The sequence below is a fragment of the Saccoglossus kowalevskii genome, chromosome 1, assembly GCF_978046115.1.
Source record: "Saccoglossus kowalevskii chromosome 1, keSacKowa6.1, whole genome shotgun sequence".
In the NCBI taxonomy this organism is placed as follows: Eukaryota; Metazoa; Hemichordata; class Enteropneusta; family Harrimaniidae; genus Saccoglossus; species Saccoglossus kowalevskii.
Window position 1 is genome coordinate 46944683 of NC_140641.1, and position 144179 is coordinate 47088861.

The window sequence follows — 144179 nt, forward strand, 5'->3', positions numbered from 1 at the left end:
TTTGACGATGGTCATTACAAATTTGTCCTAATGCAAAAATGTTTTATTAAAACCAACAATTAGAGAATGAAGATTGATAGTTACCGGTACAACTATTGCCGCTTAAACAAAACTGAAGTGAGACGGTCATCTTTAATGAGAACATGAACCAAATAACATGATGTATAATGTAGTTATAAATTGTGATTGCAACCAAACAAAATATGTAAGAGATATGGCTCTAGAACAGCATTTGCCTTTAGCCATTTTGAAACCGATCTGAAAAAAATAATATATAAATGTTCAATGTATGTACCAAGATGAACAATGTGTAACCGAGATAAAAGTCCAGAATGTCATTATTTTGTAGCATATTCTTTAAAATTGGGAGTATTTGACCATCAAACAAATTAATATGTATATATGCGACATGTGTCTATCAAGTCTGAACATGATTGGACAAGGTATGTTAAATTTGATCTGACGTGCATAGAGTTCCATAATTCCCAATGTATGAATCAAGTCTGCATAAATCAATACATACAACCTAGACTGATTGGTTCCAGAATAAAAGAAATACTTGATTTTGATGTCCAAACGGGAACTAAAGCTGTAAATTGAAGATCTTTCATCTGGTAGTATCGTGCTGTTAACCAGAACGACCCCTTAATAACTCTCAATTAATTCTCTGGTAAACTTTGAATGGGCTTTTTCTCTGTACTATAATGCCTACTCAGTATTTACGACTCAACGGTAAATAACATTACCAAGTTGTCTGTTTCCCAACGAACACTGTGCCTATTTAAAATATGTAAAAACTCTAAGTCAAAATGATAAATCAGTCTAAGTGGGGATAAAATGATATCAAATACAACATGATTTGTGTATGCTGAATTAATGGTCTCCATCGCGCAATTACTTGGGGAAGCTAGCTGGAGGTGTTTACTGCCTGCATGCCAAATGTGGTTGTGTACCACTGATCACTATAAATTGATAGTTGCTCCTTTGATATTGGTCACTGTGAAGAGCGCCCTATCCGCATGGTAATGAAAGTGTAATAGCTGGTAAAAAAAGATAGAAATTATGTGTTTGGTTTCACCAATCATTGGTTAGAAAAATCTAAGCATAATTATTCTTTGTGACGAGACATGTGCACATTTGTGATAGCTAATATGCATGAAGATAAACAGCTTCAGACCACCAGATGGTCGGGAATGACCATCTCCGTAGAACATCCTGGCATTCATTTATCAACTGGATCCGTGAATCCAGATAAGTCTTCTTTGGTAGGTGCCTTCTGGAGGATACCTTATGTTGCATGTGGCAACTGTGCTCATTACTTATAGCAGTGTTGCTGCTATTTGTGTAGGCAAGTGTGTGGCACATGTTCTGATTTGGTTGAAAGACAGACGAATCTATTCCAAGGTAAGTATTTGTGATTTCCCAATGTCGGAAATATGTGGGCGAGTGTTGATGGAAGAACCAGTCATTAACATATATTGAAGATAATATTTGGTAATCGTAGTCCTAAATAACTATTAAAAATAGCATCGCACTTTATTTAGCTATTATTTATTTATTTAGCTATTATTTAATCGCACTTTATTTAGCTATTTTTAATAGTTATTTAGGACTACGATTACCAAATATTATCTTCAATATATCATACTTCTCAGTCCGAGCAGCGTTTATTTATTTATAAACTACTATTACAGTCATTAACATGAAGGTTTCTGCATTGAGGATTAGACTGCCTATCTAATGATACTATGCGTAGACCAAGGAGGACTTTGAATTGTTATCTTATCCTTTGACAGTAAATCTAGATAATGGTGCTTGTCTGAATGAATGAATTAGAATATGCAAGCAAGCATCCTTCACAACCAGGACTGGTATCAGCCAACCTAATGTTTTTGATACTAAGAATGGGTGTGTATACATTTGACAACCATCTGGCAGGCAAGAGTTGCAGCTAATACGATCCACTCAAGTACAATCTTGTGTTGCTTCATAGCCATGAGAGTTGAGTGGCCATGAATATGTCCTCTCTTTGGATATGGTGTTAATACTGTCACAAAGGGGAAAACAACCCCCCTCCCATGAGTATCTCCAAGGAATGCCGCCAAGCCAGGCTGATCCACAAGAATGCAATATTTTCCCCTCACATACACTGTATCAACATTTGAGGTTGTATGTCCATACAGTCCTCATTCCTATATTTGCACATGAATGTATGATTATGCTTGACTAGATACAAAGCTAACAGCCTATCTATGATGGACAGACTTCATACCAGAAATACGAAGTGGCTTGCTCATTTAACTTTTTATTCAAAGTGACTGTATCTGCATGAAGGTCAATCAATTTGTCAACAAATAATAATGCACTGCATCTCCTGCCTGATGCCAAGTCTTCTTAACCAGCCAACAAAATATGTATTTCCGCTGAATTTCTGAGAGCAGTGACCTATGACTGCAACACTTATTTTTTATTCATACATTTGGCTTAGAGCTTGAATCCACTGAAGTCAAAAATAAGTCACAATCAAAGAAAGCTTAGAAAGAACTCCCGTGTGCTGAGAGTATTGGAGACACATTCAAAAATAATTTGAAATTGCATGTACTTGAGCTATTGATTGAAAAGTGGGAAACTAATTATGCAAATCAGGCAATTAATATTAACAGATTTGAGTGTAAAATGTAACAAACCATCTATGTACCAAGTTTCATTGAAATCTGAGAACCAAAAAAGTATGAATTATGTTGAATAGGAAGTTATTATGAAACCAATTTTAACTCAAAAACAAGACATGAATGTCAGCCTCTGTCATTTAATTATAAAATACTTGTGTTAAAATAATACATGGCACATCTGTAAACAGTTGAATTAATATGTACTCTATGTGGGGTACAACTCATCATAAAGTGATTTCCCTTAATTTAGTATTGAAAACTTCCATTGACCCATGTTCAAAATACACAAGTGCAACCAAACTGTCTCATACATGTATACATGCTCAAGAAACTGCATTCATCAACATGAGTAAACCTTGGTGTACCTTTAATAACAACTTGACTTCTTTGTTAATTACCAGGACCTGAGTTTGTTTCAGTATCACCACTAATTTCCGATCAAAATGTAGCCCTGACGCCCCTCTACAGTTACCACCAAGATTGGTAATGGTATGACCCATTTACACACAAGCCTGACAACTGAAGCTATATTTAGACCACATGTGTCAATGTGCTGGCCAATATTTATAAACAGTAACTGCCAAGTGTTTTCACTGATCTTCAACTTTGTGACCTGGTATTTCATTGATGGCTCTTTATAATGGCATGCAATTTTTACAGTTTAAAGATAAAATATACAACATTTCTGACCACTATTTCAAGATTTCAGCGTTAATTTTTCATAAAACTAAAAAAAACAAAACAGACTGTGTCCATTTCAGTCACTGATTCAGATCAAGGTCATGACATCACTGAAAACCCTAGCATTACAATCTAAGCTAATTATTTATTCTGAGCATGCTCAGTTGTTCTTTTAGTGTTGTTGGGAGAGGTAATTTTTGATGAAAATCATGAAAAAGACCCACTTAGTAGTTTCAGAACTGGAAACAAATTACTTGTTCATCAACCTGTCAAGTTTCATCGATATCTGCTGCAGAATTTTTGAGAACAAGTTAGAGATGTAAAGGAAACGCCACAGAATGAAACCGGGAATAAGAAACTATACTACTAATAATCAGGTTAGTATTTTGTCCTAGAGCATCCATGTACGAAGTTTCATTGTAATGAGATTAGTACATGAGATAACAGTGTAAAAGCTCAAAATTGAATAACTATGCAAATTAGGTAATTAATATGCACAAACATTTACCCCAAAACTAATCAGGTCTTTGCATAGTAGTATTCATTGAAATGTGATTAGTGCTTAGATATCCATGGAAAAGCTGAAAATTAATTATGTAAATTAGATGATTAATATGCACACATTCATGATTCACCCAAAAAGTAATCAGGTCTTTGCATGTCCTAGAATATCTATGTACCAAGTTTTATTGAAATGTAATGATTACTACTTGAAATATCAAAAGCTGAAAATTAATTATGCTAATTAGGTAATAAATACTGATATTAACCTAAAAACTACCAGGTATGTGTAAGTGTCTTATAACATGCATGTACTAAGTTTCATTGAATTATGCAAATTAGGTAATTAATATGCACAGATTTTCCCCGATATTAATAAAATCTGAGCATTAGTTCAGGGCATCTATGTATCAAGTTACATCAAAATCCAATTAGTGGCTCTTTAGATATCAGTGGAACAGTCATGGTACACACGCACACAGAGTAAAAAATGAAGGTAAATTTTTAACTACATAAAACACTTGTGTATGGGTTGAAACCAAAATTTAGATGGTTCATCTGTGTATCAAATGTCAGTTCAATTGAACATAAATGCTCTGACATATCAGTGCAACAATTTTAGTTTGTGTACAGTTCTGAACTGTGAATTTATACATCAGACAATTGAAAGAGAGTGGGTAGGTATCTGACCACAGGAAACCCAACATCTCATCCTTTAGCACCCAACTTTGTCTTCTAATGACCGAGACATCACATAGAATAACTACACTTCTAAGACTGGAGATGCTTTGTACCTGGTAAGTGGCCAAAATTTATACACTTTTGTCAATGCTGAGTGGACATTCTGCTACCCGAGTTGACCCCCCCCCCCCCCACCACATCTATTCTGATCTATTCTTACAAAATCTCACACCTGCTTGAACAGATATATAACAATTTTATTTACAAAATCGGGTTTTATTGTACTAAAGCTTTCTTAGTGTTTTTACAGTAATAATCATTTGATTGATACTGATTTAGTATGTCATTAGATACATAACAAGAAAAATATGATAAAAGTTTTGACTTTTATTTTATGTACACTCAAACCTGATATATTTCATCATGTATTTGTCATTTTTGGGTTGTAAACAATTGGTACACACACAAACATAAGTGAATGGTTGTTTCACTTCCTAGTTCCTAGTCCTTTTCTCCAGTTATTAGACAAAAACTAAACTTTCAGAGAAAAAAAGTATCACTTTTCAGCAAGTACAAATGCAAAATTACCGGATTTATGTCCGACCCTCAAATTAAAATACCGTTTATTAACTCCATACTATACAAGTGATTATGTTTGGTGATATTAAATGAATTGCAGGTTCCATGTTTTCAAGAATACAATACCACATGATGGATAACATTGCATTCTCACCTTGTTTTACATAAAGAACTACTGAAAACTAATCAATGACTGAAGCTAGCCATGTTCAAAATGACAGTGTCCAATCTTCAAATTGAACATGATTTTCATTGTTTTACAAAACTTGAGGCTATTTGTGAGAGATTTTCTGTAGATCATACAAACTGGGATTGCTCACAAGAAAAATGGGACAGATGGGATCAGTGAGGTTTTCTGTAGATCATACAAACTGGGATTGCTTACAAGGAGCAGGGAGACAGCGAGAGGTTTTCTCTAGATCATACAAACTGGGATTGCTTAAAAGGAACATGGGACAGATGGGGTCAGTACGAGGTTTTCTGTAGATCATACAAACTGGGATTGCTCACAAGGAGCAGGGGACAGATGGGGTCAGTGCGAGGTTTTCTGTAGATCATACAAACTGGGATTGCTCACAAGGAGCAGGGGACAGATGGGGTCAGTGCGAGGTTTTCTGTAGATCATACAAACTGGGATTGCTCACAAGGAGCAGGGGACAGATGGGGTCAGTGCGAGGTTTTCTGTACATACAAACTGGGATTGCTCACAAGGAGCAGGGAACAGATGGGGTCAGTGAGAGGTTTTCTGTAGATCATACAAACTGGGATTGCTTAAAAGGAACGTGGGACAGATGGGGTCAGTGAGAGGTTTTCTGTAGATCATACAAACTGGGATTGCTCACAAGGAACAGGGGACAGATGGGGTCAGTGAGAGGTTTTCTGTAGATCATACAAACTGGGATTGCTTACAAGAAACATGGGACAGATGGGGTCAGTGACAGGTTTTCTGTAGATCATACAAACTGGGATTGCTTACAAGGAACATGGGACAGATGGGGTCAGTGAGAGGTTTTCTGTAGATCATACAAACTGGGATTGCTGACAAGGAACATGGGACAGATGGGGTCAGTGAGAGTTTTTCTGTAGATCATACAAACTGGGATTGCTTACAAGGAACATGGGACAGATGGGGTCAGTGAGAGGTTTTCTGTAGATCATACAAACTGGGATTGCTTACAAGGAACATGGGACATGGGACAGATGGGGTCAGTGAGAGGTTTTCTGTAGATCATACAAACTGGGATTGCTTACAAGGGACATGGGACAGATGGGGTCAGTGAGAGGTTTTCTGTAGATCATACAAACTGGGATTGCTTACAAGGAACATGGGACATGGGACAGATGGGGTCAGTGAGAGGTTTTCTGTAGATCATACAAACTGGGATTGCTGACAAGGAACATGGGACAGATGGGGTCAGTGAGAGGTTTTCTGTAGATCATACAAACTGGGATTGCTTACAAGGAACATGGGACAGATGGTGTCAGTAAGAAGTTTTCTGTAGATCATACAAACTGGGATTGCTTACAAGGAACATGGGACAGATGGGGTCAGTGAGAGGTTTTCTGTAGATCATACAAACTGGGATTGCTTACAAGGAATATGGGGCAGATGGGGTCAGTGACAGGTTTTCTGTAGATCATACAAACTGGGATTGCTTACAAGGAACATGGGACAGATGGGGTCAGTGAGAGGTTTTCTGTAGATCATACAAACTGGGATTGCTTACATGGGACAGATGGTGTAAGTAAGAAGTTTTCTGTAGATCATACAAACTGGGATTGCTTACAAGGAACATGGGACAGATGGGGTCAGTGAGAGGTTTTCTGTAGATCATACAAACTCTGATTGCTTACAAGGAACAGGGGACAGATGGGGTCAGTGAGAGGTTTTCTGTAGATCATACAAACTGGGATTGCTTACAAGGAACATGGGACAGATGGGGTCAGTGAGAGGTTTTCTGTAGATCATACAAACTCTGATTGCTTACAAGGAACATGGGACAGATGGTGTCAGTAAGAAGTTTTCTGTAGATCATACAAACTGGGATTGCTTACAAGGAACATGGGACAGATGGGGTCAGTGAGAGGTTTTCTGTAGATCATACAAACTGGGATTGCTCACAAGGAACATGGGACAGATGGGGTCAGTGAGAGGTTTTCTGTAGATCATACAAACTGGGATTGCTTACAAGGAACATGGGACAGATGGGGTCAGTGAGAGGTTTTCTGTAGATCATACAAACTGGGATTGCTTACAAGGAACATGGGACAGATGGGGTCAGTGAGAGGTTTTCTGTAGATCATACAAACTGGGATTGCTTACAAGGAACAGGGGACAGATGGGGTCAGTGAGAGGTTTTCTGTAGATCATACAAACTGGGATTGCTTACAAGGAACATGGGACAGATGGGGTCAGTGAGAGGTTTTCTGTAGATCATACAAACTGGGATTGCTTACAAGGAAAACATGGGACAGATGGGGTCAGTAAGAGGTTTTCTGTAGATCATACAAACTGGGATTGCTTACAAGGAACATGGGACAGATGGGGTCAGTGAGAGGTTTTCTGTAGATCATACAAACTGGGATTGCTTACAAGGAACATGGGACAGATGGGGTCAGTGAGAGGTTTTCTGTAGATCATACAAACTGGGATTGCTTACAAGGAACATGGGACAGATGGGGTCAGTGAGAGGTTTTCTGTAGATCATACAAACTGGGATTGCTTACAAGGAACATGGGACAGATGGGGTCAGTGAGAGGTTTTCTGTAGATCATACAAACTGGGATTGCTTACAAGGAACATGGGACAGATGGGGTCAGTGAGAGGTTTTCTGTAGATCATACAAACTGGGATTGCTTACAAGAAACATGGGACAGATGGGGTCAGTGAGAGGTTTTCTGTAGATCATACAAACTGGGATTGCTTACAAGGAACATGGGACAGATGGGGTCAGTGAGAGGTTTTCTGTAGATCATACAAACTGGGATTGCTTACAAGAAACATGGGACAGATGGGGTCAGTGAGAGGTTTTCTGTAGATCATACAAACTGGGATTGCTTACAAGGAACATGGGACAGATGGGGTCAGTGAGAGGTTTTCTGTAGATCATACAAACTGGGATTGCTTACAAGGAACATGGGACAGATGGGGTCAGTGAGAGGTTTTCTGTAGATCATACAAACTGGGATTGCTTACAAGGAACATGGGACAGATGGGGTCAGTGAGAGGTTTTCTGTAGATCATACAAACTGGGATTGCTTACAAGAAACATGGGACAGATGGGGTCAGTGCGAGGTTTTCTGTAGATCATACAAACTGGGATTGCTTACAAGGAACATGGGACAGATGGGGTCAGTGAGAGGTTTTCTGTAGATCATACAAACTGGGATTGCTTACAAGGAACATGGGACAGATGGGGTCAGTGAGAGGTTTTCTGTAGATCATACAAACTGGGATTGCTTACAAGGAACAGATGGGGTCAGTGAGAGGTTTTCTGTAGATCATACAAACTGGGATTGCTTACAAGGAACATGGGACAGATGGGGTCAGTGAGAGGTTTTCTGTAGATCATACAAACTGGGATTGCTTACAAGGAACATGGGACAGATGGGGTCAGTGAGAGGTTTTCTGTAGATCATACAAACTGGGATTGCTTACAAGGAAAACATGGGACAGATGGGGTCAGTAAGAGGTTTTCTGTAGATCATACAAACTGGGATTGCTTACAAGGAACATGGGACAGATGGGGTCAGTGAGAGGTTTTCTGTAGATCATACAAACTGGGATTGCTTACAAGGAACATGAGACAGATGGGGTCAGTGAGAGGTTTTCTGTAGATCATACAAACTGGGATTGCTTACAAGGAACATGGGACAGATGGGGTCAGTGAGAGGTTTTCTGTAGATCATACAAACTGGGATTGCTTACAAGGAACATGGGACAGATGGGGTCAGTGAGAGGTTTTCTGTAGATCATACAAACTGGGATTGCTTACAAGGAACATGGGACAGATGGGGTCAGTGAGAGGTTTTCTGTAGATCATACAAACTGGGATTGCTTACAAGGAACATGGGACAGATGGGGTCAGTGAGAGGTTTTCTGTAGATCATACAAACTGGGATTGCTTACAAGGAACATGGGACAGATGGGGTCAGTGAGAGGTTTTCTGTAGATCATACAAACTGGGATTGCTTACAAGAAACATGGGACAGATGGGGTCAGTGAGAGGTTTTCTGTAGATCATACAAACTGGGATTGCTTACAAGGAACATGGGACAGATGGGGTCAGTGCGAGGTTTTCTGTAGATCATACAAACTGGGATTGCTTACAAGGAACATGGGACATGGGACATGGGACAGATGGGGTCAGTGAGAGGTTTTCTGTAGATCATACAAACTGGGATTGCTTACAAGGAACAGGGGACAGATGGTGTCAGTAAGAAGTTTTTCTGCAGAACACACAATGTGGGATTGCAACTTTAAAACCATAGTATGCTTGAGGTAATTGTGTAGCATTTAACACGCATATTTTGTTAATGCTAAATCCAGTCTGTTTAATCCCACCATTTTTCTGACAGAGATACATCAGGAAGTCAAGAAACCATATAATAAAACTTTGGAAAGGATTAGAGAAAAATTACTTGGACAGAACGAATTGTTAAACAATGATGTCAACACACAAGTTTCATTGCAGGCAAGACAACAGAACATTTTGTCCATTCTGTCATCTTTTTGCATATAAATGGTTAATGTGTGGTACCAGAACACTATTTTGTTCATTGCAACATTGTGTCCTATCCTTATGATTTTAAGTGAATAACTCATGACAGTTTATGCAGTAAACTAAGTAACCAGATTTCCATTGTGGTAGTATTTTAATATTAGGAAATCAAGTATAAGTATTATCCAGTATAATATATACAGAACATCTCACATTACATAATGACAGCATGCATGAGAATATTGGTTGTAACAAAAAGATGGACGTGTTTACTTTTGTCGTTTCTTTTTATGTGAGCTAGATTTTCTTGGTGATCTAGAGCGTGATCTACGATGTCTGCGAGGTGAATGTGAATGGGACCTTGATCTACGTGATCTTCGTGGTGATCTAGACCGCGATCTTGATTTATGTGATGTTTTAAACCGATGTGATTTTCTGCCCGGTGATCTGGACCTAGATTTCCTTTTTCGTCTTCTACTACTGCTGCTGATGAGAAGAGGAGACTGTGATTGAGGAGACTGTTCTCGATATGATGATGATGGAGACTGAGAACTACGTCGTGAACTACCATATCGATCCGATGATGGTGAACTCGATCTTGACTTGTATTTTCCATGTGGACTAGGAGATCTACTTGAGCTTCTTCTACGTTTTTTACCATATGGTGATCCTTCACTTGGTGGTGAGGAAGCAAATTCCTTCACTCTCCGCTTCTCCCACTCTCGAATTCTATCTCTCTCTTTTTCTCTTTCCTTCTCTTTTTCCTAAAATTAATAGATTAGAATATAAAGTAAGACAAAAATACTGCACAGTGAACAAATATATAATATTAAAAAGAAACTACTTGCTAACCTTTTGTAACAACTTGGCTCTGTAATGTGCAACTTGTTCAGTTATTGTCATGCTTCTTTTTCTATTTCTTTTACCAGCTTCCAATTCATCTTGAAACTTCAAAACTTTCAACTGTGGAAAAATCAAACAAAACAAGCCATGCATGGCACAGTCCCCGTTAGTTATCAAATTTAAGATATATAGTTATATAGCTGGAATATAACCATGTCAGGAATATGATTTTTTAACATTAAAATCATTGATATTTGTATCTGATTGTCAAACAAGTACTTGTCCATATTGAGAGATATTGCTCTGGAACAGCATTCAAAATCAACAATTTTTAATACATGTATATATAACATGATGTATAACGAATATATACAAGCAGCCTGTCGGCTGAGATAGCTCCGCTGTTAGCAATGCACATGGCAATTAAAGAACAGAAGATATCATTAGAAAATGAACAAATCTGAGAGAGGTCCACATGTAGTACATATATGTATAATATATCAAAGCAATTGGACTTGCGGTTTTCAACAAGAAGTCGAAAATATCACTTTTTACCAAAAATTACAAAAATATTCATCAAAATTAGAGAATTAAAGATATCATTATGAAATGAACAAATCTGAGAGAGGTCCACATGTAGTACGTATATATGTAATATCAAAGCAATTGGACTTGCGGTTTTCAACAAGAAGTCGAAAATATCACTTTTTACCAAAAATTACAAAAATATTCACCGAAATTAGAGAATTAAAGATATCATTACAAAATGAACAAATCTGAGAGAGGTCCACATGTAGTACCTATATATGTAATATCAAAGCAATTGGACTTGCGGTTTTCAACAAGAAGTCGAAAATATCACTTTTTACCAAAAATTACAAAAATATTCACCGAAATTAGAGAATTGAAGATATCATTACAAAATGAACAAATCTGAGAGAGGTACACATGTAGTACCTATATATGTAATATCAAAGCAATTGGACTTGCGGTTTTCAACAAGAAGTCGAAAATATCACTTTTTACCAAAAATGACAAAAATATTCACCAAAATTAGAAAATTGAAGATATCATCATGAAATGAACAAATCTGAGAAAGGTCTACCCAAGGTACATATACACCAAGTATCAAAGCATTCAGGCTTGTAGTTTTCAAGAAGAAGTCAAAAAAGTAAAACATTGACACGGACGACGACGGACAATCACTCATATGATAAGCTCCGCTCGACAAAGTCGACAGCGGAGCTAAAAATTTGAATATAATCAGTCAAAGCATATAAGAGATATGGCTCTCGAAGCCCAATCATTAAAACAAAATGGCCGCCAGTCAGCTATTTTAAATCCAATCTGAAAAATAAAATGACATGCATCAGGAACCTGTAATCTCTAATGTATGTTATATGTTTGAACAAAATCCATCCATAAATGCCAGAAATGCTTGATATTTGATGATTTTTTTAGCACAAAAATGGGCACTATTTGACCATTTTGAATCAGAATGTGAAACAAATTGATGTATATGTATAATATTATTATGATGCATGTGTGAATTTTGAAAGTAATTGGTCCAAGATGTAGGTCCGGGCGCACACACAGATGAGTTTGAATGACCCTCAATGAGCTCAATGGGTTAATGAAACTATATTTCAACCTCAGGAGGGGTGAACATTTGTATAATTCCACATGATGCAAGCCAAGCTGTTAATAATTGCATTAACAGCTAAGTAAACAACTCAAATCCAACTGCGACAAAATAAAACTTACCTCAATTTCTCTAAGCTTAGCTCTTCTTCCTTCAGACATTTCAGTCATCTTTAAAGAACTAGAACTATTTTCTCTATCTGGACTGTCTGGTTCAGCTTCAGCTTCCTCTTCTTCACATGCATTCTCCTCATGCTCTGATCTGGAATGAAACAAACACTGAATGTGGTTCAGACACAGATGACCTGTCTTGTCCTGGTTTGTAAAAGACAGCACATAATGTCATTGGCAAATAAGTGGTGGAAACAGATGAGCATAGGAAACCATGTCATGCCTTATCGAGTAGCTTATAATGAGCTGCTCAACTTACTCTTGTTTTTCTTCCTCTTGCTCTATCTCATCCTCCTCTTTTTTGTGCTCTAACATGTCCCACTTGGATGTTGTCATAGCTTGTGCTTCTAATTCAGATTCATCAACAGTTTCCCACCTTGAGGGCGCTATTTTTGGTACTTTCTCATCCAGTGGACTGCCATCTAAATTTTCTTCTTTTACTAGATGCACAAAGGAACATAATTGATCTGTTTGTCATATAATATGCTTACCTACCATCCACATATTACGTCATATACTATGATTACCTACCATCCACATATTGAGTCATATACTATGATTACCTACCATCCACATATTACGTCATATACTATGATTACCTTCCACCCACATATTGAGTCATATACTACGATTACCTACCATCCACATATTGAGTCATATACTACGATTACCTACCATCCACATATTGAGTCATACACTACGATTACCTACCATCCACATATTGAGACATACACTACGATTACCTACCATCCACATATTGAGTCATATACTACGATTACCTACCACCCACATATTGAGTCATATACTACGATTACCTACCATCCACATATTGAGTCATACACTACGATTACCTACCATCCACATATTGAGACATACACTACGATTACCTACCATCCACATATTGAGTCATATACTATGATTACCTACCATCCACATATTGAGTCATATACTATGATTACCTTCCCTCCACATATTGAGTCATATACTATGATTACCTTCCATCCACATATTGAGTCATATGCTACGATTACCTTCTATCCACATATTGAGTCATATACTGATTACCTACCATCCACATATTGAGTCATATACTAGTACTATGATTACCTTCCATCCACATATTGAGTCATATACTATGATTACTTACCATCCACATATGGAGTCATATACTATGATTACCTTCCACCCACATATTGAGTCATATACTATGATTACCTACCATCCACATATTAAGTCATATACTACGATTACCTACTATCCACATATTGAGTCATATACTACGATTACCTACCATCCACATATTGAGTCATATACTACGATTACCTTCCACCCACATGTTGAGTCATATACTACGATTACCTTCCACCCACATATTGAGTCATATACTACGATTACCTTCCATCCACATATTGAGTCATATACTGATTACCTTCCATCCACATATTGAGTCATATACTACAATTACCTACCATCCACATATTGAGTCATATACTATGATTACCATCCATCCACATATTGAGTCATATACTATGATTACCTACCATCCACATATTGAGTCATATACTATGATTACCTACCATCCACATATTGAGTCATATACTATGATTACCTACCATCCACATATTGAGTCATATACTATGATTACCTTCCATCCACATATTGAGTCATATACTATGATTACCTACCATCCACATATTGAGTCATACACTACGATTACCTACCATCCACATATTGAGTTATATGCTATGATTACCTTCCATCCACATATTAAGTCATATACTACGATTACCTACCATCCACATATTGAGTCATACACTATGATTACCTACCATCCACATATTGAGTCATATACTACGATTACCTTCCACCCACATGTTGAGTCATATACTACGATTACCTTCCATCCACATATTAAGTCATACACTATGATTACCTACCATCCACATATTGAGTCATATACTACGATTACCTTCCACCCACATGTTGAGTCATATACTATGATTACCTACCATCCACATATTGAGTCATACACTACGATTACCTACCATCCACATATTGAGTTATATGCTATGATTACCTTCCATCCACATATTAAGTCATATACTACGATTACCTACCATCCACATATTGAGTCATACACTATGATTACCTACCATCCACATATTGAGTCATATACTACGATTACCTTCCACCCACATGTTGAGTCATATACTACGATTACCTTCCATCCACATATTAAGTCATACACTATGATTACCTACCATCCACATATTGAGTCATATACTACGATTACCATCCATCCACATATTGAGTCATATACTATGATTACCTTCCATCCACATATTGAGTCATATACTACGATTACCTTCCATCCACATATTAAGTCATATACTACGATTACCTACCATCCACATATTGAGTCATACACTACGATTACCTACCATCCACATATTGAGTCATATACTATGATTACCTACCATCCACATATTGAGTCATATACTACGATTACCTACCATCCACATATTAAGTCATACACTACGATTACCTACCATCCACATATTGAGTCATACACTACGATTACCTACCATCCACATATTGAGTCATATACTATGATTACCTACCATCCACATATTGAGTCATATACTATGATTACCTTCCCTCCACATATTGAGTCATATACTATGATTACCTTCCATCCACATATTGAGTCATATGCTATGATTACCTTCCATCCACATATTAAGTCATATACTACGATTACCTACCATCCACATATTGAGTCATACACTACGATTACCTACCATCCACATATTGAGTCATATACTATGATTACCTACCATCCACATATTGAGTCATATACTATGATTACCTTCCATCCACATATTGAGTCATATACTACGATTACCTACCATCCACATATTGAGTCATATACTGTAGAATACTTTATTTTCGCTTGGAATTTATTTTCGCTATTTTCGCTGAAGGGATGATTTCGTGAAAATAAAATCCAGCGAATATACTTTTTTTCCTATATTCCACATTAAACTCATGAAAAATCAGTGAAAATAAATTCAAAGCAAAACGCCCAAAAAGCCTTTTCAGCGAAAATTAATTCCAGCGAAAATAAAGTATTCCACAGTACTACGATTACCTACCATCCACATATTGAGTCATATACTATGATTACCTACCATCCACATATGGAGTCATATACTATGATTACCTTCCATCTACATATTTAGTCATATACCGTATTACCCCGGGCACGCACCCAGAGGCCTGAACATACAAAATCGGGAAAAATTGGGGGTGGGCGCTTACCCGAGGACCACCCCAAAAAAGATTTAAACAAGCAGCCTCTCAGCTGAGATAGCTCCACTGTTAGCGATGCAAATTTCAATTAAAGAACAGAAGATATCATTAGAAAATGAAAATTAATGTTTTCAACAAGAATTCAAAAATATCATTTTTCACCATAAATGATTGTGGTTTTTAACAAGAAAATATCACTTTTTATGAAAAATGACAAAAATATTCACCAAAATTAGATAATTAAAGATATCATTACAAAATGAACAAATCTGAGAGAGGTCCACATGTAGTATCTATATATGTAATAATATCAAAGCAATTGGACTTGTCGTTTTTAACAAGAAGTCGAAAATATCACTTTTTACCAAAAATGACAAAAATATTCACCAAAATTAGAGAATTAAAGATATCATTACAAAATAAACAAATCTGAGAGATTTCCACATGTAGTACCTATATATGTAATATCAAAGCAATTGGACTTGCGGTTTTTAACAAGAAGTCGAAAATATCACTTTTTACCAAAAATGACAAAAATATTCATCAAAATTAGAGAACTAAAGATATCATTACAAAATGAACAAATCTGAGAGAGCTCCACATGTAGTACCTATATATGTAATATCAAAGTAATTGGACTTGCGGTTTTTAACGAGAAGTCGAAAATATCACTTTTTACCAAAAATGACAAAAATATTCACCAAAATTAGAGAATTGAAAATATGATCATGAAATGAACAAATCTGAGAGAGGCCTACCCAAGGTACATATACACCAAGTATCAAAGCAATCAGGTGTGTAGTTTTCAAGAAGAAGTCGAATAAGTAAAACATTGACACGGACAACGACGACGACAGACAATCACTCATACGATAAGCTCCGCTCGACAAAGTCGACAGCGGAGCTAAAAAGTTGTTTCTGTGATCGTATGGTAAGGTCAAACAAAGGAATTCTTTCGTACACTTTGTACATGTACTTATTTCTTGATTTATGTGAGGTTTCAATAAACGTGAGCACTCGGTCAAGAACTGTGGGAACACTAAGACACAGGGTCGAATTTCAAGAATAAAACTTGTTTTATGTCAGGGAATGAAGTCGTATTACTCACTGAAATTGGCTACAAAGTATTGTAATCAATGCACGGTTACTTTTTTAGTAACCGTGATCAGTGCAAGTTGAAACGACCGAGATAAACTACCGCTTGTAATCCAAGATGGCGATGACCTCATTAGCATAATTTTGTTCATGCACGTATTGATACATCGCATCATAATTACTGAAGAATAGCAGACAGGGTTATGAAACAAATAAACCTTTTATTACTGATGTGAAATGTTTACAAACTATTGTGAATACATAAACATATCCAAATGGGTGGACCTCATTAACATGCTTTATTCACGCACCCACACACATGACAAAATTATGATGCAACAAGTTCCCATCGTCGGCATGCCTCATTATGGTTATGGTAATGGACTTGAGGTTGGCAAAATGTTCTTTCTTCAACGACAAATGCACATGACGGTAATGCCATAGCTGTGATGAAAACAGGGGGGTGGGCGCTTGCCCAGGGAGGAGCGTGTGCCCGGGGTAATACGTTACTATGATTACCTACCATCCACATATTGAGTCATATTCACCAATTAATTACATGTTTACCTGTGAGCTGCATCATGTTTAAGTCATATATTATGTTTACATGTTAGTCAACTTACATGGAATGCCATCAATGTCTTGATTCAAATCAATTGGTATGCCGTCTAAATCCTCTTTAAGTGGCACTCCATCAATTGGCTCAATGTCAATATTAGAAGGTACTGTTTCTTCTTCAACAGTAGGAACACCATCCAAATCTTCAGAAACGGGGACACCATCATAATTCTCTTTTTTTTTTACCTGCATTGAGTAAATTATAGTTAATGATTATTTGACATTCATAGGTGACAATTCTGTTTTCAGGATACCAAACTCATAGTGATTATTAAATACCATTTGTACAGGAATTTGTGGAATATCATCTTTCACTGGATCCTCAAGTATGTCTCTTTCCATAATATTGGCTGTAATCAGACCCAAGAATATGTTCTGCAGTCGGATGAGAAACTCCTGGGGATAAATGGTCCAGTCTTCCCAAGCACGAAAGCAAGCCATTACTTTTTGCTAAAAAACAATACAAAATCAAAGAAGGCTTAGAAAGAGCTCCCATGTGCTGAGAGTTTTGGAGACACATTCAAGAATAATTCGGAATTACTTGTACTTGATTGAAATACATTTGTAGTGATGGAAAAGCTGAAAACTAATAATGCAAATGAGAAAATTAATATGAACAGATCTGAGTGTAAAACTAATGAGGTCTGCGCAATGTAACAGACCATCTATGTACCAAGTTTTATTGAAATGTGATTGGAACCAAAAAAAATTATGAATTATTATGCTAATTAGGGAATTAATATAAACAGATTGTAACCCCAAACTTATCAAGTTTGTACAAATCCTTAGAGCATCGTTGTACCAAGTTTTATTGAAATGGAATAATTAGTACTTTAGATATCAGTGTGATAGCATAAAAGTGGTTAATTATGCAAATTAGTAATTAATATGTACAAATTTTAACCCACAATTATTCAGTCTATTGTCCTACCACATCAATGTACAAAGTTTCATTGAAATGTGATGATTAGTACTTGAGAAATCAGTGTGAAAGCTGAAAATTAACTAATTATGCAATTTAGGTGATTAATATGCACAAATATTTATCCCCCCAAAAATGAATCTCTGCATAGTCCTTGAGTATCTATGTACCAAGTTTCATTAAAATGTAATGCTTACTACTTGAAACATCAAAAGCTGAAAATTAATTAATTATGCAAATCAAGTAATTAATATGCACTGATATTACCTTAAAAACTATCAGATATGTGCAGTGTCCTATGACATCTATGTACCAAGTTTCATTGAAATGTGATGATTAGAACTTTATCAGTGGAAAAACCGAAAATTCACTAATCAGTATGCAAATTAGGTAATTAGTAATTACGTAATTTTTACCAAAAACCAATCAAAAACTTGCATTAGTTCACAGCATCTATGTACCAAGTTTCATCAAAATCCAATGAGTGGTTGTTTAGATATCAGTGGAACAGTCATTTAACAGCTGAAAATTAGCTAATTATCATGCAAATTAAGTAATTAATATGCACAGATTTTTACCCAAAACTAATCAAATCCGCGGACAAGTTCAAAGCATCAATATACCAAGTTTCATCAAAATCCAATGAGTGGTTGTTTAGATATCAGTGAAACAGTCATTTAACAGCTGAAAATTAGCTAATTATCATGCAAATTAAGTAATTAATATGCACAGATTTTTACCCAAAACTAATCAAATCCTCGGACAAGTTCAAAGCATCAATATACCAAGTTTCATCAAAATCCAATGAGTGGTTCTTTAGATATCAATGGAACAGTAATGTAACAGCTAAAAATTAGCTTATTATCATGCAAATTAGGTAATTAATATGCATGGAATTTTACCAAAACCTAATCAAATCTGCGCATTGGCCCAGAGCATCTATGCATCAAGTTTCAACAAAAACTGATATATGGTTCTTGAGATATCAGTGGAACAGACGGACACACACACACACACACATATATACATACACACACACACACACACATACATACAGACACACTAACTGCAAAGACTCCCATTTTGTGCTTCGCACATGGGAGTCAAAAACCAAGTGTAACAAATGATAGATTGCCAGTTTTGATTGAAAAAAAGGAATGAATTTGAAGGCATTTTGAGGCTGCAGGTGTATTATCCAGATTATATGAAGGGGCAGCAATACGTAATCCAACACTAATTATGTCTTTCATTACATCCAACCAATCAGTATCAACTAGACTTTCTCTACTGTCAATCAGATACAATTTTGTTCATGTTTCATTTGATTACTTGTTTAAGTTGTTCATGTTTCATTTGATTACTTGTTTAAGTTGTTCATGTTTCATTTGATTACTTGTTTACGTTGTGGCATTCTGCTTAATTAAATCATAAAAGTTTATTTTTGAGAAATAACTTATTACAACAGTATATTACTGTTCACCTCTGTTCAAAAGCTGAACTGTAAACAAACAAAATGGCTGACAGGCTGAGGGATTAGCATATGTCGCTGTAAATCCATTTTTTGCAAGCCGAAAAAAATGACGTAAAAGTAAGGTAAACTATGCTTGTGTTTATTTTGTTGGTTACAGCAACAAAAGTCTTCCACAAATGTATAATTTCTATTTAACAACAATTTACATACCATCTGAATTTATGGTGTAAATATGGGTAGGGTTTGTGGGAAAACAGTTGAAGGCAAAATCTTTATCATTATCTTCGTTTTAGATCGTACGATAACTCTTGATGCAAAGCAATTTCCATTTCAGCAAAATTTGACCTGAAACATCCCTTGACCTAACAGGTCAATCAAAATGCTGTATCGTACTTCCGATCATTGACAATGTAATTATTTTTTATGCAATGCGGAAGTGAATTACCATGATGTTAATATGCTATCTCTGTTAGCACTGATTTCAATGCAAAAATCAAAGAAAGCTTAGAAAGAACTCCCGTGTGCTGAGAGTATTGAAGACACATTAAAAATTAATTAAAAATTACTTGTACATGAGATATTGATGGAAAAGCTGAAAACTAATTATGTAAATCAGGTAACTAATATGAACAGAACAGAACAAAAAAATTATGAATTATTATGCTAATTAGAGAATTAATATGAACAAATTTTAACCCCAAATTAATCAGGCCTGTCTATTGTTCTAGAGCATTTATGTACCAAATTTTATTCAAATGTGATGATCAGTAATTGAGATATCAGTGTTAATTAATTATGTTAATTAGGAGATTAATAAGCATTAAATATTTATCAAAAACTAACTGGGTTTCTGCATAGTTCTCTTTAAAAGTTTCATTAAAATCCAATTTGTGGTTCTTTATATATCAGTGGAACATTATGCAAATTAGGTAATTAATATCCAATTAAAACTAATCAGGTCTCTGCATAATCCTAGAAGATCTATGTAGCAAGTCTCATTGAAATATGATGATTACTACTTGATATATCAAAAGCTGAAAATTAATTAATTATGCAAATTAGGTAATTAATATGTACTCATATTACCCTAAAAACTATCAGGTCTGTGCAGTGTCCTATGACATCTATGTACCAAGTGTCATTGAAATGTGATGATTACTACTTGAAATATCAAAAGCTGAAAATTAATTAATTATGCAAATTAGCTAATTAATATATACTGATATTATCCTAAAAACTATCAGGTCTGTACAGTGTCCTATGACATCTATGTACCAAATTTCATTGAAATGTGATGATTACTACTTGAAATATCAAAAGCTGAAAATTAATTAATTATGCAAATTAGATAATTAATATGTACTCATATTACCCTAAAAACTATCAGGTCTGTGCAGTGTCCTATGACATCTATGTACCAAGTGTCATTGAAATGTGATGATTACTACTTGAAATATCAAAAGTTGAAAATTAATTAATTATGCAAATTAGCTAATTAATATATACTGATATTACCCTAAAAACTATCAGGTCTGTGCAGTATCCTATGACATCTATGTACACAATTTCATTAAAATGTGATGATTACTACTTGAAATATCAAAAGCTGAAAATTATGCTAATTAGGTAATTAAAATCCAATTAAAACTAATCAGATCTCTGCATAATCGTAGAAGATCTATGTAGCAAGTCTCATTGAAATATGATGATTACTACTTGACATATCAAAAGCTGAAAATTAATTAATTATGCAAATTAGGTAATTAATATGTACTGATATTACCCTAAAAACTATCAGGTCTGCGCAGTGTCCTATGACATCCATGTACCAAGTTTCATTGAAATGTGATGATTACTACTTGAAATATCAAAAGCTGAAAATTAATTATGCAAATTAGCTAATTAATATATACTGATATTACCCTAAAAACTATCAGGTTTGTGCAGTGTCCTATGACATCTATGTACCAAGTTTTATTGAAATATCAGTGGAAAAGCCGAAAATTTATTAATCATTATGCAAATTAGGTAATTAATATTGTACAGATTTTTACCCAAAACTAATCAAATCTGTGCATTAGTTTGGAGCATCTGTGTGCCAAGTTTCATCAAAATCCAATGAGTGGTTCTTTAGATATCAGTGGAACAGTCATGGAACAGCTAAAATCCAGCTAATTATCATGCAAATTAGGTAATTAATATGCATGGATTTTTACCAAAACCTAATCAAATCTGCGCATTGGCCCAGAGCATCTATGCACCAAGTTTCATCAAAAACTGATGTATGGTTCTTGAGATATCAGTGAAACAGACGGACACACATACACACATACACACACACACACACACACACACCCATACAGACACACTAACTGCAAAGACTCCCTTTTTGTGCTTCGCACACAGAAGTCAACAACAATGTTCCCCCCCTAAAAACTGGTGATTCACAATTTTCTAAAGGTAAACTGAGTGTGGAGAAAATATTCAACACCTTTCACAGTTGCCAACAGGTCACGAATGGTTTACTTGTTAACATCCAATTAAGAATAGTCTCCATGAACATTGAATATTCAGAAAGGTAAAACGATGTTCAATGACAAGGTTGCATGACTTGATGGTCACATTTTTGGCATTTCGAAAGCTACCACTCCAAGATATTTGACATACTTCAGTAGTGAGTTATTTATAGGTCAAAATTTTGACCATTCTCACGTCTTTCTCACATACGCGAGTTGGGCCGGAAATCAACCATTGTCACGTAATTACTTTTTCGTGCGGGAGTTTGACAGTTTCGGGTCAGTTCTCACGTGCGTGAGAATGATTGTTTTCTAGTGTGTTCTCACATAAAAAGAAAAATGCGTGAGAACCCTTGATATGCGAGATGACTGTTTTCAAGTATGTTCTCACGTAAATTTGAACAACGTTTATACATCCATCAATTCCACGTATGTGAGAATGGCTGTTTACGAGTATGTTATCCCGTAAATTTGAACAACGCGACTTCGCATCAATTCCACGTACGTGAGAATGGCTTAACACATATTTATGCTTTGGTTGACAGCAATTCTCAAAAAAAAAAAAGACGACCTGCAAAACTTTATACAATTGTCAGACATGCAGCGAATAGTATGCTTTTGTAATATATGCAGTTTCAGTGGCTTTGCTTTCCAAGAAAAAAATTCTGGCTCTGCACCTGAAAAAAACCAAAAACATTTAGTCAAAAGTAAGCAGAGGTTGTAGCATATATGCTCCCATTAGCTGTTAAATTTAATTAAAAAAGATATTTGTGTACCGTCTTTTCAGTACGAAAACATATTACTTACTATATTTATACCAGCCAGAAAGAAATTGCAAGTTTTCACTGAGCAATTAGGAATATACATGGACAACAATTGATGCATGTCTCGCAATATACTGTTTGAAAGGCTGCAAGATGTAATGAAGTAGCAAACCAATCACTACTCGAGTCGGACTGGCTGGGAAACTGCACAATACATACAAAAATGTATGTAGATGATATATGAGCAGCTCCACCAAATTTAAAAATAATTTTTTCCATAGTTATGACTCTAATGTGAATGTGATTTTCCACTCCTTAGCAATAGTAGTTAGAGTATTGTATTGTACTGTATCGTACAAGTTTATTGTGATTCTATGTGTTTGTAATATTATTTAGCTTTATTTAGCATTCTGTTTAGTTGGTTAACTTTACTGTATCTTAATGTAGTTTATTTTAATTTTATACGACCATAGAACAACTCACTGTAGTTTGTTTTAATATTGAATAAAAATTAAAATCAGCCACTGTATAGTGGTGACGTATTGCGCGAAATTGTTGCAAGGACAATACTTTTCTTGATTTGCGTGTCGTCGTGCATCAATAAAAAATGCATGGAATGGTCAGCAGTATCGATCAAGTTCATCTAGTGTGACATTCGTGGCTGGCGACAAGATGCCGTATAATCGTTTAAATAGGCGTCAAGAAGGAGTGAAATGCCCTAATTTGGTTCTATTTGGCGTCATGAAATGTTGGAAAATTACAGTCAATCAAAAAAACTGTTCACATGACAACAAAAAATATTCACTATATTTATTATGCATTATTTTTTTGTTGGTAGCAAATGATCACGGTACGGTAGCTTACTTGTTTTCGAAGTGTTGTAATTGTTGATTAGTACTCAGTAGTGATTATATTAACGTACAAAAAATAAATTCGTTGAATTGTTATGAAATGCAAATAAAATTCAACTTAGTTTTATCGTAAGCAAATGTTTTTAGTTACATGTTAACGCTCGATGAGACGATATCCGCCAAGTTATCCATGTTCACGACACGTGTTTATTGACCAGATAGGTCAAGTCGCTAATCAACCAATCAAAATGCTGGATGGTGCCCATGTGCTCAAATTACCATAAAGCATTTAAATATGACTGTTCAGTGACCTCATGGTGAAAGCAACACGAAAGACCAGATTTACCGATGTTTTAGTGCGATCTTTTGGCTTCGTTTCTCATGCGGAAAAAGGCATGGTTTTTTTAATCGGATTTAGAAAAATAAATAAACGTACCGTCCCAAATAAAAATGTACCGGGTGGAATATTTCTGTGGAAAAAATAAACGTACCGGTACGTTTATATTGGGACATTTAGCGTTGTGGGCCATCTCTCCTGAGCAGCGACATATTTTTAACTTCGCCTATTGCATGAACAGTGGATTACGTAAATAAACCAACACTTTCAATGAGTACATGCCGACCCAACTAAACTTGTTTATGGCTGTTTATGAACAGCGAGGACGCATCTCATAGAACAATAGCTGTGGAAATCATAAACAAATGTAAATGTTGCGGAAATCAAGCATGGCGATAATGATTTTGAGCGAGGCAGAGTCTGGCAAGCGTCTCAGAGCAGCATTGCGCCAACACCACCACGACCACGACGTTTGAATCCCGGTGAGAGCACTGCAAACCTCTTAAATCACGAGGTGAACTTTCAATTTACACAATACATAATCAGTTCCTACAACCATAATAAAGAGGCAGTTTTTCTGGCGAAACTTTCGCCAGGTTAGCAATAGTTTCTCACGATCACCAAACCCGAGACACAAACGGTAATACCATAACAAGCACAGTTTCTTACCTTTGAAATTGACGAGACACAATTTTGTCCATATAAGCGTTGCGCAAATAAAGATACAATTCCGGGATACAATATCCTCACAAAAATAACTGATTTCCACCGAGACGAGAACTTGCGTAAGCGTCATCAAAACTCTGATTAAACTCGGGTAATTTCGAGAAAAGTCGGATTTTGAAGGAAAAATGTTAAAAATCAAGGAAAAACACAGTGAAACTTTGAAAAAAATAACTTGATGTGCACAATAGCACCATCAATTTCTGTCTCTGTACCAACTCTGAACTGAATTGGATCACACATTGTGTGAGAAAAAGCTGGTAACATAAAAATGTGCACACACATTTGCACAGACACGACCCAAATTAATACAAAGTTAAACTACTCAACTTGCATTAAATTAGAGCACAAGTCACATTGGAGTGTAACCCCCCCCCCTTATTTCTAGAACAAAACTCTTAATTTATTGTTACAGAAACTGAATGTTTATAACTAAACAATAATTTCAATTAAGCATTGACAAAAAATTAAAAAAAAAACTTACCTTAAATTGTTCAGCTTTAAGACGTCCTTCGATGCACTGGTATGTTTCACGCATGTCACCAAACACCTCAGGAAGTTTTGTTTCAAAGAATTTTCTAAAGAACGATGCATTGGGTACCTTGGCACTAGAGTTATATAGAATATCAGAAACTAAAAATAATCTACCAATCTGTAAATGAAACATAAGCACATATGATACATTAACAGTAACAACAAGCCATGCATAGCACAGTCCCCGTTAGTTATCAAATTTAAGATATATAGTTTTGTTTATAGTTAATATACTTGGAACATAAACATGTCAGAAATATGGATCCAGAAAATGATGCTTGATTAAAATGATTGACATCTTGTGTCTGATTGTCAAACTAGTACTTGTCCATATTGAGAAATATTGATCTGGACCAGCATTAATTAAAACAAAATGGCCACCAGTCGGCCATTTTGAATACATCTATATATCTACAACATAATGTAAAACGAATATATAAAATTTGAACATAATCAGTCAAAGCATATCAGAGATATCGCTCTAGAAGCGCATTCATTCAAACAAAATGACTGCCAGTCAACCATTTTGAATCCGATCTGAAAAATATAATGCATCAGGAACTCATAATGTCCAACCTAATACCAAGTTTGAAAAAAATACATCCATAAATGCCAAGATCAAGTTCTGGAATGCGAGAAAAGCTTGATTTTTGATGATATTTAGCACAAAAACTGCTGCCATTTGGCCATTTTGAATCAGATAGTCAAACCAATATATCTATGTCATAATGTATAATGAATATATAAAATTTGAACATAATCAGTCAAAGCATGGCAGAGATATAGCACTAGAACTGCATTCATGAAAACAAAATGTCTGCCAGATGGCCATTTTGAATCTTATCTGAAAAACAAAATAACATGCATCAAGATCCCATAATGTCCGAAGTTTGAACAAAATCCATCTGTAAACAGCCGAGAAATGCATAATTTTGATGATTTTTCAGTACAAAGGTGGCCGCTGTTTGGCCATCTTGAATCAGATAATGAAACATGCATATGTACATATGTATAATATTATTATGATGTATGTGTGAAGTTGGATTGTGATTGGTCCAAGCATGTCTAAGATACAGGACAGACGGACACACAGAGGTCAATCAGTCCGAACGGGGTCTAAGAATGATGACGATATCCATTTACTGTGGAATACTTTATTTTCGCTGGAATTAATTTTCGCTGAAAAGGCTGTTTGGGCGCTTTGCTTGGAATTTATTTTCACTGATTTTTCATGAGTTTAATGTGAAATATAGGAAAAAAAGTATATTCGCTGGATTTTATTTTCACGGAATCATCCCTTCAGCGAAAATAGCGAAAATAAATTCCAAGCGAAAATAAAGTATTCTACAGTACCTTTGATTCAGACAAGGCCAAAATCCAATTAAGTGGTACAATATTTTTGCAGCTTGGAAAGGTAAGCCAATGACACACCATCATACAAAAAGCTTAGCACACCTTTAATCTCTGTGTTGTAGATGACTGCTTACCTTTTTTGGTACTGGTGTTTGTAGAATAGACAGTGATTCAGCAATACAATCCACAATCTCTTCAGCAGACTCAGCGTGATCCAAACAATATACCATGGTATCACCAATACAAACTCTTTCTGGTGTTATCTGACGTAACATATCTTCCAATTTGTCTCTTTGGCTATAATAACATATATGAAGAATTTAACATTATTTAACATCATGTCATGTAATACCACATGTTATGTAACACAACATTTCATATAATACTAAATAACATTATTTAACATCATGTCATGTAATACCACATGTTATGTAACACAACATTTCATATAATACTAAATAACATTATTTAACATCATGTCATGTAATACTACATGTTATGTAACACATTTTATATAATACTAAATAACGTTAGTTAACATCATGTCATGTAATACCACAAGTTATGTAGCCCATTTCATATAATATTAAATAACATTATTATACCACATGTTATGTAACACATTTTATATACTAAATAACATTAGTTAACATCATGCCATGTAATACTACATGTTATGTAACACATTTCATATAATACTAAATAACATTATTTAACACCATGTCATGTAATACCACATGTTATGTAACACATTTCATATAATACTAAATAACATTATTTAATATCATGTCATGTAATACCACATGTTATGTAGCCCATTTCATATAATATTAAATAACATTATTTAACATCATGTCATGTAATACCACATGTTATGTAACACATTTCATATAATACTAAATAACATTATTAAACATCATGTCATGTAATACTACATGTTATGTAGCACAACATTTCATATAATACTAAATAACATTATTTAACATCATGTCATGTAATACCACATGTTATGTAACACAGTTCATATAATATTAAATAACATTATTATACCACATGTTATGTAACACATTTTATATACTAAATAACATTAGTTAACATCATGCCATGTAATACTACATGTTATGTAACACATTTCATATAATACTAAATAACATTATTTAACACCATGTCATGTAATACCACATGTTATGTAACACATTTCATATAATACTAAATAACATTATTTAATATCATGTCATGTAATACCACATGTTATGTAGCCCATTTCATATAATATTAAATAACATTATTTAACATCATGTCATGTAATACCACATGTTATGTAACACATTTCATATAATACTAAATAACATTATTTAACATGATGTCATGTAATACCACATGATATGTAACACAGTTCATATAATACTAAATAACATTATTAAACATCATGTCATGTAATACTACATGTTATGTAGCACAACATTTCATATAATACTAAATAACATTATTTAACATCATGTCATGTAATACCACATGTTATGTAACACAGTTCATATAATACTAAATAACATTATTAAACATCATGTCATGTAATACTACATGTTATGTAGCACATTTCATATAATACTAAATAACATTATTTAACATCATGTCATGTAATACTACATGTTATGTAACACATTTTATATAATACTAAATAACATTAGTTAACATCATGTCATGTAATACCACATGTTATGTAACACAACATTTCATATAATACTAAATAACATTATTTAATATCATGTCATGTAATACATGTTATGTAGCACAACATTTCATATAATACTAAATAACATTATTTAACATCATGTCATGTAATACTACATGTTATGTAACACATTTTATAGAATACTAAATAACATTAGTCAACATCATGTCATGTAATACCACATGTTATGTAACACAGTTCATATAATACTAAATAACATTATTTAACATGTCATGTAATACTACATGTCATGTAGCACATTTCATATAATACTAAATAACATTATTTAACATCATGTCATGTAATACTACATGTTATGTAACACATTTCATATAATACTAAATAACATTATTAAACATGTCATGTAGCACAACATTTCATATAATACTAAATAACATTATTAAACATGTCATGTAGCACAACATTTCATATAATACTAAATAACATTATTTAACATCATGTCATGTAATACCACATGTTATGAAACACATTTCATATAATACTAAATAACATTATTTAATATCATGTCATGTAATACCACATGTTATGTAGTCCATTTCATATAATACTAAATAACATTATTTAACATCATGTCATGTAATACCACATGTTATGTAACACATTTCATATAATACTAAATAACAATATTTAACATCATGTCGTGTAATACTACATGTCATGTAACACATTTCATATAATACTAAATAACATTATTTAACATCATGTCATGTAATACTACATGTCATGTAGCACATTTCATATAATACTAAATAACATTATTTAACATCATGTCATGTAATACTACATGTTATGTAGCACAACATTTCATATAATACTAAATAACATTATTTAACATCATGTCATGTAATACTACATGTTATGTAACACATTTTATATAATACTAAATAACATTAGTTAACATGTCATGTAATACTACATGTCATGTAGCCCATTTCATATAATATTAAATAACATTAGTTAACATCATGTCATGTAATACCACATGTTATGTAACACATTTCATATAATACTAAATAACATTATTTAACATCATGTCATGTAATACTACATGTCATGTAGCACATTTCATATAATACTAAATAACATTATTTAACATCATGTCATGTAATACTACATGTTATGTAACACATTTCATATAATACTAAATAACATTATTTAACATCATGTCAAGTAATATCACATGTTATGTAATACCACATGTTATGTAGCCCATTTCATATAATATTAAATAACATTATTTAACATCATGTAATGTAATACCACATGTTATGTAGCACATTTCATATAATACTAAATAACATTATTTAACATCATGTCATGTAATACCACATGTTATGTAACACAACATTTCATATAATACTAAATAACATTTAATATCATGTCATGTAATACCACATGTTATGTAACACATTTCATATAATACTAAATAACATTATTTAACATAATGTCATGTAATACTACATGTCATGTAGCACATTTCATATAATACTAAATAACATTATTTAACATCATGTCATGTAATACTACATGTTATGTAACACATTTCATATAATACTAAATAACATTATTAAACATGTCATGTAGCACAACATTTCATATAATACTAAATAACATTATTTAACATCATGTCATGTAATACCACATGTTATGTAACACAACATTTCATATAATACTAAATAACATTATTTAATATCATGTCATGTAATACCACATGTTATGTAGCCCATTTCATATAATATTAAATAACATTATTTAATATCATGTCATGTAATACCACATGTTATGTAGCCCATTTCATATAATATTAAATAACATTATTTAACATCATGTCATGTAATACCACATGTTATGAAACACATTTCATATAATACTAAATAACATTATTTAACATCATGTCATGTAATGTAATACCACATGTTATGTAGTCCATTTCATATAATACTAAATAACATTATTTAACATCATGTCATGTAATACCACATGTTATGTAACACATTTCATATAATACTAAATAACATTATTTAACATCATGTCATGTAATACTACATGTCATGTAGCACATTTCATATAATACTAAATAACATTATTTAACATCATGTCATGTAATACCACATGTTATGTAACACATTTCATATAATACTAAATAACATTATTAAACATCATGTCATGTAATACTACATGTCATGTAGCCCATTTCATATAATACTAAATAACATTATTTAACATCATGTCATGTAAGACCACATGTAGCCCATTTCATATAATACTAAATAACATTATTTAACATCATGTCATGTAATACCACATGTTATGTAACACATTTCATATAATACTAAATAACATTATTTAACATCTTGTCATGTAATACCACATGTTATGAAACACATTTCATATAATACTAAATAACATTATTTAACATCATGTCATGTAATACCGCATGTTATGTAGTCCATTTCATATAATACTAAATAACATTATTTAACATCATGTCATGTAATACCACATACTATGTAACACATTTCATATAATACTAAATAACATTATTTAACATCATGTCATGTAATACTACATGTCATGTAACACATTTCATATAATACTAAATAACATTATTTAACATCATGTCATGTAATACTACATGTCATGTAGCACATTTCATATAATACTAAATAACATTATTTAACATCATGTCATGTAATATCACATGTTATGTAACACAACATTTCATATAATACTAAATAACATTATTTAATATCATGTCATGTAATACTACATGTTATGTAGCCCATTTCATATAATATTAAATAACATTATTTAACATCATGTCATGTAATACCACATGTTATGTAACACATTTCATATAATACTAAATAACATTATTTAACATGATGTCATGTAATACCACATGATATGTAACACAGTTCATATAATACTAAATAACATTATTAAACATCATGTCATGTAATACTACATGTTATGTAGCACAACATTTCATATAATACTAAATAACATTATTTAACATCATGTCATGTAATACCACATGTTATGTAACACAGTTCATATAATACTAAATAACATTATGTCATGTAATACTACATGTTATGTAGCACAACATTTCATATAATACTAAATAACATTATTTAACATCATGTCATGTAATACTACATGTTATGTAACACATTTTATATAATACTAAATAACATTAGTTAACATCATGTCATGTAATACCACATGTTATGTAACACAACATTTCATATAATACTAAATAACATTATTTAATATCATGTCATGTAATACTACATGTTATGTAGCACAACATTTCATATAATACTAAATAACATTATTTAACATCATGTCATGTAATACTACATGTTATGTAACACATTTTATATAATACTAAATAACATTAGTTAACATCATGTCATGTAATACTACATGTTATGTAACACATTTTATAGAATACTAAATAACATTAGTTAACATCATGTCATGTAATACCACATGTTATGTAACACAGTTCATATAATACTAAATAACATTATTAAACATCATGTCATGTAATACTACATGTTATGTAGCACATTTCATATAATACTAAATAACATTATTTAACATCATGTCATGTAATACCACATGTTATGTAACACATTTCATATAATACTAAATAACATTATTAAACATGTCATGTAGCACAACATTTCATATAATACTAAATAACATTATTAAACATGTCATGTAGCACAACATTTCATATAATACTAAATAACATTATTTAACATGTCATGTAATACCACATGTTATGTAACACAACATTTCATATAATACTAAATAACATTATTTAATATCATGTCATGTAATACCACATGTTATGTAGCCCATTTCATATAATATTAAATAACATTACTTAACATCATGTCATGTAATACCACATGTTATGAAACACATTTCATATAATACTAAATAACATTATTTAACATCATGTCATGTAATACCGCATGTTATGTAGTCCATTTCATATAATACTAAATAACATTATTTAATATCATGTCATGTAATACCACATGTTATGTAGCCCATTTCATATAATATTAAATAACATTATTTAACATCATGTCATGTAATACCACATGTTATGAAACACATTTCATATAATACTAAATAACATTATTTAATATCATGTCATGTAATACCACATGTTATGTAACACAGTTCATATAATACTAAATAACATTATTTAACATCATGTCATGTAATACCACATGTTATGTAACACAACATTTCATATAATACTAAATAACATTTAATATCATGTCATGTAATACCACATGTTATGTAACACATTTCATATAATACTAAATAACATTATTTAACATAATGTCATGTAATACTATATGTCATGTAGCACATTTCATATAATACTAAATAACATTATTTAACATCATGTCATGTAATACTACATGTTATGTAACACATTTCATATAATACTAAATAACATTATTTAACATCATGTCATGTAATATCACATGTTATGTAACACAACATTTCATATAATACTAAATAACATTATTTAATATCATGTCATGTAATACCACATGTTATGTAGCCCATTTCATATAATATTAAATAACATTATTTAACATCATGTCATGTAATACCACATGTTATGAAACACATTTCATATAATACTAAAGAACATTATTTAACATAATGTCATGTAATACTATATGTCATGTAGCACATTTCATATAATACTAAATAACATTATTTAACATCATGTCATGTAATACTACATGTTATGTAACACATTTCATATAATACTAAATAACATTATTTAACATCATGTCATGTAATATCACATGTTATGTAACACAACATTTCATATAATACTAAATAACATTATTTAATATCATGTCATGTAATACCACATGTTATGTAGCCCATTTCATATAATATTAAATAACATTATTTAACATCATGTCATGTAATACCACATGTTATGAAACACATTTCATATAATACTAAATAACATTATTTAACATCATGTCATGTAATGTAATACCACATGTTATGTAGTCCATTTCATATAATACTAAATAACATTATTTAACATCATGTCATGTAATACCACATGTTATGTAACACATTTCATATAATACTAAATAACATTATTTAACATCATGTCATGTAATACTACATGTCATGTAGCACATTTCATATAATACTAAATAACATTATTTAACATCATGTCATGTAATACCACATGTTATGTAACACATTTCATATAATACTAAATAACATTATTAAACATCATGTCATGTAATACTACATGTCATGTAGCCCATTTCATATAATACTAAATAACATTATTTAACATCATGTCATGTAAGACCACATGTAGCCCATTTCATATAATACTAAATAACATTATTTAACATCATGTCATGTAATACCACATGTTATGTAACACATTTCATATAATACTAAATAACATTATTTAACATCTTGTCATGTAATACCACATGTTATGTAACACATTTCATATAATACTAAATAACATTATTAAACATCATGTCATGTAATACTACATGTCATGTAGTCCATTTCATATAATACTAAATAACATTATTTAACATCATGTCATGTAAGACCACATGTAGCCCATTTCATATAATACTAAATAACATTATTTAACATGTCATGTAATACCACATGTTATGTAACACATTTCATATAATACTAAATAACATTATTTAACATCTTGTCATGTAATACCACATGTTATGTAACACATTTCATACAATACTAAATAACATTATTTAACATCATGTCATGTAATACCACATGTTATGTAGCACATTTCATATAATACTAAATAACATTATTTAACATCATGTCATGTAATACAACATTTCATATAATACTAAATAACATTATTTAACATCAAGTCATGTAATACTACATGTTATGTAACACAACATTTCATATAATACTAAATAACATTATTTAACATTATGCCATGTAATCAGGGTTCTGCCCAGCCTGATTTGAGTGTCAGTCGCTAATTAATATTCACGATGTCATTAATATTCATGACTAAATAATATTCATTTTTCCATTCTACTAGCCAAGATTTAACTACTTCAGTTATTTTAACTTTCATTCTAAATATTTCAATGTAAAATTAATCTGATTAGATAAGAGTGAAAAATATATAAACTTTATTTTCGCAATCGCGTCTAAAATATGTATTTTGAGACATTGACCTGTGAGCAGGCAGACATTTTCTGTTTTCAAAGCATGTCGTCCGTTTGTTACGACCAAAGTGGAAACAAGAATTTAATTGTTTTCTTTTCCAATGGAATGCTGGTAAATCACATTAATAGTGAAAAATAAGTATTCCTTGTATCGCTGACTGAATATAGCTTATGAATTTAATTTTACGAACGAGTCATGAAGCCAAAAACATCAATGAAGGTTACTATACTTGAGTGCAAGTGCAGATTAAACGAACTACAGCTTGACGCACCACTGTCGGTAAAGTGAGCAAGTTATTGTTCAACTAAATTTGCTTTCTTCCCTTCCATTATGTTGACGTATGACTTATACCGATCAGAATGTCAATCAGAGAAGGTTAAAACAAACACATGCACATTAGGCCTATGTCACACGTGTACATGTACGTTGATTTTGAACAGCAGTGTCTTCTTTCAAGTTTTGTTACTTGTTAATTTTTTGCATTGTGTAGTTGTGTGTTAAAACCAACAAGGACAATAGAATGATGGTCCAGTGGCCGACATCCTGTGTGTATCATAAACAAATAGAAATGTGCCGGTCGCCAACTTTTTGTCCTAGTCAGAAATTCTGACTAACATGCCATGTAACACCATATAACATTATGTATCATGTCATTCAACTTCCTTTGAACTATCTATTAGCAAAGAAAATAAGCATCAATAAAGATAGCTTATCTTTAGTGTTCCTGGACAATACTAAACCCTTCATGTCACTCATATCAGCAAGTTCTACAAAAAAGTTCAATCAGGTGATAACCTCATACCGTATTTATCCGGGTATAAGCCCAGGGTCCTGAACATGGATAATTGCCAAAAAGAAGGGGTGGGCGTTTGCCAGGAGATCCCAGGCAAAAAAAAAGAAAATTCGCAAAAATTGACAACACGCAGATCGAACTGCGGCAGGGAATAGAATGGCAAATCACAGTTCCTCTATCACAGGGACAGTGGACAAATGAAAACATGCAACGAAAATAAATGAACAATATGCAACACTAGAAGTAAAACAAAAATAATGTACTGCTTATAATGTGACAAATAAACCAGAAATAATAAAAATCGACAGTGAGAAATCATTTGAATTAGGATTTTCCCGTCGACAAACACGCCCAATACGTGTGAACTCAAAATGAATTAAAATGTCAGGGGTTGAACTGCGTAAAATGATTTCCGGTCTCGACAAATTACGAATCAACGGTCATACAAGATCAATAATAATTTACAAATTTACACAGTAAAAATTATAAAAATTCATAGCTGTTTGAAAAAACTTCTCAGATCTTTATTTGTACGTTCATTGCCATCTTCGTCAAACTCAAAACCCTCAAATGTCCAAGTCGGCGTCACTGTAGCCGTCGAACAAAATCCCTACAATTTATTCCTGAAGTTCGTCGATATCGTCCCACACAATTTGGACTTACCACTTTTAATCCACGGATTTCGCAGTCTGTCAGCTTGGCACTTTTCATTCATGTCTAATCATAATAAAGAGACAAGAAAAATGGGACCACTCTGCTGTGAAGGCACACGATGCTTTTGTTTACAGTCTAGCAATCATCTTTGACCTTTATGCATCTGCTTTACTGATTGGCTAAAAATGACATCACTACTAGTATTTCATCATGCAGGTCAAATCGTGACATTGCTGTCTTATCAGACTTGACGCTTATTAATCATGGTGAAAGTTATCATTCAGCAAGTTTCGGCCATTGGAATGTCTCACTATATGGATATCGCGGTGGACTTGAAATAGGAAGTTTTTTTTTTATGCAACGACAGAAGAATAGTTTTCATGACAGAAATGCAATAGCGGTGATAAAAGATGGTAAAAAAGTTGGCAGTCTTCGGCGTGACATTGCAAAATTGCTGGCCCCAGTTATGGACTCGCAAGCTGCTACAATATATTTATAAAGCCAAAATAACGTGATTTCAACCATTCTCCCAGGTACGGGTTGCTACAGTATTGCAACATTGTTTTCATTGTCGTCGACGCTAAAGCCGAACGAGTGCAACACTTGCTTAGCGGCTCTCCTTATACGATTCGCTTGAATCGTTTCTAAGGAAGCACAAACCAAACGGCCCATTTTAGGGCCATGACATATTTCAAAAAGAGAACTTCCGTTTCTGCTTTAATATTTATTTTTATAGACTTGCTGACTGTTATGATTCTGAAAAAAATCAACGGTGAAAGCGCTGCCCTGAAGGCAGAAAGCTGTCACAGCTATTTAGCGTTCACCCCTTGTTTTACGCAATTAACAATTTTTATAAATATCACGACAGACTTCAAGAAAGTCAACTGTTAATACAACCACAGTCAACGAATAGAAAATAGTTTTTTTGTTTTTTGTTTTGTGTATATAGAAAAAGACCCCCTGGGCGTGTGCCCGGATATGACCTCAACTTCTTTATTGTGTCAAAAGTGGGGGGTGGACGTTGGGCTCTTACCCGGATAAGTACGGTAATATCATATATACTGTAATATCAAGTTATCACAAAGTCACATGTAAGGTAACTTACTTTTCAGAGAGTTGTCCTTTCTTTGGAATATGATGTTCCACTTGTGGTGCTAATTCTTCTGGCATACCTTGTAAATACGGATTAATAGGAGGTGGTCGCCACCAAGAACCATTTTTAAACATCCGAAATTCATCAGTTCTCCATCTAGTCGGTGTTTCTCCCTGTAATCAAATACACAAAACATAACATAACTATTACATCCCTATCCATTGAGAATCTAGATTAAATAATAAATGGATGGATGGATACAAAGTTGCATGATTTTGCCCCTCATAGAACAAGGCATTCTTAATGAAATAGTACTGTCCCTGTTGGAATTGATGGAAATGTTATTCATGCCAAAAATAAAGTAATATGCACCAAAAGCATAGATAGTAATTTAGAGTGAATAATTGGCGGGTCTCAAAAAGAAATTAGATGTATTAAACTCTTTCAAAATAAAAACATATGGACAGAAATTAAACAGAATATGCTATTCATGCATTTTTTGTATCTAAACTGAATTTCATTTGTCCAGGCCCATGTACAGTCAGCCATTTTTGATTCGATTGAGAAACGAATAGTCAGACATGCATCATAACGTGTATAATGTATGTACCAAATTTGAACAATTTGGATTGAATCAGTAAACTACTTCCTGTGCATTTGTCACAGATAAAGTACTAGGTGCATTCAAATCATGAACAGATTTGGTCCACAGGGTTCTGAAATATGATTTTGGACAGACAAATTATAAGTCACTGTTTAGCAGTTTGTTCAAACGGGAACTGATAACAAAATATGAATTGAATAAAGTACTCAAATAATAGTACAGTTGTTTACAAACATCTAAATGACAGGTCTTGAAGGGCATACATGTATTACATCTTGTTTTACAACCATACACTTGTACTGTACAAGTCTGCTTTGAATTACTACCATACACTTGTATTGTACAAGTCTGCTTTGAATTACTACCATATACTTGTATTGTATAAGTCTGCTTTGTTTTACTAATATACACTTGTACTGTATAAGTCTGCTTTGAATTACTACCATACCTGTAGAATGGAGTAAAGCCTCCATCTGTAGTAAACATGTGCTGGACTTTGATTTTCAAACAAAAACCTGAAAAACAAAATATGGATGTCAAATACTGCAACTCACTTGAAATAATCCATACATTTCAGATATGGATATCAAGCACTGCAACTCACTTGAAATAATCCATACATTTCAGATTTGGATATCAAGCACTACAACTCACTTGAAATAATCCATACATTTCAGATATGGATATTAAGCACTACAACTCACTTGAAATAATCCATACATTTCAGATATGGATATCAAGCACTACAACTCACTTGAAATAATCCATACATTTCAGATATGGATATCATGAAGCACTGCAACTCACTTGAAATAATCCATACATTTCAGATATGGATATCAAGCACTGCAACTCACTTGAAATAATCCATACATTTCAGATATGGATATCAAGCACTGCAACTCACTTGAAATAATCCATACATTTCAGATATGGATATCGAGCACTGCAACTCACCTAAACATGGGGTTATTGATTTCTCTGTTCATAATCATAGCTTCAAACATTGGTCCTTCTCGTACAACAAATTCTATCATACGATGGATTAGCTGCAATAATGGCCTGAAACACACAATGTAATTCATAAAATAGCATAGACAATGCACAGTCTCCATTTATTTGTAGATGATCTGTATTCAGTTCAAGTAAAACACACGTGTCTACCAACAGACTCTATGTTCGGTTCAAGTAAAACACACATGTCTACCAACAGACTCTATGTATCAATTTCAATATAGAATGACTTGAAGTAAAATGACAAAATGTTGTAATTTATACGATGAAACATGGGGTTGGGATATCATTACACAGGTGGGACAAATCACAGTACCAGATGGAGAGATGGATTCCAAAGGGTCGGAAAGATCACATCATATGGTCGAAAGATCATGGTAAGGGTGGGGAAAGTCATCTATGCATACAGATTAACCATATATATAAGTTGGACAGTAATGACCTAATTAGAATGGAGAAAAAAATATGCAAGTTACTCATGACTCTTTAAAAAAACATTCAAAAGCTGTTGAAAAGTAGATACAGCAACACAGAAACAAATGTTTAAGTTTAATGACCTGTATCTTTTATTCACAAAGTCAACATTATTTCTATCATGAGCTTCAACAAAATTTACCAATCAACCTGATTAGAGTAGTTAATCTGCTTGAAAACATGACTGAACATCCCTCCCAATTTTGCTTAATGGTTTAGCCAAAATTAATACCACCACTGTCGACAGTCAGTGAACAGTTCTAGTAGATATTTGTTATTCATTCATTCAAAATGTTAAACACTGAACTTATTGAACAACAAGTCATTGTCAATGACACGTCCCCGTTCCGTTGATATTTGAGTGACATATACATTCAAAGCAGCAACAATATGGATGTTGAACTGCATTCAGTAAAACAAAATAGCCACCAGTCAGCCATTTTCAACACAATCCAAAAAAATTTAAACTAAATTTGCCCACGCATGACTAAGATTCAGTTCCGGTATGGTGAAAATGTGCAATTTTGGTGAATTTTTGACCTTAAAAGGACTGGCCCAAATGCACAGGCATATGTATGATATAATGTATGATGTGTATGTGAAGTTTGAACTTGATCTGTCCAGGCATGTCCGAGATATGGATCGAAAACTAAATTCTTTAAAACAAAATGGCTGCCAGTCGGCCATTTTGAACTTGATCCAAAGAAAAATTGGTGTGCATCAAGCTTATATTATGTTTAATATATGGACTAAATCTGAACAAAATCCATCCATGCATGACTGAGATCCGGTTCTGGAATTGTGAAAATACGTGATTTTGATGCATTTTCGCCTTAAAATGGCCATCATTCAGCTATTGTTAAGCGGATCATGAAACAAATTTATTTGTGACATTATGTACCATGTGTGTGTGAAGTTTGAATTTGATCAATCGAGATATGTCTCGGATACGGATCCAGAACTGAATTCTTTAAAACAAAATGGCTGCCAGTCGGCCATTTCGAACGTGATCCGGGAAAAAAAAATGAGGTGCATCAAGGTCCTATTATGTTTAATGTATGTACCAAATTTGAACAAAATCCGTCCATGCATAACTGAGATCCGGGTCCGGAATGGTGAAAATGTGCGATTTCAATGCATTTTCGGCCTTAAAGCGACCGCCATTTGGCTATCGTTAATGAGATCATGAAACAAATGCACATACATATTTGTGACATGATGTACCTTGTGTGTGTGAAGTTTGAACTCCATCAATCCAGGCATGTCTCAGATACGGATCCAGAACTGAATTCTTTAAAACAAAATGGCCGCCAGTCGGCCATTTCAAACCCGATCTAAAAAAAAAACATGTTGTGCATCAAGGTCCTATTATGTATGTACCAAATTTGAACAAAATCCGTCCATGCATAACTGAGATCCAGGTCCGGAATGGTGAAAATGTGCGATTTTGATGCATTTTCGGCCTTAAAGCGGCAGCTATTCGGCTATCGTTAATCGGATCATGAAAAAAATGCATGTGCATATGTCCCATATAATGTGTGATGTATGAGTGAAGTTTGAACTTAATCGGTCCATGCATGTTCGAGATACAGGTGATCACGGACGCATGGACGCACACAGGACAAAACATAAGTCCCCGTTTTCGGACTACGTTCGAACGGGGACTAAAAAGTTAAAGGGCACCCTCTATTGATGACATTTAACATAATGAGAAAATCACAGCAAATGTTGAAAAAAGGAAAAAATACATATAAAAATGATAGAATTCCTCATTTAAAATAAAGTTTCGAGCATACTCTTTCACTTGCAAAGCAAAAGTCTTAACCACTACACTATGAAGTTCCCCAATAGACACTTTGTCTATTGCGGTAGATCAACTCAAATTCGATACCTACAGATTAACCATAAATATAAGTTTGATAGCGATTTATTGTGTCCACAAAAAAAGTTTATGACGATGACGCAAATGACACCAAACGACAGATATTTTGACACTACTATAACTTTCCCTTTACTTACTTACTGGTAAACTAAAAATCAATATATTAGAGAAGAATCGATGATCAAAATAAAAACAAATGCCTAAATGATTGTATTTGAGAGCCAGATGCGACAAAATGGACACATGTATGATTCAGTAGAAATCTAAGGGTCAATGGGCCCTCCTTTACAAAGTCTGAAATCAAGGTAAACTGCGAGTATACAGTCTTCATGTTCCCTAGTCTAGGGGTCCTCAGTTACAAAGCGAAAAGTGAAGGTACTGGTAAACTTCTGGTACACTTTCTCAATGTTCCCTAGTCTAGGGGTCCTCGGTTACAATATGTAAAATGATGGTAAACGCCTGGTATACTCTTTCTATGTTCCCTCGGTCTAAGTGTAAAATGGATGTAAACATACCTTTCTGTAGGGATGACCACTTTAACAAGAGCAATGCACAAAGTCTGAAAAGAACACAATATTTAAACTCAATTAGTAATCTGTGATGTGTGTAATCCTAGAATATATGTAAAGAGTGATAAAATAGTACAAATTGCAACCAAATTCCCTGCTTGAGAAAATTAATAAAATTGCAATATTCAGCAACCAATACATTGTTAGTCACCAACCAATACATTGTGTCAGCCAACCAATACATTGTTAGTCACCAACCAATACATTGTTAGTCACCAACCAATGCATTGTTAGTCACCAACCAATACATTGTTAGTCACCAACCAATACATTGTGTCAGCCAACCAATACATTGTTAGTCACCAACCAATGCATTGTTAGTCACCAACCAATACATTGTTAGTCACCAACCAATACATTGTTAGTCACCAATCAATACATTGTTAGTCACCAACCAATACATTGTTAGTCACCAACCAATACATTGTGTCAGCCAACCAATACATTGTTAGTCACCAACCAATACATTGTGTTAGCCACCAACCAATACATTGTTAGTCACCAACCAATACATTGTTAGTCACCAACCAACACATTGTTAGTCACCAACCAATACATTGTTAGCCACCAACCAATACATTGTGTCAGCCAACCAATACATTGTTAGTCACCAACCAATACATTGTTAGTCACCAACCAATACATTGTTAGTCACCAACCAATACATTGTGTCAGCCAACCAATACATTGTTAGTCACCAACCAATACATTGTTAGTCACCAACCAATACATTGTGTCAGCCAACCAATACATTGTGTCAGCCAACCAATACATTGTGTCAGCCAACCAATACATTGTGTCAGCCAACCAATACATTGTGTCAGCCAACCAATACATTGTGTCAGCCAACCAATACATTGTTAGTCACCAACCAATACATTGTTAGTCACCAACCAATACATTGTTAGTCACCAACCAATACATTGTTAGTCACCAACCAATACATTGTTAGTCACCAACCAATACATTGTTAGTCACCAACCAATACATTGTTAGTCACCAACCAATACATTGTTAGTCACCAACCAATACATTGTTAGTCACCAACCAATACATTGTGTCAGCCAACCAATACATTGTGTCAGCCAACCAATACATTGTTAGTCACCAACCAATACATTGTTAGTCACCAACCAATACATTGTTAGTCACCAACCAATACATTGTGTCAGCCAACCAATACATTGTTAGTCACCAACCAATACATTGTTAGTCACCAACCAATACATTGTTAGTCACCAACCAATACATTGTTAGTCACCAACCAATACATTGTGTCAGCCAACCAATACATTGTTAGTCACCAACCAATACATTGTTAGTCACCAACCAATACATTGTTAGTCACCAACCAATACATTGTTAGTCACCAACCAATACATTGTTAGTCACCAACCAATACATTGTTAGTCACCAACCAATACATTGTTAGTCACCAACCAATACATTGTTAGTCACCAACCAATACATCGTGTTAGTCACCAACCACTACATTGTGTTAGTCACCAACCACTACATCGTGTTAGTCACCAACCAATACATCGTGTTAGTCACCAACCAATACATTGTTAGTCACCAACCAATACATTGTTAGTCACCAACCAATACATTGTGTTAGTCACCAACCAATACATTGTGTTAGCCACCAACCAGTACATTGTGTTAGCCACCAACCAGTACATTGTGTTAGCCACCAACCAATACATTGTTAGTCACCAACCAATACATTGTTAGTCACCAATCAATACATTGTTAGTCACCAACCAATACATTGTGTTAGTCACCAACCAATACATTGCGTTAGCCACCAACCAATACATTGCGTTAGCCACCAACCAATACATTGCGTTAGTCACCAACCAATACATTGTTAGTCACCAACCAATACATTGTTAGTCACCAACCAATACATTGTTAGTCACCAACCAATACATCGTGTTAGTCACCAACCAATACATTGCGTTAGCCACCAACCAATACATTGCGTTAGCCACCAACCAATACATTGCGTTAGCCACCAACCAATACATTGTTAGTCACCAACCAATACATTGTTAGTCACCAACCAATACATTGTTAGTCACCAACCAATACATTGTGTTAGTCACCAACCAAGACATTGTGTTAGTCACCAACCAATACATTGTTAGTCACCAACCAATACATTGTTAGTCACCAACCAATACATTGTGTTAGTCACCAACCAAGACATTGTGTTAGTCACCAACCAATACATTGTTAGTCACCAACCAATACATTGTTAGTCACCAACCAATACATTGTTAGTCACCAACCAATACATTGCGTTAGCCACCAACCAATACATTGTGTTAGCCACCAACCAATACATTGTTAGTCACCAACCAATACATTGTTAGTCACCAACCAATACATTTTTTGTCACCAACCAATACATTGTTAGTCACCAACCAATACATTGTTAGTCACCAACCAATACATCGTGTTAGTCACCAACCACTACATCGTGTTAGTCACCAACCACTACATCGTGTTAGTCACCAACCACTACATCGTGTTAGTCACCAACCAATACATCGTGTTAGTCACCAACCAATACATTGTTAGTCACCAACCAATACATCGTGTTAGTCACCAACCACTACATCGTGTTAGTCACCAACCACTACATCGTGTTAGTCACCAACCACTACATCGTGTTAGTCACCAACCAATACATCGTGTTAGTCACCAACCAATACATTGTTAGTCACCAACCAATACATTGTTAGTCACCAACCAATACATTGTGTTAGTCACCAACCAATACATTGTGTTAGCCACCAACCAGTACATTGTGTTAGCCACCAACCAGTACATTGTGTTAGCCACCAACCAATACATTGTTAGTCACCAACCAATACATTGTTAGTCACCAATCAATACATTGTTAGTCACCAACCAATACATTGTGTTAGTCACCAACCAAGACATTGTGTTAGTCACCAACCAATACATTGTTAGTCACCAACCAATACATTGTTAGTCACCAACCAATACATTGTGTTAGTCACCAACCAAGACATTGTGTTAGCCACCAACCAATACATTGTTAGTCACCAACCAATACATTGTTAGTCACCAACCAGTACATTGTGTTAGCCACCAACCAGTACATTGTGTTAGCCACCAACCAATACATTGTTAGTCACCAACCAATACATTGTTAGTCACCAATCAATACATTGTTAGTCACCAACCAATACATTGTTAGTCACCAACCAAGACATTGTGTTAGTCACCAACCAATACATCGTTAGTCACCAACCAATACATTGTGTTAGTCACCAACCAAGACATTGTGTTAGTCACCAACCAATACATTGTTAGTCACCAACCAATACATTGTTAGTCACCAACCAATACATTGTTAGTCACCAACCAATACATTGTGTTAGCCACCAACCAATACATTGTGTTAGCCACCAACCAATACATTGTGTTAGTCACCAACCAATACATTGTTAGTCACCAACCAATACATTGTTAGTCACCAACCAATACATTGTTAGTCACCAACCAATACATTGTGTCAGTCACCAACCAATACATTGTGTCAGTCACCAACCAATACATTGTTAGTCACCAATCAATACCTTGTGTTAGCCACCGACCAATACATTGTGTTAGCCACCAACCAATACATTGTGTTAGCCACCAACCAATACATTGTGTTAGCCACCAACCAATACATTGTGTTAGCCACCAACCAATACATTGTGTTAGCCACCAACCAATACATTGTGTTAGCCACCAACCAATACATTGTTAGTCACCAACCAATACATTGTGTTAGTCACCAACCAATACATTGTTAGTCACCAACCAATACATTGCGTTAGCCACCAACCAATACATTGTGTTAGCCACCAACCAATACATTGTTAGTCACCAACCAATACATTGTGTTAGTCACCAACCAATACATTGTGTTAGTCACCAACCAATACATTGTGTTAGTCACCAACCAATACATTGTTAGTCACCAACCAATACATTGTGTTAGCCACCAACCAATACATTGTGTTAGCCACCAACCAATACATTGTTAGTCACCAACCAATACATTGTTAGTCACCAACCAATACATTGTGTTAGTCACCAACCAATACATTGTGTTAGTCACCAACCAAGACATTGTGTCAGCCACCAACCAAGACATTGTGTTAGCCACCAACCAAGACATTGTAATGTAGTTTTAGCATATTGTAAAAATATAGCACAAAGATACAATACTTCTTTAAGAAAAACATTATTTTTTACTGTTTCAAAATCATCTTGAGTTTCTGGAATTGGCTCGCCACCATCTTCTCTCATGCCTTCTTGTTGTGCATTAAATGGTAAACCAGATGGAGGAGGTGGTAAAGTTAATTCAACCATCTGTGGTGGTATATAGACAGGATGAGGAGGAATAGGCACAGCTTTTCCCCAACCAAGTTTCATATCATAGCTCATAATATCTTTATCTACAAGAAGAGAAAATGACATTAATCCCCCATGCAGCCTTGACACTCACCTATCCAGCAATGTACACTCACCTAGCAGCACTCACACGCACCTAGCAGCACTCACACGCACCGAGCAGCACTCACACTCACCTAGCAGCAATGTACACTCACCTAGCAGCACTCACACGCACCGAGCAGCAATGTACACTCACCTAGCAGCACTCACACTCACCTAGCAGCACTCACACTCACCTAGCAGCAATGTACACTCACCTAGCAGCACTCACACTCACCTAGCAGCACTCACACGCACCGAGCAGCAATGTACACTCACCTAGCAGCACTCACACTCACCTAGCAGCACTCACACTCACCTAGCAGCACTCACACTCACCTAGCAGCACTCACACGCACCGAGCAGCAATGTACACTCACCTAGCAGCAATGTACACGCACCGAGCAGCACTCACACGCACCGAGCAGCACTCACATGCACCGAGCAGCACTCACACTCACCTAGCAGCAATGTACACGCACCGAGCAGCACTCACACGCACCGAGCAGCACTCACACGCACCGAGCAGCACTCACACGCACCGAGCAGCACTCACACGCACCGAGCAGCACTCACACGCACCGAGCAGCACTCACACGCACCGAGCAGCACTCACACGCACCGAGCAGCACTCACACCCACCGAGCAGCACTCACACCCACCGAGCAGCACTCACACCCACCGAGCAGCACTCACACGCACCGAGCAGCACTCACACCCACCGAGCAGCACTCACACTCACCGAGCAGCACTCACACTCACCTAGCAGCACTCACACTCACCTAGCAGCACTCACACTCACCTAGCAGCACTCACACCCACCGAGCAGCACTCACACCCACCGAGCAGCACTCACACGCACCGAGCAGCACTCACACGCACCGAGCAGCACTCACACTCACCTAGCAGCACTCACACCCACCGAGCAGCACTCACACTCACCGAGCAGCACTCACACGCACCGAGCAGCACTCACACGCACCGAGCAGCACTCACACGCACCGAGCAGCACTCACACGCACCGAGCAGCACTCACACGCACCGAGCAGCACTCACACGCACCGAGCAGCACTCACACTCACCTAGCAGCAATGTACACTCACCTAGCAGCACTCACACGCACCGAGCAGCAATGTACACTCACCAAGCAGCACTCACACTCACCTAGCAGCACTCACACTCACCTAGCAGCAATGTACACTCACCTAGCAGCACTCACACTCACCTAGCAGCACTCACACGCACCGAGCAGCAATGTACACTCACCTAGCAGCACTCACACTCACCTAGCAGCACTCACACTCACCTAGCAGCACTCACACTCACCTAGCAGCACTCACACGCACCGAGCAGCAATGTACACTCACCTAGCAGCAATGTACACGCACCGAGCAGCACTCACACGCACCGAGCAGCACTCACACGCACCGAGCAGCAATGTACACGCACCGAGCAGCACTCACACTCACCTAGCAGCACTCACACGCACCGAGCAGCACTCACACGCACCGAGCAGCACTCACACGCACCGAGCAGCACTCACACGCACCGAGCAGCACTCACACGCACCGAGCAGCACTCACACGCACCGAGCAGCACTCACACGCACCGAGCAGCACTCACACCCACCGAGCAGCACTCACACCCACCGAGCAGCACTCACACCCACCGAGCAGCACTCACACCCACCGAGCAGCACTCACACCCACCGAGCAGCACTCACACTCACCGAGCAGCACTCACACTCACCTAGCAGCACTCACACTCACCTAGCAGCACTCACACTCACCTAGCAGCACTCACACCCACCGAGCAGCACTCACACCCACCGAGCAGCACTCACACGCACCGAGCAGCACTCACACGCACCGAGCAGCACTCACACTCACCTAGCAGCACTCACACCCACCGAGCAGCACTCACACTCACCGAGCAGCACTCACACGCACCGAGCAGCACTCACACTCACCTAGCAGCAATGTACACTCACCTAGCAGCACTCACACGCACCGAGCAGCAATGTACACTCACCTAGCAGCACTCACACTCACCTAGCAGCACTCACACTCACCTAGCAGCAATGTACACTCACCTAGCAGCACTCACACTCACCTAGCAGCACTCACACGCACCGAGCAGCAATGTACACTCACCTAGCAGCACTCACACTCACCTAGCAGCACTCACACTCACCTAGCAGCACTCACACTCACCTAGCAGCACTCACACGCACCGAGCAGCAATGTACACTCACCTAGCAGCAATGTACACGCACCGAGCAGCACTCACACGCACCGAGCAGCACTCACACGCACCGAGCAGCACTCACACTCACCTAGCAGCAATGTACACGCACCGAGCAGCACTCACACGCACCGAGCAGCACTCACACGCACCGAGCAGCACTCACACGCACCGAGCAGCACTCACACGCACCGAGCAGCACTCACACGCACCGAGCAGCACTCACACGCACCGAGCAGCACTCACACGCACCGAGCAGCACTCACACCCACCGAGCAGCACTCACACCCACCGAGCAGCACTCACACCCACCGAGCAGCACTCACACGCACCGAGCAGCACTCACACCCACCGAGCAGCACTCACACTCACCGAGCAGCACTCACACTCACCTAGCAGCACTCACACTCACCTAGCAGCACTCACACTCACCTAGCAGCACTCACACCTACCGAGCAGCACTCACACCCACCGAGCAGCACTCACACGCACCGAGCAGCACTCACACGCACCGAGCAGCACTCACACTCACCTAGCAGCACTCACACCCACCGAGCAGCACTCACACGCACCGAGCAGCACTCACACGCACCGAGCAGCACTCACACGCACCGAGCAGCACTCACACGCACCGAGCAGCACTCACACGCACCGAGCAGCACTCACACGCACCGAGCAGCACTCACACTCACCTAGCAGCAATGTACACTCACCTAGCAGCACTCACACGCACCGAGCAGCAATGTACACTCACCTAGCAGCACTCACACTCACCTAGCAGCACTCACACTCACCTAGCAGCAATGTACACTCACCTAGCAGCACTCACACTCACCTAGCAGCACTCACACGCACCGAGCAGCAATGTACACTCACCTAGCAGCACTCACACTCACCTAGCAGCACTCACACTCACCTAGCAGCACTCACACTCACCTAGCAGCACTCACACGCACCGAGCAGCAATGTACACTCACCTAGCAGCAATGTACACGCACCGAGCAGCACTCACACGCACCGAGCAGCACTCACACGCACCGAGCAGCAATGTACACGCACCGAGCAGCACTCACACTCACCTAGCAGCACTCACACGCACCGAGCAGCACTCACACGCACCGAGCAGCACTCACACGCACCGAGCAGCACTCACACGCACCGAGCAGCACTCACACGCACCGAGCAGCACTCACACGCACCGAGCAGCACTCACACGCACCGAGCAGCACTCACACCCACCGAGCAGCACTCACACCCACCGAGCAGCACTCACACCCACCGAGCAGCACTCACACCCACCGAGCAGCACTCACACCCACCGAGCAGCACTCAGACCCACCGAGCAGCACTCACACGCACCGAGCAGCACTCACACGCACCGAGCAGCACTCACACGCACCGAGCAGCACTCACACCCACCGAGCAGCACTCACACGCACCGAGCAGCACTCACACGCACCGAGCAGCACTCACACCCACCGAGCAGCGTACACACACAATTCGCAGTGTGCACATGCACCGAGCAGCGTGCACACACAATTCGCAGTGCGCACACCCACCGAGCAGCTCACACACCCACCGAGCAGTAACTTACACACGCTCATTGCAGATTATATACCCACCAATCTACATACACAACGTCTTTGTAAACCCAACCTTAAAAGATAAACATCTACTCTGAAACAAACCAACCTTGTAGCATCTTCAGAGCTCTTTCTGCATCTTTTCTATTCATATAAGCTACAAAACCACAGTTTCTATTTCTAGCTTTTTCTTCTTCTGTTCTTGGCCACATTATTTTAACACTGGCTAAAGGCCCAAATTTACCAAACTCTCTGCAAAGGTCTTCCTCAGTCATCTAAAGTATGCAATATAATAAGGATGGTGACTAATCACTGGTTACAGAGAAGCCCAACTCATTTTGTTATCATTTATATACAAACTCAAAAAAGTTTATAGTTGATATTTCAGAATTGCCAAAAATATCTGAAACATTTTAATAAATTATTCTAGATTTTACAAACATACCTTTGGATTGATATTACCAATATATAGATTAGTGGTTAAGGGATCACCAGCATCATGTGAACCTGTGGTGTACTCATCCAACACTAAAAGCAAAGAAACAATTATAGTCATATATACATGTATTTGCTGTATTAGAAGCACAACTCAAGCACACATAAACAGAAAATGCATTTATTGCATACTTGATTATTAACATAGTTGAACTCTGGTGACCTTGCCCTTTGTTATATAATATAATTCCCTTTATCATAGTTTGTTTCAATATAAATATGCATTGTCATAATTAATTTTGAATACAAACAAGTTTTGGGGTTGAACCAACAGTGGGGAGAATCAGCCTTCCGAATGTCCTTAAAAGATGTAAATATCTTACAAAAACATTGGTGCCTTATTTGTTTAATTATTTTAAGGGACATAATTTCCAGCTTTATTCAAAGTAATTCAGATATTTTAGTATAAAAACAAATGACTCATCGCAAAAAAAATGAAAGAAAGCTTAGAAAGAACTCCCATGTGCTGAGAGTATTGGAGACACATTAAATATAATTCGAAAGTAACTTGGCTGAAAACTAATTATGCAAATCAGAAAATTAATATGACCAGATTTGAGTGTAAAACTAATGAGGTCTGCGCAATGTAACAGAAAATCTATGTCTCCAAGTTTAATTGAAATGTGATTAAAACCAAAAAATTATGAATTATTATGCTTATTAGGGAATTAATATGAACAGATTTTTACCCCAAACTAATTAGGTTTGTACATTGTCCTAGAGCATCTTTGTACTAAGTTTCATTGAAATGGAATAATTAGTACCGTGAAAACTCCAAAATTTCGACCCCTCTAAAAATTCGTACGCCTATTTATTTGCCGGGTTTCGGTGTTTTATTTACCTCCAAATTTTCGACTCCACTAAAAATTGCTGACTCATTCTTATTCGAAAATTGCGACCAGTTTTAGTTTTCCCCCAAACGAAAAAAAAACCGATGTGAGCGTTCAAACGGGACCTTCCTCGAAGGCATGAATCCGGGTTTCTGATTGACTGAGAGATTTTTATTTTATTGGTAACGAAAATATATTCTAAATAAACGAAGTTTCAAATAAAAACGAACACAAAAATCTCGGCATGCTGCGTTTCTGAATTGTTGATTATTACTGTACTCAGTAGTGATTATAATAATGTACACAAAATAAATTTGTTGAATGGTTATGAAATACAAATAAAAGTCAACTTAGTTTCATCGTAAGCGAATGATTCCGGTCTCGTATAAACGTTTGATGCTGTAGGATATCCGCCATGTTCTCTTAGGTCAAATAGGTCAAATCGCTAATTAACCAATCAAAAAGCTGGATGATGCCAACGTGTTCAAATTACCATAGCTTATTTAAATATGTTAATGTTATTGAACGCAATGCGGAAGAGATTGATGTTGTAGTACGATATTTTGGCTTGGATTTTGATGCGAAAACGGCATGATTTTTTTTAAATAAAAAAAATTAGTTGTTTTTAAAAAATAAACTGGTCATCTGAAGAATAATTTAACATTGTTCACAGTGATAACAGCTCATTCTCGAAAGGAAGCTTACCCGCTCACGCTAGTCACGATAAAAATCATACACGTGTACTCTTGAATAGACAGACGTCAATGACTACGGTAAAACTTAGACTCTATTTTAGCCGGCAGGATTGATTGAAATGTCCGAAAAATGACGCCAAAATACACCTTAAAAGTCCCATTTTATTTTCTTAAATCCCATTTTATTTTTTAATCCAAGGGCGAATTTACGGCAGAATTTGGTCCCTCAAATAAGGGACACGTGAGCTTTGATTCTAACCGGATACATTGCACTGGGTCGGGGAGATCGTTTGCTAAACTTCCATGTATCTTTTGTTCAATGGGTACCTGTACTTCGAACATTCGCAAGTTTTCCTTGGTAGTGCGAGACAGCTTTGTCTTTTGACCTATTAGTTTTGTGCTGACCTCTTCTCTGCGTCTTGATGTTTTGTTTTGCTTGTCATAATACTCACTGATTGATGGCTTTGTTTAGATTTTGAGTTACAACTCGGCCACGACCTTTGCTTTTACCGTGAAACATGAGTCAATTGACGGACATTGCATTTTTTAAAAACTAATGAAGCACACTGTCTATCATCCCCATTTTTTCATTTGCTGATTTCTATTCTGAAAAATTCGACCGTCCGAAAATGCACCTTAATTTTGACTCTAAAAACATGTCACATCTCTAACACCAATTATTTAAAACCGGTCGAAATTTTAGAGTTTTTACGGTACTTTAGATATCAGTGTGAAAGCTTAAAATTGGTTAATTATGCAAATTAGGTAATTAATATGTACAGATTGTAACCCACAATTATTCAGGTCTGTCTATTGTCCTACAGCATCCATGTACATTCATTGATATGTGATGTATAGTACCTGAGATATCAGTGTGAAAGTTGGTTAATTATGCAAATTAGGTGATTAATATGCACAAATATTTACCGGAAACTAATTGGGTCTGCATAATTCTAGATTCATTGAAATGTGATGATTAGTACTTTAGATATCAGTAGAAAAGCTGAAAATTAATTATGCAAATTAGGTAATTAATATGCACAATTATTTACCCTAAAACTAATCAGGTCTCTGCATAGTCCTAAAGGATCTATGTACCAAGTTTCATTGAAATGCGATTAGTACTTGAGATACCCATGGAAAAGCTGAAAATTGACTAATTATGCAAATTAGGTGATTAATATGCACAAATATTTATCGAAAACAATCAATCTCTGCATAGTCCTTGAGTATGTAAGTACCAAGTTTCATTGAAATGTAATGCTAACTACTTATATCAAATGCTGAAAATTAATTAATTATGCAAATTAGGTAATTAATATGTACTGATATTACCATAAAAACTATCAGGTCTGTGCAGTGTCGTATGACATCTATGTACCAAGTTTCATTGAAATGTGATGATTAGTACTTGAGATATCAGTGGAAAAACCGAAAATTGACTAATCATTATGCAAATTAGGTAATTAGTATCCACGGATTATTACCAAAAACTAATCAAAACCTAGCATTAGTTCAGAGCATCTATGTACCAAGTTTCATCAAAATCCAATGAGTGGTTGTTTAGATATCAGTGGAACAGTCATGGAACCACTAAAAAATAGCTAATTATCATGCAAATTAGGTAATTAATATGCACGGATTTTTACCAAAAATTAATCAAATCTGCGCATATGTTCAGAGCATCTATGTACCAAGTTTCATCAAAATCCAATGAGTGGTTCTTTAGATATCAGTAGAAAAGTCATAGAACAGCTAAAAATTAGCTAATTATCATGCAAATTAGGTAATTAACGAGCATGGATTTTTACCAAAACCTAATCAAATCTGCGCATTGGCCCAGAGCATCTATGCACCAAGTTTCATCAAAAACCGATGTATGGTTCTTGAGATAGCAGTGGAACAGTCGGACACACATACACACATACACACACACATACATACACACATACACACATACACACACACTAACTGCAAAGACTCCCATTTTGTGCTTCGCACATGGGAGTCAAAAACACCCTTTATGAATAAGCTATCATGTTGCAAGCTCTGCTTTGTATGCAAATCAACTTAAATAGTTAGTTAGTGTCCAGTGGAGGAAGAAGTCAACAGTACTGTTGCCTCCTGAGAATCTACATCTTCAAACACTGCAATCTTTTTGAAGTGCGTTTTTAAATTAGTATTATAAAAACTGTATCATTCTGTTTTAATAACTGAAACATAATCCTGTGAGTTTTCGTTTGTCGAATGAACTGTTTGTCAAATACAGAATACATATATTTTAGAACAATTTTCTTTTTAAAATGTTGATGAAATGTTTTGCTTTTTATGTATTTTTTATGTATTGTTTTTGATTTGATAACTTTGAACTAAACAGATTTACTATTAGCTTCAGATCTTGATCAAAGTTTGGCACCCAGTTGATCGGAGTGCTTATATTGATTTTCTGACATCTTGTATTGGTAGGTTTGCAAATGTGTATCAGACTGTGCAATCTCTCCATGAGTTGGTTTTGAAACCCAGTATGGGATTCTGGGATACATTACCAAAAATATTATTACAAGATAAATCAATTGCTTCATTGAACACATACAACTATGCATATTTCCACTGAGATCAGTGACCTTTGATGTGTATCACCAGTGATCAGTCAAGTAGAAACAGTCAAAATATTTTATCAGATTTTCCCAATTTTTGCATGATATTTTTATACAGGACATCTGTTGTTCAAACTCAGGGATGACTTTATACTGATGAATAAGGTGACCAAGTTTGATGAAGTTTGGAATAGAATTAGTAAAGCTATTATGCACACAATAATAATTATTAACGATGACGACGACAACAACAACGCCGGACAAAATTTTTCCCTTAATATAACGTTTCCCTTCCATCTTTGATGGTACGGGCAAGGTAAAAACCATAGACACACTAATGTCACAAAATCAAAGCAAGCTTAACAAGACATGAATGTCACAGTTCCCGTCATTTAATTATAAAATACTCATGTTAAAATAATACATATAACATTTACAAACAATTGAATTAATATGTACTCTATGTGGGTACAACTCATCATAAAGTGATTTCCCTTAATCTGATAACTAAAATTTTCATTGATCGGGTCCAAAATCTCAGAGTACACAAGTGCAACCAAACTATGTTTCATACATCCTCAAGTAACTGCATTCATAAATCTGAGTAAACCTTGATGTACCTTTAATAACAACTTGACTTCTTTGCTAATTCATGTCTTTGAATATTACCAGGACCTGAGTTTGTTTCAGTATCACCACTATAATTCCCATCAAAATGTAGCCCTGACACCCCTCTACAGTTTCCACCAAGATTGGTAATGGTACAACCTATCTCTCACTGATTCAGATGAAGGTCGTGACATCACTAAAAACCCTAGCATTACAACAAAGCTAATTATTTATTCTGAGCATACTCGGTTGTTCTCTCAGTGGTATTGGGAGAGGTAGTTTTGATTGAAAATGTTAGAGACGTCATAGACGGAAACTGGTAATAAGAATTAATAGTCAGTCGTTCAACAGAAATGAGGTCACATGACATGACATGCCTCCATTATATTTATATTATTAGTTGCAAGTCCTTACTTACCTGCTTGAAATATTATAGTTATATGTATAAGAGGACAATTTAAAACTATTTATATAAAGTAGGTAATTAATACGCAGGGATGTCAACCCTGAAGTGATCAGATATGTGGATAATCCAAAAGCAACTATGTCCCTAGTTTCATTAAAATGTGGAGCACCTACAATTTGGTTAATTGATGCAAATTAGGTAATTAGTAAGCACAGACCATACAGTAAATACATTTGAATTTTCATTCCTGGTTTTCAGTCAAATTAAATCCAGAGCAACTCTGCGATGAATTCAATTTAAATCTTTTTTTTTTAGATATCAGAAATGAGCTAATAGTAGATAATCAATATGCATGTTTATCAACATTAAACTAATCATGTCTGTGGGTTACCCCAATGAACCAAACGAATTATTATACTAATTAAGCAAGAATTATGAATAGATTTAGGATGCACATAAAAAAAGTTTCATTATAATGTGATGACTAATCCTAACTAAATTAGTGGAAAGCTGAAAAGTAAAGTATTATGCAAATTAGGTAATTATTATGGATGTATATAAACCTAAAACTAATTAAATCGGCACATTGTGTTGGTGTATATATGTACCAAGATTTATTAAATTAAGACAAGTACAGTCACAGAATGGAATGTGACTTAGAACCAAACAAATTCTATTACGCAAATTAAGTAATATGCATAGATTTCAACCCAAAACTAATCAGGTCTGTACATTTTCCTAGAGCATCTATGTACCAAGTTTCATTGAAAAGTAATGATTAGTAAGAAAATTGGATAATTATGCAAATTAGGTAATTACTATGTAATAGGCATGTCATATTTTTATGACTAATAGGCATGTCATATTTTAATGACTGTAACAGGCATGTCATATTTTAATGACTGTAACAGGCATGTCATATTTTAATGACTGTAATAGGCATGTCATATTTTAATCACTGTAATACGCATGTCATATTTTAATGACTAATACGCATGTCATATTTTAATCACTGTAATAGGCATGTCATATTTTAATCACTGTAATAGGCATGTCATATTTTAATGACTGTAATAGGCATGTCATATTTTAATCACTGTAATAGGCATGTCATATTTTAATGACTGTAATAGGCATGTCATATTTTAATGACTGTAATACGCATGTCATATTTTAATGACTAATAGGCATGTCATATTTTAATGACTGTAATAGGCATGTCATATTTTAATGACTGTAATAGGCATGTCATATTTTAATGACTGTAATAGGCATGTCATATTTTAATCACTGTAATACGCATGTCATATTTTAATGACTAATACGCATGTCATATTTTAATCACTGTAATAGGCATGTCATATTTTAATCACTGTAATAGGCATGTCATATTTTAATCACTGTAATAGGCATGTCATATTTTAATCACTGTAATAGGCATGTCATATTTTAATCACTGTAATAGGCATGTCATATTTTAATGACTGTAATACGCATGTCATATTTTAATGACTAATAGGCATGTCATATTTTAATGATTGTAATAGGCATGTCATATTTTAATGACTGTAATAGGCATGTCATATTTTTATGACTGTAATAGGCATGTCATATTTTAATCACTGTAATAGGCATGTCATACTTTAATGACTGTAATAGGCATGTCATATTTTAATCACTGTAATAGGCATGTCATATTTTAATGACTGTAATACGCATGTCATATTTTAATCACTGTAATAGGCATGTCATATTTTAATGACTGTAATAGGCATGTCATATTTTAATCACTGTAATAGGCATGTCATATTTTAATGACTGTAATAGGCATGTCATATTTTAATCACTGTAATAGGCATGTCATATTTTAATCACTGTAATAGGCATGTCATATTTTTATGACTAATAGGCATGTCATATTTTAATCACTGTAATAGGCATGTCATATTTTAATGACTGTAATACGCATGTCATATTTTAATCACTGTAATAGGCATGTCATATTTTAATCACTGTAATAGGCATGTCATATTTTAATCACTGTAATAGGCATGTCATATTTTAATGACTGTAATACGCATGTCATATTTTAATCACTGTAATAGGCATGTCATATTTTTATGACTAATAGGCATGTCATATTTTAATCACTGTAATAGGCATGTCATATTTTAATGACTGTAATACGCATGTCATATTTTAATCACTGTAATAGGCATGTCATATTTTTATGACTAATAGGCATGTCATATTTTAATGACTGTAATACGCATGTCATATTTTAATCACTGTAATAGGCATGTCATATTTTAATCACTGTAATAGGCATGTCATATTTTAATGACTGTAATACGCATGTCATATTTTAATCACTGTAATAGGCATATCATATTTTAATCACTGTAATAGGCATGTCATATTTTAATGACTGTAATACGCATGTCATATTTTAATCACTGTAATAGGCATGTCATATTTTAATCACTGTAATAGGCATGTCATATTTTAATGACTGTAATACGCATGTCATATTTTAATCACTGTAATAGGCATGTCATATTTTAATCACTGTAATAGGCATGTCATATTTTAATGACTGTAATACGCATGTCATATTTTAATCACTGTAATAGGCATGTCATATTTTTATGACTAATAGGCATGTCATATTTTAATGACTGTAATACGCATGTCATATTTTAATCACTGTAATAGGCATGTCATATTTTAATCACTGTAATAGGCATGTCATATTTTAATGACTGTAATACGCATGTCATATTTTAATCACTGTAATAGGCATGTCATATTTTAATCACTGTAATAGGCATGTCATATTTTAATGACTGTAATAGGCATGTCATATTTTAATGATTGTAATAGGCATGTCATATTTTAATGACTGTAATAGGCATGTCATATTTTAATGATTGTAATAGGCATGTCATATTTTTATGACTAATAGGCATGTCATATTTTAATGACTGTAATAGGCATGTCATATTTTTATGACTGTAATAGGCATGTCATATTTTAATGATTGTAATAGGCATGTCATATTTTTATGACTAATAGGCATGTCATATTTTAATGACTGTAATAGGCATGTCATATTTTAATGACTGTAATAGGCATGTCATATTTTAATGACTGTAATAGGCATGTCATATTTTAATGACTGTAATAGGCATGTCATATTTTAATGATTGTAATAGGCATGTCATATTTTTATGACTAATAGGCATGTCATATTTTAATGACTGTAATAGGCATGTCATATTTTAATGACTGTAATAGGCATGTCATATTTTAATGATTGTAATAGGCATGTCATATTTTTATGACTAATAGGCATGTCATATTTTAATCACTGTAATAGGCATGTCATATTTTTATGACTGTAATAGGCATGTCATATTTTAATGATTGTAATAGGCATGTCATATTTTTATGACTAATAGGCATGTCATATTTTTATGACTAATAGGCATGTCATATTTTTATGACTGTAATAGGCATGTCATATTTTAATGACTGTAATAGGCATGTCATATTTTTATGACTGTAATAGGCATGTCATATTTTAATGATTGTAATAGGCATGTCATATTTTTATGACTAATAGGCATGTCATATTTTAATGACTGTAATAGGCATGTCATATTTTAATGACTGTAATAGGCATGTCATATTTTAATGACTGTAATAGGCATGTCATATTTTTATGACTGTAATAGGCATGTCATATTTTAATCACTGTAATAGGCATGTCATACTTTAATGACTGTAATAGGCATGTCATATTTTAATCACTGTAATAGGCATGTCATATTTTAATGACTGTAATACGCATGTCATATTTTAATCACTGTAATAGGCATGTCATATTTTAATGACTGTAATAGGCATGTCATATTTTAATCACTGTAATAGGCATGTCATATTTTAATGACTGTAATAGGCATGTCATATTTTAATCACTGTAATAGGCATGTCATATTTTAATCACTGTAATAGGCATGTCATATTTTTATGACTAATAGGCATGTCATATTTTAATCACTGTAATAGGCATGTCATATTTTAATGACTGTAATACGCATGTCATATTTTAATCACTGTAATAGGCATGTCATATTTTAATCACTGTAATAGGCATGTCATATTTTAATGACTGTAATACGCATGTCATATTTTAATCACTGTAATAGGCATGTCATATTTTTATGACTAATAGGCATGTCATATTTTAATCACTGTAATAGGCATGTCATATTTTAATGACTGTAATACGCATGTCATATTTTAATCACTGTAATAGGCATGTCATATTTTTATGACTAATAGGCATGTCATATTTTAATGACTGTAATACGCATGTCATATTTTAATCACTGTAATAGGCATGTCATATTTTAATCACTGTAATAGGCATGTCATATTTTAATGACTGTAATACGCATGTCATATTTTAATCACTGTAATAGGCATATCATATTTTAATCACTGTAATAGGCATGTCATATTTTAATGACTGTAATACGCATGTCATATTTTAATCACTGTAATAGGCATGTCATATTTTAATCACTGTAATAGGCATGTCATATTTTAATGACTGTAATACGCATGTCATATTTTAATCACTGTAATAGGCATGTCATATTTTAATCACTGTAATAGGCATGTCATATTTTAATGACTGTAATACGCATGTCATATTTTAATCACTGTAATAGGCATGTCATATTTTTATGACTAATAGGCATGTCATATTTTAATGACTGTAATACGCATGTCATATTTTAATCACTGTAATAGGCATGTCATATTTTAATCACTGTAATAGGCATGTCATATTTTAATGACTGTAATACGCATGTCATATTTTAATCACTGTAATAGGCATGTCATATTTTAATCACTGTAATAGGCATGTCATATTTTAATGACTGTAATAGGCATGTCATATTTTAATGATTGTAATAGGCATGTCATATTTTAATGACTGTAATAGGCATGTCATATTTTAATGATTGTAATAGGCATGTCATATTTTTATGACTAATAGGCATGTCATATTTTAATGACTGTAATAGGCATGTCATATTTTTATGACTGTAATAGGCATGTCATATTTTAATGATTGTAATAGGCATGTCATATTTTTATGACTAATAGGCATGTCATATTTTAATGACTGTAATAGGCATGTCATATTTTAATGACTGTAATAGGCATGTCATATTTTAATGACTGTAATAGGCATGTCATATTTTAATGATTGTAATAGGCATGTCATATTTTTATGACTAATAGGCATGTCATATTTTAATGACTGTAATAGGCATGTCATATTTTAATGACTGTAATAGGCATGTCATATTTTAATGATTGTAATAGGCATGTCATATTTTTATGACTAATAGGCATGTCATATTTTAATCACTGTAATAGGCATGTCATATTTTTATGACTGTAATAGGCATGTCATATTTTAATGATTGTAATAGGCATGTCATATTTTTATGACTAATAGGCATGTCATATTTTTATGACTAATAGGCATGTCATATTTTTATGACTGTAATAGGCATGTCATATTTTAATGACTGTAATAGGCATGTCATATTTTTATGACTGTAATAGGCATGTCATATTTTAATGATTGTAATAGGCATGTCATATTTTTATGACTAATAGGCATGTCATATTTTAATGACTGTAATAGGCATGTCATATTTTAATGACTGTAATAGGCATGTCATATTTTAATGATTGTAATAGGCATGTCATATTTTTATGACTAATAGGCATGTCATATTTTAATCACTGTAATAGGCATGTCATATTTTAATGACTGTAATAGGCATGTCATATTTTTATGACTGTAATAGGCATGTCATATTTTAATCACTGTAATAGGCATGTCATATTTTTATGACTAATAGGCATGTCATATTTTAATCACTGTAATAGGCATGTCATATTTTAATCACTGTAATAGGCATGTCATATTTTAATGACTGTAATAGGCATGTCATATATTAATCACTGTAATAGGCATGTCATATTTTAATCACTGTAATAGGCATGTCATATTTTAATCACTGTAATAGGCATGTCATATTTTAACTTGCATCCAAACAGGATCGAATAAATTCAATTTATATGTGCTTCTATTGGAGAACTAATAGAGCAAATATATTACCACTGGCAGTTTGACAACAAATTAAAATCTGAAAAAGACTGGAGAAAATTCAAACCTACTTCTTCTAGTGTTCTCTTCTCCACCAACACCTGCCACAATACCAGGTGATCCACTTGGCCCACCAGGTCCAGCCACATTCATGGCAATACTGTGACCACCACCACCACCACCACCACCACCACGCATCATTTTCTTTATTCGATGTCGCTCTTCTCTTTCTGCTTGGATACTGATTGAATTGAGAATGTAAACAACAATAAGTACAGTAAATGGAATGGAATGGAATTGAATGAAATGAAAATATTTGCCTACATGGCACTGAAACACTGGCTTTGGATAGTTTGTTCTTACATTTTGAGTTCTTCTTTGAACAACTCTAAATTACTCTTCTTTTTCTCCTTCTCTTTATTTTTCTTTGAATCCTGAAACAAAAATTGGAAAATAAAAGAAAGTGAAGAAAGCACATCAATGTATGGATTGATGTTGCAAACCTAATCAAGACACAGTACCAGTATGCTAATAGTACTGTATTTGAGATTTAACATTAGCTTCATAAATCTGATGCATGTTGGCTAATATAGCTGTGTCCAAGCGATGCACACTAAGTTTATAATACTAACAGCTTGCATTAAGGTAGCAATTATTATTAGATTATGTATAAGATGAATATAATAAATATTTTAATCAAAAATCAATTTGTAACTCATTTTCTTCCTTGTTTCTACCATAAGGAAATTAAATAAATTCACTTCAGCAATGATTTCTTAGAAATTATTTTGTAGTGTAGATGTTAAAATAATGGCAACCCGCTTCGCAAGGATTGCCCTTAAAATCAAACATGGGAAGAAGAGCACACTTTTACTTGAGGTGGTAAAATCAATTCCTGTCCACTGATTTTTGAATAGTTTCACACCAAATGTATCAAATATCACTTCCTACAAGTCCTGTAATACAGTAGCAGTGTTCAAATAAAATGAAATTAGTTATAAACCGACGATAGCTTCACATTCATGCCCATTGCGACAGCCGAAACATCAAATCGCTAACCAGCCTATCAGCTTGTTTGTTAGTGTTAGTCACCATAATAAAACACAAAATAACTTTATCTACATTTTATAGCAGAAGAGACCTTTCAAAATGTGTGAAGGTCAAATGCTTGAGTGATCAATTCCAAAACATACAAAACGCAAAATATAATCAAAGAAAGCTTAGAAAGAACTCCCATGTGCTGAGAGTATTGGAGACACCTTCCAGTGTCATCAGGTTATGGTAAATGCAGAGGATACCTACCCTTCTAGTGTCACCAGGTTATGGTAAATGCAGATGATATCTACCCTTCTAGTGTCACCAGGTTATGGTAAATGCAGAGGATACCTACCCTTCTAGTGTCACCAGGTTATGGTGAATGCAGAGGATATCTACCCTTCTAGTGTCACCAGGTTATGGTGAATGCAGAGGATATCTACCCTTCTAGTGTCACCAGGTTATGGTGAATGCAGAGGATACCTACCCTTCTAGTGTTATCAGGTTATGGTGAATGCAGAGGATATCTATCCTTCTAGTGTTATCAGGTTATGGTGAATGCAGAGGATACCTACCCTTCTAGTGTCACCAGGTTATGGTAAATGCAGAGGATATCTACCCTTCTAGTGTCACCAGGTTATGGTAAATGCAGAGGATACCTACCCTTCTAGTGTTATCAGGTTATGGTAAATGCAGAGGATACCTACCCTTCTAGTGCACCAGGTTATGGTGAATGCAGAGGATACCTACCCTTCTAGTGTCACCAGGTTATGGTGAATGCAGAGGATATCTACCCTTCTAGTGTCACCAGGTTATGGTGAATGCAGAGGATACCTACCCTTCTAGTGTTATCAGGTTATGGTGAATGCAGAGGATATCTACCCTTCTAGTGTTATCAGGTTATGGTGAAAGCAGAGGATACCTACCCTTCTAGTGTCACCAGGTTATGGTAAATGCAGAGGATATCTAGCCTTCTAGTGTTATCAGGTTATGGTGAATGCAGAGGATACCTACCCTTCTAGTGTCACCAGGTTATGGTAAATGCAGAGGATATCTACCCTTCTAGTGTTATCAGGTTATGGTGAATGCAGAGGATACCTACCCTTCTAGTGTCACCAGGTTATGGTAAATGCAGAGGATATCTAGCCTTCTAGTGTTATCAGGTTATGGTGAATGCAGAGGATACCTACCCTTCTAGTGTCACCAGGTTATGGTAAATGCAGATGATATCTACCCTTCTAGTGTCACCAGGTTATGGTAAATGCAGAGGATACCTACCCTTCTAGTGTCACCAGGTTATGGTGAATGCAGAGGATACCTACCCTTCTAGTGTCATCAGGTTATGGTGAATGCAGAGGATACCTACCTTTCTAGTGTCATCAGGTTACGGTAAATGTATAGGATACCTACCCTTCTAGTGTTATCAGGTTATGGTGAATGCAGAGGATACCTACCCTTATCAGGTTATGGTGAATGCAGAGGATACCTACCCTTATCAGGTTATGGTGAATGCAGAGGATACCTACCCTTCTCGTGTTATCAGGTTATGGTAAATGCAGAGGATACCTACCCTTCTAGTGTCACCAGGTTATGGTGAATACAGAGGATACCTACCTTCTAGTGTTATCAGGTTATGGTAAATGCAGAGGATACCTACCCTTCTAGTGTCACCAGGTTATGGTAAATGCAGAGGATACCTACCCTTCTAGTGTTATCAGGTTATGGTGAATGCAGAGGATACCTACCCTTCTAGTGTTATCAGGTTATGGTGAATGCAGAGGATACCTACCCTTCTAGTGTTATCAGGTTATGGTGAATGCAGAGGATACCTACCCTTCTAGTGTCACAGGTTATGGTGAATACAGAAGATACCTACCCTTCTAGTGTCACCAGGTTATGGTAAATACAGAGGATACCTACCCTTCTAGTGTTATCAGGTTATGGTGAATGCAGAGGATACCTACCCTTCTAGTGTCACCAGGTTATGGTGAATGCAGAGGATAACTACCCTTCTAGTGTTATCAGGTTATGGTGAATGCAGAGGATACCTACCCTTCTAGTGTTATCAGGTTATGGTAAATGCAGAGGATATCTACCCTTCTAGTGTTATCAGGTTATGGTGAATGCAGAGGATACCTACCCTTCTAGTGTTATCAGGTTATGGTAAATGCAGAGGATATCTAGCCTTCTAGTGTTATCAGGTTATGGTGAATGCAGAGGATACCTACCCTTCTAGTGTCACCAGGTTATGGTAAATGCAGAGGATATCTAGCCTTCTAGTGTTATCAGGTTATGGTGAATGCAGAGGATACCTACCCTTCTAGTGTCACCAGGTTATGGTAAATGCAGAGGATATCTACCCTTCTAGTGTTATCAGGTTATGGTGAATGCAGATGATATCTACCCTTCTAGTGTCACCAGGTTATGGTAAATGCAGAGGATACCTACCCTTCTAGTGTCACCAGGTTATGGTAAATGCAGAGGATACCTACCCTTCTAGTGTTATCAGGTTATGGTGAATGCAGAGGATACCTACCAATCTAGTGTCACCAGGTTATGGTAAATGCAGAGGATACCTACCCTTCTAGTGTTATCAGGTTATAGTGAATGCAGATGATATCTACCCTTCTAGTGTCACCAGGTTATGGTAAATGCAGAGGATACCTACCCTTCTAGTGTCACCAGGTTATGGTAAATGCAGAGGATATCTAGCCTTCTAGTGTTATCAAGTTATGGTGAATGCAGAGGATACCTACCCTTCTAGTGTCACCAGGTTATGGTAAATGCAGAGGATACCTACCCTTCTAGTGCACCAGGTTATGGTAAATGCAGAGGATACCTACCCTTCTAGTGTCACCAGGTTATGGTGAATGCAGAGGATATCTACCCTTCTAGTGTCACCAGGTTATGGTGAATGCAGAGGATACCTACCCTTCTAGTGTTATCAGGTTATGGTGAATGCAGAGGATATCTACCCTTCTAGTGTTATCAGGTTATGGTGAATGCAGAGGATACCTACCCTTATCAGGTTATGGTAAATGCAGAGGATACCTACCCTTCTAGTGTCACCAGGTTATGGTAAATGCAGAGGATACCTACCCTTCTAGTGTCACCAGGTTATGGTGAATACAGAAGATACCTACCTTCTAGTGTTATCAGGTTATGGTAAATGCAGAGGATACCTACCCTTCTAGTGTCACCAGGTTATGGTAAATGTAGAGGATACCTACCCTTCTAGTGTTATCAGGTTATGGTGAATGCAGAGGATACCTACCCTTCTAGTGTTATCAGGTTATGGTGAATGCAGAGGATACCTACCCTTCTAGTGTTATCAGGTTATGGTAAATGCAGAGGATACCTACCCTTCTAGTGTCACAGGTTATGGTGAATACAGAAGATACCTATCCTTCTAGTGTCACCAGGTTATGGTGAATACAGAGGATACCTACCCTTCTAGTGTTATCAGGTTATGGTGAATGCAGAGGATACCTACCCTTCTAGTGTCACCAGGTTATGGTGAATGCAGAGGATACCTACCCTTCTAGTGTTATCAGGTTATGGTGAATGCAGAGGATACCTACCCTTCTAGTGTTATCAGGTTATGGTAAATGCAGAGGATATCTACCCTTCTAGTGTTATCAGGTTATGGTGAATGCAGAGGATACCTACCCTTCTAGTGTCACCAGGTTATGGTAAATGCAGAGGATATCTAGCCTTCTAGTGTTATCAGGTTATGGTGAATGCAGAGGATACCTACCCTTCTAGTGTCACCAGGTTATGGTAAATGCAGAGGATATCTAGCCTTCTAGTGTTATCAGGTTATGGTAAATGCAGAGGATACCTACCCTTCTAGTGTCACCAGGTTATGGTAAATGCAGAGGATATCTACCCTTCTAGTGTCACCAGGTTATGGTAAATGCAGAGGATACCTACCTTTCTAGTGTCACCAGGTTATGGTAAATGCAGAGGATACCTACCCTTCTAGTGTTATCAGGTTATGGTGAATGCAGAGGATACCTACCAATCTAGTGTCACCAGGTTATGGTAAATGCAGAGGATATCTAGCCTTCTAGTGTCATCAGGTTATGGTGAATGCAGAGGATACCTACCCTTCTAGTGTCATCAGGTTATGGTGAATGCAGAGGATACCTACCCTTCTAGTGTTATCAGGTTATGGTAAATGCAGAGGATACCTACCCTTCTAGTGTTATCAGGTTATGGTGAATGCAGAGGATACCTACCAATCTAGTGTCACCTGGTTATGGTAAATGCAGAGGATACCTACCCTTCTAGTGTCACAGGTTATGGTAAATGCAGAGGATACCTACCCTTCTAGTGTTATCAGGTTATGGTAAATGCAGAGGATACCTACCCTTCTAGTGTTATCAGGTTATGGTAAATACAGAGGATACCTACCCTTCTAGTGTCACCAGGTTATGGTAAATGCAGAGGATACCTACCCTTCTAGTGTCACAGGTTATGGTGAATACAGAGAATACCTACCCTTCTAGTGTTATCAGGTTATGGTGAATGCAGAGGATACCTACCCTTCTAGTGTTATCAGGTTATGGTAAATGCAGAGGATACCTACCCTTCTAGTGTCACCAGGTTATGGTGAATACAGAAGATACCTACCCTTCTAGTGTTATCAGGTTATGGTGAATGCAGAGGATACCAACCCTTCTAGTGTTATCAGGTTATGGTAAATGCAGAGGATACCTACCCTTCTAGTGTCACCAGGTTATAATAATGCAGAGGATACCTACCCTTCTAGTGTCACAGGTCATGGTAAATGCAGAGGATACCTACCCTTCTAGTGTTATCAGGTTATGGTAAATGCAGAGGATACCTACCCTTCTAGTGTTATCAGGTTATGGTAAATGCAGAGGATACCTACCCTTTTAGTGTTATCAGGTTATGGTGAATGCAGAGGATACTTACCCTTCTAGTGTCACCAGGTTATGGTAAATGCAGAGGATACCTACCCTTCTAGTGTTATCAGGTTATGGTGAATGCAGAGGATACCTACCCTTCTAGTGTCACCAGGTTATGGTGAATACAGAAGATACCTACCCTTCTAGTGTTATTAGGTTATGGTGAATGCAGAGGATACCTACCCTTCTAGTGTTATCTGGTTATGGTAAATGCAGAGGATACCTACCCTTCTAGTGTCACCAGGTTATGGTGAATGCAAAGGATACCTACCCTTCTAGTGTCACCAGGTTATGGTGAATGCAAAGGATACCTACCCTTCTAGTGTCACCAGGTTATGGTAAATGCAGAGGATACCTACCCTTCTAGTGTCACAGGTTATGGTAAATGCAGAGGATACCTACCCTTCTAGTGTTATCAGGTTATGGTAAATGCAGAGGATACCTACCCTTCTAGTGTTATCAGGTTATGGTAAATGCAGAGGATACCTACCTTTCTAGTGTTACCAGGTTATGGTGAATGCAGAGGATACTTACCCTTCTAGTGTCACCAGGTTATGGTAAATGCAGAGGATACCTACCCTTCTAGTGTCACCAGGTTATGGTGAATACAGAGGATACCTACCCTTCTAGTGTTATCAGGTTATGTTGAATGCAGAGGATACCTACCCTTCTAGTGTGACCAGGTTATGGTAAATGCAGAGGATACCTACCCTTCTAGTGTCACAGGTTATGGTAAATGCAGAGGATACCTACCCTTCTAGTGTTATCAGGTTACGGTAAATGCAGAGGATACCTACCCTTCTAGTGTTATCAGGTTATGGTGAATGCAGAGGATACTTACCCTTCTAGTGTCACCAGGTTATGGTAAATGCAGAGGATACCTACCCTTCTAGTGTCACAGGTTATGGTAAATGCAGAGGATACCTACCCTTCTAGTGTTATCAGGTTATGGTAAATGCAGAGGATACCTACCCTTCTAGTGTTATCAGGTTATGGTGAATGCAGAGGATACCTACCCTTCTAGTGTCACCAGGTTATGGTGAATACAGAGGATAGCTACCCTTCTATTGTCACCAGGTTATGGTAAATGCAGAGGATACCTACCCTTCTAGTGTCACCAGGTTATGGTGAATGCAGAGGATAGCTACCCTTCTATTGTCACCAGGTTATGGTGAATGCAGAGGATACCTACCCTTCTAGTGTCACCAGGTTATGGTGAATACAGAGGATATCTACCCTTCTAGTGTCACCAGGTTATGGTGAATGCAGAGGATATCTACCCTTCTAGTGTCACCAGGTTATGGTGAATGCAGAGGATACTTACCCTTCTAGTGTTATCAGGTTATGGTAAATGCAGAGGATACCTACCCTTCTATTGTCACCAGGTTATGGTGAATGCAGAGGATAGCTACCCTTCTATTGTCACCAGGTTATGGTGAATGCAGAGGATACCTACCCTTCTAGTGTCACCAGGTTATGGTGAATACAGAGGATAGCTACCCTTCTATTGTCACCAGGTTATGGTGAATGCAGAGGATACCTACCCTTCTAGTGTCACCAGGTTATGGTGAATACAGATGATATCTACCCTTCTAGTGTCACCAGGTTATGGTGAATGCAGATGATATCTACCCTTCTAGTGTCACCAGGTTATGGTAAATGCAGAGGATACCTACCCTTCTAGTGTCACCAGGTTATGGTGAATACAGAGGATACCTACCCTTCTAGTGTTATCAGGTTATGGTGAATGCAGAGGATACTTACCCTTCTAGTGTCACCAGGTTATGGTAAATGCAGAGGATACCTACCCTTCTAGTGTCACCAGGTTATGGTGAATACAGAGGATACCTACCCTTCTAGTGTTATCAGGTTATGGTGAATACAGAGGATACCTACCCTTCTAGTGTCACCAGGTTATGGTGAATACAGAGGATACCTACCCTTCTAGTGTTATCAGGTTATGGTGAATACAGAGGATACCTACCCTTCTAGTGTTATCAGGTTATGGTGAATACAGAGGATACCTACCCTTCTAGTGTTATCAGGTTATGGTGAATGCAGAGGATACTTACCCTTCTAGTGTCACCAGGTTATGGTAAATGCAGAGGATACCTACCCTTCTAGTGTCACCAGGTTATGGTGAATACAGAGGATACCTACCCTTCTAGTGTTATCAGGTTATGGTGAATGCAGAGGATACCTACCCTTCTAGTGTTATCAGGTTATGGTAAATGCAGAGGATACTTACCCTTCTATTGTCACCAGGTTATGGTAAATGCAGAGGATATCTACCCTTCTAGTGTCACCAGGTTATGGTGAATGCAGAGGATATCTACCCTTCTAGTGTTATCAGGTTATGGTGAATGCAGAGGATACTTACCCTTCTATTGTCACCAGGTTATGGTAAATGCAGAGGATATCTACCCTTCTAGTGTCACCAGGTTATGGTGAATACAGAGGATACCTACCCTTCTAGTGTTATCAGGTTATGGTGAATGCAGAGGATACCTACCTTTCTAGTGTTACCAGGTTATGGTGAATGCAGAGGATATCTACCCTTCTAGTGTTATCAGGTTATGGTGAATGCAGAGGATACTTACCCTTCTATTGTCACCAGGTTATGGTAAATGCAGAGGATATCTACCCTTCTAGTGTCACCAGGTTATGGTGAATACAGAGGATACCTACCCTTCTAGTGTTATCAGGTTATGGTGAATGCAGAGGATACTTACCCTTCTATTGTCACCAGGTTAAGGTAAATGCAGAGGATATCTACCCTTCTAGTGTTATCAGGTTATGGTGAATGCAGACGATACCTACCCTTCTAGTGTTATCAGGTTATGGTAAATGCAGAGTATACCTACCCTTCTAGTGTCACCAGGTTATGGTGAATACAGAGGATACCTACCCTTCTAGTGTTATCAGGTTATGGTGAATGCAGAGGATACCTACCCTTCTAGTGTCACCAGGTTATGGTAAATGCAGAGGATACCTACCCTTCTAGTGTCACAGGTTATGGTAAATGCAGAGGATACCTACCCTTCTAGTGTTATCAGGTTATGGTAAATGCAGAGGATACCTACCCTTCTAGTGTTATCAGGTTATGGTAAATGCAGAGGATACCTACATGTACCCTTCTAGTGTTATCAGGTTATGGTGAATGCAGAGGATACCTACCCTTCTAGTGTCACCAGGTTATGGTAAATGCAGAGGATACCTACCCTTCTAGTGTAACAGGTTATGGTAAATGCAGAGGATACCTACCCTTCTAGTGTTATCAGGTTATGGTAAATGCAGAGGATACCTACCCTTCTAGTGTTATCAGGTTATGGTGAATGCAGAGGATACTTACCCTTCTAGTGTCACCAGGTTATGGTAAATGCAGAGGATACCTACCCTTCTAGTGTCACCAGGTTATGGTGAATACAGAGGATACCTACCCTTCTAGTGTTATCAGGTTATGTTGAATGCAGAGGATACCTACCCTTCTAGTGTCACCAGGTTATGGTAAATGCAGAGGATACCTACCCTTCTAGTGTCACAGGTTATGGTAAATGCAGAGGATACCTACCCTTCTAGTGTTATCAGGTTATGGTAAATGCAGAGGATACCTACCCTTCTAGTGTTATCAGGTTATGGTGAATGCAGAGGATACTTACCCTTCTAGTGTCACCAGGTTATGGTAAATGCAGAGGATACCTACCCTTCTAGTGTCACAGGTTATGGTAAATGCAGAGGATACCTACCCTTCTAGTGTTATCAGGTTATGGTAAATGCAGAGGATACCTACCCTTCTAGTGTTATCAGGTTATGGTGAATGCAGAGGATACCTACCCTTCTAGTGTCACCAGGTTATGGTGAATGCAGATGATATCTACCCTTCTAGTGTCACCAGGTTATGGTAAATGCAGAGGATACCTACCCTTCTAGTGTCACCAGGTTATGGTGAATACAGAGGATACCTACCCTTCTAGTGTTATCAGGTTATGGTGAATGCAGAGGATACTTACCCTTCTAGTGTCACCAGGTTATGGTAAATGCAGAGGATACCTACCCTTCTAGTGTCACCAGGTTATGGTGAATACAGAGGATACCTACCCTTCTAGTGTTATCAGGTTATGGTGAATACAGAGGATACCTACCCTTCTAGTGTCACCAGGTTATGGTGAATACAGAGGATACCTACCCTTCTAGTGTTATCAGGTTATGGTGAATACAGAGGATACCTACCCTTCTAGTGTTATCAGGTTATGGTGAATACAGAGGATACCTACCCTTCTAGTGTTATCAGGTTATGGTGAATGCAGAGGATACTTACCCTTCTAGTGTCACCAGGTTATGGTAAATGCAGAGGATACCTACCCTTCTAGTGTCACCAGGTTATGGTGAATACAGAGGATACCTACCCTTCTAGTGTTATCAGGTTATGGTGAATGCAGAGGATACCTACCCTTCTAGTGTTATCAGGTTATGGTAAATGCAGAGGATACTTACCCTTCTATTGTCACCAGGTTATGGTAAATGCAGAGGATATCTACCCTTCTAGTGTCACCAGGTTATGGTGAATGCAGAGGATATCTACCCTTCTAGTGTTATCAGGTTATGGTGAATGCAGAGGATACTTACCCTTCTATTGTCACCAGGTTATGGTAAATGCAGAGGATATCTACCCTTCTAGTGTCACCAGGTTATGGTGAATACAGAGGATACCTACCCTTCTAGTGTTATCAGGTTATGGTGAATGCAGAGGATACCTACCTTTCTAGTGTTACCAGGTTATGGTGAATGCAGAGGATATCTACCCTTCTAGTGTTATCAGGTTATGGTGAATGCAGAGGATACTTACCCTTCTATTGTCACCAGGTTATGGTAAATGCAGAGGATATCTACCCTTCTAGTGTCACCAGGTTATGGTGAATACAGAGGATACCTACCCTTCTAGTGTTATCAGGTTATGGTGAATGCAGAGGATACTTACCCTTCTATTGTCACCAGGTTAAGGTAAATGCAGAGGATATCTACCCTTCTAGTGTTATCAGGTTATGGTGAATGCAGACGATACCTACCCTTCTAGTGTTATCAGGTTATGGTAAATGCAGAGTATACCTACCCTTCTAGTGTCACCAGGTTATGGTGAATACAGAGGATACCTACCCTTCTAGTGTTATCAGGTTATGGTGAATGCAGAGGATACCTACCCTTCTAGTGTCACCAGGTTATGGTAAATGCAGAGGATACCTACCCTTCTAGTGTCACAGGTTATGGTAAATGCAGAGGATACCTACCCTTCTAGTGTTATCAGGTTATGGTAAATGCAGAGGATACCTACCCTTCTAGTGTTATCAGGTTATGGTAAATGCAGAGGATACCTACATGTACCCTTCTAGTGTTATCAGGTTATGGTGAATGCAGAGGATACCTACCCTTCTAGTGTCACCAGGTTATGGTAAATGCAGAGGATACCTACCCTTCTAGTGTAACAGGTTATGGTAAATGCAGAGGATACCTACCCTTCTAGTGTTATCAGGTTATGGTAAATGCAGAGGATACCTACCCTTCTAGTGTTATCAGGTTATGGTGAATGCAGAGGATACTTACCCTTCTAGTGTCACCAGGTTATGGTAAATGCAGAGGATACCTACCCTTCTAGTGTCACCAGGTTATGGTGAATACAGAGGATACCTACCCTTCTAGTGTTATCAGGTTATGTTGAATGCAGAGGATACCTACCCTTCTAGTGTCACCAGGTTATGGTAAATGCAGAGGATACCTACCCTTCTAGTGTCACAGGTTATGGTAAATGCAGAGGATACCTACCCTTCTAGTGTTATCAGGTTATGGTAAATGCAGAGGATACCTACCCTTCTAGTGTTATCAGGTTATGGTGAATGCAGAGGATACTTACCCTTCTAGTGTCACCAGGTTATGGTAAATGCAGAGGATACCTACCCTTCTAGTGTCACAGGTTATGGTAAATGCAGAGGATACCTACCCTTCTAGTGTTATCAGGTTATGGTAAATGCAGAGGATACCTACCCTTCTAGTGTTATCAGGTTATGGTGAATGCAGAGGATACCTACCCTTCTAGTGTCACCAGGTTATGGTGAATACAGAGGATAGCTACCCTTCTATTGTCACCAGGTTATGGTAAATGCAGAGGATACCTACCCTTCTAGTGTCACCAGGTTATGGTGAATGCAGAGGATAGCTACCCTTCTATTGTCACCAGGTTATGGTGAATGCAGAGGATACCTACCCTTCTAGTGTCACCAGGTTATGGTGAATACAGAGGATATCTACCCTTCTAGTGTCACCAGGTTATGGTGAATGCAGAGGATATCTACCCTTCTAGTGTCACCAGGTTATGGTGAATGCAGAGGATACTTACCCTTCTAGTGTTATCAGGTTATGGTAAATGCAGAGGATACCTACCCTTCTATTGTCACCAGGTTATGGTGAATGCAGAGGATAGCTACCCTTCTATTGTCACCAGGTTATGGTGAATGCAGAGGATACCTACCCTTCTAGTGTCACCAGGTTATGGTGAATACAGAGGATAGCTACCCTTCTATTGTCACCAGGTTATGGTGAATGCAGAGGATACCTACCCTTCTAGTGTCACCAGGTTATGGTGAATACAGATGATATCTACCCTTCTAGTGTCACCAGGTTATGGTGAATGCAGATGATATCTACCCTTCTAGTGTCACCAGGTTATGGTAAATGCAGAGGATACCTACCCTTCTAGTGTCACCAGGTTATGGTGAATACAGAGGATACCTACCCTTCTAGTGTTATCAGGTTATGGTGAATGCAGAGGATACTTACCCTTCTAGTGTCACCAGGTTATGGTAAATGCAGAGGATACCTACCCTTCTAGTGTCACCAGGTTATGGTGAATACAGAGGATACCTACCCTTCTAGTGTTATCAGGTTATGGTGAATACAGAGGATACCTACCCTTCTAGTGTCACCAGGTTATGGTGAATACAGAGGATACCTACCCTTCTAGTGTTATCAGGTTATGGTGAATACAGAGGATACCTACCCTTCTAGTGTTATCAGGTTATGGTGAATACAGAGGATACCTACCCTTCTAGTGTTATCAGGTTATGGTGAATGCAGAGGATACTTACCCTTCTAGTGTCACCAGGTTATGGTAAATGCAGAGGATACCTACCCTTCTAGTGTCACCAGGTTATGGTGAATACAGAGGATACCTACCCTTCTAGTGTTATCAGGTTATGGTGAATGCAGAGGATACCTACCCTTCTAGTGTTATCAGGTTATGGTAAATGCAGAGGATACTTACCCGTCTATTGTCACCAGGTTATGGTAAATGCAGAGGATATCTACCCTTCTAGTGTCACCAGGTTATGGTGAATGCAGAGGATATCTACCCTTCTAGTGTTATCAGGTTATGGTGAATGCAGAGGATACTTACCCTTCTATTGTCACCAGGTTATGGTAAATGCAGAGGATATCTACCCTTCTAGTGTCACCAGGTTATGGTGAATACAGAGGATACCTACCCTTCTAGTGTTATCAGGTTATGGTGAATGCAGAGGATACCTACCTTTCTAGTGTTACCAGGTTATGGTGAATGCAGAGGATATCTACCCTTCTAGTGTTATCAGGTTATGGTGAATGCAGAGGATACTTACCCTTCTATTGTCACCAGGTTATGGTAAATGCAGAGGATATCTACCCTTCTAGTGTCACCAGGTTATGGTGAATACAGAGGATACCTACCCTTCTAGTGTTATCAGGTTATGGTGAATGCAGAGGATACTTACCCTTCTATTGTCACCAGGTTAAGGTAAATGCAGAGGATATCTACCCTTCTAGTGTTATCAGGTTATGGTGAATGCAGACGATACCTACCCTTCTAGTGTTATCAGGTTATGGTAAATGCAGAGTATACCTACCCTTCTAGTGTCACCAGGTTATGGTGAATACAGAGGATACCTACCCTTCTAGTGTTATCAGGTTATGGTGAATGCAGAGGATACCTACCCTTCTAGTGTCACCAGGTTATGGTAAATGCAGAGGATACCTACCCTTCTAGTGTCACAGGTTATGGTAAATGCAGAGGATACCTACCCTTCTAGTGTTATCAGGTTATGGTAAATGCAGAGGATACCTACCCTTCTAGTGTTATCAGGTTATGGTAAATGCAGAGGATACCTACCCTTCTAGTGTTATCAGGTTATGGTGAATGCAGAGGATACTTACCCTTCTAGTGTCACCAGGTTATGGTAAATGCAGAGGATACCTACCCTTCTAGTGTCACCAGGTTATGGTGAATACAGAGGATACCTACATGTACCCTTCTAGTGTTATCAGGTTATGGTGAATGCAGAGGATACCTACCCTTCTAGTGTCACCAGGTTATGGTAAATGCAGAGGATACCTACCCTTCTAGTGTAACAGGTTATGGTAAATGCAGAGGATACCTACCCTTCTAGTGTTATCAGGTTATGGTAAATGCAGAGGATACCTACCCTTCTAGTGTTATCAGGTTATGGTGAATGCAGAGGATACTTACCCTTCTAGTGTCACCAGGTTATGGTAAATGCAGAGGATACCTACCCTTCTAGTGTCACCAGGTTATGGTGAATACAGAGGATACCTACCCTTCTAGTGTTATCAGGTTATGGTGAATGCAGAGGATACTTACCCTTCTATTGTCACCAGGTTAAGGTAAATGCAGAGGATATATACCCTTCTAGTGTTATCAGGTTATGGTAAATGCAGAGGATACCTACCCTTCTAGTGTCACCAGGTTATGGTGAATACAGAGGATACCTACCCTTCTAGTGTTATCAGGTTATGGTAAATGCAGAGGATACCTACCAATCTAGTGTTATCAGGTTATGGTGAATGCAGAGGATACCTACCCTTCTAGCGTCATCATGGAGCATTTCTTCACACTCCTCCTTTGATGGCGGTTTCCAGAGTTTGTGTGGTTTTCTACCACTCTGTAAATAAAGATGATAGTAAGAACACATGTTTCAACTCTCATAAACATAGTGAAACTATGGTAACCTTTCTCTGAATAAATAGATATATCCTCTTATCAACTAGGTACACACAAACCAAGATATATGTACAGAGGTAGTGCTAAGAATTCATGGAAATGTCACATGCAAGTTGGCAGTGATTCATGATTCCAAGATGAGTTGGCAGTGATTTATGATTCCAAGATGAGTTGGCAGTGATTTATGATTCCAAGATGAGTTGGCAGTGATTTATGATTCTAAGATGAGTTGGCAGTGATTTCTTATTCTAAGATGAGTTGGCAGTGATTTATGATTCTAAGATGAGTTGGCAGTGATTCATGATTCTAAGATGAGTTGGCAGTGATTTATGATTCCAAGATGAGTTGGCAGTGATTTATGATTCTAAGATGAGTTGGCAGTGATTTATGATTCTAAGATGAGTTGGCAGTGATTTCTTATTCCAAGATGAGTTGGCAGTGATTTATGATTCTAAGATGAGTTGGCAGTGATTCATGATTCTAAGATGAGTTGGCAGTGATTTATGATTCTAAGATTAGTTGGCAGTGATTCATGATTCTAAGATGAGTTGGCAGTGATTTATGATTCTAAGATTAGTTAGCAGTGATTTATGATTGTATGATAAGTTGGCAGTGATTTATGATTGTAAGATGAGTTGGCAGTGATTTATGATTGTAAGATGAGTTGGCAGTGACTTATTATTCCAAGATTAGTTGGCAGTGATTTATGATTGTAAGATGAGTTGGCAGTGATTTATGATTGTAAGATGAGTTGGCAGTGATTTATGATTGTAAGATGAGTTGGCAGTGACTTATTATTCTAAGATGAGTTGGCAGTGACTTATTATTCCAAGATTAGTTGGCAGTGATTTATGATTCCAAGATTAGTTGACAGTGATTCATGATTGTAAGATGAGTTGGCAGTGACTTATTATTCCAAGATTAGTTGGCAGTGATTTATGATTGTAAGATGAGTTGGCAGTGATTTATGATTGTAAGATGAGTTGGCAGTGATTTATGATTCTAAGATGAGTTGGCAGTGACTTATTATTCCAAGATTAGTTGGCAGTGATTTATGATTGTAAGATGAGTTGGCAGTGATTTATGATTGTAAGATGAGTTGGCAGTGATTTATGATTCTAAGATGAGTTGGCAGTGACTTATTATTCCAAGATTAGTTGGCAGTGATTTATGATTGTAAGATGAGTTGGCAGTGACTTATTATTCTAAGATGAGTTGGCAGTGACTTATTATTCCAAGATTAGTTGGCAGTGATTTATGATTCCAAGATTAGTTGACAGTGATTCATGATTGTAAGATGAGTTGGCAGTGACTTATTATTCCAAGATTAGATGGCAGTGATTTATTATTGTAAGATGAGTTGGCAGTGACTTATTATTCTAAGATGAGTTGGCAGTGACTTATTATTCTAAGATGAGTTGGCAGTGACTTATTATTCCAAGATTAGTTGGCAGTGATTTATGATTCCAAGATTAGTTGACAGTGATTCATGATTGTAAGATGAGTTGGCAGTGACTTATTATTCCAAGATTAGTTGGCAGTGATTTATGATTGTAAGATGAGTTGGCAGTGACTTATTATTCTAAGATGAGTTGGCAGTGACTTATTATTCTAAGATGAGTTGGCAGTGACTTATTATTCCAAGATTAGTTGGCAGTGATTTATGATTCCAAGATTAGTTGACAGTGATTCATGATTTTAAGATGAGTTGGCAGTGACTTATTATTCCAAGATTAGTTGGCAGTGATTTATGATTGTAAGATGAGTTGGCAGTGACTTATTATTCTAAGATGAGTTGGCAGTGACTTATTATTCCAAGATTAGTTGGCAGTGATTTATGATTCCAAGATTAGTTGACAGTGATTCATGATTGTAAGATGAGTTGGCAGTGACTTATTATTCCAAGATTAGTTGGCAGTGATTTATGATTGTACGATGAGTTGGCAGTGATTTATGATTCTAAGATGAGTTGGCAGTGATTTCTTATTCCAAGATTAGTTGGCAGTGATTTCTTATTCCAAGATTAGTTGGCAGTGATTTCTTATTTCAAGATGAGTTGGCAGTGATTTCTTATTCCAAGATGAGTTGGCAGTGATTTCTTATTTCAAGATGAGTTGGCAGTGATTTCTTATTCCAAGATGAGTTGGCAGTGATTTCTTATTCCAAGATGAGTTGGCAGTGATTTCTTATTCCAAGATGAGTTGGCAGTGATTTCTTATTCCAAGATTAGTTGGCAGTGATTTCTTATTTCAAGATGAGTTGACAGTGATTTCTTATTCCAAGATGAGTTGGCAGTGATTTCTTATTCCAAGATGAGTTGGCAGTGATTTCTTATTCCAAGATGAGTTGGCAGTGATTTACTATTCCAAGATGAGTTGGCAGTGACTTATTATTATAAGTACTTCAACAGTAATGGTGACTGTTAGTCATTCAACAGAATCAGCTGAGACACAACAGACATTGAAATCATATACAATCATTTGAGGGTCGGAATCAATTAAAGATCCAATTCAGTTGCCCAAGCACTTGTTTATTAGATTTTTGGCTATGCCAATGAGTGCATGTAGAACATCTCATAGTTTATTTACAGTCTGGCTTGCTTTCATCATGGAATGAATTCCATGGTTACATAGACATTCTGTAAATATAAATGCAGCCTATTGATAATGCAGTGCAATGCACAGTTGTATGGTTTTCCAATTACTGGCAATGTCACCGATTTGGTGTTCCATCCATTATTGCCCAAATAAGTCACTATTTCATTTGAGACTTACCGGTTTTTCTGGCTTTTCTGGTTTTGATTCCCGCTTTGCAATAATTTCCTGCATCTTTGCAGTAGGTTTGTAATACTTGCTGCCATGGCTACTAGCTTTTTCCTCTACAAAAACAAAGGTGTTGACAAATTTCAACTACAAAGTACTAGCCAGATAAAACTATGTACTGGATTCTGCCGTAAATTTGACCTGGGCCGTTAACTGCAGTCCGGGTTTTTGAAAAAATAAAATGGGACCAAGAATTCGTCCAAGGCAATTTTTCAGCAGTTGGTTAAGGTGTTATTTTACACTTTTCTGATGCCTAAAAGTTTCACCGTAGTCATTGATGCCTATTCAAGAGTATTGATGTTTATTGTGACTAGCGTGAATGGGTAAGCTTCGTTTCGACAATGAGCTGTTATCACTGTAAACAATGTTAAATTATTCTTCAAATGCTCAGTTTATCTTTTGAAAACAACTATTAATTTTAATTTAAAAACAAATCATGCCGCTTTCCAATTAAAATCCAAGCCAAAAGATTGTACAACAACATCGGCAAATCTCTTCCGTGCTGAGTTCAATAACATTAACATAATTAAATGAGCTATGGTAATTTGAACACGTTGGCATCATCCATCTTTTCATTGGTTAATTAGCATCCATTAATTAGAACACCGTCCTAGGTCAAAACATGGCAGGATCAAGTGTTTAAAATGCGACTGCAATTATTCACTTATGATGAAATGAGTTGAAATTTATTTGCATTTCATAACAATTCAACAAATTTATTTTTTTCACATTATTATAATCATTACTAGGTAATAATCAACAATTGTGAAACGCATCATTACCAGATTGCGCTACCACGATCATTTGCTACTAAGCAATGCTGGTGTGTTTGTTTTTAATTGAGACTTCTTTAAGAAAAGAAATGACGGACACATGGCCGAAGCAACCCTGTGGACCAGCGACGAAAAGCTCTGTACTAAGCTTTCCATCACAGAAATTCGTAATCGATGTGCTGACCGATGGATATTTATCTAGGGTTCTCCCCAGGGCTTTTTAGCGCCGAGGTCCGCGGCGCTATACTTGTGAATCTTGGCGCTTTACTTGGGACCTCGACGCTATGTGTTCCAACTTGGCGCTTGATTTCATATTTAACATGCCAATATCAGATGTGCAAAAGCTTTGTTCGTCACGCTGGTCAGCCCCGACTGTCACTCAAAATTAGTGACCACAACGAAAATGCTTCCGACCAGGACTATTGTACGATTGTTATTATAATTACGTACCGACCGACACGCATCCTGCCAGTCGTGGATTATAATTTGTAAACAATAGACCTGGTCGCACGATACGTAGCTGCTAGTCAAATTTGTGAAATTAGCACCTCTTTGTAAGTAAATACTTTATTCGATAGACACAGTCTTTAGATTGAAAGCTAAATTTCTTTTAAAATCAATTCCACCTTGATATAACATGGTCAAAGCAGAGTTCACGATCAGTTTACGCTACTCAAGAAAAAAACAATGTGTTTATTGCGTGATTTGGTAAAATACATTTGAACTGTTATCATCACGAATCATGTAAAAACTCTACTTTCAAGACCTATTTTACAAATTGCTAATCACCTCTTTCGAAAACCATCATGCACTTTTCAATTGAAATCCATACCAACACATCGTGCTACGACATCGATTAACTTCCGCAATGTAATTTTTATGATCACTACCATTCAGAAAACTTTGGATTCTATCGGCATTACCATGCGGCATTTTGATTGGTCAATGGCATTCTTGACCCATCGGGTCAAAGGACACATGCTAATGTTTCACAAACATCATGGCGGGTCTGTTTTTTTTTACCAAAGCGATTGAGTGATCAAAAATAATTGCTCCCGATAAAAATAAGTCAGATTTTACTTTAATTTCATACCAAAAAAAAAGAAGTAACATTTATTGAGGAATTATTGGTATAACCGGTGTATAACATCGCCAAGTAAGTTAAGTCACGTCGTAACTTTGATGATCGTTTTGAAGTTTTATTTGTTCGCTCATTACTGTAAATGTAAACGTTTTAGAAGTTGATGGTACGAATAATAAATTACAACAATACGCCAATTTATTATGTGGTCGATTTTTTGAAGGTGAATGTTTTTGGAGTAAATAAAATCATGAAATTCGTGAACATATTTCTGGCTTAATGTTTTGAATGCGTTTTATTCAACGTTTTACAATAGACAATTAAACTGCAACAATAATTTATTTGTGTTTGTTCTTAGTCTGCAGCATCAGTATTTCGAGAATGTTTCAAACTCTTCTAAATTGTGAAACATAATGTGTTGATTCCATTAAAAAGAATATTTGCACTGTGACTGAGCTCATTAATATTCATAATTGTAAATGAAAGTATGTATGTGACATGCAAATTATTATGCAAATTAATATGCAAATTAGTTGCAGCGCTATGTATTTTTTCTGGGGAGAACCCTGTTTATCGACTAAGTAATAATCTTGCCCAACAACTGTAGTGTCGTGGGGGAATGATTTTTTTCAGGTCAAATCTTGACCGAACCTAAACTGCTTGCTAACTGAAAGGCTGTGATGATTGCGATTGCGGCTACACCAAGTACTGATAACATAAAAACCCAAACAAAAGGTATATTTTTAATGTCTTCATGCAATTTATTCTGAGTAATCTACTTTGTTCTGGCCCGCGAATTAATGGAATACAATTTTAAACATGTTTTTGAACGCCGCAAATTAAAAGGATACATTTAAAAATTAGCGTTCGACTTTTTACGGTAGTATTTGTTTTACATCATTATTCTTTTGTTTACGATCCTTCAGCATAAGTTCACACCTTTCCGTTGTCACTTTAGTGTGGTACGATAGAGGGTTTACGTCTTTTCGCCGACATGTTTGCTTTCACACGGCAGTGTTAGCGCCTTTTAGCACTTTTTGTCGGTATACTTTATCGTGATTTCTGCTTATTGCTGATCCAATCATATCTTTGAATTCTGTTTTAAAAGATGACCCATTTGCCATGGAAAACCCCTCTTACTCGAGTTTCTACTCAGTGAACAGTGAACTCAGTGGCTTATACACCGTCCTGCAAACGGAAAATCCTGTCTGTTGAAGATAAACTCTGTATCATCAATCCTCTCAGCCTTGTCACGTGAATTCCCAAGAGTAGCATATCGACATTCAAAGAAAGGGAAAGGAGTTGTCACGTGAATTTGGCATTCCCAAAAGTAGCATATCGACATTCAAAGCGAAGGGAAAGGAGGTGTCACGTGAATTCCCAAGAGTAGCATATCGACATTCAAAGAAAGGGAAAGGAGCTGTCACGTGAATTTGGCATTCCCAAGAGTAGCATATCGACATTCAAAACGAAGGGAAAGGAGTTGTCACGTGAATTTGGCATTCCCAAGAGTAGCATATCGACATTCAAAACGAAGGGAAAGGAGTTGTCACGTGAATTTGGCATTCCCAAGAGTAGCATATCAACATTCAAAGCGAAGGGAAAGGAGCTGTCACATGAATTTGGCATTCCCAAGAGTAGCATATCAACATTCAAAGCGAAGGGAAAGGAGTTGTGAGCTTTTGTTCACAACTGTAGTCAGCAGGAAGGTCTGAAGCAAAGGAAAATGCGAACGCCAAATGACTGCGATCTTGATCAGGCAGTTTATTTAAGGTTTGAACAACAACGGACAGCCAACATCCCTGTTTCCAGTCCCATGTTTATGGAAAAAGCAATCACGTTATCCAAAGACATGCCTGGTTCTGATTCCAGTTTTACTGGCTTTATCGGTGGAAGAATCGATATGGTGTCCACGCTCTGAAAATTTCCTGTGAAGATAAATCCTGCAATGACACGGCGGCTGCCGAGTTCATTCCAGCACTCTGTGTCATTGTCGAGTCAGAAGCATACTGTCTGATCAAATTTACAATGCCGGACTTCTTTTCAAATGTTTACCCGACAGAACATTAGCTTTGAAAAAAGAGAACAGAGTGACAGGATACAAGCAGTATAAAGATCGTGTAACAATTCTTGTTGGTACAAACGTGTCAGGGGAACACAAACTGCGTCCCCTGTGCAATGGCAAGTTTCAGAACCCACGCTGCATGAAACACGTGAACCGAGAAACTTTACCCCTCGGTTACAGTCACAGCAAAAATGCTCGGATGACATCAGAACTTTTCAAGAATTGGTTTCACGAAGAATTTGTTCCATCGGTACGATCATTTCTTCACTGGCATGATTTGAAGCAGAAGGCAATTCTATTGCTTGACAATCAATCGCCCATCTTGATGTCACTAAACTTTGTACACAAGACAGCAAGATTCATACAGTTTTTCTTCCGAAAAGCACAACAAGTAAAATACAGCCAATGGACGCAGGAATTATTTCTGCACTGAAGAAATGCTATCGCAAAAAACTGCTTCACGAAATCGTTACCCGGGTTGTCATAAATTTGCAAGATTATTTGAAAACTTTGGACATCAAGGAAATGATCTACGTCACCGGTGAAGCTTGTAGTGAGGTGACGTCATCAATGGTAAACAAGTGTTGGAAAAAAAGCCTGGGGCCCGCCATTTTCCCAGTCAATGACCACTTGGAAAATGATGATGATTCAGAGTTGGATGAAGACGACATCCCATTGTCAGAGATTTGCAGCACATCGAAGAGGTCAGTGGCGAAAACCTAGAGGATATTGTCAGAGAGTGGGTAAATATCGACAGTGAATTTCAAGTGAATTCCAGTGATGTTCAAGTGACTTGTTCAATGTCAGACGAAGAAATCATTTCAGCAGTACGCGATTCACCCACTGATACATCGTGTGAAAGTGACATTGACGATTCCCATGACAATAAAGAAATTCCTGCAACGATCAAAGTTGTTAACAGACTTGAGACAGCACTTGCTTGGTTTGAAGGACAATTAATTGATAGCATTAAAATTTTGCAACTTCAACAATTATTATCGTTTGCACGTAAAGAAAATGCTATTTCCAAGCGGAAACAAACCAAGATCACAAGCTTTTTCAACCAGTAAAGTGACGAACTTTTGGTGATCATGAATATGTTTAAATTACTCTAACATTTACATTGAATGTTTTTAATGTATTTGGAATTGAATTTACGGAATACATGCACAAGCTTTGTAACTTTTTTTAATTTTATTCGTAACATGTAACGATAGTAGAATAAAATGAAACAACGCAACTGCAATGGCTTTATTGTTTTACATATGAATAGGTGTCGATCCTGGGTGTCAATACGAGCAATGAATATGTTATTCAGTATAAGGAACACTTCAATATAACAAACTAAATGACTGTCTCCTGAGGTGTTCGTTATAATGAAGTTACAGTGTACTAAACTATACCTTTAGTTTCTGGATCAATGACATTTCCTCTGATAAAGGTTTTACCACGAGTGGATGTTGACTCAGAAAAAGCTGCAACAAACTCTTCATAAACTTTAGCTGCTGCTTGTTCTTCTTCCTGAAAATATAGAGATCAATAACTACCGTACTGGACCACGTTAGTGCCCATGCACAGTCAGCTGGCGCACACGTGATAATAAAATAAATACGATATTTACTATACGGGGGCCGCCATCTTGAATGACGCATAAAACTAAATAAGAGACAAGTTGTGAAACGCGTTTTTCAGATTCCTACAAATCAGGACAAAAATACCAATCTTTCACAAAAATACGGTCCGTTGGGGTTATATTAAGCCAACCGATAACAAAATTCGGCCTAATTCGTCGTTTTTGTGTGGAAAAATCCCTTGCATACGAACACCTAATTACGCGAAGAACCTAGAACACTTTCTTGGGGTATTTAAAACTAAAAATTGGCATTCCAGCTCAGCAGCCAATCAGCGACGGTCTAACGCTTAGATGACAATTTGTTTCAAATACCCCTCCCTCGGAAAAGAGTGCAAATGACAATTTTAATTCATCATGTGACACATTGAGAGGGATATTACGTCTTTGAGGGAAATAAAATTATAAAATTAATGGCGTTGTCATTGACTTTTACAATGAAACAACAAAAATGATCACAAAAAACATGCACATTTTATTACAATATTAATTACGTACCAGACAAATTTACAAGAATAAAAGATACTAGAGTCTGTTGAAACACAGTCAAAGTCAAAAACATCATCATCATCTCCACTGACGAATGTGTTGGATCGTACACAATCTCTCAATGAAAAGCACTTTCCGCCATGATGTGCATGATTTGACCTGCAGTAACATCCTTTGACCTAATGGGTCAATTCTGTTATTAACCAATCAGAATGCTGTGTTGTACAGATGCAATTGTTCGGAAATTCCCGGAGACTTTCCGGTAACGCAATGCCGTAGTGAATTGTCAATGTTGAAGTACGATCTTTTGGAATTGATTTCGGTGAATAAGTGACATAGGTAAACCAAATATGACATGAAATATTTACCACAGTTTACTTTTATTAACAAGTCATTGTTGAAGCGTAGTTTATGCACGGTTACCGTGGTTTATGCATTCACAACAAATTCTCGGTGGTCAATATCCACGCTGTATCATATAAAAACGATTGCCAGTATTCGTTAAGCAATGATCCAAGACCAAAGTTTAAATTAGTGGAATTTTGAAGGGGTGGGCGGTTTGCCAAATGTGACCCCAAATATTAAAATTGCACAAAAGTGAGAGGTGGGCATGGGCGTTAACGCGGTCTAGTACGGTAGATGTGAAGTTGCCCTTCAAAATTTCACTGGTGTTCTGTCAATCAGTATTATTCATATTAATAGCATGGATGAACATTTACCTTTTTCTTTAATTCTTCAGATTCTTTTTTAGATGTTTTCTTCAGTCCAACATTCATCTGACCAACACTGAAAGCTTTCAATTTGTTTTGTGATATTGTCTGGAAATATACATTATAGGCTAATATTAGGTACAGTACAGCTCAAAACTTGCTTACCTAACGCGTTGACTTACGTTAACGCCATGTTAAGATCGCGTTAGGACCATGCCAACGCCTCGTTAACGCAGGTTAGCTTTGCGTTAACGCAAGCAGCTCATTAACTTTGATAGCTTTGTTTGCATGCAAATTAGGAGAACAATAGTGTTCCGTGTTACGTGATCGTGTGTGCAACAAAGCTGGTCGAAATGACTTAGTCTGTAGACTTCAGTATTTGAATTTGTGCGAACGTTTTTACAGTTTTAATAAAAAATAAAACTACGTATTTATGTTATTTTGATCGAGATTCAAACATATAAAAAAATGTAGTAGTCACGTTGCAAGACGATTATTTAGAATGATGCAGTACAACATACAAAGTATCATTTTTTTCTTACGTCGTAGGCAAAAATGTGTGCATTTGTTTCACACGCGATTCGGTAAATTACGTAAAGTCGTACAAATTGTACTTCGATTTTTGTACAAATTCGTTAATTCGTTTCTTGGATATATCAATTCAGTTTGACAATAACACCTTTCATTTGTGTTCAGTGAAAGAAGCCTTTCGCAAACCTCAGACTTGTATTACTAGTCTGAGCGCAAACCCAAACAGACGTGCTGTGCTGTGCCGTGTCAGACGGGAAGTGACGCTGACATGTCTTATTTTGTTATGGACGCTTAACATTTTATTTTTTGCGCGTACATAATATAGTGTACTGATTTCCGCCCTGAATTACATGCTACATTTTTACTAATACAAGATTTGAATGAAAGAAACCACGGTATAAACCGGGGATATTTAAGGGGAGAGCAGGAAATCGAACGAGCGGTTCACCACAGTCATCGCCGCGGACTGCTTATAATTTGGGGTGGCCACTATGTACCGACTACAACAGCGGTCATATGAAAAGTGTGAAATACGTACTGAACAGTTTCCTTTGAGATTCCACGAGTCTTTGTTTCAAATAGCTGTTTTTAAATTGAGCAGTTGCGAGCATCGCTGGCGTGAAAATACTAAGTACATAGTAATATCGGCCCACATATTTTAATAAAGTTTAAAATAGCCGAGCCTTCCTGATTCGAGCCTCTTGTTCATTTGACAACGGTAGCTATAATTACAAAATGAACAAATCTGAGAGAGGTCCACATGTAGTACCTATATATGTAATATCAAAGCAATTGGACTTGCGTTTTTTAACAAGAAGTCGAAAATATCACTTTATACCAAAAATGACGAAATTATTCACCAAAATTAGAGAATTGAAGATATGACCATGAAATGAACAAATCTGAGAGAGGTCTACCCAAGGTACATATACACCAAGTATCAAAGCATTCAGGCTTGTAGTTTTCAAGAAGAAGTCGAAAAAGTAAAACATTGACACGGACGACGGACAATCACTCATATGATAAGCTCCGCTCGACAAAGTCGACAGCGGAGCTAAAAAGTAGTAGTGATCTTTTTCAACACGTCTCTTCTGTATCAGCAGGAAGAATGACAATAGCATAATCCAACATAAACCGTGCTCTTATATTTTGATACACTAACTATACAGTCAAGTATAAAATCAGTTCACTCTAATTCCTTTACTTTGTATAATTTATCAGTGAAATTTCGTCCCGGGTTTCATTAAAACATAATAGCATGATCACAACAACTACAGCGATGTGTCTATACACAATACACATGTCAACTCGTCCCCATACTTGAATACTGCAAAGTATTGTAGCGACATGTGTGGCAACAAAAATACAGCCCCAAGCTCTAAAAACACATTGAACAAACAACCTGATAGTATGTCTTACTTTTAACGAGCCCTGGGCCAATCCTTCGCTGTGCAATCCCCATGGTAGCTTCTTGTCAGCCATTTTAGCTAACCTTGTGGTTTTATCCTCGCCTCAGTCCAAGAAAATTAAATAAATAATTAAAATCACCTGATAATGTATACATATTTTAATTTAATATATGTTGTTTGGAATATACACATATATGTTAGAGAATAATAGTAATGATAATAATAACAAAACACAGCATTTTGAAAAGATATATTTGAAAAAAAAAAAAAATTTTACTGGACGAGGATAAAAGGTTGTCGATAGAGGGCGAGCTCACGTTTGAGGGATGCTGTTGTCAGTTCACGTTGTGACCCCGTTGTACCCATGTTCCCAATAACGATCCTAGGACTTTCTGACGAGTTGCTTTTAGCTGTTCTTTCTTTTCTTAGTGTAAAGGATATCTTGTCTGTAGCTGATGTAAATAAGAGACTTCATGATGTCGCCTCGGACTTGTCTTTATCCAGAAAGTACGTGGTCACAACCGCTAAACAAGTGGAGTTGGTGGGGGGGTGGGGGGGGATGCAGTTTTATAAAAGTTTTTTTTTAGTGACTGTGATATGTGATCACATACTAGTATACACTCTGTTAAATAAGATTGAAGACCGGTGCTGACAGTCGATTGTTGTTGACATGAGATATGGCTAGTCATTGGCAATACAAAAAATGACCAATTTTCAGGCAATTATAAATAAAACAAATTGTTGAATTTTTGGTCAGATTTGTTTTGGCTCACTTATGTGGTTCAATATGTTGATTGTTGTAAATCACATAAACAAAATTACCAAAACAATACCATTGTTTATCACTTGTTGTTAACTTGTGTTTATCAGTACCTGTATCTAACTTCTCTGGTTTCTTCTATTTTTCTAGGTTTGTATCTGACTTGTCTTTTTATTTTATTTTTCTAGGGGGGTGAATTTTAGTAGATGTTATGAGGTGACTAATGATGATGTCAAGTCCTTTTTCCAGCTCCAGTCACCTAAAGCTGTGCGAGTGTTGAATTTTAACCAGTGTTATTGGTTCAAATCAAAATTCATACAAAATGTCTTAAGAAAATGCAATAATGTGACTGAAATTGATCTGCGTGGTTGTCAGGTGACAGCTGTTTTACTCTCTGACATTCTAGAGAAAACAAAGAAATTACAAACTCTTGGATGGAGCACTGAGGGCAACTTCAATGAATCTAAACCTTGTGCTGAAACTTTGAAAAAATTGAGAAAGTTATGGTTGAGTGTTCATTACTGCTGCCGTTCATTACTTGGTCTATGCCTTAATTTAGAACTACTACATTTAGACAGTACTTCAGAAACAAAGTGTGAATGTCGTCAATCACAGAGGGTACATCATTATCCAAATCTCAAAGAGCTTATTATGTTCACTAGAAATGTTCCTTGTTTGCCATTGCTATCATCAAAACAGTTAACTCAAATGAGAAGAATAGCTGTACCAGATGATATTTATGGACATTATTTTCAATATAAATCACAATCATTACAAACTTTAGATGTTGATGTGATGAGGTCGGTTAGTAACATCAGAATGGGAACTCCAGCGTTGCGCATATTCAAAGAATTGAAATGGGTAAGACTTGCCTGTGGATTTGATGTTAAATTACTCTCAAATTTGGTGTCCATAATTGAAATGAATTGTGACTTACAAGGGCTTAGTCTTGTGATTGATAGAAGAAAGCCATCATTCAATTTTCTGACATTGGTAAGTGCATGTTACTTATATTGCCCCCATATGGTACTCTTTGATACAATTACAATTTGATACAGGAACTGATGCTATATTTTCATGTGATATTATCCTTACAATTACATACATTAACGACATGGTGCTATATCTTCATACATGTATCTTAGTATAAAACTGAATACCACTCCCAGTCTGGGAACCTAGATATAGCGCAAGTAAACTTGAAAAACTGGGATCTGAAGGCATTTTTCAAACTGAAGCAGATGCTCTACTCGGAAACTTGAGTCCCTATCAAAATTGTTCTGAAAATGTTGACATTATGATCAAACCAGTACTCTAATATTGTGCAGAAATATGGACATGTGACATAATAAAAACTAAAAACTATTTGATGCACTTATTGTCACCAATGGGAAAAAAATTACATACTGAAGGTAAACAGCAGGACCACAAACTTTCCTTGCTTATTAGAATTGGGATGGTACTCCTAATTATATGTATCCGACAGTTGTTTAAATATTGGTTGAGATTGTGCAATATGTCTGAAAACGAATAACTCGGACAGCCAAAATTGGGTAATTGTATTGAAACAATTCTCAAAGATCTTAATATGGGACACGAGTGGGAAAAGAGAAAGACTAATGAAAACAAATGGTCTTGACAATTATCTGCTGACAGTAAATAACCCACTACACAGATCATCATTGACCAAACTAAGATTGAGTGCACATGTTTTACAAATTGAAATAGGCAGATACCATAAAATTAACATTACTGAAAGAAGCTGTCCTGTATGCGATACTAATGATATTGAAGATGAAGAGCACTTACTGTTAAAATGTCCGTTATACAAACATGAAAGACGCATCCTCCTCAACACAATTAGACAGTTTTCCAAGGGCAACACTGATACAAGCTTTATTAGTGCACAAAGAATATGGTCATGCTAAAATGTCTAGTAAAATACATATATGAATGTAAGAGAAAACCTAAGAGAAAGCAAATAAAAACAAAAAACTGCCTCACAAATGCCTAAATAAGTAATTCTTACATTTACCTTATTATGCATTTCTAACCCATTTTCAGGCAAGTTTGTTGTTTTTTGTTTTTGTTTTTTTCTTCAAGTGTAATGTTTTTTTTCTTCTAATCATTTTTCTCATGGGATGATAACCATGCTTTATTATTATTTTATTGATCTATGTCCATTTTTAGGATACAATTTTGATACAAACTATTACTGTAGAATACTTTATTTTTGCTTGGTATTAATTTTTGCTATTTTCACTGAAGGAATGATTCAGTGAAAATAAAATTCAGCGAATATACCTTTTTTCCTATATTTTACATTCAACTTGTCAAAAATCAGTGAAAATAAATTCCATACAAAACACCCAAAAAGTCTATTCAGCAAAAATTAATTCCAGCTAAAATAAAGTATTTAACAGTATATTCCTGTGATATTGCCCTTACAATTTGATACAGGAACAAAAGGTGCTATATATCTCAACGCCTTTATAGACAGCCAAAATGAATGGGATAATAAAATGTCAGCGGGCCATTTTTCCGCTTTCAGTAAAATTCAACAAAGGACCTCAGTTGTTCATGAAATATGTAAATACTGCTGTCCCTGAAACTGTAAATATATAATTTAGCTTTCAGTAAACAAGGAACAACATTTCTGAACACAAATAAAATATGGAGCATGCTAAGAAGCCTTGCACAAACACACACAATTTATGATTCCATTTATGTTGTCAATAAGCTAGGAAACATACAAGGAGTATAGGATCTCCAATTTATCATAATTATCATAATCATATTTATTTAACTTGTGTAGTAATGTATGTTTCTATAGATATTTTCATGCACTTATAAATATAGTCTTTACACTTTGATACAGGAACATAATGGTGGCGTTTTACTTGCATCACTTATTGAGAAATGTCATAATCTTGAATATCTCAATATCACATGTCATTGTCATCTCCGTCGTGATCAACAAATTATTATCCAAGAAGTTGCAGATAACATCGCAAACAATGAAAGTAAGGCTATATTTTTTTTTTTATAGATTATTGCAACAAGTAAAAGTGAAATTCAGTATTTTTTATGTGCTCTCTTTCTTCTTTTTGATGGATACATTGTGACCTCTGTGGTTTTATAAGTGTAGTTTATTATGATCCCTTCTAGAGAGAGACTAACATGAGATCAATGAACCACTTGTCTGGAAATGTTGTAAGGGCAGACTAATCTTTACATAAGGTGAAAGAATCACTTGTTTGGAAATGTTGTAAGGGCAGACTAATCTTTACATAAGGTGAAAGAATCACTTGTTTGGAAATGTTGTAAGGGCAGACTAATCTTTACATAAGGTGAAAGAATCACTTGTTTGGAAATGTTGTAAGTGCAGACTAATCTTTACATAAGGTGAAAGAATCACTTGTTTGGAAATGTTGTAAGGGCAGACTAATCTTTACATAAGGTGAAAGAACCACTTGTCTGGAAATGTTGTAAGGGCAGACTAATCTTTACATAAGGTGAAAGAATCACTTGTTTGGAAATGTTGTAAGGGCAGACTAATCTTTACATAAGGTGAAAGAATCACTTGTTTGGAAATGTTGTAAGGGCAGACTAATCTTTACATAAGGTGAAAGAACCACTTGTCTGGAAATGTTGTAAGGGCAGACAAATCTTTACATAAGGTGAAAGAATCACTTGTTTGGGAATGTTCTCAGGGCAGACTAATCTTTACATGAAGTGAATGGACCACTTTTCTGAGAATTTTGTCAGGACAGACTAATCTTTACATGAGGTAGATAAACTACTTGTTTGGGAATGTTCTCGGCAGACAAATCTTTACATGAGGTGAATGGACTACTTGTCTGATAATGTTCACAGAGCAGAGGCACCTTTACATGAGGTGAATGGATCACTTGTCCAGGACTGTTCACAGGGCAGAGGGACCTTTACATGAGGTGAATGGACTACTTGTTTGGGAATGTTCTCAGGGCAGAGGCACCTTTACATGAGGTGAATGGACTACTTGTCTGGTAATGTTCTCATGGCAGAGGCACCTTTACATGTGCTGAATGGACCACTTGTTTGGAAATGTTCTCCGGGCAGAGGCACCTTTACATGAGGTGAATGGACTACTTGTATGGGAATGTTCACAGGGCAGAGGCACCTTTACATGAGGTGAATGGACTACTTGTATGGGAATGTTCACAGGGCAGAGGCACCTTTACACGAGGTGAATGGACTACTTGTTTGGAAATGTTGTCAGGGTAGAGGCACCTTTACTTGAGGTGAATGGACTACTTGTATGGGAATGTTCACAGGGCAGAGGCACCTTTACATGAGGTGAATCGACTACTTGTTTGGGAATGTTGTCAGGGCAGAGGCACCTTTACTTGAGGTGAATGGACTACTTGTCTGGTAATGTTCACAGGGCAGAGGCACCTTTACATGAGGTGAATGGACTACTTGTTTGGGAATGGACTACTTGTCTGGTAATGTTCACAGGGCAGAGGCACCTTTACATGAGGTGAATGAACTACTTGTTTGGGAATGTTCACAGGGCAGAGGCACCTTTACATGAGGTGAATGGACTACTTGTCTTGGAATGTTCTCATGGCAGAGGCACCTTTACATGAGGTGAATGGACTACTTGTTTGGGAATGTTCACAGGGCAGAGGCACCTTTACATGAGGTGAATGGACTACTTGTCTTGGAATGTTCTCATGGCAGAGGCACCTTTACATGAGGTGAATGGACTACATGTCTGGGAATGTTCTCAAGGCAGAGGCACCTTTATATGAGGTGAATGGACTACTTGTCTGGTAATGTTCTCATGGCAGAGGCACCTTTACATGAGGTGAATGGACCACTTGTTTGGGAATGTTCTCAGGGCAGAGGCACCTTTACATGAGGTGAATGGACTACTTGTATGGGAATGTTCACAGGGCAGAGGCACCTTTACATGAGGTGAATGGACTACTTGTCTGGTAATGTTCTCATGGCAGAGGCATCTTTACATGAGGTGAATGGACCACTTGTTTGGGAATGTTCTCAGGGCAGAGGCACCTTTACATGAGGTGAATGGACCACTTGTTTGGGAATGTTCTCAGGGCAGAGGCACCTTTACATGAGGTGAATGGACTACTTGTCTGGTAATGTTCTCATGGCAGAGGCACCTTTACATGAGGTGAATGGACTACTTGTCTGGTAATGTTCTCATGGCAGAGGCACCTTTACATGAGGTGAATGGACCACTTGTTTGGGAGTGTTCTCATGGCAGAGGCACCTTTACATGAGGTGAATGGACTACTTGTCTTGGAATGTTCTCAAGGCAGAGGCACCTTTACATGAGGTGAATGTACTACTTGTTTGGTAATGTTCACAGGGCAGAGGCACCTTTACATGAGGTGAATGGACTACTTGTATGGGAATGTTCACAGGGCAGAGGCACCTTTACATGAGGTGAATGGACTACTTGTCTTGGAATGTTCTCATGGCAGAGGCACCTTTACATGAGGTGAATGGACTACTTGTCTGGGAATGTTCTCAGGGCAGAGGCACCTTTACATGAGGTGAATGGACTACTTGTCTGGTAATGTTCCCATGGCAGAGGCACTTTTACATGAGGTGAATGGACCACTTGTTTGGGAATGTTCTCAGGGCAGAGGCACCTTTACATGAGATGAATGGACTACTTGTATGGGAATGTTCACAGGGCAGAGGCACCTTTACATGAGGTGAATGGACTACTTGTCTGGTAATGTTCTCATGGCAGAGGCATCTTTACATGAGGTGAATGGACCACTTGTTTGGGAATGTTCTCAGGGCAGAGGCACCTTTACATGAGGTGAATGGACCACTTGTTTGGGAATGTTCTCAGGCAGAGGCACCTTTACATGAGGTGAATGGACTACTTGTCTGGTAATGTTCTCATGGCAGAGGCACCTTTACATGAGGTGAATGGACCACTTGTCTGGGAATGTTTTCAGGGCAGAGGCACCTTTACATGAGGTGAATGGACTACTTGTTTGGAAATGATCTCAGGGCAGAGGCACCTTTACATGAGGTGAATGGACTACTTGTAAGGGAATGTTCACAGGGCAGAGGCACCTTTACATGAGGTGAATGGACCACTTGTCTGGGAATGTTTTCAGGGCAGAGGCACCTTTACATGAGGTGAATGGACTACTTGTCTGGTAATGTTCTCATGGCAGAGGCACCTTTACATGAGGTGAATGGACCACTTGTTTGGAAATGATCTCAGGGCAGAGGCACCTTTACATGAGGTGAATGGACTACTTGTATGGGAATGTTCACAGGGCAGAGGCACCTTTACATGAGGTGAATGGACTACTTGTATGGGAATGTTCACAGGGCAGAGGCACCTTTACATGAGGTGAATGGACTACTTGTTTGGGAATGTTGTCAGGGCAGAGGCACCTTTACTTGAGGTGAATGGACTACTTGTTTGGGAATGTTCACAGGGCAGAGGCACCTTTACATGAGGTGAATGGACTACTTGTCTAAGAGTGTTCTCATGGCAGAGGCACCTTTACATGAGGTGAATGGACTACTTGTCTTGGAATGTTCTCATGGCAGAGGCACCTTTACATGAGGTGAATGGACTACTTGTCTGGGAATGTTCTCAGGGCAGAGGCACCTTTACATGAGGTGAATGGACTACTTGTCTGGTAATGTTCCCATGGCAGAGGCACCTTTACATGAGGTGAATGGACCACTTGTTTGGGAATGTTCTCATGGCAGAGGCACCTTTACATGAGATGAATGGACCACTTGTTTGGAAATGATCTCAGGGCAGAGGCACCTTTACATGAGGTGAATGGACTACTTGTATGGGAATGTTCACAGGGCAGAGGCACCTTTACATGAGGGGAATGGACCACTTGTCTTGGAATGTTCTCAGGGCAGAGGCACCTTTACACGAGATGAATGAACTACTTGTCCAGGAATGTTCTCAGGGCAGAAGCACCTTTACATGAGGTGAATGGACTACTTGTTTGGGAATGTTCACAGGGCAGAGGCACCTTTACATGAGGTGAATGGACCACTTGTCTGGGAATGTTTTCAGGGCAGAGGCACCTTTACATGAGGTGAATGGACTACTTGTTTGGAAATGATCTCAGGGCAGAGGCACCTTTATATGAGGTGAATGGACTACTTGTAAGGGAATGTTCACAGGGCAGAGGCATCTTTACATGAGGTGAATGGACCACTTGTCTGGGAATGTTTTCAGGGCAGAGGCACCTTTATATGAGGTGAATGGACTACTTGTCTGGTAATGTTCTCATGGCAGAGGCACCTTTACATGAGGTGAATGGACCACTTGTTTGGAAATGATCTCAGGGCAGAGGCACCTTTACATGAGGTGAATGGACTACTTGTATGGGAATGTTCACAGGGCAGAGGCACCTTTACATGAGGTGAATGGACTACTTGTATGGGAATGTTCACAGGGCAGAGGCACCTTTACATGAGGTGAATGGACTACTTGTTTGGGAATGTTGTCAGGGCAGAGGCACCTTTACTTGAGGTGAATGGACTACTTGTCTGGTAATGTTCACAGGGCAGAGGCACCTTTACATGAGGTGAATGGACTACTTGTTTGGGAATGTTCACAGGGCAGAGGCACCTTTACATGAGGTGAATGGACTACTTGTCTAAGAGTGTTCTCATGGCAGAGGCACCTTTACATGAGGTGAATGGACTACTTGTCTTGGAATGTTCTCATGGCAGAGGCACCTTTACTTGAGGTGAATGGACTACTTGTCTGGTAATGTTCACAGGGCAGAGGCACCTTTACATGAGGTGAATGGACTACTTGTCTAAGAGTGTTCTCATGGCAGAGGCACCTTTACATGAGGTGAATGGACTACTTGTCTTGGAATGTTCTCATGGCAGAGGCACCTTTACTTGAGGTGAATGGACTACTTGTCTGGTAATGTTCACAGGGCAGAGGCACCTTTACACGAGATGAATGAACTACTTGTCCAGGAATGTTCTCAGGGCAGAAGCACCTTTACACGAGGTGAATGGACTACTTGTTTGGGAATGTTCACAGGGCAGAGGCACCTTTACATGAGGTGAATGGACTACTTGTCCAGGAATGTTCTCAGGGCAGAAGCACCTTTTCATGAGGTGAATGGACTACTTGTTTAGGAATGTTCACAGGGCAGAAGCACCTTTACATGAGGTGGATGAACTACTTGTCCAGGAATGTTCTCAGGGCAGAAGCACCTTTACATGAGGTGAATGGACTACTTGTCTTGAAATGTTCTCAGGGCAGAAGCACCTTTACATGAGGTGGATGGAATCACAGATTATAGACCATGCAACCTAAAATGTTAATATTCATTATGGATTTCATACATTTCAAGGAGTGTTTGTTCCTGGGCATCTTAGGAAGCACATTTTCATCATTTCTTTGATTTTCGATCAATTATGGTCGAATATAAGCAAATGCACCTCTGCCACATTGACCTCCATCCCATGTTCATTACTTTTTATGTTAATGTATATTTTTGTGTATTTGTTCCGTTTCAGAAGTGACTGCTTTGTCACTTCCAGTCTGTTTGCTAGGAAGTGTGCATTCAGAAGAAAAGTCTCTCAATAAACCTCGGTTTACATTTAATGGAGTGATAAGATCAACACGAGTAGGAATGTCAACTGTAAGTACATGTCAAACACTGAATGTCAAATGTTAGTAACTATATGTCAAATACTGAATGATGTCAACTGAGTACTAGATGTCAAATACTAGATGTCAACTGAGTACTAGATGTCAACTACTGAATGTCAAATGCGAGTACTAGATGTCAAATACTGGATGTCAAATACTGGATTTCAAATGCGAGTACTAGATGTCAAATACTGAATGTCAACTATGAATACTAGATGTCAAATGCGAGTACTAGATGTCAAATAGTGAATGTCAAATGCGAGTACTAGATATCAAATAGTTAATGTCAAATGTGAATACTAGATGTCAAATACTGAATGTCAAATGTGAATACTAGATGTCAAATACTGAATGTCAAAGGGGAGTATTAGATGTCAACTGTGAATACTAGATGTCAAATACTGAATGTCAAATGCGAGTACTAGATGTAAAATACTGAATGTCAAATGCGAGTACTAGATGTCGAATTCTGAATCTCAACTGTAAGTACTAGATGTCAAATACTGAATGTCAACTGAGTATTAGATGTCAAATACTGAATGTTAACTGTGAATACTAGATGTCAAATACTGAATGTCAAATGTGAATACTAGATTTCAAATACTGAATGTCAAATGTGAGTACTAGATGTCAAATACTGAATGTCAACTGTGAGTACTAGATGTCACTGAATGTCAACTGTGAATACTAGATGTTAAATACTAGATGTCAAATACTGTATGTCAACTGTGAATACTAGATGTCAAATACTGAATGTCAAATGTACTAGATGTCAACTGTGAATACTAGATGTCAAATACTGAATGTCAAATGTGAGTACTAGATGTCAAATACTAAATGTCAACTGTAAGTACTAGATGTCAAATACTGAATGTCAACTGTGAGTATTAGATGTCAAATACTGAATGTTAACTGTGAATACTAGATTTCAAATACTGAATGTCAAATGTGAGTACTAGATGTCAAATACTGAATGTCAACTGTGAATACTAGATGTCAAATACTGAATGTCAACTATGAATACTAGATGTCAAATACTGAATGTCAACTGTGAATACTAGATGTCAAATACTGAATGTCAACTGTGAATACTAGATGTCAAATACAGAATGTCAACTATGAATACTAGATGTCAAATACTGAATGTCAACTGTGAATACTAGATGTCAAATACTGAATGTCAACTGTGAATACTAGATGTCAAATACTGAATGTCAACTATGAATACTAGATGTCAATTAGTGAATGTCAAATGTGAGCATTAGATGTCAACTGTGAATATTAGATGTCAAATACTGAATGTCAAATGTGAATACTAGATGTCAAATACTGAATGTCAAATGTGAGTACTAGATGTCAAATACTGAATGTCAACTATGAATACTAGATGTCAAATGCGAGTACTAGATGTCAAATAGTGAATGTCAAATGTGAGTACTAGATATCAAATACTGAATGTCAAATGCGAGTACTAGATGTCAAATAGTGAATGTCAAATGTGAGTATTAGATGTCAACTGTGAATACTAGATGTCAAATACTGAATGTCAAATGTGAATACTAGATGTCAAATACTGAATGTCAAATGGGAGTATTAGATGTCAACTGTGAATACTAGATGTCAAATACTGAATGTCATATGCGAGTACTAGATGTCAAATACTGAATCTCAACTGTAAGTACTAGATGTCAAATACTGAATGTTAACTGTGAATACTAGATGTCAAATACTGAATGTCAAATGTGAATACTAGATTTCAAATACTGAATGTCAAATGTGAGTACTAGATGTCAAATACTGAATGTCAACTGTGAATACTAGATCTTAAATACTAGATGTAAAATACTGTATGTCAAATACTGTATGTCAACTGTGAATACTAGATGTCAAATACTGAATGTCAAACGTACTAGATGTGAACTGTGAATACTAGATGTCAAATGTGAATACTAGATGTCAAATACTGAATGTCAAATGGGAGTATTAGATGTCAACTGTGAATACTAGATGTCAAATACTGAATGTCAAATGCGAGTACTAGATGTCAAATACTGAATGTCAAATGCGAGTACCGTACTAGATGTCGAATTCTGAATCTCAACTGTAAGTACTAGATGTCAAATACTGAATCTCAACTGTAAGTACTAGATGTCAAATACTGAATGTCAACTGAGTATTAGATGTCAAATACTGAATGTTAACTGAATACTAGATGTCAAATACTGAATGTCAAATGTGAATACTAGATTTCAAATACTGAATGTCAAATGTGAGTACTAGATGTCAAATACTGAATGTCAACTGTGAATACTAGATGTTAAATACTAGATGTCAAATACTGTATGTCAACTGTGAATACTAGATGTCAAATACTGAATGTCAAACGTACTAGATGTCAACTGTGAATACTAGATGTCAAATACTGAATGTCAAATGTGAGTACTAGATGTCAAATACTGAATGTCAACTGTAAGTACTAGATGTCAAATACTGAATGTCAAATGTGAATACTAGATTTCAAATACTGAATGTCAAATGTGAGTACTAGATGTCAAATACTGAATGTCAACTGTAAGTACTAGATGTCAAATACTGAATGTCAACTATGAATACTAGATGTCAAATACTGAATGTCAACTGTGAATACTAGATGTCAAATACTGAATGTCAAATGCGAGTACTTGATGTCAAATACTGAATCTCAACTGTAATTACTAGATGTCAAATACTGAATGTTAACTGTGAATACTAGATGTCAAATACTGAATGTTAACTGTGAATACTAGATTTCAAATACTGAATGTCAAATGTGAGTACTAGATGTCAAATACTGTATGTCAACTGTGAATACTAGATGTCAAATACTGAATGTCAAACGTACTAGATGTCAACTGTGAATACTAGATGTCAAATACTGAATGTCAAATGTGAATACTAGATGTCAAATACTGAATGTCAAATGGGAGTATTAGATGTCAACTGTGAATACTAGATGTCAAATACTGAATGTCAAATGCGAGTACTAGATGTCAAATACTGAATGTCAAATGCGAGTACTAGATGTCGAATTCTGAATCTCAACTGTAAGTACTAGATGTCAAATACTGAATCTCAACTGTAAGTACTAGATGTCAAATACTGAATGTCAACTGAGTATTATATGTCAAATACTGAATGTTAACTGAATACTAGATGTCAAATACTGAATGTCAAATGTGAATACTAGATTTCAAATACTGAATGTCAAATGTGAGTACTAGATGTCAAATACTGAATCTCAACTGTAAGTACTAGATGTCAAATACTGAATGTTAACTGTGAATACTAGATGTCAAATACTGAATGTCAACTGTAAGTACTAGATGTCAAATACTGAATGTCAAATGTGAATACTAGATTTCAAATACTGAATGTCAAATGTGAGTACTAGATGTCAAATACTGAATGTCAACTATGAATACTAGATGTCAAATACTGAATGTCAACTGTGAATACTAGATGTCAAATACTGAATGTCAACTGTGAATACTAAATGTCAAATACTGAATGTCAACTGTGAATACTAGATGTCAAATACTAGATGTCAAATACTGAATGTTAACTGTGAATACTAGATGTCAAATACTGAATGTCAACTGTGAATACTAGATGTCAAATACTGAATGTCAACTGTGAATACTAGATGTCAAATACTGAATGTCAAATGTGAGTACTAGATGTCAAATACTGAATGTCAAATACTGAATGTCAACTGTGAATACTAGATATCAAATACTGAATGTCAAATGTGAGTACTAGATGTCAAATACTGAATCTCAACTGTAAGTACTAGATGTCAAATACTGAATGTCAACTGTGAGTATTAGATGTCAAATACTGAATGTCAACTGTGAATACTAGATGTCAAATACTGAATGTCAACTGTGAATACTAGATGTCAAATACTGAATGTCAACTATGAATACTAGATGTCAATTAGTGAATGTCAAATGTGAGCATTAGATGTAACTGTGAATTCTAGATGTCAAATACTGAATGTCAAATGTGAGTACTAGATGTCAAATACTGAGTGTAAAATGTAAGTACTAGATGTCAAATACTGAGTGTCAACTGTGAGTATTAGATGTCAAATACTGAATGTCAAATGTGAGTACTAGATGTCAAATACTGAATGTCAACTGTGAGTATTAGATGTCAAATACTGAATGTTAACTGAATACTAGATGTCAAATAGTGAATGTCAAATGTGAATACTGGATGTCAAATACTGAATGTCAAAGGTGTATACTAGATGTCAAATACTGAATGTCAACTGAGTATTAGATGTCAAATACTGAATGTCAAATGTGATTACTAGATGTCAAATACTGAATGTCAAATGTGAATACTAGATTTCAAATACTGAATGTTAACTGTGAATACTAGATGTCAAATACTGAATGCAAATGTGAATACTAGATTTCAAATACTGAATGTCAAATGCGAATACTAGATGTCAAATACTGAATGTCAAATGCGAGTACTAGATGTCAAATTCTGAATCTCAACTGTGAACACTAGATGTCAAATACTGAATGTCAAATGTGACTACTAGATGTCAAATACTGAATGTCAACTGTGAATACTAGATGTCAAATACTGAATGTCAACTGTGAATACTAGATGTCAAATACTGAATGTCAAATGTGAGTACTAGATGTCAAATTGTGAAGGTCAAATGTGAGTACTAGATGTCAAATTGTGAAGGTCAAATGTGAGTACTAGATGTCAACTGTGAATACTGAATGTCAACTGTGAGTACTAGATGTCAAATACTGAATGTGAACTGTGAATACTAGATGATAAATACTGAATGTCAACTGTGAATACTAGATGTCAAATACTGAATGTCAAATGTGAGTACTAGATGTCAAATACTGAATGTCAAATGTGAGTACTAGATGTCAAATACTGAATGTCAAATGCGAGTACTAGATGTCAAATTCTGAATCTCAACTGTGAATACTAGATGTCAAATACTGAATGTCAAATGTGATTACTAGATGTCAAATGCGAGTACTAGATGTCAAATTGTGAATGTCAAATGTGAGTACTAGATGTCAAATACGCGTACTAGATGTCAAATACTGAATGTCAACTGTGAATACTAGATATCAAATACTGAATGTCAAATGTGAGTACTAGATGTCAAATACTGAATCTCAACTGTAAGTACTAGATGTCAAATACTGAATGTCAACTGTGAGTATTAGATGTCAAATACTGAATGTCAACTGTGAATACTAGATGTCAAATACTGAATGTCAAATGTGAATACTAGATGTCAAATACTGAATGTCAAATGTGAGTACTAGATGTCAAATACTGAATGTCAAATGTGAGTACTAGATGTCAAATACTGAATGTCAAATGCGAGTACTAGATGTCAAATACTGAATGTCAAATGAGAGTACTAGATGTCAAATTCTGAATGTCAAATGTGATTACTAGATGTCAAATGCGAGTACTAGATGTCAAATTGTGAATGTCAAATGTGAGTACTAGATGTCAAATACTGAATCTCAACTGTAAGTACTAGATGTCAAATACTGAATGTCAACTGTGAATACTAGATGTCAAATACTGAATGTCAACTGTGAATACTAGATGTCAAATACTGAATGTCAAATGCGAGTACTAGATGTCAAATACTGAATGTCAAATGTGAATACTAGATGTCAAATACTAGATGTCAAATACTGAATGTCAAATGTGAGTATTAAATGTCAAATACTGAATGTCAACTGTGAATACTAGATGTCAAATACTGAATGTCAAATGTGAATACTAGATGTCAAATACTAGATGTCAAATGTGAATACTAGATTTCAAATACTGAATGTCAACTGTGAATACTAGATGTCAAATACTGAATGTCAACTGTGAGTATTAGATGTCAAATACAGAATGTCAAATGTGATTACTAGATGTCAAATGTGAGTACTAGATGTCAAATTGTGAATGTCAAATGTGAGTACTAGATGTCAACTGTGAATACTGAATGTCAAATACTGAATGTCAAATTACTACACCTCTTCCCTTCTTAATAAAGACAACATCTGACAAGTAAACAAGAAAATCAGTCAACATCAAAAGTTAATTAAATACAATTCTATAAATTCGGTTTTTAAATATACACATTTTATAATTTTTTTGGTATTTGTTTTAATTATCTCTATGTACAAATATATAATCTGTTTTCACAAAAATAGAGTGTAGTTAATATTGTTAGTAATAATGGAAATCTGGATTAATATTTGCTTTTCTAATTCTAGTAGACCTCTGAATTGGATTTTGATCAGTATCTGGCAATTGCACTTGGTGCTGAACTCTCAGTTCAACATTCTGGTCAGGGCATTCAAAAATAGAGAGATCTGCATCTATATCATTTTCAGATTTGTATACATTTTCTCTACTCTCTGCCCCATTGACTTCAAAGAATGATTTGTCACGAGTAACACTTTTTCCTTGTTTATTCTCTGCCGTTATCATACATGTACTTCCTTTCGATTTAACATTAAACAAGTCATTTCTATATCTTGGTTCAAATTTTGTACGCTTTGTATTTTTTACCAACACTCTCTTCCCCATCCACAAACTGTCTACTATTTAAACTGACTGTTGTTTTTTTTCAGAGTTGTGAAGCTGAACCAAATAAATTGTTATCAAATATATTGAAATGTTGTGCAGACCTGAAGGAGTTCAGTTTGATTTCTCCAAGCTTTGTATCAGAGTTGAATGGCCAAAGACCAGTTTTATGGTAATAATCTTGATACTGGTGTGCCATCTAAAAGAACTGTTAATTAAAATGGAATCTTCAAAATCAAGTTGAGTCAGCTTGTTGTCTACTGTACTGGGAGGATGGGTTTTCAAGAACAAAATTAAATTATATGTGAATGTATGGGTGACTTGAGGCACAAACAAAAACAATGCAGCTTCTGATTGCCTACTTTTTTACACTCTGACTTTCATTTTACCAAATTACAAGTTCCATAACTTATAGTAAGATGTTTTTTGAGATCACTAGATCCATGTCTGATTTTTTTGTTGCATCAGTGAGGCTCCAGTGGATTAGCACACTCCTGTGACGAGGAAGGCGCGACATTGCACTTTTTAACGTTATTCGATATTATCGTCTAAAAATGTCTAAGTTAGACAGGTCTGTCTGGGCAACTATTGCAACTGTTCGTTTTTCTCTGATATTATCGATAATATCGTCTAACAATGTCTAAAAATGTATAAAAATGTGTTTATAGTGGCATAAACTACTAAAAAAGGTAATTTACCTGGACAGCGATTTGTCGAGAAATAAATGTTTTATTATAATCATCCAGGATTTTTTTAGTCTGAAAATTATATTCCTCGTATTAGTATAGCCAAAACGTTCATCCACTGATTATAATTAAAAAAAAAATGCGTCCAAGCATTACGTTAAACGCTGAAAACATTCGAAGGGAATGACTTAATTTTACCTTTCCCACATTCAGTTAATTTGAATATAAATTACAGAATTAATTAATTATAAACCTCAACAAATACTTTATCTTTCTAAGTATAAACAAATAATCCTTGACAACTGACAGCGTAACGAAATATATTTACTCAAGAACGATCGGATTGCGCTAGTGGCGGACTTAACAGAAATACATAACAATGCCACGTATAGTATAAACTAAATGTTTATTTACGTACTTTAATAGATAGATAAAATGTAAAATGTGTTAATGCTACTATTGTCTCCATGAACATAGGAAAATATTTCCATGGCTATTTATTCGTAATGCCGAATGAAGTATAGTTAATTCTTACACAAGTATGTTGGGTTTTTACGTAACGGCTGTAGAGTTGTCTTCCTTCCTTTCGGCTTTAAAGCATTTCCCACCAAAAACACCGAAACGCTGGAAACAAGTTAGCAATTACGTCTCGGATGTCACATTACCGATAAAATGTAATATGACAAGGTTCCCGGTGGGTATGGGTGTCTAACTTAGACATTCTTAGACGATAATTTCGATATTATCGATAATATCGGATAAAAACTATCTTACCCAATAGTTGCCCGCACATGGTTGTCTAACTTAGACTTTATTAGACGATAATATCGAAGAAAAAGTTAGACAGGTCTGTCTGGACAACTCTCGGGAGAGTTCGTTTTTCTCAGACATTATCGATAATATCGTCTAACAATGTCTAATAATGTCTAAGTTAGACAGGTCTGTCTGGGCAACTATTGGGACAGTTCGTTTTCTCCGATATTATCGATAATATCGTCTAAAAATATCTAAGTTAGACATCTCTGCCAGAATTTCATTAGATTTTATTAGACGATAATTATCTGATAATGATTTATATGACATTGTCGCGCCTTCATGCCTGTGACACAAGGTGTGTAACAGTAAATCTTTGTGTGTCAGTGTTGGGTCATATCGGATTAGGAGGCACACTGTTATAGCAGTAAATCTTTGTGTGTCAGTGTTGGGTCATATCAGATTAGAAGGCATACTGTTATAACAGTAAATCTTTGTGTGTCAGTGTTGGGTCATATCAGATTAGAAGGCATACTGTTATAACAGTAAATCTTTGTGTGTCAGTGTTGGGTCATATCGGATTAGAGGGCACACTGTTATAGCAGTAAATCTTTGTGTGTCAGTGTTGGGTCATATCAGATTAGAAGGCATACTGTTATAACAGTAAATCTTTGTGTGTCAGTGTTGGGTCATATCAGATTAGAAGGCATACTGTTATAACAGTAAATCTTTGTGTGTCAGTGTTGGGTCATATCGGATTAGGAGGCACACTGTTATAGCAGTAAATCTTTGTGTGTCAGTGTTGGGTCATATCAGATTAGAGGGCACACTGTTATAGCAGTAAATCTTTGTGTGTCAGTGTTGGGTCCTATCGGATTAGAAGGCACACTGTTATAGCAGTAAATCTTTGTGTGTCAGTGTTGGGTCATATCAGATTAGAAGGCATACTGTTATAACAGTAAATCTTTGTGTGTCAGTGTTGGGTCATATCAGATTAGAAGGCATACTGTTATAACAGTAAATCTTTGTGTGTCAGTGTTGGGTCATATTGGATTAGAGGGCATACTGTTATAACAGTAAATCTTTGTGTGTCAGTGTTGGGTCATATCAGATTAGAAGGCATACTGTTATAACAGTAAATCTTTGTGTGTCAGTGTTGGGTCATATTGGATTAGAGGGCACACTGTTATAACAGTAAATCTTTGTGTGTCAGTGTTGGGTTATATCAGATTAGAAGGCATACTGTTATAACAGTAAATCTTTGTGTGTCAGTGTTGGGTCATATCGGATTAGAAGGCATACTGTTATAACAGTAAATCTTTGTGTGTCAGTGTTGGGTCATATCGGATTAGAAGGCATACTGTTATAACAGTAAATCTTTGTGTGTCAGTGTTGGGTCATATCGGATTAGAAGGCATACTGTTATAACAGTAAATCTTTGTGTGTCAGTGTTGGGTCATATCAGATTAGAGGGTACACTGTTATAACAGTAAATCTTTGTGTGTCAGTGTTGGGTCATATCAGATTAGAAGGCATACTGTTATAACAGTAAATCTTTGTGTGTCAGTGTTGGGTCATATCGGATTAGAAGGCATACTGTTATAGCAGTAAATCTTTGTGTGTCAGTGTTGGGTCATATCAGATTAGAGGGCATACTGTTATAACAGTAAATCTTTGTGTGTCAGTGTTGGGTCATATCAGATTAGAAGGCATACTGTTATAACAGTAAATCTTTGTGTGTCAGTGTTGGGTCATATCGGATTAGAGGGCACACTGTTATAACAGTAAATCTTTGTGTGTCAGTGTTGGGTCATATCGGATTAGAAGGCATACTGTTATAACAGTAAATGTTTGTGTGTCAGTGTTGGGTCATATCAGATTAGAAGGCATACTGTTATAACAGTAAATCTTTGTGTGTCAGTGTTGGGTCATATCGGATTAGAAGGCATACTGTTATAACAGTAAATCTTTGTGTGTCAGTGTTGGGTCATATCGGATTAGAGGGTACACTGTTATAACAGTAAATCTTTGTGTGTCAGTGTTGGGTCATATCGGATTAGAAGGCATACTGTTATAACTGTAAATCTTTGTGTGTCAGTGTTGGGTAATATCGGATTAGAAGGCACACTGTTATAACAGTAAATCTTTGTGTGTCAGTGTTGGATCATATTAGATTAGAGGGCATACTGTTATAACAGTAAATCTTTGTGTGTCAGTGTTGGGTCATATCAGATTAGAAGGCATACTGTTATAACAGTAAATCTTTGTGTGTCAGTGTTGGGTCATATCGGATTAGAAGGCACACTGTTATAACAGTAAATCTTTGTGTGTCAGTGTTGGGTCATATCGGATTAGAAGGCATACTGTTATAACAGTAAATCTTTGTGTGTCAGTGTTGGGTCATATCAGATTAGAAGGCATACTGTTATAACAGTAAATCTTTGTGTGTCAGTGTTGGGTCATATCAGATTAGAAGGCATACTGTTATAACAGTAAATCTTTGTGTGTCAGTGTTGGGTCATATTGGATTAGAAGGCATACTGTTATAACAGTAAATCTTTGTGTGTCAGTGTGTCAGTGTTGGGTCATATCGGATTAGAAGGCATACTGTTATAACATTTCTCAGTAACAAGTTCAGACTTAATCTGAAAATCTGGACTTACAGTTATGATTCTGTCTGTGCAACTATGTAATTACTTTTGACAGATTTTGTTCACTATTAGGTCAGTTTGATGCATTTTCCTCGACATTTGATGTATGACATTTTTCCATGGATCTAATTCAAAAGTGGCCATTTTACAAATTTGTCAAGGCAGCAATATTCTGACTGCTTATCCTCAAATTTGATCAGTTCTTTCAGTCCCTACTACACGTAATAACACTTTGTGGAAAGTTGACTGCACAAATATATGTCAGTCTTTCTAAGATAGCAGTTAAAGGCTTATGATCTGATTGAGTAGTCAGTCTTTCTAAGATAGCAGTTAAAGGCTTATGATCTGATTGAGTAGTCAGTCTTTCTAAGATAGCAGTTAAAGGCTTATGATCTGATTGAGTAGTCAGTCTTTCTAGAGATAGCAGTTAAAGGCTTATGATCTGATTGAGTAGTCAGTCTTTCTAGAGATAGCAGTTAAAGGCTTATGATCTGATTGAGTAGTCAGTCTTTCTAAGATAGCAGTTAAAGGCTTATGATCTGATTGAGTAGTCAGTCTTTCTAGAGATAGCAGTTAAAGGCTTATGATCTGATTGAGTAGTCAGTCTTTCTAAGATAGCAGTTAAAGGCTTATGATCTGATTGAGTAGTCAGTCTTTCTAAGATAGCAGTTAAAGGCTTATGATCTGATTGAGTAGTCAGTCTTTCTAGAGATAGCAGTTAAAGGCTTATGATCTGATTGAGTAGTCAGTCTTTCTAAGATAGCAGTTAAAGGCTTATGATCTGATTGAGTAGTCAGTCTTTCTAAGATAGCAGTTAAAGGCTTATGATCTGATTGAGTAGTCAGTCTTTCTAAGATAGCAGTTAAAGGCTTATGATCTGATTGAGTAGTCAGTCTTTCTAAGATAGCAGTTAAAGGCTTATGATCTGATTGAGTAGTCAGTCTTTCTAGAGATAGCAGTTAAAGGCTTATGATCTGATTGAGTAGTCAGTCTTTCTAAGATAGCAGTTAAAGGCTTATGATCTGATTGAGTAGTCAGTCTTTCTAAGATAGCAGTTAAAGGCTTATGATCTGATTGAGTAGTCAGTCTTTCTAGAGATAGCAGTTAAAGGCTTATGATCTGATTGAGTAGTCAGTCTTTCTAAGATAGCAGTTAAAGGCTTATGATCTGATTGAGTAGTCAGTCTTTCTAAGATAGCAGTTAAAGGCTTATGATCTGATTGAGTAGTCAGTCTTTCTAAGATAGCAGTTAAAGGCTTATGATCTGATTGAGTAGTCAGTCTTTCTAAGATAGCAGTTAAAGGCTTATGATCTGATTGAGTAGTAAGTCTTTCTAAGATAGCAGTTAAAGGCTTATGATCTTATTGAGTAGTCAGTCTTTCTAAGATAGCAGTTAAAGGCTTATGATCTGATTGAGTAGTCAGTCTTTCTAAGATAGCAGTTAAAGGCTTATGATCTGATTGAGTAGTCAGTCTTTCTAAGATAGCAGTTAAAGGCTTATGATCTGATTGAGTAGTCAGTCTTTCTAAGATAGCAATTAAAGGCTTATGATCTGATTGAGTAGTCAGTCTTTCTAAGATAGCAGTTAAAGGCTTATGATCTGATTGAGTAGTCAGTCTTTCTAAGATAGCAGTTAAAGGTTTATGATCTGATTGAGTAGTCAGTCTTTCTAATATAGCAATTAAAGGCTTATGATCTGATTGAGTAGTCAGTCTTTCTAAGATAGCAGTTAAAGGCTTATGATCTGATTGAGTAGTGAGTCTTTCTAATATAGCAATTAAAGGCTTATGATCTGATTGAGTAGTTAGTCTTTCTAAGATAGCAGTTAAAGGCTTATGATCTGATTGAGTAGTCAGTCTTTCTAAGATAGCAGTTAAAGGCTTATGATCTGATTGAGTAGTCAGTCTTTCTAAGATAGCAGTTAAAGGCTTATGATCTTATTGAGTAGTCAGTCTTTCTAAGATAGCAGTTAAAGGCTTATGATCTGATTGAGTAGTCAGTCTTTCTAATATAGCAATTAAAGGCTTATGATCTGATTGAGTAGTCAGTTTTTCTAAGATAGCAGTTAAAGGCTTATGATCTGATTGAGTAGTGAGTCTTTCTAATATAGCAATTAAAGGCTTATGATCTGATTGAGTAGTCAGTCTTTCTAAGATAGCAGTTAAAGGCTTATGATCTGATTGAGTAGTCAGTCTTTCTAAGATAGCAGTTAAAGGTTTATGATCTGATTGAGTAGTCAGTCTTTCTAATATAGCAATTAAAGGCTTATGATCTGATTGAGTAGTCAGTCTTTCTAAGATAGCAGTTAAAGGCTTATGATCTGATTGAGTAGTGAGTCTTTCTAAGATAGCAGTTAAAGGCTTATGATCTGATTGAGTAGTCAGTCTTTCTAAGATAGCAGTTAAAGGCTTATGATCTGATTGAGTAGTGAGTCTTTCTAAGATAGCAGTTAAAGGCTTATGATCTGATTGAGTAGTTAGTCTTTCTAAGATAGCAGTTAAAGGCTTATGATCTGATTGAGTAGTGAGTCTTTCTAAGATAGCAGTTAAAGGCTTATGATCTGATTGAGTAGTCAGTCTTTCTAAGATAGCAGTTAAAGGCTTATGATCTGATTGAGTAGTCAGTCTTTCTAAGATAGCAGTTAAAGGCTTATGATCTGATTGAGTAGTCAGTCTTTCCAAGATAGCAGTTAAAGGCTTATGATCTGATTGAGTAGTCAGTCTTTCTAAGATAGCAGTTAAAGGCTTATGATCTGATTGAGTAGTCGGTCTTTCCAAGGTAGCAGTTAAAGGCTTATGATCTGATTGAGTAGTCAGTCATTCTAAGATAGCAGTTAAAGGCTTATGATCTTATTGAGTAGTCAGTCTTTCTAAGATAGCAGTTAAAGGCTTATGATCTGATTGAGTAGTCAGTCTTTCTAAGATAGCAGTTAAAGGCTTATGATCTGATTGAGTAGTCAGTCTTTCTAGAGATAGCAGTTAAAGGCTTATGATCTGATTGAGTAGTCAGTCTTTCTAAGATAGCAGTTAAAGGCTTATGATCTGATTGAGTAGTCAGTCTTTCTAAGATAGCAGTTAAAGGCTTATGATCTGATTGAGTAGTCAGTCTTTCTAAGATAGCAGTTAAAGGCTTATGATCTGATTGAGTAGTCAGTCTTTCTAAGATAGCAGTTAAAGGCTTATGATCTGATTGAGTAGTAAGTCTTTCTAAGATAGCAGTTAAAGGCTTATGATCTTATTGAGTAGTCAGTCTTTCTAAGATAGCAGTTAAAGGCTTATGATCTGATTGAGTAGTCAGTCTTTCTAGAGATAGCAGTTAAAGGCTTATGATCTGATTGAGTAGTCAGTCTTTCTAAGATAGCAGTTAAAGGCTTATGATCTGATTGAGTAGTCAGTCTTTCTAAGATAGCAATTAAAGGCTTATGATCTGATTGAGTAGTCAGTCTTTCTAAGATAGCAGTTAAAGGCTTATGATCTGATTGAGTAGTCAGTCTTTCTAAGATAGCAGTTAAAGGTTTATGATCTGATTGAGTAGTCAGTCTTTCTAATATAGCAATTAAAGGCTTATGATCTGATTGAGTAGTCAGTCTTTCTAAGATAGCAGTTAAAGGCTTATGATCTGATTGAGTAGTGAGTCTTTCTAATATAGCAATTAAAGGCTTATGATCTGATTGAGTAGTTAGTCTTTCTAAGATAGCAGTTAAAGGCTTATGATCTGATTGAGTAGTCAGTCTTTCTAAGATAGCAGTTAAAGGCTTATGATCTGATTGAGTAGTCAGTCTTTCTAAGATAGCAGTTAAAGGCTTATGATCTTATTGAGTAGTCAGTCTTTCTAAGATAGCAGTTAAAGGCTTATGATCTGATTGAGTAGTCAGTCTTTCTAATATAGCAATTAAAGGCTTATGATCTGATTGAGTAGTCAGTTTTTCTAAGATAGCAGTTAAAGGCTTATGATCTGATTGAGTAGTGAGTCTTTCTAATATAGCAATTAAAGGCTTATGATCTGATTGAGTAGTCAGTCTTTCTAAGATAGCAGTTAAAGGCTTATGATCTGATTGAGTAGTCAGTCTTTCTAAGATAGCAGTTAAAGGTTTATGATCTGATTGAGTAGTCAGTCTTTCTAATATAGCAATTAAAGGCTTATGATCTGATTGAGTAGTCAGTCTTTCTAAGATAGCAGTTAAAGGCTTATGATCTGATTGAGTAGTGAGTCTTTCTAAGATAGCAGTTAAAGGCTTATGATCTGATTGAGTAGTCAGTCTTTCTAAGATAGCAGTTAAAGGCTTATGATCTGATTGAGTAGTGAGTCTTTCTAAGATAGCAGTTAAAGGCTTATGATCTGATTGAGTAGTTAGTCTTTCTAAGATAGCAGTTAAAGGCTTATGATCTGATTGAGTAGTGAGTCTTTCTAAGATAGCAGTTAAAGGCTTATGATCTGATTGAGTAGTCAGTCTTTCTAAGATAGCAGTTAAAGGCTTATGATCTGATTGAGTAGTCAGTCTTTCTAAGATAGCAGTTAAAGGCTTATGATCTGATTGAGTAGTCAGTCTTTCCAAGATAGCAGTTAAAGGCTTATGATCTGATTGAGTAGTCAGTCTTTCTAAGATAGCAGTTAAAGGCTTATGATCTGATTGAGTAGTTAGTCTTTCTAAGATAGCAGTTAAAGGCTTATGATCTGATTGAGTAGTCAGTCATTCTAAGATAGCAGTTAAAGGCTTATGATCTGATTGAGTAGTTAGTCTTTCTAAGATAGCAGTTAAAGGCTTATGATCTGATTGAGTAGTGAGTCTTTCTAAGATAGCAGTTAAAGGCTTATGATCTGATTGAGTAGTCAGTCTTTCTAAGATAGCAGTTAAAGGCTTATGATCTGATTGAGTAGTCAGTCTTTCTAAGATAGCAGTTAAAGGCTTATGATCTGATTGAGTAGTCAGTCTTTCCAAGATAGCAGTTAAAGGCTTATGATCTGATTGAGTAGTCAGTCTTTCTAAGATAGCAGTTAAAGGCTTATGATCTGATTGAGTAGTCGGTCTTTCCAAGGTAGCAGTTAAAGGCTTATGATCTGATTGAGTAGTCAGTCATTCTAAGATAGCAGTTAAAGGCTTATGATCTTATTGAGTAGTCAGTCTTTCTAAGATAGCAGTTAAAGGCTTATGATCTGATTGAGTAGTCAGTCTTTCTAAGATAGCAGTTAAAGGCTTATGATCTGATTGAGTAGTCAGTCTTTCTAGAGATAGCAGTTAAAGGCTTATGATCTGATTGAGTAGTCAGTCTTTCTAAGATAGCAGTTAAAGGCTTATGATCTGATTGAGTAGTCAGTCTTTCTAAGATAGCAGTTAAAGGCTTATGATCTGATTGAGTAGTCAGTCTTTCTAAGATAGCAGTTAAAGGCTTATGATCTGATTGAGTAGTCAGTCTTTCTAAGATAGCAGTTAAAGGCTTATGATCTGATTGAGTAGTAAGTCTTTCTAAGATAGCAGTTAAAGGCTTATGATCTTATTGAGTAGTCAGTCTTTCTAAGATAGCAGTTAAAGGCTTATGATCTGATTGAGTAGTCAGTCTTTCTAGAGATAGCAGTTAAAGGCTTATGATCTGATTGAGTAGTCAGTCTTTCTAAGATAGCAGTTAAAGGCTTATGATCTGATTGAGTAGTCAGTCTTTCTAAGATAGCAATTAAAGGCTTATGATCTGATTGAGTAGTCAGTCTTTCTAAGATAGCAGTTAAAGGCTTATGATCTGATTGAGTAGTCAGTCTTTCTAAGATAGCAGTTAAAGGTTTATGATCTGATTGAGTAGTCAGTCTTTCTAATATAGCAATTAAAGGCTTATGATCTGATTGAGTAGTCAGTCTTTCTAAGATAGCAGTTAAAGGCTTATGATCTGATTGAGTAGTGAGTCTTTCTAATATAGCAATTAAAGGCTTATGATCTGATTGAGTAGTTAGTCTTTCTAAGATAGCAGTTAAAGGCTTATGATCTGATTGAGTAGTCAGTCTTTCTAAGATAGCAGTTAAAGGCTTATGATCTGATTGAGTAGTCAGTCTTTCTAAGATAGCAGTTAAAGGCTTATGATCTTATTGAGTAGTCAGTCTTTCTAAGATAGCAGTTAAAGGCTTATGATCTGATTGAGTAGTCAGTCTTTCTAATATAGCAATTAAAGGCTTATGATCTGATTGAGTAGTCAGTTTTTCTAAGATAGCAGTTAAAGGCTTATGATCTGATTGAGTAGTGAGTCTTTCTAATATAGCAATTAAAGGCTTATGATCTGATTGAGTAGTCAGTCTTTCTAAGATAGCAGTTAAAGGCTTATGATCTGATTGAGTAGTCAGTCTTTCTAAGATAGCAGTTAAAGGTTTATGATCTGATTGAGTAGTCAGTCTTTCTAATATAGCAATTAAAGGCTTATGATCTGATTGAGTAGTCAGTCTTTCTAAGATAGCAGTTAAAGGCTTATGATCTGATTGAGTAGTGAGTCTTTCTAAGATAGCAGTTAAAGGCTTATGATCTGATTGAGTAGTCAGTCTTTCTAAGATAGCAGTTAAAGGCTTATGATCTGATTGAGTAGTGAGTCTTTCTAAGATAGCAGTTAAAGGCTTATGATCTGATTGAGTAGTTAGTCTTTCTAAGATAGCAGTTAAAGGCTTATGATCTGATTGAGTAGTGAGTCTTTCTAAGATAGCAGTTAAAGGCTTATGATCTGATTGAGTAGTCAGTCTTTCTAAGATAGCAGTTAAAGGCTTATGATCTGATTGAGTAGTCAGTCTTTCTAAGATAGCAGTTAAAGGCTTATGATCTGATTGAGTAGTCAGTCTTTCCAAGATAGCAGTTAAAGGCTTATGATCTGATTGAGTAGTCAGTCTTTCTAAGATAGCAGTTAAAGGCTTATGATCTGATTGAGTAGTCGGTCTTTCCAAGGTAGCAGTTAAAGGCTTATGATCTGATTGAGTAGTCAGTCATTCTAAGATAGCAGTTAAAGGCTTATGATCTTATTGAGTAGTCAGTCTTTCTAAGATAGCAGTTAAAGGCTTATGATCTGATTGAGTAGTCAGTCTTTCTAAGATAGCAGTTAAAGGCTTATGATCTGATTGAGTAGTCAGTCTTTCTAATATAGCAGTTAAAGGCTTATGATCTGATTGAGTAGTCAGTCCTTCTAAGGTAGCAGTTAAATATGTAAATTTATAATACATCACTGACAGCACCTGGTGCAAACCCCAAGTGACAAACTATGTAAGTGGTAGTTCAAATAAACTTTTCTTTGCAACATCTGTTCAAAAAAAGATTTCAACAAAATACTGGAATTTATGTGACAGTGCATTGTACACTACTGCATCGCATCGCATCGCAACTCAACAATACCTTTGCTGTACGATGTGTTCTGACATAAATTTATTATTTTGTCATTATACTTTATGAGTATAGTTTAATGATTCATTATCTGGCATTTTATTTGTACAAGCATGGAAAGCAGGGCACTCCAAGATTCTGATATTGCTCTTATATCAAGATTGAATAACCTGAAGAAACTGAGCCTGATAGGTCTACCTGGTGTTCTGCATGGCAACAGCATTGTTACCATAGCAATTCATTGTTGTCAATTAACCAGCTTATCACTGGCCTGTATAGGAACTGGTAGTCATGCATACCTGATGGCATTAAACCAATCATTCCAACATTTTAAGAATTTAAGAGATCTTAGGTATGTACAAATTTCAACATTCAGAGAGGTAGCTACTGAAAACTGATATATTACAGTGAAATATCAATCTAAGCTTATTTGAACTTTTCACAGATTGGAACATAATGTAAACAGTGTAATGTTAAACCATGTATTCTGGACATCACTTGGTCAATGTAAGATGCTTCAAAGAATATGTATTATAACCAAGGATATAAGGTAAGAACATGCATAAGTAGTCATAGGGTGAAATAGTCTTTGTTATCATAATATGAGGTTATTATGAGGATACCTCAAAGTATGTACGAAGACATACAGTACAGCGGAAGTATCAACCGATGCGCAGCTGAGGTTGATGTAACCGAGCACTGTCTGAGTGCATACTTTGAGGTATCCTTGTAATAACCTTATTATAATAATACATCTTTTCCTTCCAAGGATACATTATGGGAATGCCAAAATCCAAAAATTTTAGAACAGAATCAACGAACTTCTTTGTGTGGAGTCCTGTCAAACCCAGGTGGCAGCCATGTTTGTTCTTATTATTAGAGAACACTTATGCGGGTAATCATTACATATTTGGAATTCACATTTCCTTATATGGTAGGATGAAAATACCTTGTAAAATATTGCAAAATTACGACACACTGTAACTTGTGATGTTATGGTGACAGATGTATAATAGTAATTATAAACATATGTATGAGTTTACTGAATAATTTTACCTCCTGTCTGACCACATCTCATGGAACTATAACACTGATGTTACTTTGTAATACCCCCAATTATACTGACCACATCACATGGAACTATAACACTGATATTACTTTGTAATACCCCCAATTATACTGACCACATCTCATGGAACTATAACACTGATGTTACTTTGTAATATCCCCAATTATACTGACCACATCACATGGAACTATAACACTGATATTACTTTGTAATACCCCCAATTATACTGACCACATCTCATGAAACTATAACACTGATGTTACTTTGTAATACCCCCAATTATACTGACCACATCACATGGAACTATAACACTGATATTACTTTGTAATACCCCCAATTATACTGACCACATCTCATGAAACTATAACACTGATGTTACTTTGTAATACCCCCAATTATACTGACCACATCTCATGGAACTATAACACTGATGTTACTTTGTAATACCCCCAATTATACTGACCACATCACATGGAACTATAACACTGATGTTACTTTGTAATACCCCCAATTATACTGACCACATCTCATGGAACTATAACACTGATATTACTTTGTAATACCCCCAATTATACTGACCACATCTCATGAAACTATAACACTGATGTTACTTTGTAATACCCCCAATTATACTGACCACATCACATGGAACTATAACACTGATGTTACTTTGTAATACCCCCAATTATACTGACCACATCTCATGGAACTATAACACTGATATTACTTTGTAATACCCCCAATTATACTGACCACATCTCATGGAACTATAACACTGATATTACTTTGTAATACCCCCAATTATACTGACCACATCACATGGAACTATAACACTGATGTTACTTTGTAATACCCCCAATTATACTGACCACATCTCATGAAACTATAACACTGATGTTACTTTGTAATACCCCCAATTATACTGACCACATCTCATGAAACTATAACACTGATATTACTTTGTAATATCCCCAATTATACTGACCACATCACATGGAACTATAACACTGATATTACTTTGTAATACTAGTACCCCCAATTATACTGACCACATCTCATGGAACTATAACACTGATGTTACTTTGTAATACCCCCAATTATACTGACCACATCACATGGAACTATAACACTGATGTTACTTTGTAATACCCCCAATTATACTGACCACATCTCATGGAACTATAACACTGATATTACTTTGTAATACCCCCAATTATACTGACCACATCTCATGGAACTATAACACTGATATTACTTTGTAATACCCCCAATTATACTGACCACATCTCATGAAACTATAACACTGATGTTACTTTGTAATACCCCCAATTATACTGACCACATCACATGGAACTATAACACTGATGTTACTTTGTAATACCCCCAATTATACTGACCACATCTCATGGAACTATAACACTGATGTTACTTTGTAATACCCCCAATTATACTGACCACATCACATGGAACTATAACACTGATATTACTTTGTAATACTAGTACCCCCAATTATACTGACCACATCTCATGGAACTATAACACTGATGTTACTTTGTAATACCCCCAATTATACTGACCACATCACATGGAACTATAACACTGATGTTACTTTGTAATACCCCCAATTATACTGACCACATCACATGGAACTATAACACTGATATTACTTTGTAATACCCCCAATTATACTGACCACATCTCATGGAACTATAACACTGATATTACTTTGTAATACCCCCAATTATACTGACCACATCTCATGAAACTATAACACTGATGTTACTTTGTAATACCCCCAATTATACTGACCACATCACATGGAACTATAACACTGATGTTACTTTGTAATACCCCCAATTATACTGACCACATCTCATGGAACTATAACACTGATGTTACTTTGTAATACCCCCAATTATACTGACCACATCACATGGAACTATAACACTGATGTTACTTTGTAATACCCCCAATTATACTGACCACATCTCATGGAACTATAACACTGATGTTACTTTGTAATACCCCCAATTATACTGACCACATCACATGGAACTATAACACTGATATTACTTTGTAATACCCCCAATTATACTGACCACATCACATGGAACTATAACACTGATATTACTTTGTAATATCCCCAATTATACTGACCACATCTCATGGAACTATAACACTGATATTACTTTGTAATACCCCCAATTATACTGACCACATCTCATGGAACTATAACACTGATATTACTTTGTAATACCCCCAATTATACTGACCACATCTCATGAAACTATAACACTGATATTACTTTGTAATACCCCCAATTATACTGACCACATCACATGGAACTATAACACTGATGTTACTTTGTAATATCCCCAATTATACTGACCACATCTCATGAAACTATAACACTGATGTTACTTTGTAATACCCCCAATTATACTGACCACATCTCATGGAACTATAACACTGATGTTACTTTGTAATACCCCCAATTATACTGACCACATCTCATGAAACTATAACACTGATATTACTTTGTAATATCCCCAATTATACTGACCACATCACATGGAACTATAACACTGATATTACTTTGTAATACTAGTACCCCCAATTATACTGACCACATCTCATGGAACTATAACACTGATGTTACTTTGTAATATCCCCAATTATACTGACCACATCTCATGGAACTATAACACTGATGTTACTTTGTAATACCCCCAATTATACTGACCACATCTCATGAAACTATAACACTGATATTACTTTGTAATACCCCCAATTATACTGACCACATCTCATGAAACTATAACACTGATATTACTTTGTAATACCCCCAATTATACTGACCACATCTCATGAAACTATAACACTGATATTACTTTGTAATACCCCCAATTATACTGACCACATCACATGGAACTATAACACTGATATTACTTTGTAATACTAGTACCCCCAATTATACTGACCACATCTCATGGAACTATAACACTGATGTTACTTTGTAATATCCCCAATTATACTGACCACATCTCATGGAACTATAACACTGATGTTACTTTGTAATACCCCCAATTATACTGACCACATCTCATGAAACTATAACACTGATATTACTTTGTAATACCCCCAATTATACTGACCACATCTCATGGAACTATAACACTGATGTTACTTTGTAATACCCCCAATTATACTGACCACATCACATGGAACTATAACACTGATGTTACTTTGTAATATCCCCAATTATACTGACCACATCTCATGAAACTATAACACTGATGTTACTTTGTAATACCCCCAATTATACTGACCACATCTCATGGAACTATAACACTGATGTTACTTTGTAATACCCCCAATTATACTGACCACATCACATGGAACTATAACACTGATGTTACTTTGTAATATCCCCAATTATACTGACCACATCTCATGAAACTATAACACTGATGTTACTTTGTAATACCCCCAATTATACTGACCACATCTCATGGAACTATAACACTGATGTTACTTTGTAATACCCCCAATTATACTGACCACATCTCATGGAACTATAACACTGATGTTACTTTGTAATATCCCCAATTATACTGACCACATCTCATGAAACTATAACACTGATGTTACTTTGTAATACCCCCAATTATACTGACCACATCTCATGGAACTATAACACTGATGTTACTTTGTAATACCCCCAATTATACTGACCACATCTCATGAAACTATAACACTGATATTACTTTGTAATACCCCCAATTATACTGACCACATCTCATGGAACTATAACACTGATGTTACTTTGTAATACCCCCAATTATACTGACCACATCTCATGGAACTATAACACTGATATTACTTTGTAATACCCCCAATTATACTGACCACATCACATGGAACTATAACACTGATATTACTTTGTAATACCCCCAATTATACTGACCACATCACATGGAACTGTAACACTGATATTACTTTGTAATACCCCCAATTATACTGACCACATCTCATGAAACTATAACACTGATGTTACTTTGTAATACCCCCAATTATACTGACCACATCTCATGAAACTATAACACTGATGTTACTTTGTAATATCCCCAATTATACTGACCTCATCTCATGGAACTATAACACTGATGTTACTTTGTAATACCCCCAATTATACTGACCACATCACATGGAACTATAACACTGATATTACTTTGTAATACCCCCAATTATACTGACCACATCTCATGAAAATATAACACTGATGTTACTTTGTAATACCCCCAATTATACTGACCACATCACATGGAACTATAACACTGATATTACTTTGTAATACCCCCAATTATACTGACCACATCTCATGAAACTATAACACTGATGTTACTTTGTAATACCCCCAATTATACTGACCACATCTCATGGAACTATAACACTGATGTTACTTTGTAATACCCCCAATTATACTGACCACATCTCATGGAACTATAACACTGATGTTACTTTGTAATATCCCCAATTATACTGACCACATCTCATGGAACTATAACACTGATGTTACTTTGTAATACCCCCAATTATACTGACCACATCTCATGAAACTATAACACTGATGTTACTTTGTAATACCCCCAATTATACTGACCACATCTCATGGAACTATAACACTGATGTTACTTTGTAATACCCCCAATTATACTGACCACATCTCATGAAACTATAACACTGATGTTACTTTGTAATATCCCCAATTATACTGACCACATCACATGGAACTATAACACTGATATTACTTTGTAATACCCCCAATTATACTGACCACATCTCATGGAACTATAACACTGATGTTACTTTGTAATACCCCCAATTATACTGACCACATCTCATGAAACTATAACACTGATGTTACTTTGTAATACCCCCAATTATACTGACCACATCTCATGGAACTATAACACTGATGTTACTTTGTAATACCCCCAATTATACTGACCACATCTCATGGAACTATAACACTGATGTTACTTTGTAATACCCCCAATTATACTGACCACATCTCATGAAACTATAACACTGATATTACTTTGTAATATCCCCAATTATACTGACCACATCACATGGAACTATAACACTGATGTTACTTTGTAATACCCCCAATTATACTGACCACATCTCATGAAACTATAACACTGATGTTACTTTGTAATACCCCCAATTATACTGACCACATCACATGGAACTATAACACTGATATTACTTTGTAATACCCCCAATTATACTGACCACATCTCATGGAACTATAACACTGATGTTACTTTGTAATACCCCCAATTATACTGACCACATCTCATGGAACTATAACACTGATGTTACTTTGTAATACCCCCAATTATACTGACCACATCACATGGAACTATAACACTGATGTTACTTTGTAATACCCCCAATTATACTGACCACATCTCATGGAACTATAACACTGATGTTACTTTGTAATACCCCCAATTATACTGACCACATCTCATGGAACTATAACACTGATGTTACTTTGTAATACCCCCAATTATACTGACCACATCTCATGGAACTATAACACTGATGTTACTTTGTAATACCCCCAATTATACTGACCACATCACATGGAACTATAACACTGATATTACTTTGTAATACCCCCAATTATACTGACCACATCTCATGAAACTATAACACTGATGTTACTTTGTAATATCCCCAATTATACTGACCACATCTCATGGAACTATAACACTGATGTTACTTTGTAATACCCCCAATTATACTGACCACATCTCATGAAACTATAACACTGATATTACTTTGTAATATCCCCAATTATACTGACCACATCACATGGAACTATAACACTGATATTACTTTGTAATACTAGTACCCCCAATTATACTGACCACATCTCATGGAACTATAACACTGATGTTACTTTGTAATACCCCCAATTATACTGACCACATCTCATGGAACTATAACACTGATGTTACTTTGTAATACCCCCAATTATACTGACCACATCTCATGGAACTATAACACTGATGTTACTTTGTAATATCCCCAATTATACTGACCACATCTCATGGAACTATAACACTGATGTTACTTTGTAATATCCCCAATTATACTGACCACATCTCATGGAACTATAACACTGATGTTACTTTGTAATACCCCCAATTATACTGACCACATCTCATGGAACTATAACACTGATATTACTTTGTAATACCCCCAATTATACTGACCACATCTCATGGAACTATAACACTGATGTTACTTTGTAATATCCCCAATTATACTGACCACATCACATGGAACTATAACACTGATGTTACTTTGTAATACCCCCAATTATACTGACCACATCACATGGAACTATAACAACGATATTACTTTGTAATACCCCCAATTATACTGACCACATCTCATGGAACTATAACACTGATGTTACTTTGTAATACCCCCAATTATACTGACCACATCACATGGAACTATAACACTGATGTTACTTTGTAATATCCCCAATTATACTGACCACATCTCATGAAACTATAACACTGATGTTACTTTGTAATACCCCCAATTATACTGACCACATCTCATGGAACTATAACACTGATGTTACTTTGTAATACCCCCAATTATACTGACCACATCTCATGGAACTATAACACTGATATTACTTTGTAATACCCCCAATTATACTGACCACATCTCATGGAACTATAACACTGATGTTACTTTGTAATACCCCCAATTATACTGACCACATCACATGGAACTATAACACTGATGTTACTTTGTAATATCCCCAATTATACTGACCACATCTCATGAAACTATAACACTGATGTTACTTTGTAATACCCCCAATTATACTGACCACATCACATGGAACTATAACACTGATGTTACTTTGTAATACCCCCAATTATACTGACCACATCACATGGAACTATAACACTGATGTTACTTTGTAATATCCCCAATTATACTGACCACATCTCATGAAACTATAACACTGATGTTACTTTGTAATATCCCCAATTATACTGACCACATCTCATGAAACTATAACACTGATGTTACTTTGTAATACCCCCAATTATACTGACCACATCTCATGGAACTATAACACTGATGTTACTTTGTAATACCCCCAATTATACTGACCACATCTCATGAAACTATAACACTGATATTACTTTGTAATACCCCCAATTATACTGACCACATCTCATGAAACTATAACACTGATATTACTTTGTAATACCCCCAATTATACTGACCACATCTCATGGAACTATAACACTGATGTTACTTTGTAATACCCCCAATTATACTGACCACATCACATGGAACTATAACACTGATGTTACTTTGTAATATCCCCAATTATACTGACCACATCACATGGAACTATAACACTGATATTACTTTGTAATACCCCCAATTATACTGACCACATCTCATGGAACTATAACACTGATGTTACTTTGTAATACCCCCAATTATACTGACCACATCTCATGGAACTATAACACTGATATTACTTTGTAATACCCCCAATTATACTGACCACATCTCATGGAACTATAACACTGATGTTACTTTGTAATATCCCCAATTATACTGACCACATCTCATGAAACTATAACACTGATGTTACTTTGTAATACCCCCAATTATACTGACCACATCTCATGAAACTATAACACTGATGTTACTTTGTAATATCCCCAATTATACTGACCACATCTCATGAAACTATAACACTGATGTTACTTTGTAATATCCCCAATTATACTGACCACATCTCATGGAACTATAACACTGATGTTACTTTGTAATATCCCCAATTATACTGACCACATCACATGGAACTATAACACTGATGTTACTTTGTAATACCCCCAATTATACTGACCACATCTCATGGAACTATAACACTGATATTACTTTGTAATACCCCCAATTATACTGACCACATCTCATGGAACTATAACACTGATGTTACTTTGTAATATCCCCAATTATACTGACCACATCTCATGAAACTATAACACTGATGTTACTTTGTAATACCCCCAATTATACTGACCACATCTCATGAAACTATAACACTGATGTTACTTTGTAATATCCCCAATTATACTGACCACATCTCATGAAACTATAACACTGATGTTACTTTGTAATATCCCCAATTATACTGACCACATCTCATGAAACTATAACACTGATGTTACTTTGTAATATCCCCAATTATACTGACCACATCTCATGAAACTATAACACTGATGTTACTTTGTAATATCCCCAATTATACTGACCACATCTCATGGAACTATAACACTGATGTTACTTTGTAATATCCCCAATTATACTGACCACATCTCATGAAACTATAACACTGATGTTACTTTGTAATACCCCCAATTATACTGACCACATCTCATGGAACTATAACACTGATGTTACTTTGTAATACCCCCAATTATACTGACCACATCACATGGAACTATAACACTGATGTTACTTTGTAATATCCCCAATTATACTGACCACATCTCATGAAACTATAACACTGATGTTACTTTGTAATACCCCCAATTATACTGACCACATCTCATGAAACTATAACACTGATGTTACTTTGTAATACCCCCAATTATACTGACCACATCACATGGAACTATAACACTGATATTACTTTGTAATACCCCCAATTATACTGACCACATCTCATGGAACTATAACACTGATGTTACTTTGTAATATCCCCAATTATACTGACCACATCTCATGAAACTATAACACTGATATTACTTTGTAATACCCCCAATTATACTGACCACATCACATGGAACTATAACACTGATATTACTTTGTAATACCCCCAATTATACTGACCACATCTCATGGAACTATAACACTGATGTTACTTTGTAATACCCCCAATTATACTGACCACATCTCATGGAACTATAACACTGATGTTACTTTGTAATACCCCCAATTATACTGACCACATCACATGGAACTATAACACTGATATTACTTTGTAATACCCCCAATTATACTGACCACATCTCATGGAACTATAACACTGATGTTACTTTGTAATACCCCCAATTATACTGACCACATCTCATGGAACTATAACACTGATGTTACTTTGTAATACCCCCAATTATACTGACCACATCACATGGAACTATAACACTGATATTACTTTGTAATACCCCCAATTATACTGACCACATCTCATGGAACTATAACACTGATGTTACTTTGTAATACCCCCAATTATACTGACCACATCTCATGGAACTATAACACTGATGTTACTTTGTAATACCCCCAATTATACTGACCACATCACATGGAACTATAACACTGATGTTACTTTGTAATACCCCCAATTATACTGACCACATCTCATGGAACTATAACACTGATGTTACTTTGTAATACCCCCAATTATACTGACCACATCTCATGGAATTATAACACTGATGTTACTTTGTAATATCCCCAATTATACTGACCACATCTCATGAAACTATAACACTGATATTACTTTGTAATACCCCCAATTATACTGACCACATCACATGGAACTATAACACTGATGTTACTTTGTAATACCCCCAATTATACTGACCACATCACATGGAACTATAACAACGATATTACTTTGTAATACCCCCAATTATACTGACCACATCTCATGGAACTATAACACTGATGTTACTTTGTAATACCCCCAATTATACTGACCACATCTCATGGAACTATAACACTGATATTACTTTGTAATACCCCCAATTATACTGACCACATCACATGGAACTATAACACTGATGTTACTTTGTAATACCCCCAATTATACTGACCACATCTCATGGAACTATAACACTGATGTTACTTTGTAATACCCCCAATTATACTGACCACATCACATGGAACTATAACACTGATGTTACTTTGTAATATCCCCAATTATACTGACCACATCTCATGAAACTATAACACTGATGTTACTTTGTAATACCCCCAATTATACTGACCACATCTCATGGAACTATAACACTGATGTTACTTTGTAATACCCCCAATTATACTGACCACATCACATGGAACTATAACACTTATGTTACTTTGTAATACCCCCAATTATACTGACCACATCACATGGAACTATAACACTGATGTTACTTTCTAATATCCCCAATTATACTGACCACATCTCATGAAACTATAACACTGATGTTACTTTGTAATACCCCCAATTATACTGACCACATCTCATGGAACTATAACACTGATGTTACTTTGTAATACCCCCAATTATACTGACCACATCACATGGAACTATAACACTGATGTTACTTTGTAATACCCCCAATTATACTGACCACATCTCATGGAACTATAACACTGATGTTACTTTGTAATATCCCAATTATACTGACCACATCTCATGAAACTATAACACTGATATTACTTTGTAATACCCCCAATTATACTGACCACATCTCATGGAACTATAACACTGATGTTACTTTGTAATACCCCCAATTATACTGACCACATCTCATGAAACTATAACACTGATGTTACTTTGTAATACCCCCAATTATACTGACCACATCTCATGAAACTATAACACTGATATTACTTTGTAATACCCCCAATTATACTGACCACATCTCATGGAACTATAACACTGATATTACTTTGTAATACCCCCAATTATACTGACCACATCTCATGAAACTATAACACTGATATTACTTTGTAATACCCCCAATTATACTGACCACATCTCATGGAACTATAACACTGATATTACTTTGTAATACCCCCAATTATACTGACCACATCTCATGGAACTATAACACTGATATTACTTTGTAATACCCCCAATTATACTGACCACATCTCATGGAACTATAACACTGATGTTACTTTGTAATACCTCCAATTATACTGACCACATCACATGGAACTATAACACTGATGTTACTTTGTAATATCCCCAATTATACTGACCACATCTCATGAAACTATAACACTGATGTTACTTTGTAATACCCCCAATTATACTGACCACATCTCATGGAACTATAACACTGATGTTACTTTGTAATACCTCCAATTATACTGACCACATCACATGGAACTATAACACTGATGTTACTTTGTAATACCCCCAATTATACTGACCACATCTCATGAAACTATAACACTGATGTTACTTTGTAATACCCCCAATTATACTGACCACATTACATGGAACTATAACACTGATATTACTTTGTAATACCCCCAATTATACTGACCACATCTCATGGAACTATAACACTGATGTTACTTTGTAATACCCCCAATTATACTGACCACATCACATGGAACTATAACACTGATGTTACTTTGTAATACCCCCAATTATACTGACCACATCTCATGGAACTATAACACTGATATTACTTTGTAATACCCCCAATTATACTGACCACATCTCATGGAACTATAACACTGATGTTACTTTGTAATACCCCCAATTATACTGACCACATCACATGGAACTATAACACTGATGTTACTTTGTAATATCCCCAATTATACTGACCACATCTCATGAAACTATAACACTGATGTTACTTTGTAATACCCCCAATTATACTGACCACATCTCATGGAACTATAACACTGATGTTACTTTGTAATACCCCCAATTATACTGACCACATCACATGGAACTATAACACTTATGTTACTTTGTAATACCCCCAATTATACTGACCACATCTCATGGAACTATAACACTGATATTACTTTGTAATACCCCCAATTATACTGACCACATCTCATGAAACTATAACACTGATATTACTTTGTAATACCCCCAATTATACTGACCACATCTCATGGAACTATAACACTGATATTACTTTGTAATACCCCCAATTATACTGACCACATCTCATGGAACTATAACACTGATATTACTTTGTAATACCCCCAATTATACTGACCACATCTCATGGAACTATAACACTGATGTTACTTTGTAATACCTCCAATTATACTGACCACATCACATGGAACTATAACACTGATGTTACTTTGTAATATCCCCAATTATACTGACCACATCTCATGAAACTATAACACTGATGTTACTTTGTAATACCCCCAATTATACTGACCACATCACATGGAACTATAACACTGATGTTACTTTGTAATACCTCCAATTATACTGACCACATCTCATGAAACTATAACACTGATGTTACTTTGTAATACCCCCAATTATACTGACCACATCTCATGGAACTATAACACTGATATTACTTTGTAATACCCCCAATTATACTGACCACATCTCATGGAACTATAACACTGATATTACTTTGTAATACCCCCAATTATACTGACCACATCTCATGGAACTATAACACTGATGTTACTTTGTAATACCCCCAATTATACTGACCACATCACATGGAACTATAACACTGATGTTACTTTGTAATATCCCCAATTATACTGACCACATCTCATGAAACTATAACACTGATATTACTTTGTAATACCCCCAATTATACTGACCACATCTCATGAAACTATAACACTGATGTTACTTTGTAATACCCCCAATTATACTGACCACATCTCATGGAACTATAACACTGATGTTACTTTGTAATACCCCCAATTATACTGACCACATCTCATGGAACTATAACACTGATGTTACTTTGTAATACCCCCAATTATACTGACCACATCTCATGAAACTATAACACTGATATTACTTTGTAATACCCCCAATTATACTGACCACATCACATGGAACTATAACACTGATGTTACTTTGTAATATCCCCAATTATACTGACCACATCACATGGAACTATAACACTGATATTACTTTGTAATATCCCCAATTATACTGACCACATCTCATGAAACTATAACACTGATATTACTTTGTAATACCCCCAATTATACTGACCACATCTCATGAAACTATAACACTGATATTACTTTGTAATACTAGTACCCCCAATTATACTGACCACATCTCATGGAACTATAACACTGATGTTACTTTGTAATACCCCCATTTATACTGACCACATCACATGGAACTATAACACTGATATTACTTTGTAATACCCCCAATTATACTGACCACATCACATGGAACTATAACACTGATATTACTTTGTAATACCCCCAATTATACTGACCACATCTCATGAAACTATAACACTGATGTTACTTTGTAATACCCCCAATTATACTGACCACATCTCATGAAACTATAACACTGATATTACTTTGTAATATCCCCAATTATACTGACCACATCTCATGGAACTATAACACTGATGTTACTTTGTAATATCCCCAATTATACTGACCACATCACATGGAACTATAACACTGATATTACTTTGTAATACCCCCAATTATACTGACCACATCTCATGGAACTATAACACTGATGTTACTTTGTAATACCCCCAATTATACTGACCACATCTCATGGAACTATAACACTGATGTTACTTTGTAATACCCCCAATTATACTGACCACATCACATGGAACTATAACACTGATATTACTTTGTAATACCCCCAATTATACTGACCACATCTCATGGAACTATAACACTGATGTTACTTTGTAATACCCCCAATTATACTGACCACATCTCATGAAACTATAACACTGATATTACTTTGTAATATCCCCAATTATACTGACCACATCTCATGAAACTATAACACTGATATTACTTTGTAATACTAGTACCCCCAATTATACTGACCACATCTCATGGAACTATAACACTGATGTTACTTTGTAATACCCCCATTTATACTGACCACATCACATGGAACTATAACACTGATATTACTTTGTAATACCCCCAATTATACTGACCACATCTCATGGAACTATAACACTGATGTTACTTTGTAATACCCCCAATTATACTGACCACATCACATGGAACTATAACACTGATATTACTTTGTAATACTAGTACCCCCAATTATACTGACCACATCACATGGAACTATAACACTGATATTGCTTTGTAATACCCCCAATTATACTGACCACATCTCATGGAACTATAACACTGATATTACTTTGTAATACCCCCAATTATACTGACCACATCTCATGGAACTATAACACTGATATTACTTTGTAATACCCCCAATTATACTGACCACATCTCATGGAACTATAACACTGATATTACTTTGTAATACCCCCAATTATACTGACCACATCTCATGGAACTATAACACTGATATTACTTTGTAATACCCCCAATTATACTGACCACATCTCATGGAACTATAACACTGATATTACTTTGTAATACCCCCAATTATACTGACCACATCTCATGGAACTATAACACTGATATTACTTTGTAATACCCCCAATTATACTGACCACATCTCATGAAACTATAACACTGATGTTACTTTGTAATACCCCCAATTATACTGACCACATCTCATGGAACTATAACACTGATGTTACTTTGTAATACCCCCAATTATACTGACCACATCACATGGAACTATAACACTGATATTGCTTTGTAATACCCCCAATTATACTGACCACATCTCATGGAACTATAACACTGATATTACTTTGTAATACCCCCAATTATACTGACCACATCACATGGAACTATAACACTGATGTTACTTTGTAATACCCCCAATTATACTGACCACATCTCATGGAACTATAACACTGATGTTACTTTGTAATATCCCCAATTATACTGACCACATCTCATGGAACTATAACACTGATGTTACTTTGTAATACCCCCAATTATACTGACCACATCACATGGAACTATAACACTGATGTTACTTTGTAATACCCCTAATTATACTGACCACATCTCATGAAACTATAACACTGATGTTACTTTGTAATACCCCCAATTATACTGACCACATCTCATGGAACTATAACACTGATGTTACTTTGTAATACCCCCAATTATACTGACCACATCTCATGAAACTATAACACTGATGTTACTTTGTAATACCCCCAATTATACTGACCACATCTCATGGAACTATAACACTGATGTTACTTTGTAATACCCCCAATTATACTGACCACATCACATGGAACTATAACACTGATGTTACTTTGTAATACCCCCAATTATACTGACCACATCTCATGGAACTATAACACTGATATTACTTTGTAATACCCCCAATTATACTGACCACATCACATGGAACTATAACACTGATGTTACTTTGTAATACCCCCAATTATACTGACCACATCTCATGGAACTATAACACTGATATTACTTTGTAATACCCCCAATTATACTGACCACATCTCATGGAACTATAACACTGATGTTACTTTGTAATACCCCCAATTATACTGACCACATCACATGGAACTATAACACTGATGTTACTTTGTAATATCCCCAATTATACTGACCACATCTCATGGAACTATAACACTGATATTACTTTGTAATATCCCCAATTATACTGACCACATCACATGGAACTATAACACTGATGTTACTTTGTAATACCCCCAATTATACTGACCACATCTCATGGAACTATAACACTGATATTACTTTGTAATACCCCCAATTATACTGACCACATCTCATGGAACTATAACACTGATATTACTTTGTAATACCCCCAATTATACTGACCACATCACATGGAACTATAACACTGATGTTACTTTGTAATACCCCCAATTATACTGACCACATCTCATGGAACTATAACAACGATATTACTTTGTAATACCCCCAATTATACTGACCACATCTCATGGAACTATAACACTGATATTACTTTGTAATACCCCCAATTATACTGACCACATCTCATGGAACTATAACACTGATGTTACTTTGTAATACCCCCAATTATACTGACCACATCTCATGAAACTATAACACTGATATTACTTTGTAATATCCCCAATTATACTGACCACATCACATGGAACTATAACACTGATGTTACTTTGTAATATCCCCAATTATACTGACCACATCTCATGGAACTATAACACTGATATTACTTTGTAATATCCCCAATTATACTGACCACATCACATGGAACTATAACACTGATGTTACTTTGTAATATCCCCAATTATACTGACCACATCTCATGAAACTATAACACTGATGTTACTTTGTAATATCCCCAATTATACTGACCACATCTCATGGAACTATAACACTGATATTACTTTGTAATATCCCCAATTATACTGACCACATCTCATGGAACTATAACACTGATGTTACTTTGTAATACCCCCAATTATACTGACCACATCTCATGGAACTATAACACTGATATTACTTTGTAATATCCCCAATTATACTGACCACATCTCATGAAACTATAACACTGATGTTACTTTGTAATACCCCCAATTATACTGACCACATCTCATGGAACTATAACACTGATATTACTTTGTAATATCCCCAATTATACTGACCACATCACATGGAACTATAACACTGATATTACTTTGTAATACCCCCAATTATACTGACCACATCTCATGGAACTATAACACTGATATTACTTTGTAATACCCCCAATTATACTGACCACATCACATGGAACTATAACACTGATGTTACTTTGTAATACCCCCAATTATACTGACCACATCACATGGAACTATAACACTGATGTTACTTTGTAATATCCCCAATTATACTGACCACATCTCATGGAACTATAACACTGATATTACTTTGTAATACCCCCAATTATACTGACCACATCACATGGAACTATAACACTGATATTACTTTGTAATACCCCTAATTATACTGACCACATCTCATGAAACTATAACACTGATGTTACTTTGTAATATCCCCAATTATACTGACCACATCTCATGGAACTATAACACTGATGTTACTTTGTAATATCCCCAATTATACTGACCACATCTCATGAAACTATAACACTGATATTACTTTGTAATATCCCCAATTATATTGACCACATCACATGGAACTATAACACTGATGTTACTTTGTAATACCCCCAATTATACTGACCACATCACATGGAACTATAACACTGATATTACTTTGTAATACCCCCAATTATACTGACCACATCACATGGAACTGTAACTCTGATATACCGTAAAATATTTTATTTTCGTTTGGAATTTATTTTCGCTATTTTCACTGAAGGGATGATTCCAGGAAAATAAAATCCAGTGAATATACTTTTTTTCCTATATTGCACATTAAACTCATCAAACATCAGTAAAAATAAATTCCATACAAAACAACCAAAAAGCCTATTCAGCGAAAATAAAGTATTTCACAGTATTAATTTGTAATACCCCCATTACACTGATGACATCACAATGTACTTGTACTACTTGTCTGATTTTTTCTCTCTCTCAGTTTTGACATATTAGGAGTGTATCAGCTATTTGATAACTGTCCTAAGTTGACTGCTTTCTACCTGTTCTGTCATTCACCATTAAATACTTGTAAATCTGTTCGAAAGCATATTCTGAAAAGGTAGGTAATAATCCCACAATGTTGACCTCAGTTAATATGAGTGATTATTGCCAGAGTTTGGTATCTATCTGAGTGGTGGTAAACACGGTTGTCTGCTGATGTCAGCCTCTAGGAAATATTGTGCATTTATCACATGTATATTTACACAGTACGAAAAGGTGAAATGGTAGAGTGTACGTTGGAAGCTGAAATAACGCTGAATACAAATATGTGCATCCCTCATACATGTATGTCAATATTGTTGATGCTATGGTGTTGTGTTGTGTTTAATTGCTGTGTTGCGATTCGGATTGTTCATGAGTTATAAAATACATGTATGTACCAAATTTGAATGAAAACTGACAGAGCATGTCCAAGATACCGCATAAAAAATAACAAGATGCCTGCCAGTCGACCATCTTTGATGCCATTGTGGAATAAATCGTCATGGACATGTATCCTAACATGTATAATCTATGTACCAAGTTTGAATGACAACTGACAAAGCATGTCCAAAATACCGGTACAACATTTTCAAAAAACAAGATGGCTGCCAGTCAGCCATTTTGAATCGAATTGCTAAACCACTGCATGTGCATATGTCCCACATAAAGTACTAGGCACATGCAAAGAATGAGCAGAATCGGTCTTAGGGATTCTGAGATATGACTCCGGGCAGACGCACAACAAATATATTATATGTATGGTACAGTATTTATGTTCCTACATGCCCTATTTTTATTTCAAAATTGTTTTGGCACTTTTTGTTATGCATGAATGGTGTTGCTTGCAAGATATTTCAACAAATTTGCTATGCAGATATTCTATTACATTTGTACTCACTATTAATTGCTTGGATACAAGCAAAATAGTTAGCTGTGAAACATTAGTTTTTTACATTAGTTATTGGTCTTCATTTACAGCTATGGTCCAAGAAGTCAATCATTAAGTGTTGCAGTACATCCACTGACACATGACAGATTGCCAGACATAATTGCATCAATACCAGACGTTCATCTTAAAGAAATTGTCAAGTATAATAATCATGATGTCTCCTGTTTTTTGTGGAAGTCAGCACTTGGATAAATAAACTCATTGGGTTCAGAATTGAATACATGGTAATGGGAGGACCACTTCAACCATTCACTGTAATGAAACGGCATTGTCATAATAAACTAGCAATGAAGAATGTCACTGCCCCTGCTTGGTTTTGAACTCGTACACTAAATCTCAGACAACTAATAAATAGATTGGCAAAGCGGGCATTTCTTTTGATCCTACGTGTCTTGTGTTTTCTTTTGCGATAACGTTTTAATCATATAAACAACTGCGAGAAACTGTGGTGTTTCAACACAAAGTGATATATATTTTCTATACACGGGTAACAAAACAGAAAGTATATCATAGAAGGCTTAGAAAGAACTCCCGTGTGCTGAGAGTATTGAAGACACATTAAAAATTAATTCAAAATTACTTGTACCTGAGATATTGATGGAAAAACTGAAAACTAAATATGTAAATCAGGTAACTAATATGACTAATATTTATCAAAAACTAATTTGGTCTCTGCATAGTTCTAGATTCATTGAAATGTGATGATGAGTACTCTATAAAAGTTTCATTAGAATCCAATTCGTGGTTCTTTATTTATCAGTGGAACATTCATAGAAACAATTAACTAATTATGCAAATTAGGTAATTAATATCCACAATTATTTACCCTGAAACTAATAGAGTCTCTGCATAGTCTTAGAAGATCTATGTAGCAAGTCTCATTGAAATATGATTAGTACTTGAGATATCATTTGTGTCTACTATGTGACAAAATTGATCCATAGTATCAAATATGGATATACAATGACATTTGACAAAAAGGATATCTTGGATCAACTTTAATTGTTGTTTTATTTTCCATATTATACAAGGTGAAAAAAGTTACAATAGGAAGTAAGTTAATAAATATATATATATATGTACAAGTATAAATAAACGAACAAATAAATGAACAAAAGTCTTAGTAAATATGTATAATATGGCTGGGAAGCAGAAATAGCTATAGCGAAGCTAGTTGAGCCTGCTTCCCAGAGTTTGAGTAAGTAATATATCTTGTATGAATTAAACACAAGGGCGATAAAAGTGGCATATTGTACTAATAAGTATTAGTAATTATCTGTTAAGTTGAGTAAAAAGATAAAAATTCCCTGCGGTGATAAATTAACCTGCTGCCTCGTGTTAGAAGCAACTAGAAATGCTGTAATTCAATATTATTTGATGTATACTGATAGTTAAACAAGCCATGCATGGCACAGCATGGCACTTTATCGAATTTATGATGCAGGTATATAGCTATGATGATAGATATGACAATTTGTATGTGATCGTCAAATGAGTACTTGTCCACATTGAGAGATATTGCTCTGGAACAGCATTATCCCGGTAATTAAAACAAAATCAGCCATTTTGAAGACATGTATATATCTATAACATGATGTATAATGAATATATAATTTGAACATAATCAGTCAGAGATGTGACTTTAGAAGCCCATTCATTAAAACAAAATGGCCGCCAAAAAAAAAAATTACGTGCATCAGGTACTCGTAATGTCTAATGTATGTTGTAAGTTTGAACGAAATCCAACCAGAAATGCTTGATATTTTTTAACACAAAAATGGCCACCATTCGGCCACTTTGAATAGGATCGTCAAACCAATACATCTGTATATTTACGACATGATGTATATTGAAAATTTGAACATAATCAGTCAAAGCAAGTCGGAGATATGGTACTAGAACCACATTCATTAAAACAAAATGATGTGCATCAAGGTCCTATAATGTCCAAGTTTGAACAAAATCCATCTGTAAAACAGCCGAGAAATGCTTAATTTTGATGATTTTTCAGTACAAAAGTGGCTGCCATTCGCCCATCTTCAATCAGATTGTGAAACAAATTGATGAGCATATGTATAATGACATGTGTGAAGTTTGATTGTGATTGGTCCAGGCATTTCTAAAATACAGGTCCGGACGCACACGCACACGCACAGAGGTCAAAACACAAGTCCCTGTTTTCTGACTGCGTCTGAACAGGGACTAGTAACTGCTACCATGATTCTCGTCTTGGTAGAATCATTAGCGTTTGAGTTGCCACAGTTTAAAGGGGAGCAGAGGTGTGGCTTTTGACACTCTGTAAATGAAATCTGAGATCTATGAATGAATTCTGTCGATAAAAACAACTTGTATGTGCTGCGAAATGCCCTAAATATCGGGTATAAAATGGGTTGTGAAGCAGACGACAAACGTCCGATTTTCCTGGCGTCATTTCGCCTCTAGAGGGCCAGTCAAATGACGTCCTCAGTTAACACCGATATTATATAAAATGAACCCATTCATGCTAGTGCGTCAATCCCATAGAAATGCTACTATGAAAGACCTTGTTAACTGACTACTTAAAAGTTGAAACATGGCGAGGTGTTGTGTTATGAATGCCATAACGATTCATGTGAATGTGTTTCTCGAAATCCCAAATAAAAAATCACGTTGTTGGTTGCGAGAAATCGGCGGAAGAACTAACCTGAAAGTGAAGACAGTACAGCGTTCTGGCTATAGTGAACAGTGAGTGAATAAATATTGTACGAGTTAAAACTAAATGAGAAATATGCTAATATCACTTGAACCACAGCACTCATTTTTCCCAACTTCCCACTTTTTAAACGATCGCTTAATTTCCGACCGCAAAACGACAACATTTTTACCGTTTTTTTTTTTATCTCGCTCGCTTATTGAAAACACCGACCGCTCGCCCAAACACTGGTCACCGGCACAGGAGTAGTCAAAATGTTTGGGGATATACAAAGAAAATTCTGAACGGCTCTTCAAATCTAATACCACTCTGTATCGTTCGCGAACAACTTCATCTGTGTCAAATACTAGAGCCGGTACAATATTGTAAACAAATGCCATGATATCTCAGTCATATCGCTATTGTATACACTACCTTTTTTATTCTGGTTTGCACAAACGTTGAATAGCCGTCAAACATTCAAATATATTTAGTTTTTAACTATCTATAATTATATGCACGCAATTTGACCTTTTGACCTAGATTTGATTGGGATGGAATATTTTATTTTATACAATATTCTGACGTTACTTACTGCCCCAAAAATGTTTCAACACAGTTGCGGCATGACTGTCCGATTTACAAGTGTATCGGGTAATATATTAATAACCATTCTCACCAATCGCTAGGTTAGGAGAGAGTAGGAAATCAGGTCGCCCGCCTGTTATGCATATATTTCATGACGCCATCTGACGGCGGTCGGGTACGAAAAGCTCGCACAGCAATTCACACTTATTGTCAAGACAATGAATGAACAGAAAGGACTGGGAAATTAAAAAGATTATATTTCCACAAAGTTAAATAAATCTGGCTGCATCAAAAGCTTGGAAACTAGTTATAATATTTTGCAAAAGACTGATTGATCAACGACATCATTTTGGGATGCAATTGAACTTTTAAAAGTACTTCATTGCGTAACTTACTGCGCGGCGATGCTGACATCAAGTGTGTGTTGACCGAAGTTTGACCCCCCCAAGTCACGCACTGATCTGGCGCGTTACCATTAGCAATCTTTTTCTTTCAAGCTCCGCGCGTCGATCTTGTAAAATTGTTATTAGTTCTGACGGTGCTGTACGCAAACTTGTATATTTTGAACTCATAGTTGCTGTCGACATAGGAAGTAAAGTAAGCAAATAACACCGAATAAACGGCAAGGTAAAGACTATGTCTAATTATAGTAAATACGTACTGCGTGCGTGACTCGAACCGGCGTTCGCGTACGGCACCTAATCGCCTAGCTTCACGCCACTACACGTCTTCCCCTCGGCCATATAAAAATAAACAAATCATTTGAGAACCAATGGATCTTAGACATGCATAATGATAATAGAAAACAAATCTTGGCTAAAAACAAACTAAAAACATAGACTTTTCAAACAAGATTTAAAAATTGAAAATTACCTAATTAATATGCAGAACCATGGTCTTAGAAGGTTAATTGCAAAATTCAGGACAAGCAACCATGACCTTAAAATTGAGAAAGGCAGACATACTAATGTGCCGCTGGATAAAAGAACATGTGATATGTGCAGCCAAAATATAGTTGAGGATGAGCAACATTTTGTAATGAAATGTCTAGCTTACAGTCACCATAGGGACAAATTATTCCTGACTGCACAAAATAAAATTCCAAATTTTGATAAAGAAAATAGTCAGAATAAATTCATTTTGATTATGGCAAACCATACTCTAGCACCAGCCTTAGCTGTCTTCTTAAAAAACAGCTATGGAACAAAACAGCAACAACTATCAGTGTATTAGGCCACATTTTGTGTTCATTCCATATTCTGTATTCACCATTGGCTGCAAATTGTCTTTATTGTTTTTGACTTGTTTTATTTTTTTTAGAAAAGTTTTTATTTTTTGTTTTATTTTTTAGATTGTAGTTTTTTTTTTTAATTTCTTTCTGTAAGACCCCTTTTATCCTTTCCTAAGGATTTTATGCGTCTAATAATAAAAATATAAAATATAGTAATTACGCAAAGTCAGTTATTTAATATTGGACACAGATGAAGTTTCGTCCGCGAACGATACAATGTGGTATAGCTTTGAAGAGTAGTGCGGAATTTAAAAATAGTTAGTACCCGTTATATCCCCAAATTGTACCACTCAAAACCACTATTTCGATCACTCCTGTGCAAGTGACCAGTGTTTGGGCGACCGGTCGGTGTTTTCAATGAGCCGGTGAGAGAAAAATTACGTTAAAAATGCGGTCGTTTTCCGGTCGGAAAATACAGTGCGGTCGGAAATTAAGCGATAAGCGGTCGATTAAAAGTGGGAAGTTGGGCGAAATGATTACTGTAGTTCAAGTGATATTAGCGTATTTCTAATTTAGTTTTTAACTCGTACAGTATTTATTTCCTCACTGTTTACTATAGCTAGAGCGCTGTACGGGTCTTCATTTTCAGGTTAGTTCTTCTGCCGATTTCTCGCAACAACAATGTGATTTTTTATTTGGGATTTCGAGAAACTTAACATGAATCGTTATGGCATTCATACGCACAACATTTCGCCATGTTTCAAATTTTAAGTAGTCAGTTAACAAGGTCTTTCATAGTAGCATTTCTATGGGATTGACAGACTAGCATGAATGTGACGTCATTTGACTGGCGAAATGACGCCAGGAAAAGCGGACGTTTGTCGTCTGCTTCACAGCCCGTTTTATACCCGATATTTAGGGCATTTCGCAGCACATACAAGTTGTTTTTATCGACAGAATTAATTCATAGATCTAAAATTTCATGTACAGAGTGTCAAAAGCCACACCTCTGCTCCCCTTTAATGAATAATCAATTTGGTGAGTTTCTGCAGCTGTATTGTGTATAGAACAATAATGGGCTGATTCAATTACATCTTGCATTCAGCCACAAATCACTTGCTCAAAAAAAAAAGTTTCATTTTTAAATAATAAGGGGGAAAGTTGTACACTGCACGAACAACCTTTCCAACAAGTCCTTTCCTAATGTATGATGAACTGAAACTGTTTCAGGTAATACTACTTTTTTGCTCGTTGCTATTCTTCTGTTAGGACAATTATTTCAACTGAGAAAATTGAAATCTCAAGCATGCTAACCACTCGACCAAACTCTACACTCTTAAATACAAAGCAAACACAGGTGAAGGGGTTCATCATGAGGCTAATTGATTTTGTTGCTTGTATAATTCCATGAGACTTGATGTAAATTTTCAACCGACAAAACATGCTCTACTATACTGACTAATGAAGCAACACTGATGTTAGGTCACTGCAACATGCACGCATTAATAATGAGTGAATCACATCCTGAATTTTGGCTTTTAGCACGTCTAGGAACAGACCTTAACTTTTTTACCACTAGTTCCATTTATAGTCCGCACTTCCTTCAGAAGAGCCATTTTTTGAGTAAACACTGAAAATTTACTCAAATGTTGGTTTCAAAATTCGGGTTTATTTCCAGAAATATTGAAGAATATAAGACAAAAGTGCAGACAAATTTGGGCAAGGAAATCTGGTAGTGACAAGTTTAGGGATACAATGTATTTTTAAGATCTCGACCAGTGCAATTAAATTTGAATCCCTTCAGAAACTGCATTTACGCAAAAAACATCTTGTAGTACCTTAGCGACCTGATAGATGAATTATGTCAACAATCTTGTGTAAAATACCTGATTTTAGTGTTATTGTAAGCCATCTTAGATCAGATGATGGAACAGAGACTAATTACCAAAATGCATTCTAGCCTTTGCTTTGATATTCCAAGTAAATGATGTATACTTGCAACTAAACATGTATACCGGTAGTCCTTGTATTAAGATTTAATGAATATAGTGATTAATTCTCATTTCATTTACAAATACTAGTTCTCTTTCTGGAACTGAATATATTTTCAATATATCCATATGGAAGTGGAACTTCAACAGCACTCGCTGCATTTAATTCTTCTACCTGTAACAAAGAAAGTGAACAAGTCATTGTCAACTCAAAAAAGAAAGCTTAGAATAACTCCCATGTGCTGAGTATTGGAGACACATTCAAAATAATTCGAAATTACTTGTACTTGAGATATTGATGGAAAAGCTGAAAACTAATTATGCAAATCAGGAAATTAATAAGGTCTGCTCAATGTAACAGAACATCTATGTACCAAGTTTCATTGAAATGTGATTAGAACCAAGAAATTATGAATTATTATAAACAGATTTTAACCCACAACTAATCAGGTTTGTACATTGTTCTTGAGCATCTATGTATCAAATTTCATTGAAATAGAATAATTAGTACTTTAGATACCAGTGTGAAAATTGGTTAATTACACAAATATATTTACCCCAAAACAATCGATCTCTGTACCAAGTTAATAACAAAAGCTGAAAGTTAATTAATTATGCAAATTAGTTAATTAATATGTACTGATATTACCCTAAAAACTATCAGGTCTGTGCAGTGTCCTATGACATCTATGTACCAAGTTTCATTGAAATCCAATGATTTTTTTTTATATCAGTCACGGAACATCTAAAAATTAGATTATCATGCAAATTCGGTAATTTATATTATTTTATTTCCATTTCTCTAAAGAAATATACCCCACCAACCTGGGGGAACAGGTTACAATGCAAAAGTTACAGGCGTGACTTTAATCGCCTCAATAAAATACAGTATTATACATATATATATATATATATATATACACACACACATACAACTCATCTATTATAGAACTCACACTAACAAATTATATCTAATCTGTAAAGCTGTGTATACAAATCTTGCAAGAATTTGGATGATTTCATGGTTATCCTGAGAAAAAATATATTTATTTATTTATTAACACACAACATCCCCCAGAGGGGATGAAAAGGGTTACAAATCAAATATTAGTAAAAGAAAAATAACTACATAAAAAGTAAGGGAACAAAAAAGCATTAAAAAAAAAAGAAAGATAAATTTGTATACAAGGAATGTGTTACTGGCTTAGTTTATGTAGGTGCTGCTGTCTTGTATTAAAACAGTTTTTTAAATATTGCGCTAAAGGAATTGACATTTTCTCATTACTTAGTAATGATATGAATTTATTTTCATTACTAAATTTGTCAAAATTTGGTATACATTTATTAGCTACCATGTAAAGTTTAGATCTTATTTCGTTGTAATGAGGACAATTTATGACAAAATGTTGTTCATCTTCAACATGGTCATTGTCGCACATATTGCAGACTCTGTCTTTAAAATCCAAACCAATATGCCGGCCTGTTTCAATTTTCAGACAGTGGTTGCCAAGTTTAAATTTTGTTAAGGATTTGCGAAGTTCATTGTTTTTCATAATTGTTAAGTAGTTTTCTTGTTCAATTTTGGTTTTAAAAAGTTTGTAGATTCTTAGTTTATTTTTAGAATTTGATTTTTTCCTATTGTCATTATTTATTTCATTTTTCCACTCAGTTGTAAACTCTTCTTTTAATTTCTCATCAATTGTTTTTAGTTTTGATAATGAGATAATATTTGTTTCATTTAAAAGATAAGAATGGTTTATATTTTTTAATATCAAATCAAGTC

At 36.0% G+C, this 144179-nt stretch overlaps 3 protein-coding genes across 3 annotated transcripts; 2 read left to right on the top strand and 1 right to left on the bottom strand.

Moving 5' to 3' along the window:
• Positions 1–9970: 9970 nt before the first annotated feature.
• On the bottom strand, positions 9971–88890 carry LOC100378132 (U2 snRNP-associated SURP motif-containing protein-like). Its single transcript, XM_085502668.1, has 22 exons — positions 88783–88890; positions 86842–86940; positions 85407–85524; positions 80037–80140; positions 77123–77203; positions 62617–62687; positions 62325–62494; positions 50868–50950; positions 50532–50697; positions 46356–46558; positions 42021–42064; positions 39093–39197; positions 38584–38650; positions 37544–37704; positions 27121–27283; positions 25584–25751; positions 17795–17965; positions 17521–17701; positions 12750–12930; positions 12443–12581; positions 10688–10798; positions 9971–10599 (listed from the first exon to the last, which is right to left on the bottom strand). Exons 1-22 carry the CDS (start codon positions 88843–88845, stop codon positions 10105–10107), a joined length of 3144 nt encoding a protein of 1047 aa, XP_085358794.1. The 5' UTR covers positions 88846–88890; the 3' UTR covers positions 9971–10104.
• A 164-nt stretch (positions 88891–89054) lies between these two features.
• Positions 89055–105090, top strand: LOC102801120 (F-box/LRR-repeat protein 18-like). The gene is made up of 5 exons (XM_006816167.2): positions 89055–89279; positions 89721–90525; positions 92411–92555; positions 98089–98213; positions 104899–105090. Exons 1-5 carry the CDS (start codon positions 89137–89139, stop codon positions 105025–105027), a joined length of 1347 nt encoding a protein of 448 aa, XP_006816230.2. The 5' UTR covers positions 89055–89136; the 3' UTR covers positions 105028–105090.
• A 10521-nt stretch (positions 105091–115611) lies between these two features.
• On the top strand, positions 115612–136296 carry LOC102806159 (F-box/LRR-repeat protein 18-like). The gene is made up of 4 exons (XM_085496452.1): positions 115612–116631; positions 116725–116829; positions 134923–135042; positions 135945–136296. Exons 1-4 carry the CDS (start codon positions 116393–116395, stop codon positions 136105–136107), a joined length of 627 nt encoding a protein of 208 aa, XP_085352578.1. The 5' UTR covers positions 115612–116392; the 3' UTR covers positions 136108–136296.
• Positions 136297–144179: the final 7883 nt, after the last annotated feature.

Coding starts and splice junctions, on each gene's coding strand:
- LOC100378132 (XM_085502668.1), bottom strand. CDS start 88,845: ATGGCTGACAAGAAGCTACCATGGGGATTGCACAGCGAAGGATTGGCC. Junction 62,688..77,122: donor TCCATGATGACGCTAGAAGG/GTAGGTATCCTC, acceptor TTTTTGTTTCAG/GATTCAAAGAAAAATAAAGA. Junction 37,705..38,583: donor GGCTTTACTCCATTCTACAG/GTATGGTAGTAA, acceptor ATTTGATTACAG/GGAGAAACACCGACTAGATG.
- LOC102801120 (XM_006816167.2), top strand. CDS start 89,137: ATGTTCCCAATAACGATCCTAGGACTTTCTGACGAGTTGCTTTTAGCT. Junction 90,526..92,410: donor CATTCAATTTTCTGACATTG/GTAAGTGCATGT, acceptor ACTTTGATACAG/GAACATAATGGTGGCGTTTT. Junction 98,214..104,898: donor CACGAGTAGGAATGTCAACT/GTAAGTACATGT, acceptor GTTTTTTTTCAG/AGTTGTGAAGCTGAACCAAA.
- LOC102806159 (XM_085496452.1), top strand. CDS start 116,393: ATGGAAAGCAGGGCACTCCAAGATTCTGATATTGCTCTTATATCAAGA. Junction 116,632..116,724: donor AAGAATTTAAGAGATCTTAG/GTATGTACAAAT, acceptor AACTTTTCACAG/ATTGGAACATAATGTAAACA. Junction 116,830..134,922: donor ATTATAACCAAGGATATAAG/GTAAGAACATGC, acceptor TCTCTCTCTCAG/TTTTGACATATTAGGAGTGT.